We start from the raw sequence: 144,179 nt of genomic DNA on the forward strand, positions 1-144,179 counted from the left end.
GCGTCCATTAATTTCAACCCACAATCAGAAATTGCAAGCAATTGTATGGCCTGCGAATAATTTCGTAAATACTTGAATGGCCCTTAATGGGAAAAAGGTTCCCCATGTGCATGCACAAACTATACAACTAAACAAGCTGATAAAGAGTAGAAACCCTGTAATACTGCCGATACCATATCAAAAATACACTTCCCTTACTATTCTATACAACACAACAGAAAACAACCCATGATTTAGTCTGGCGCAATGCATGAACAAAGTTTTGGTATTTCTCCTTCCATACGGTCATAAAATACAGACATACAGTCATACATTATATTTATAATATATTATTTACAGCCCCACTGCCAGACTAGATTGCTTTAATATATACTGTATGTGCGTGTTTGTATTTGGGTGGGCTGGACATGAGATTCATGAGGCAGCAAATGTTGCAGTAGAGCTAATCCATGTGGATTCTTGACTGTTTGGTTATGGAGGCTTTGAGTGATTTCCTGTCATCCTGAAACTGCGGGTGGTGCACCAGAGGGTGTGACTGACATCTATAATACTTTCATCACACATCAATGATGTTGATAGATGGCACGGACTGGTGAAACTGCAACAGGAATGAAGATAAAAAACAGAAGTGTGATCATCTCTGAAAGGCCCATTTCTTCAATGACTTTAATCATTTGGAAAGTACAGCAGTCTGGGAAAGGACTCGGAAAGGATGGTATCTTGGATGGATAGAATGCTGCCGGATGAATTTGCTGCTAAAGATTATTATACTTTATATATGGCCATGCTCACGTTACAGACCCCATGAAATCAAAATGAGAGTTTTGTGGCTTTTAGTCCATGTGTGTTAGCATTGAGGCCACACATAGTGTTCCTAAACATTGACAAAATGTTCTTTTAACAGATTTTGTTTTATTTTTATTTATTTTTAAAATTGTTTTTTGTATTCTCTTCCAGGAAAAAATAATAATAAAAAAAATAATATATATATATATTTTGGTGACTCATGTTGCAGTACCAGTGTCATAAAGTAAAAAAAGCAGCTAACTACATTGAAGCTATTTAAAGAAGAAACTGATTTTATATATATAAGAATCAGATGATATTATTTAATTCTGCAATCACTTCTGATATAATTAGGGAAACATTCCCTTATGAAAATGAACCATGGTATTACTACAGTAACCATAGTTTAACCATGGTATTTGTAGTAAAACTATGTAACCACAAAACTAACCATTGGTACCACAGTCAAGGTTACTACAATAATTCTATAGTTAAACCACTGGTAATTTTAGTAAAGGTTAAAAGCATATATTATTCTTAGTACACACTAATAAACAAGAAAACACCCTATATTATGTAATCAAAATATAGTAACAATCAGCTGCAAAACACTAAATATTTTGCTTCGAAAAAGAAGGCAAAGTCCCTTTAAGGCTGAGCAGGGATCATGGATCATTACAACTACTTTTAATTAACTACTCCCCAACACTGTGCACTACACAGATTTATGGCCAATCGAATGATCTGTATGAGTATGTCCCTCCCAATAAAACCACCTGCAACTGAATAGCAAGTGAAATATCATGGTTTGTGGCTGTGATGTAACTAAAGCAGCCTATTGGCTATTAAACAAAAAGAGAGAAAAGAAAAAGAAGAGATGAGCCCTTTGATATGTCCCACTCGAACTTCCTTTTTCAATAGGAAATATGTCAATACATAAACAATAATCACAGTGATGAATATGCATATATTTACACTGGTGGCCAAAAGTTTGGAATAATGTCTTATGGAAAGAAATTGGTACTTTTACTCACCAAAGTGGCATGCAACTGATCACAATGTATAGTCAGGACATTAATAACGTGAAAAATTACTATTACAATTTGAAATTTTTTTTTTAAACTATTTCAAAGAGTTCTCACGTCTATTTCTCAAACTAGAGACTCTGATGTACTTATCCTCTTGTTTAGTTGTACATCTGGCCCTCCCCATATCTTTTTCTGTCCTTGTTAGAGCCAGTTGTCCTTTGTCTTTGAAGACTGTATTGTACACCTTTGTATGAAATCTTCAGTTTTTTGGCAGTTTCAAGCATTGTATAGCCTTCATTCCTCAAAACAATGATTGACTGATGAGTTTCTAGAGAAAGCTGTTTCTTTTTTGCCATTTTTGACCTAATATTGACCTTAAGACATGCCAGTCTATTGCATACTGTGGCAACTCAAAAACAGACACAAAGACAATGTTAAGCTTCATTTAACGAACCAAATAGCTTTCAACTGTGTTTGATATAATCGCAAGTGATTTTCTTGTACCAAATTAGCAATTTAGCATGATTACTCAAGGATAAGGTGATGGAGTGATGGCTGCTGGAAATGGGGCCTGTCTAGATTTGATAAAAAAAATGACTTTTTTTCAAATAGTGATGGTGCTGTTTTTTACATCAGTAATGTCCTGACTATACTTTGTGATCAGTTGAATGCCACTTTGGTGAATTAAAGAACCAATTACCTTCCGAAACAGCAAAATCTGTACATTATTCCAAACTTTTGGCCGCCAGTGTATGCACTAGTGCAATATGGTAGAAAACTGTAATCCAGGTATAGAAAATGAAAGCCAGGGAATGACATAATCACAGGGCCTGATATTGATTTATCATGTGTTTAAATTCCTGGTCTTTATTGTGTTATAAGCACTAATGGCCAGAGTGGAAAGGGTGAAATGTGAAGCATCTGTCATTGTTTTATCTCTCAAGAAAGTGCCAAGGGAAGAACTACAGCTAGGATGTGGGTGAAAATGAAGCACATGAGAAGACGGATCAAAGGCAAGCAGTGATGTTTCTGAGAAGACACTCTATTTTAGTAGTAGGTCAGTAGTGCCTGCGTTTTATCCACTGCACTTATTATGCAAAACTATATCTCTGATTCTAAAATTAAGTGCCACACATATTTGGCTTTATGCTATAGTCTGTATCTTCATGAGACACAGAATAAGCAAATGCTTTGATGAAAGATCTAGTTTTATTGTAGCTTATTTAAACTGTATTAAATTAAGTTTAATTTGGTAAAGTTTTAGCTGCTGACATATATTATTTATAAACAACCAATAATTATTCTGGGACACTACCACATTTTTGCTCTAACAAATAAATATGAATTCCTCTTGCAAACTGTTAAGCATAACTAATTAGAGGCAGCCAATTAGAAGGAAAACATTGAATTCTAACATTGCTCTCAGCAATATTAGACTCAATATTAAGCTTAGTTTATGACTCATACAAATGGTACAAGAGACCAAGACCCTTAAGCTTTTCAAATGGGCAAAGTGAAGGAATACAGGAGTTTGAGAAGATTAGACAGACTGCCTGTACACTGCAGCCATCATAGTATTTGGTCTCATCCCTCATGGCTGGCAGATTTCATCAGACAAATAGCAAAAAGGTTTTATCAATCAGGTGTATTGGCAGGACCTAGGCAGACAATCTCTGTGAAAAGTGAGATGGATAGCTTTCTAAATGCTTTTCTCGATTCTGTTTTAGTCTTTCTGCAGGTGTTGAAAGGGATTGGGTCGTTTTTTTCCCATTCTCATAGCTCTAAATGCTTATGCTGCGGTTTATTTAGAGCTAATCGAAAGTATGGTGTCTAAATTTACAGGGAAAAGATTTCTCCATTTCAACTCAATCTGTTGTTTTGAAAATAGGGAAATGGGTGAGGTCATAGTGAAAAAGCACAAATCTACAGTGGTTTTGCAATGCAATTTACTTAATCCCCTCTGGCTAAACAGCATGAAGATATGCCAATATTAGTTATCCACAGTATGTGTAATACAAGTCATTAATTAACTGATAAACTGAGTAGATGTTGGTGGGCAATGTTTAAAACTAAAAGATATTGATTGAACTGTAAGATTAATGATCAAGTGCATTGAAGTCCATCACAAATTGTCTGTGGAAGCTGACGTACACTACCATTCAAAAGTTTAGTCACTTACTCATTCTTTATTCATTCTTTATTTATTTTTCATTTATTTTTTTCACATTTTAGAATAATAGTAAAGTCATCAAAACTATGGAATAATAGAAATGGAAATATGGAAATTATGTTGTGACAAAAAATCCAAAATAAATCATAACTGTGTTATATTTTAGCATCTTCAAAGTGGCCACACTTTGCCTAGATTTTGCAGAAATGTACTCTTGACATTTTCTCAACCAACTTCTTGAGGTATCACCCTGGGATGCTTTTTAAACAGTATTGAAGGAGTTCCCATCTATGTTGGGCACTTATTGGCTGTGTTCTTTATTATTTGGTCCAAGTCATCAATTTCAAAAACTTTTTTTTTTTTTTTTACATTTTACGTTTTAGTTTTAGATTTTTAAGATCATGAGAAACATTTCAGTCATGTGACCCCAAACTTTTGAACGGTAGTGTATATGCAGTGTTATAGAATGACAAAAATGACTCGACAGTCAAAAATCAGTTACGGCACATTTACAGTTAGTCTTGCATTTTTTGGCTTACAGATTTAAAGGGTAATTTGCCTCATGATAGAGACAAATCTAAGAGGCAGCAGGGGTAGTTCCTAAAAAAACAAAACTTCTGTCATTATTTATTCACACTTTTGTTGTTCCAAGCCCATGTGACTTTCTTTCTTCTGTGTAACATAAAAAGATGTCAGGCAGAATGTTAGCCTCAGTCACCATTCTCTTTCATTGTATCTTTTTCCATTACTATGAAAGTGAAAGGTGACTAAGACTAAAATTCTGTCTGTGTACCATTAAAGAAAGTCATACGTGTTACAACATGAGGGTGAGTAAATGATGACAGAGCAAAAAAAAAAAAAAAAAAAAAAAAAAGAAAAGAAAAGCAAAACTCTCCATTTTCTCTCCAATTAATTGCATTGATGTTAAAAAAATGGAAAAATGTGTTTGTTTAAAAAACAAAACCATTTCTGACACTGGATGAAGATTGTAAGAGGAATATGTGGTTTAGACAAGCTCCAGACAGCTGCATTATAAGAACAGATGCTTTAAAGAATGAGGTGCACAGGGTGTGATGTCCCACCTTGCTCCGGAGCAGTCCTCCACTGTGATGCTCTGGTGTGCTTCTTTCTGAAGAGGGTTTTACCTTTTCTTTACTGTTGCTGGAATCATTGTCCTTTATTATGTCATACTGCCGGCAAAACAGGGCAATTACGGCTGCGAACACAGAGAAGACATGGTGACATTGCACACAGTGTCTTTATACTGACTCTGATGCAACTATACAAAACTCTGTAGAAAAAGTCTCAAAGGACGAGTCACTGAAGCATCCAACACTAAGGGACAAATGTTGAATAAAACTAATTTCTTCATCTATGTATGACTATTTCTATCTCTCTGTCTCTTAATAGAGATAATAAGAGATAATTCACCCAAAAATTAAACTAACCTAAAATTCTGTCTTCATTTACCAGGGCCATGGGGAAATAGGGGCATCGAGATGATGGTTGTTATTTTCTTTTTGTCAGTTTTTTATTTTTTATTATTATTTATTTATTTTAAATGCATTAAAATATTTTGGATATGTTTTTCTAAAAACTGTATGCTTAAGGAAGTCTTGTGAAGTAATTTACAACACGGAATAGTGTCATAATTATATAAATCATGAGGGCCTTCATCTCAACAACCCCTGAATGCCAAGCCACGTTTGAACTATTTTAACTATTGGAGCACCTAGCCGCGCATCTCATAGTAACACTTTTGGTTTATTATAAGCTGCCGCCAAGCAGTTTAATATTAACATTTGCCAGTAGGCCTACCTTTTAACATTACACTGATATACACATATACTCTTGCTGCAAAAATGTATTCGGCTATGTTCTTGTGTGCTGTGTACTTTGGGCTTTTGAACCTAAAACGTGGATATGTTCTTGTCTGCTGTGTGCAACGGGACCTGGAGGTTACAAGACTGGCATACAGTTGATTGGTATTGTAGCGTGTTTAAAGATTATGTGTGAGTGTTCTGAATGCACTGATAATATAATGCACTACGTTCAATTGTCCTTTCATGTTGGATGATAATGCGAAAGCCGCCCTTCCGGGGGGTTTGGTGAGTGTGCAAGCGCACAGCGCATGGGCGTCTATGAGATAGAAGTGAGTGAAAAGATTTTGAGAGAGAATTGTTCGTTAGCTTCGTGCTGCCTGTTACCTGTTGTACGGCCAAGAATAAATCTCCGAAAAGTATAACGACAGCACTCATTCATTAACCCTTTCATAAGTACCTCAATAGCTGGGCCCCGCAGAACAGGCTGCGCTGGTCAAACGTCTGTAATTTATATTCGCTCAAACAGTTACTCATACAGTCTTTTAAATCACAGAATAAGTTTATTTTATATACATACATCCAACTCGTCACCAAAGTACCACGATAAAAAGTTTATAGCTCTTATACGCACAGTCAATACATCAAACGCAATCTTTCATCGATGCGTGCTGCCATTAGTTTACATTAGTAGCGGTTGTCATTTGTCAAACAAACAGCTACTCAAAGAGTCTTTTCAAGCACATAATATGATTATTTTATGTAACAGACAGCCTAATTGTCACCAAAGTACCACGATAACAGTTCACAGCTTGTATATGCACAGCTTGTCATCATATCTAAACGTGATCTTCCCATGCACACAGCCATGTCTGATTATTAGGTGCAGATGCGGTTTTCATTCACACAAACAGCAACACAAACAGTCTTTTCAGGTATATAATATGTTTGTTTTCTGAAACAGACAGCCAAATTATCACAAAAGCACCACGATAACAGTTTAAAACTCGTATACTCACAGTGAAAACATGCTGATCGAGCATGATTATCCAATGCACGCATCCAAGTCTGTTTACATTAGCGCTTGTCACACACAAACACACACAAAACACACACACACCACGACAGACAGCAAGTGGTGGCGGCAGTGTGTACCTTTATAGAAAACAATTGTTTCTAATTTTAGAACGCAAAATGTTGTCTGCCAGACGCATCTGATGTGCGTCCCTCTTAAAACAACCAGAAAAATACTTTTTCACCGCTTTACAGCTCAAATAATACATAAGTTTTAACAGAGGAATTAATGTATGTGCTTTTATAAAATTATAAGCTTCACATTTTCGCCTTTATACCCTCCAAAAATTGGCCACATTCACTTCCATTGTTCTGTGATTGCCTTTTTCTTTTTTTTTTCTTTTTTAAGAAATCACAGAATATTCCTTTACTTTCATTATTTTTTTTTTCATACATTCAAAGTAAATGGTGACTAAGCCTGTCATTCTGCCTAATATTTCATGTGTGCACAGATGAAAGTTATACTTGTATGAAACAACATGATGGTGAGTAAACAATGACAGAATTTTCATTTTTGGGTGAGCTATTGCTTTAAGTATACAATTAATATCCTGTTCCTTGTCTCTTGAATTGATTTGCATGGTTCATAATTTAGGATGAGGTTTAATTTTTTAGTGGGTTTTGTAGTTACAACCCCAATTCCAAAAAAGTTGGGGCAGAATGAAAAATGCTAATAAAAATGAGATAGAAAAAGAGTGACTTGTCAATTATATTCACCCTTTGCTATATTGAAAGCACTACAACTAGACATTTTATGATGTATTTCCTTGTGAATTTCACTGTTTTTTAAAAATGTACAGTCATTTCAAATCAGATGATTGCAACACGCTCCAAAAAAGTTGGGACAGTCAAGTGTTTACCACTGTGAAATGTCACCATTTCTTCTAATAACTCTTATTAAGCATTTGGGCACAGAAGACACAAGTTTGTTATGTTTAGAAAGTGGAATTTCCCCCCAGTCATTCATAATGTAGGTCTTTAGCTGCACAATTGTACGGGGTCTTCGTTGCCGTATGGTGTGCTTCATAATGCACCACACATTCTCAGATGGAGATAGGTCATGACTGCAGGCAGGCCAGTCTAGCACCCACACTCTCTGCTTACACAGCCATGCACTTGAAATATGGGTAGTATGTAGTTTGATGTTGTCCTGCAGGAAAATGCAGTGACGTCCCTGGAAAAGACAGTGCTGGATGGCTGTATAAGTTGTTTCAAAATTTTTACATATCTGTCTGCATTCATGGTGTTCTCACAGATGTGCGAGTTACCCATGCCATGGGCACTGACACACCCATTGCCCATACAGACACCGGCTTTTGGACTTGACGCTGATAACAGCTTGGATGGCCCTTTTCCTCTTTGGCTCGGATAACACGACAGCTTTGTTTTTCAAAAACGTAAAAAAAAATTTAGACTCTTTAGACCAAAAATCACAGTTCCACTGTTCTACTTTCCATCTAAGATGAGACCGAGCATAGAGATGTCGGCAGCGCTTCTGGACAGTGTTGATGTAGGGCTTCTGCTTTGCATAGTAAAGTCTTAACTTGCATCTGTGGATGCAGCAGCGAGTGGTGTTGACTAACAAAGGTTTACTAAAGTTATCTCAAACCCATGTTCATGATATCCATTACAGATGAATGCTGTTTTTTAAGACAGTGACATCTGAGGGATCAGAGATCATGCGCATCCAGAAATGGTTTTCATCTTGCCCTTTACACACTGAGATTTGACCAGATTCCTTGAATCTTTTAACTACATTGTGCACTACAAAATCCTTCCAATTTGTCTTTGGGGAATATTGTTCTCAGAGTGCTGGATTATTTGTTGAAGCATGTGTTGGCAAATTGACAAGTCTCGAATGATCCTTGCTTTTGAAGGACTAGGCTCTTGGAGGCTCCCTATATACTATGACACGATTGCCTCACCTGTTTAACATCTCCTGTTTCACATCGCCTTGTTATTTCAACTTGTCAAATTGTTATTAGTCTTAAATTGCCCCAGTCTCAACTTTTTTGGAGTGTGTTGCAATCATCTGATTAGAAATTACTGTACATTTTCAAAAAACAAGGAAATTCACAAGGAAAAACATCATATAATGTGTAGTTGTAGTGCTTTAATTATAGCAAAGGGTGAATACAATTTACAAATCACTCCTTTTTGTTTTTATTAGCATTTTTTATACTGCCCAACTTTTTCGGAATTGCGATTGTAAATGTAAGCAGTCTTTGGCACAGTATTACTTTTAAATAATGATCAATTAAGATACTGTACTGTATAAACTGTGTTGTTTTACATTAGTTCTATTAATTAATTCTTCTCATGTCTGCTATTGATGGCACTAGCAACACCAAGGACATCGAGTTGATTCCCAGGGAACGTTCATACTGATAAAAGGTCTACATTGAATGCACTGTAAGTCGCTTTGGTCAAAAGCATTTGCCAAATGAAAACATGTAAATGTAAATTCCTGTATGTAAACAGAGATGCTGAGCCTCTTTTAAATCTCTGTTTCTCAGGATGCAGGGCTGTCCCTGTTCTTCATTTTGGACATGTTTCGCATCCACTGGACTGAGAGGTGCAAACAGAATTCCTTTCAGGAGTAAGAACTGAGCTGTGCAAAGACATTTCTTGTTTGCTGGAGTGGCAGTTGCAACTGAGTGCATGAATAATTTTGTTTCAGGGAGGCAGAAATGTCTTACAAAAGGAGAGATGCACTCCTCTGTTCTCATGCCCTTCTCAATATTCAGCCAGGACATTTAAAATTTTACCAGTTTAATGCAAATTATGGTTTTGCGTGCAGATCGAGTTGGAATGCACAGTGAAATTTTAAGTACCACTAGCGTCAATTGATTTTGTAATTTTTTGAGTGAAAAATTAATAACAATTAACAGATCCATGACTAATTAGAATGTTCTCTCTCTCTAACTCATTCTTGTGGTTAATAATTGATGAGGTAATTTCATGATTGTAAGCACAGTTTTTCTCTGTAGGCATAGCAGGCAGAACACAGTTCTGGGACTAACACAGGGATTAATAAATTCAGCTCATATACCTTGATCTGAATTCAGTGTCTTACCGGCCCACATTAGAAGCACCACCACAATGATGATCATTTCCCCTGTCTGCAGGTGTCTAGCTTTATCCAGGCCTTGAACAGTGGGGTCATCTGTAAGAGGAGACAGAGGGTCACCTGTGAGTGATTGTGTTGAAAACTGAATCGTCATTTTTAGCTGATACAGACTGAGACAACCATTAAATTAAACAAAAGACTGCAAAGCACAAAATTGAAGGTGCACTAATTAATTTTATCCTCCTTAAAAGTTTAACACTTAAAGATATCAATAGTACTTAGTAAATGATGTTAAAAGTCATGTACACTCACATGAGATTAAGAATCTAGCCATAAAAGTAGCCTAATAAGATCTGTTTTAATGTACATAGCTGGGCTGCCAACACAAATGGGAAATCGACATGTTGCTTCAGAAAGTTCATGTGCCATGAAATCAACCCCAAACGGCCGATTTACTGATGACCATATACTGTCATTTTCCATCAGACACTTTTGCACATATTCAAGAGTGAACACATTTCCCTCTTGTCTACAAGACTCGGGATCTCGTCCCATGAAAACCAAAAAGTAATCGCATTCACATAATGCATTTTCATTCTAAAATTAAATTTGTACTCCACTGATGTTTAGGTTTAGGGTTGTGGTTAAAAAAATATGTATTCTATTGACAGTATTACATCATTTACAACTACAAATACTCACTTCTCAACTCAACTCAGCGCCACTCTGTGGACATTTTACCTGGAAATTGAAGCTCACACATGGCTGTACGTTCAACAACACTTCCAGCTTCAGCCACTGGGGTAGTGATTAAAATTTTGGTAAGCACAGACCAATATCAGCAGCAGAAGTTTCGATCTCCTGTTGCCAAAGGGACCCTTTTCACAGACTGTGCTGACACATTACTGGTTATTTAGCAGCATAAATCTAGCAAACTTCTTTATTGTTGCAATTTTTTAATTATTAAGTGTAATTTTATAACATTATACTTTGTTTTATATTACCCTTGAATTAGTAAAAAAAAAAAAAAATTACCTACTACAGATGTGATGAAGTTTCTAATACAGCTGCTGAGAGATTGAAAGTAAATATGCCTATATGCGTATATATAAATAAATATGTTCACTCTTCTGACTGTTGTAATCCATCGCTCTTTTTTTCTTCATTTTGAAAGTTGTGGAAATGTAATAGTGGTGTTTTTCTTTTGATGTTGGAGCAATTGGGTATCCAAAAATTATGTTTGACGTGGTCTCCCATTCACCGCTATCAAAGTTTACCCTGCAATCATTTACTTCCGCGTACCAAAACCTGTAAGTGTGAAAAGGGTCTATTCACTGTGTGATCAGTCTGTATGAGATCACATGACTAGCTGAACACTACTCACTTCATATCATTAGGGTTATTATGACACTTTCGATCACAAAATAAATTAATCAATGCTTAACTGGTTTCTACAATGGCAATGGTAACAAAAGACTATTGCTTTTGCTTGATGGTGCATCCAGGCCCCTAGGTGTCAGCATAAGTCCCAGATGACTGCCATTTTGACCAGCACAAACTAAACAACATAAAAAAAAAAAATTAAATACTAAGCACCTCTTTAACACCAAAGGTTTGTGAATGCATTTTAAAATAAGGATGACTTCTAAGATTTTACACAAAGACATAGGGCCATTAATTAATTTTAGAATGAGGCCAGATGCTAACTTGATTAATTTAACTTTAGATCAGCTCAAAGCTGGTCAATTACCAGCATCCCAATCACTATGACCATCCGACCACTGCTCTGAAGTGCTGCTCTAACCAGCCATCTGTCTTCATTATGAATCCAGTGTTAAAGGGATTGACTGCAGGCTCATTTCCTCGTCCAAGTATCTTTTAACCTATGTGGAGTTGGTCCAGAGCACCACTCTTCCCAATTGATATTCCTCTCTGGATGAAAACAGTGCTGGCTCAGAGACACCTGCTGTCATAAATTGAAAAAGGAAGCCCAGTCAGCCAATTACGAGAAGGATCACATGTATTGCAGTGATTTTCAATTACAGTTTCATGGTATTGAGATGAGTGCTGCTCCGGTTCACATTCTCAGAAGAGTCGGAATAGAAGGCCAGTGTACCGCTCCTCTCATCAGCCCAGTGAATATATATAATGACAAGCGTGGAGGTTTATTCACTCATCTGTGGCAAATGAATTAATAGAATCAACGCAGTATGTCACAACGTGAGATTGTTAAGCAGTTTCTGCACACCCTTGTTGCCTTCCTCAACAGTGATAAGAGTGGGAGCCTCATGTGGGAGGCCATGTTGTAAGTTAACTGGTTATATTCCAAAAGCCCAACAGGGAAGCTCTTTAGAGCCTTTAAAGGGAGCTGTTATGTGCCAGAAAACAAAATGCTTCCTTGCTGTCCTTTGGCACTATGATCCAGCAAGACATCTGATCATTAGTTCCACATGAGTTTGAAGACTCGTGTGCATCGCAATGACATTCTTGTGAAGAACACAATTAAGATTAGCAATTAAGTGCCAGCAAAACCCATAACACAACCCTGATTAAAAGAGGAAAACCAGCTTAGATCAGCACATATTTCCATGCTTGTCTAAGCTTGTTTATGCTGGTTTGGTGCTAGTCTAGAATAGCCAAGTTGTTCACCAGCAAACAATATTGGTCAGCTGGCATAGTCCTGATGAAGTGGGTTAACAACATGGCTTTGCTGGTCATTCAGCTAGACCAGCACCAAACCAGCACAAACCAGCTTGGACCAGCATGGTAAAGCTACTAAGGAAGTTGTATATGGGCATATTTGTAGGTGTACATGCATGTATTTGTATGTGTAAATAAAGGAACGCATTATAAAAAGAAAAGATAATAACAAAAGAGATATAAAATATACTGTCATGTGTATTTTGTTGATTCATGTTTTTCATGTCTTTTATTTTGAAAAGTTTAGTTCCTGTTTCATGTCATGTGTTCCTGGTCATGTGATGTACTGTTTTCCCTCCATGTTCATGTGTCTTGTTTTCATTGGTTCATTGTTTGATTATCTTGTTTAGAGTTCTGTTTGTTCATTGATTTATGTTCTCCCATGTCCAAGTATTTAAGCCCTCATGTTTTCCATTGTTTGTCAGGTATTGTGTTTGGTAATGTGTCGAGTTTATGTCGAGTTTATGTCGAGTTTAGTTCATGTTTATAGTTAGAGTTTATTGGATTTCACTTCTGTAAATAAATTGTACTTGGGTTCTTCATTTCATCGTCTTCGTCATTGCCAGCAGCCACTCATTACATATATGTTGGTTGCCAACTGATTAATATTTTAAATTATATTAATTACATAATATGTTGATTCATTAATCACAAATATTTGCAGAGAAAGGCCCCCAGATTATATATATATATATATATATATATATATATATATATATATATATATATATACTGTGTACGAATATGTTTTGTTATTATCTTTATTTTATTTTTTTGTCATTAATTTATGTCAACACCAGCACAAGTGAAATTCCTTTACTTGTACTTTTGTTTTTTCAGAATAAAGCTTCTAAAACACAACACATGTTTGAATGTTTTCTATAGTGTATTGCCTTTCTATTGATAATTGCAGCCTGATCTCTTGAAATTTCCATGAACATGACAACATTCTTGCAATTCAAAATGTACATGCTGTATAGCACATGTATTTAATTTTAGAATACATTTGGCTGCAGTTTTCCAGTGAAATGTCCAGCTGGTGGCTGGTGTCGTATTCAGACGAGGTTTTAAGGTGAGTTTTAGATGGATGTTTTTAAAACATATAACCTAAAACTTTTCCCTGAACCTAACCAATAGTGTTTTAAAATATAAATGAGACATTTAAAAAAGACACCCTTATCAAATCAATGCCAAAACCTAACCATTAGCATTTTAAAATGCAGAAGCGAAATGAAAAAGCAAATTTTTTTAAGCAACCACACCATTTCGTACCGCTTCTATGACTCTGGCGTGTTACCTCACGTGTCAGCTTGAGTTCATGGCTAGACTTAAACCGCAGTCCTCCGATTCAAAAGTCCAATGCCCATCAGGTGAGCTACTGTGCAAGCTAGCTGTTCTGGAATCAGTGTATATATGTAGGTGGATCTCTAATTCAAGCATTAAAATGTATAATTTTTCAAAAGATGCATTAGAGTAAAAGTGTGTCGATATCATAAAATAGCAGGGAAATAGAGAGAAATATAAAAATGTATAAAGTCATTATCAGCCATTATAGTCATGATTTGAGTGAAAGTGAATAAAGCACACAGTTGTCGTAGTGGCTCTAGTGTTCATTTCTCCTGGAAACTGCAGGGAATTGTACCTGGAGACACATATAACAAGTTTTGCAAAAGTGTATATAGATGACATTACAATGACATCTGGACATAAATAAAATGTATAATTATTTTCAGCCTAATATTGTTGATTTTTTGCTCTGTGTTTGATAGAAGATGCAAAATGATTGATTGAAGATTTTTGTTAATAATAAAAAAAAAAGAAAAAAAAAGGAATGATCGAGACTGATAAAATGTACAAATATAAATATACAGTTACAATATATGTTTATATATTCTATTTTCTATATTCTTCAAGTGGTTTCAGCCCATGCTCATCAGGATGCACATGTTTGTTTGTTAGACCTGCAGGGCCAGGTTTTTGAGTCCTTTGAAGTTTCACAATAATTGAGTCCAATGGGAATCATCTTCAGCTGAGTCTGACAGCACATGAAATATATTGGCCAAAAATACCCCAGCAACAGAGAGATGCGAGTAAAAACTGTCTGGAGTCAGAAAACAAGACAGATTACTCCATGAGTTGGCACACTTTCCTATCCCTCTATTATCTCTAAAAAGACTTGTTTTTCTGTTTAGATATTGCTCATATTCCTTAAAAAATTATAACAAGTTGATTTTGAGATTTGACAAACTGCACCCTGCATTGGACTGTCTATAAGCAAATGGTAAATGCTCCCTGCTATACACATCAATTATTATTTTTTCCTCTTCAAATCTACAGTATGCATTGATGGGGGTAGGGAGGATTGGAAAAAATACAGTATACAGTACATGATGACAAAAATATTTTTATAGGACCAGGGAGAGATGCATTAAAGATGTATTTTCCTTACTGATTACTATTATAATTGAAATGCCTTTTAACATGCAGTAAACCATTGTATGAACTGAGTGCTCGGTTGTAACATGTCTAACATATTTAAATGTTACCCAACAAACAAAGATATTTGAACAATACAGTTCAGTATTTTCTCTGGGAGCTTTGAGAGAACGCTTAAAATATCTATTGATATTGCATCAAAAGGGCTTAGCATATCTCCTTACACTTGTGTTTGCAACTAAGTGAATCAAAATAATGTTTTTGTCACATGATGTTGAAAATACCATTAAAGTTTAAGGGTCATTCTCACGAAGTGTTGACATTTGTGCAAGAAATTTTCAGGAAAATACTATATTTTTCATCATTTTATTTGAAGAGGTTACTGCTCAACTTTCAAGAAATTATTTACCCACCTCAGACCCACAGTACCAGGACTGAAACCACCAATGAAATCAAAAATTTTAATCTGAATAAATTTACCTGAACAATTAAGTTACACCAGCAAAGGGTTAGATCAAGTAAAAATAGATAATTTACAATTGCAGGTTACGCCTGTTTTAAGTGAAGAAATATAACATTTATGTTTTTGTATATCACTGACCAATTCTTCAACTATTACACTCAATTCTAAATATGTGGCTATAGCCTTGCAAAGCACCAATAGTTCTTTGTTGTTACTAACCATAGCCTAAAGCATTACATGATTTCTTTCAACCCTCTCACAATAAGTTTGGAATTCATAAACATATAGAATAAATAACTAAGTAAATTATTATAATTATATTTAATTAAATCTACAATCAGTATTCTTCAGCTTTTTGCCAAGCACAATAAAAGTAAAAAAAAAAAAGAATCTGAAAAAATGATCACTGTTTTTCGCATAACATAACTATTCAGTTTGACAAGGGCAATGTATTGTAAGTGTAATCATAATGAAATACTGATAAAGAGAAACTTAACTCTGTATAAACCTTGAGGTCCAAAAATTATGATGTCACTCTCTTAAATAGGATATCAGAGAAGATCAATCCTTTATTTTAAAAGGTAGGAAATATAACAGCACAGTGGGGGTTTACTGAGACGAATGGGGACATGCAGATGGGCATGTTTTTCATATTCTAATGAAATGCAAACAATGGAAAAATAAAATAATTTTTTTATTTAAAAGTTATTTTTGCATTACACACTAGTTCAGTATGCTGTTAAAATAATGTACTGCAAACAAATACTACCATTTCCTAAGAACGACCCTTGAATCTGAGATACTGTCATTTATTTCTTAGAATGAATTACCTGTATGACATATATACAGTACATCTGCCACAAATGCTTTTATGTTGTATGCCAATGAATAAAAGATATTCGGTAATTATTTTTGTATGAGGCTGAATGGAAAATACTGGTTACCGAGCATATACTGCACTCAAAACTTTGAAGAGGAGAGAAAAATTAAATGAATGAGAAATAGAAACATATTTTAAGGACCTCAAGTGTGAACAGTTTGAGAGTGCTGAATTTCAGCCACTGTAAGTTGATAAGTATGGGGTTTGGACAGTCTTTTGTATGTTGAAAATGACCTTATTTTAAAAAAGTGGGAGTTGACAGTAACTTTGTTTATTATGCCGGACCTTTTTAATCTCACTGTGTGTATAGTTTCTGGCCAGGTTTCTTCCAGCCAGGCCTTTCATTTTCATTTGGATAAATTTAGACTTTGGCCTTATACACACAGATGACAGCGAAGATGAAGTGTAATTCAAACTCCTATAAAAGCATCTATATGAAAGACAACGTCATGGTTACTTTCGTAACCTCCATTCCCTGATGGAGGGAACGAGACGTTGTGTCGGTGTAGTGACACTAGGGGTCACTCTTGGGAGCCCCAAACACCTCTGCTTTTTTTTAAAAAAAAAGGCCAATGAGAATTGCCGAGTGGAATTTGCATGCCACTCCCCCAGACATACGGGTATAAAAGGAGCTGGTATGCAACCATTCATTCAGGTTTTGTGCTGAGGAGCCGAGACCAGGTCCCGGCCATTTCAGCGGATAGTTCAGCGCTGTGGCAAGAGGGACACAATGTCTCATTCCCTCCGTCAGGGAACGGAGGTTACGTAAGTAACCATGACGTTCCCTATCTATACATACTGGCCGGTCAGCGAGTTTCTCCACAAACTCAACTGCCAGAGGGCTAAGGAGGAAAGTCATCCAGGGATCACAGTCTGTGAACACGACTGGGAGTCAAGAGTGCACGTCTTCACCTCAAGGGATGGGAAAGGCGTTATGCGCAAGCGGTGCACCCGGCCAGCTATCCCGGAACTTACCTGCTCGTGCCTGCCAATACACAGGACGAGACCGGCTCAACCCGGAGATTGTAGAACCTTGCAAATGTGTTGGGTGTTGCCCAGCCCACTGCTCTGCAGATGTCTGCCAAAGAGGTGCCACAGGCCAGGGCCCAGGAGGCCACCGCACTCCTGGTAGAGTGGGCTCGTAACCCCGCAGGGGGTGGCATGTCCTGAGCCTGATATGTCATTGCGATGGCGTCCCCTACCCTCTTGATGGAAGTGAGCGCAGTCAGGAGGGCAGTCTTCAAAGAGAGTACCTTAAGTTCAGCTGACTCCAAGGGCTCAAAGGGAGCTCCCTGTAGACCCCAAAGGACTATAGAGGGGTCCCATGAGGGGACGAGGCGTGGCCTGGAGGGATTCAACCTCCTAGCGCCTCTCAGGAACCTGATGATCAAGTCGTGCTTCCCCAAGTACTTACCATCTACTGCACCATGATGAGCCAAAATGGCAGCTACTTTCACCTTCAAGGTGGAGGGGGACAGCCACCCCTCCAGTCTCTCCTGCAGGAAGGAAAGCACCAATCTGACTGAGCATCTCTGGGGGTCTTCACGTCGGGAAGAACACCACTTAGCGAACAGACGCCACTTCAAGGCATACAGGCGCCTCGTTGAGGGAGCCCTAGCCTGAGTGATCGTGTCTACCACCGTGGGTGGTAGGCCACTTAGGTCTTCCACGTCCCATCCAGGGGCCAGATGTGGATATTCCAGAGGTCTGGTCATGGGTGCCAGATGGTGCCCTGTGCCTGAGAAAGAAGGTCCTTCCTCAGGGGAATTCGTCGGGGGGGGCTGTCACGAGGAGCGTGAGATCCGAGAACCACGTCTGGGTGGACCAGTAGGTTGCTACTAGGATGACCTGCTCCTTGTCCTCCCTGACCTTGCACAGGGTCTGTGCAAGTAGGCTCACTGGGAAAATACATATTTACATAGTCCAGAGGGCCAGTTGTGTGCCAGCGCATCTATACCGAGGGGTGCCTCGGTCAGGGCATACCAAAGTGGGCAGTGGGAGGATTCCTGGGAAGCAAACAGGTCTACCTGTGCTCGACTGAATTTCCTCCATCTGAACACCTTCAGGCAGTTCAGCACCGACTGCGCTCTCTCGTTTGTGAGGTGCGCTGTCATTGAGACTGAGTCCAACTCCAAACCGAGAAAAGAGATGTTCTGAACTAGGGAGAGCTTGCTCTTTTCCCAGTTGACCTGAGGTGCCGGGGCACGAGGTCCCTGTGTGCGCACAGCAACTCTCGAGAGTGAGCTAGGATTAGCCAGTCATCGAGATAGTTGAGGATGCGGATGCCCACTTCCCTTAGTGGGGCAAGGGCTGCCTCTGCGACCTTCGTGAAGATGTGAGGGGACAAGGACAGGCTGAAGGGGAGGACCTTGTACTGGTACGCTTGGCCTTCGAAGTCAAACCGCAGGAAGGGTCTGTGTCAAGGTAAGACCAAGATTGAATTCTGATGAAACTCCGGGCGAGGGGGACCAAGGGAATGATCACGTCGGACGTACTGGCTCCTGCCGCCCACCATATGATTGGCCGAGGAGGGGGGAGGGAGAATCTTGTCCTCGTAGTACACTGGCACCAATCCCGTGTGGGCGTGTTTGTGCCACAGCTGGGTGCACAGGGGTGGGGGGGTCCGCCGCTGGAGCGCCATACCTACCTAAATGGGATGGTGGACGGTGGTCGTGACGACGCCCGTGCACACTGGATATGTGACCCAGGAGACGAGGGAACCATTCATCTGTTAGGCTTTTGGGTGCCGCGGCCTCCTGGGCATGCAGCGACAAAAGATTCTCCTCCCGGCCCTCCATCAGTGGATGGAGTGGTCTGTCGACCAGCCCCAGAGAAGTGGGTCTCCTCACCTCTGGGTTGCCCATCTCGGGGGCGCTTTGAAGCCTTCCTCGGATTCTTAGCGGCCGGCCGCAAGACGGGTGGCGTCTGCTTCCTGCGGAGGGCTCCAAGTCGGAGCCGGGCCACGGGGCGGACTGCGGAGGAACCAGTGTTGTTGCTGCAGGAGGACGCCCTTGGCGACGAGCAGACACGGTGCAGGGTCTTAAGCTGTGCCAGGGCAGGATATGTTGTAAGGCCTCTGTCTGCTTCTTCACTGCCAAAAACTGCTGGACAAAGTCCTCGAAGGCATCGCAAAACAGGCCAACCTGGGAATTGGGGTGCCAAGGAACCATGCCTTGTCTGCCTCTCCCATCTTGACCAAGTTGAGCCAAAGGTGGCGCTCCTGGACCACCAGGGTGAACATCGCCTGCCCGAGAGACCGCACCATGACCTTCATTGCCCAGAGAGCAAGGTCGGTCACCAAGCGCAGTTCCTGCATCAATCTTGGGTCAGAACTACCCTCGTGCAGTTCTTTTAGTGCCTTGACTTGGTGTACTTGCAGGAGAGTCATGGCGTGCAGGGCAGAGGTGGCTTGTCCAGCGACACCGCATGACGAAAACCTACAGGCCCTGGATGGGAGCTTTGGGTGCCCACACCAGGTGGCGGTGCTCTGCGGACACAAGTGCACCGCGAGCGCCTTATCCACCTGGATGATCACCGAATACCCCTGGCCACTCCACCATTGAGGGTAGTGAGAGCGGGGGAGCTGAATGACCGGGACCAGGACCGGGCAGTAAAAGGTGCCCCCCACGATCTTGTCAGCTCCTCGTGCACTTCCGGGAAGAAAGGAATGGGCCGTGGGCGGCGCCTCGAGCCCAGGAACCAATCGTTGAGCCACAAGGGTTCAGGGGAGAGTGGAGGGTTCCACTCTAGCCCGACGCTCGCGGCTGCCCAGAAAAGCATGTCTGTCATTTCTGCGTCGGCGTGAGACTGGGTGACCGTGCCCGGAGGAAGCCCAGCCGAAGCCTCTGCGTCAGACTGGACGAGCCTGCTCTCCGATGCAGCACTCGATAACTCATCACCTTCCCGAGCTCCGAACATGAAGTCGAACTCGCGCTGAGACGAGCCGGCGGTCTCGTGCGAGAGCCCGATCAGGGCAAGCGAGCATGCTGGGGAATGGGAGGTCCGTGGGGGGATACCCGGTGGAGATGGTCCCATTGATGTCCCCAAATCGCCCCCAGTGCTAACCGATGCGGCCTCAAACCCGTAGGTAGATGGACCGGTGCGGGGAGCCGCTGGGGGTGACCGCAACCTTGCCATGGTTATGTTCTCGCAATGAGGACATGACTCATCTACAAACGATGTCTCCGTGTGGGCAGTGCCCAGACACGTAAGACAGCGATCGCGGCCGTCAGAAGCGGAGAGATAACGACCGCAACCAGAAATAACACACAAACGGAAAGTCATCTTTAAAAAGTCGTTCTGTGTGTGCCGCTCTTTTTGTGAATGAATATATACTCTTTTAGAATATACTCTCTTATTTTCGCTCTGCCGAAGCGGCCAGGGGCATTCTCTGCACTCCATAGGTGCAGAGGGAGAGAAGCCACTGAAATGCGCGTAAATCCAGCAGTTTTGAGGTGCATCTTTGGAGGGAATTGAATTCAGTGCACTGAATACAACTGCTCAGCTCCGAAGAGAAAATCTGAATGAGTGGTTGCATACCAGCTCCTTTTATACCCATATGTCCGGGGGAGTGGCATGCAAATTCCACTCGCCAATTCTCATTGGCCTTTTTTTTTTTCAAAAAAGCAGAGGTGTTTGGGGCTCCCAAGAGTAACCCCTAGTGTCACTACATCGACACAACGTTGAGTGAGTGACAGATAGGGAACACATTTGTGCTCATTTTTTCATAAAGCAGCATAAGAAATCATTCTAAATGAAGCCTCAACAAACCAAGTGATATATGCTTAGTGATTTGAGTGATTGTTATTTAGTTAGTTTATTATGACCTATTGAGCATAATTCTGAACTACGTGCATCCAGTGAATGATCTGATGATTAATGTCGAGCACTCCATCGGCGACAGTGTGCATATGCCTGGAAGTTAAAAATAGCTTGAAATAGTCAAAAACAGCTTGTTTTATTTGGTTTTGAGAGCTCTGTCAGTTTTCATACACTACATAGAAGAGAAAATCAATAAAAAAAATATCTAAAAACATCTCGACACAACATTTTTTGACTGCAATTGGACTGCTATTAGGGCCCACCACTGCAGTTTTAATACACAGCACATTTCCTTGAGAGACAGCGAGCTGATTAGAAATTGGAGCTGAAAACGAGAGGTAGTAACAAGGTCTACCTTCATCCATGCGTGAAGAGTTCATCAATAATTAATTGGGTTGTAGGAAGGAGAACTGCTGAACACAATGGCAGAACCCATTGAGAATACAGTATTAAATGGAAACTGCTCTGTGGCATGAACATACACATTTGCATTTTAAAAACAAAATGTCAAACAATGGGGGACTGTATCTTAAGGACATAAGTGAGCAGAAAATCATAAGAGGATTTGTTGTTACCTTGGTTTGAACTGTTTGAGGGAAAGCGGTCAGTTTTCTTCAGGGTTCTGAAGTGGACACGTTTGCTGGCTTGACTCTCTCCATACAGGCCAATGGACTGCACCTGGATGATGTAATCTGTCTCCTCTTCCAGGTCCCATAGCACACAGGACCTGCTGGTGGTGTTCACCTCACTGATAAACCTCTGCATTTTGCTGTCCATTCTCTAAAAGAGTAAAACCATCAGTGTAGATCAGCAGCTGTAACAGGACCACAACCACCACAGATATTGAATGTGACATGATATATATTGATATATACTGTATATATATATATATATATATATATATATATATATATATATATACACACACACACACACACATACAGTATACAGTATACCTCTCTGATAAAGCTACAATTTGCCACCTACAGTATTCTCTGATTCTGGATTAGAAGGTCTAAAACAGTGGTTCTCAACTCATTTTGCTTCAGGACTCAGATTTTACATTGTACATCAAGTAAACTGACAACGATAAAAACAGTTTAGATGTGGCTACAAAAGTAACAAAAACAAACAAACAAACAAAAAAAAAACTTAAAATCAGACATTGAAAATTATCAATATCACACCATGAATCATGAACCATTAACCCTTAAATGCATACCCCGGGTCTTTAGTGACCAGGGACCTCATCCATTCTCTCTACCTCATCCATTTTTATTTGTTATGCCCTTACCTCTTCCTTAACTATACTCTTATGAATAGTTTAACAAAATGCCAAAATTGCATATATATATATTTATATATATATATATATATATATATATATATATATATATATATATATATATATATATATATATATATATATTTTTTTTACATTATTGTTTTTAATTACTTGATTATCAAAAGTTTAAAGGGTCATAAGTGATCCAGAGATATGCAATAATGTTGCGATATACTGTATTTTTGCACTTCCATATTATTATGATTACAGTATTTCATGTCTTTACAAGTTCCTTGTAAAGATCTTATTGCTTTGCTTATTACACAACAAATCAGTGCTATTTTCATACTGTACAAATGAGTACTATTTGTTGATTTTCTGTCCAACAATGGTGAATTATCAGTATTCCACTTGCATGTACACATACAATTTTTGCATTTTGGCATCTTCCAAATTTGGCTAGCCTGTACCAAGTGACAGATTAATTTGATCTAATATACAGTAGAGTTTTATTGGACATACAGCATTTGATGCCAACAACAAAATGAATGGGAAGCATTTTCTCCTCCTTTTTAAAAGTTGATAAGCCTATTTGTTTTACTATCCTAACTATGCGTACAGACAGTTGCATGTTATAATGTGCATTTAGCATTGTTTTCCCTGCATCCCTTGACCCTATCAGAACACACCCATCATTTGAGAATCAGTCTAAACTACATGCATTGAGCTGTTCTTTCAAAAACGTTTTAAGGTTCCCCTTGAATTGACCAATTCTGAAGTGTCACCTACAACTTATGCTTGGTAGTTGCTGACATTTCAAACTCCTCACACTGTCTAGAAGTCAGCAGTACAGTAACAGTAATCTCTTTCTGTGAGGTCACCTACTGTTATACTGTAACTACAAATCGCATGGTAGGGCACTAAAGAATCTTCTTAAAGTCCTTAGAGTCTTTCAATTCCATTATAATTCTCCCTTCTAACTAAGTGTTGCATTTAGCTCTGGCTCTGTTAGTCTTTAAAGTCTACAAATAGACCCAAAGCACTTTCCTCTGCCCTTGGGCACTGAGGTTGCCTTTAGGTGTGGGTGAGTCTGATGAAAGTCCTTGGCTAAATGAATAATACATTAATCTGTGAGCATCACCTGCATAATCATTACAGACATGCAGGCATCCTATTGCATAACATGACTGACAGATATATTTGTAATTGCTTGAATGCAGAATGCAGAAAGCCACTTAGACAGAATAAATATCTCCTCAGGAATGTCAGTAAACAAGCATGTTAATCTTTACAATGACAGTCTGACAGACATCACAACATCAACATCTATACCATCCTGAATCTACATATACTGCCATAATGGCATTACTTACTGACAACATTTTTAAATAAAGGGGCAATGGAGGCATGAAAGTTATGTCTATTTTTAAATGTTAATAGAATATTCAAACTGAACATACAATGACAATGTTAACCCTCCTCAATGAAGTACACATACTGCCTAAACTGTGTTTATTTACATTTAAATTAATATTGTGGCATTATTATGTGACTTTAAAACACTCTATGAAATAAAAATGTCAATCAAAAGTTATGTGGCATTTAGCCCATGTGTTAGCTTTGTTCGCTTTTCCTAAACATTGACAGGAAAATGATTTACAGTTTTTCTCTTCCAGATAAATGGACCAAAAATCACTGATGACTCATGTTGCACTGCACTGATTTCTGTCCAATCAGACACTCTCCAGAATGAGAATGTCCCTTCTCCAATACATCCTACAACCAACTAGCAAGAAGTAAATCATGATTCATGATCAAACAAACAAACAAAAATGTTTAAAGTGAATTACCTGTTGGGAAATGGAAAAGCCAATGATGATGTCACCCTCTGGCACCTCCCAGGATACTGTTGCTGAGTCAGCTTTCAGGTGCATGACTGACACATTCACTGGAGCAGGTGGACGGTCTAGAGGCACATGATACAAATAAATGCTAAATAAACTTTTAACCCTGATCTTGATGCCAGTTTATATAGAGTAAAGGTAACTAAACTAACTTATCTCTGATTCTTGAGATAAGGGACAAAACATGATTTAACATAGAGTTTTTATTTTTTAATACTAAATGAATTTGATATGGATATATTTGTTGACAAAGGTCTCAGCTAATGAATGGGATCAGGTTTTTATAAAAACACTTTTTTTTTTCTGAAAATTGACAATTATTCACTTCATAACTTACATCTTACTGTCATTTGTGTCAACTCCATCAGACGCACAAAAAGCATACTATTTTAATTTGATCTATCCAACAAGAGTGTAAAGTCCATAATTATTTTAAAATGGTGTTCAGTAAAGGAGTTAAGTGATGTTCTACTCTGGGGCCATTTTGTTTTTTCCTTAGTTAAAACTGCCTCTATAACCTACAGTAAAAAAACAAACAAAGTGGGGACACAAATTTGATAGGCAGTTTTTTATGGTAAATAAAATTTAAAGTTTACTTTATGTATTGTTTTATATCTTACCTACCTTTCATTTGATATTTATATATATGAATTTGTTGCATTTGTAAATACATGTTTGGCAGTTTAACATTGTGACCTCTTGCTGAGGACAGATTAAGTTACATGTGCTTCCAAGTAAAGCATGCATTTAAAAAAAATTATAATGAAATTATTAAAACATATAAGTAATAAATGCATTTTCCTGTAGATTGAACTTTTTCAGAAGGAGAAGCCCTAGTAAACAATTGTGCTTTTAGATACTTTTTAAAAGTCCTATTTAAGTCAGCTAGTCGTAGACTGCCTGGTAAGGAGTTCAATAATGGCATAATTTTTCAAGTGAAATGAATACTATCTATGTAGCTTGTCATTATTAAGTAGCCTACTCTACAAATCAAAAACAGATTTGCAGCAATACAGTATATTGTTAAATTTATGAGCAATATCACACCATTTGTGCATTATCAAGAAATAAACATGCATCTCTGTCTTACAGTTACTCAAAGTGGATTGTTCTTTGCAACGCCTCCAGAGGTGTGCAGTTATTCAAAAATAATTCACAATTTTCAGGCCTCATTGTGTACAAAGAACATGCTGTATTTGATCAAATGCAGGGTGGTAGTGATGGAAATCCTTTGTTGCTATATATTTATGCTGATTCATTGTTATAACATACAGTAAATGACACAATGACATAACAATTTCACTCTAATCTAAGTGAAGAGACTATCATTCAAAGCCAAGACATATTTTTGAGAAAGTCTCTAAAGCAATAACCTGTCATGACTATTATCAAATAGCATGAAAGCCACGGATAAGCTATTACTTTCCACATGAAGAAACAACAATGTTCCACAGGTCTGAAATATGTTGCCATGCTCTATTGTTATTTGTTTTTCTTTTTATAGACTGTCTGAGTTACCTGCCAAGAAAGCTTTACAATCTGACCAATCAGATTTTGGCTGTATAATATTTACTATACGGCTTGATCACTACTGGCTAATTAGCTTTCTGAGAGTCTACAGTTCTCTCTAAAAGCAAAGCCAGTAAAACACCCAGAGAAGTGTAATGCAATGCTAAATACCTTTTGCATTAATGCCAACCCCCCACCCCCCACTTAAACTGGGATCTTGAAAAGTAGCAAAAATAAATAAATAAATAAATAAAACCAGTATTTTACAAGTTTACCACTTCTTCATTGTTGAAATGAGTCACAGGCCAGAGAAGATGATTTCAGAGCTCTTTAAATGCATCGAGTTAAGACTGCTTAAGGCAGGTTTTGTGTCTCCATGCTCCAAAGTCTGCTTAGTGCAGGTTTTGTGTCTGCACGCTCCAAAGTCTGTGTAAAGACACAATGCCGCATTAAAGCCATACTAAAATATGCCAGATCTGACCCACTTCAGCCCCTAGTATCGCTGGTAGCTCTGATGCAATGCAGCATCAATGCAGCCTTAGGGGTCGTTCACACCAAACGTTTTGTGCAAAAAATAAATAAAAAATGAAGAAGCTAGATGCAGCACATTGGATAGACCAGCAGGTGTCTCTAAATTGTTTTTAACAGCTGCAGTTCTTTTTCCCTATCTGTCACTCACTCGACATTGTGTAGATGTAGTGACACTAGGGGTCGCCCTTGGGAGCCCCAAACACCTCTGATCTTTGAGTAAAGGCCAATGGGAAATGGCGAGTGGAATTTGCATGCCACTCCCCCGGACATACGGGTATAAAAGGAGCTGGCTTGCAACCACTCATTCAGATTTTCTCTTTGGAGCAGAGCGGTTGTGTTCAGTGAGCTGAATTACTCTGCCGATCCATTCACCTCGAAAAGCTGTTGGATTTACGATGCATTACAGCGGTTTCTCCCCCTCTTGCACCGGTAGAGTGCAGAGAATGCCCCTGGGTGCTTCAGCAGCCTAAAAGAGTATATTCTTCCTCTAAAAGAGTATATTTCCTTTCTAAAAGAGTGGCACTCATGGAGAGCGTCTTTTTAAAGAAGCAGTCGTTATCTCTCCACTTCCAACGGCCATGATTGCTGTCTCACATGCTTGGGCACTGCCCACGCGGAGACAGCGTTCGTGGACGGGTCATGTCCTCACTGCGAGAACATGACCATGGCAACGTTGCGATCGCGGCTTTCCTTCCTCAGAGGGAAAGCCACCACTGCGGCTTCCCACTGTGGTCCTTCTACCTACAGATTTGAGGCCGCATCAGTTAGCACTGGGGGTGACCCCAGCACGCTCGTTTGCCCCGGTCTATTTCTGGGATGAGACCGCCGGCTCGTATCACGGCAAATTCGTGATCTCATTCGGCAATCGCGAAGTGGATGAGTTCTCGATCGCAGCATCAGAGAGCAGGCTCGTCCAGTCTGACGCTGAGGACTCGACTGGGCTCCCACCCTCTGGTGCGGTTGCCCAGACGCAGGCCGATGCGGAGCTGGCGGCCATGCTTGCCCGGGCGTTTGCGAGCGTCGGGCTGGAGTGGAACCCTCCACTCCCCCCTGAACCCTTGTGGCTCGACGATTGGTTCCTGGGCTCAGAGCGCCGCTCACGGCCGTGCCCCGCCCCGGTTCCTTTCTTCCCGGAGGTGCATGATGAGCTCACGAGATCGTGGCGGGCACCTTTCACTGCCCGGACCCAATTTGTGGCTCCTCCACTCTCACTACCCTCGACGGTGGGGCTGCTAAGGGGTACTCGCCGATCCCCCAGGTGGATAAGGCGGTTGTGGTGCACTTGTGCTTGAGACCCCCATCCAGGGTCTGTAGGCTTACGTCGTCATTGGCGACTAAGGCCTATGGTGCCGCTGGACAGGCCGCCTCTGCCCGGCATGCCATAGCTCTCCTGCAAGTGCACCAAGCCAAGGCGCTGAGATAAATGCACGAGGGTAGTTCTGATCCGAGATTGATGCAGGAGATGCCATCGGCAACTGATCTCATCCTCCGGGTGACAAAGGTCATGGCGCGGTCTCTCAGGCAGGCAATGTCCTCCCTGGTGGTCCAGGAGGGCCACCTTTGGCTCAACCTGGTCGAGATGAAGGAGGCTGACAAGGTATGATTCCTTGGCGCCCCCATCTCCCAGGTTGGTCTATTCAGCGACACCATCAAGGACTTTGCCCAGCAGTTCTCAGTGGTTAAGAAGCAGACAGAGGCTAGCCAGCACATCCTGCCCCGGTGCAGATCAAGATCCTGCACCCCGTCTGCTCGTTGCCAAGGGCATCCCTCTGCGGCAGCAACACCGGCTCCGCCGCAGCCCACCCCAGGTGGCTGGCCCCGGTGTGGAGCCACCTGCAGGAAGCAGACGCCGCCCATCTCACGGCCCGCCGCTAAGAACACGAGGAAGGCTTCAAAGTGCCCCTGAGACAGGTGACCCAGGGAGACAGAGACCCACTACAGACCTGGAGCTGGTAAACATACCACTCCATCCCCCGGTAGAGGACCGGGAGGAGAATCCTTGTTTTCCTTTTCTTATGATTTTGCCACATGCCCAAAGGGCTGCGGTACCCACATTTTCAAGAAAAGATTGGTTTCCTCACTTCCTGGGTCACACATTCGGTGTCCACGGCCGTCATTATCATGACCGCTGGGCACCGCACCTTTATGGCAGGCATGGCCCCCTGCCCCGGCGCACCCAGCTGTGGCACAAACGCACCAGGGTGGTGTTCACAGACTACGGGGACGATTTACTTTTTCCCTGCCCCTGACTGATCCTATGGTGCGTACCCGGAGCCAGGTAAGTACTTCAATGTCCCCAAACTCAGCACGGCCACGAGTTGGGGGCCCGAGCCCCCTCAACGTGGCGCCTCAGGCTCCGCCCCACCGTGAGTCCCCACCCGCCTGTACATCCGATGTGATTGTCCCCTTGGTCCCCCTTGCCCGGAGCTTGGAGGCGTGGCTCTCCAACCCGTCGCGGTGGCTGACCAGGGCTGTCTGACTCAGCTATGCGATCCAGTTCGCCAGGCATCCGTTTCACCTCAGTGAAGGATGAGAACACCGTTGCCCTGCATGCAGAGATCGCGACCCTTCTTCGGAAGGACGCAATAGAGCCTGTCCTTCCAACTGAGATGAAGAAGGGGTTCTACAGCCCCTACTTCATCGTACTGAAGAAAGTGGGTTGCGTCCAATCTTGGACCTATGAGTACTAAACCGGGCCTTACACAGACTCCCGTTCAATATGCTGAAGGAGAAACACATTTTGGAGAGCGTTCAGCATCAAGATTGGTTCACGGCGGTAGACCTGAAGGATGCGTACTTCCACATCTCAGTTTTACCTCGACACAGGCCGGTTTACTTTCGAGAGCTGGGCATACCAGTACAAGGTCCTCCCCTTCGGTCTGTCCCTGTTGCCTCGCGTCTTCATGAAAGTCGCAGAGGCAGCCCTTGCCCCGCTAAGGGAAGTGGGCATTCACATTCTCAACTATCTCGACTATTGTCTAATCCTAGCTCACTCTCGGGAGTTGTTGTGTGCACACAGGGACCTGGTGCTCAGGCACCTCAACCGACTGGGGCTTCGGGTCAACTGGGAAAAGAGCAAGCTCTCCCCGGTTCGGAGCATCTCTTTTCTTGGCATGGAGTTAGACTCATGCCGTGCCTCATGAGCGATCTCACGTAGTCAGTGCTGAACTGCCTGAAATCATTCAGGCAGAGAACGGCGATCCCACTGAAGAAATTTCAGAGGCTCCTGGGGCATATGGCGTCCTCGGGTTGATGCATATGAGACCGCTTCAGCACTGGCTTTGGACTCGAGTCCCGAGATGGGCATGGCACCATGGGGCACATCACGTGGGCATCACGCCAATCTGTTGCCGTTTGTTCAGCCCTTGGACAGACCTGGCATTTCTATGGGCAGGGGTTCCCCTACAGCAGGTCTCCAGGCACGTCATGGTTATGACAGATGCCTCCAAGCGTGACTGGGGCACCATGTGCAATGGGCACGCAGTCACCGGCTCCTGGACAGGGCCATGACTGCATTGGAATATCAACTGCCTCGAGTTGCTGACAGTATTTCTCACCCTGCGGAGGCTTCGGCTGTTGATCCAGGACAAGCATGTGTTGGTCCAGACGGATAACACGGCGACGGTAGCGTACATCAACTGCCAAGGTGGCGTATGCTCTCGTCGCATGTCGCCCGCCATGCTGTCATGGCAGGTCATGCTCAGGGGAGAGTGGAGACTCCACCCCCAGGTGGTCCAGCTGATTTGGAGTCGATTCTGTCAAGCGCAGGTAGACCTGTTCGCTTTCTGGGAATCCTCCCACTGCCCACTCTGGTATGCCCTGACCGAGGCTCCCCTCGGCACAGATGCACTGGCATACAGCTGCCCCCAGGGGCTATGCAAGTATGCGTTCCCCCCAGTGAGCCTACTTGCACAGACGCTGTGCAAGGTCAGGGAGGACCAGGAGCAGGTCATCCTAGTAGCACTTTACTGGCCCATCCAGACTTGGTTCTCGGACCTCATGCTCCTTGTGACAGCCTCCCCCCTGGTGAATTCCCCTGAGGAAGGACCTTCTTTCTCAGGGACGGGGCACCATCTGGCACCTGCGACCAGACCTCTGGAATATCCACATCTGGCCCTTGGATGGGATGCGGAAGACCTAAGTGGCCTACCACCCGTAGTGGTAGACACGATCACTCAGGCTAGGGCTCCCTCGACGAGGCGCCTGAATGCCTTGAAGTGGCATCTGTTCGCTAAGTGGTGTTCTTCCCGACGCGAAGACCCCCAGAGGTGCACAGTCGGGTTGGTGCTTTCCTTCCTGCAGAAGAGGCTAAAGGGGTGGCTGTCCCCCTCCACCTTGAAGGTGTACGTGGCCACTACAGCAGCGCACCATGACGCAGTTGACGATAAGTCTCTCGGGAAGCACAACCTGATCATCAGGTCCCTTAGAGGCGCGAGGAGGCTGAACCCTCCCAGACCGCGCCTCATTCCCTCATGGAATCTCTCCATGGTCCTACGGGGCCTACAGGGAGCCCCGTTTGAGCCCCTGGAGTCAGTTGAGCTAAAGGCACTCTCTTTGAAGACTGCTCTCCTGACTGCACTCACCTCATCAAGAGGGTAGGGGACCTGCAGGCGTTCTCTGTCAGCGACATGTGCCTGGAGTTCAGTCCGGGATACTTTCTCATGGTCCTGAGACCCCGACCAGACTATGTGCCCAAGGTTCCCACAACCCCATTTAGGGATCAGGTGGTGAACCTGCAAGCGCTGCCCCAGGAGGAGGCAGACACAGCCTTGTCGTTGCTGTGTCCGGTACGTGCTTTACGCATCTATTTGGATCACACGCAGAGCTTTAGATGCTCTAAACAGAGGATCGCCCACTGGGTCATTGACGCCATCGCTTTGGCATAGCATGCCCAGGACGTGCCTCCCCCCTTGGGGCTACGAGCACACTCTACTAGGAGTGTGGCGGCATCCTGGGCTCTGACCAATGGCGCCTCTTTAGCAGACATCTGCAGAGCAGCGGGCTGGGCAACACCCAACACCTTCGTGAGGTTTTACAATCTCCAGGTTGAGCCGGTCTCATCCCGTGTGTTGTCAGGTACGAGCAGGTAAGTTGCGGGACAGCTGGCTGGGTGTACTGCTTGCGTATAGCGCCTTTCCCTTCCCGGAGGCGAAGACATGCACTTTTCATCCCCAGTCGTGTTCACGAAGATGTGGACCCTGGATGTCCTTCCTCCTTAGCCCTGTGGCATGCGAGTTTGCGGAGAAACTCGTTGCTGGCCCAGTACGTATGCTAACTTGGCCCTGTACTGGGGTAGGTGCTCCACATGCACTGGTTACCCATTTGTAACCCCGTGTGATGTATCTTCCGTGAGACGGTTCCCCCGTTGGTGAACCCACGTCTTCCTTGAGCAGAGGCCTCTCTGCCCCCGGTCGCCATGTTGTAGAGCTCCTCCCTCCCTGGGTAGGACCTACCACGGGGACTTCTCCACATGAGACACTGCCGACAAGACTCGGTAAGACCATGTGATGTATTTCCACACAATTTCCTCCCGCTCAGGCAGGGTGTGGTCTCTGCGGTGTCTTCCCCTTGGGAGTAACACCCCCCCCCGACACGGACACTTATGGCCCCCAGTCAATAAATGATTTCCACACTTTTTGGGGAGAAAAAAGAGGAGAAGAGGCCATGGCTGGGCTAGCCTGTCCCCATTTTTTTATACATATATTTTTTTTGGCCAGTCGACTTGTCCTCGAGGTTCAGGGGACCATACAACGCTCATAGGAGCGTTGGGGGAGGTTACGTGATGGCCAGGTGCGCTGACTACGAGGCACACAGTGGTCTGCCCATCTCGCACTGCCAGTCCACGTAACACAGTTCAGCTTATTGTGGCATTTTGTATAGGGACCACTAGTGTCACTACATTGACACAACGTCGAGTGAGTGACAGATAGGGAACGTCTTGGTTACTTTCGTAACCTCCGTTCCCTGATGGAGGGAACGAGACATTGTGTCCCTCCTGCCACAACACTGAACTACCTGTAGGATTCTCCACGAATGAAGTCATCAAATGAACACAACACCAAATTCCACAGATCAGAGAGAGCCCCCACCAAGCCATTTAGGTGTCTAAATTGCAGAAGGAGACCGTCTCTACCATTCCTGCTTAATTTAAACTAGGGTTTGTAATGACAGAGCTAACCCATATGGACAACCCTTCTTTGTTCCACAAACTTAAACCCTCTGTAAGACCAAATGGCCAAGTAAGACCTTGTGACCTTAGATGCATAAATTCGCAGCCATATCAGGAAACGGAGACTCGTGAAGGAATCCATGAACATTGTACTTTCACTGAGTCAACCCTGTAAAATGTACAGAATGCATTTAGATCCACAATGTACACAATACCTAGCCTTGCTAAATAATTCTGAAAATTACTTTGACCTGTGATTAATTTTATAACTGACAAATTAATGATTATAGCTGATGTACCTTTTAAAATGTGTAGTGATTTGTAATCACTTCTAACTAACAAATCGATGATTTATAATCTTTAAATCTTGTACTATTCAAGGCTTCACCAGTTAAAATACCCCAACAATCAAGTTTCTCATAACGTGTAATGTATTATCCATGTTGTAAAACCAATGAATTAACCAGTATGATTGGTAATCAGGGATTTTCCTGTTTTGTTACTTACACATGTAATATTTATGTAAGTATGTCACATTTAGTATGTAAATGCTTGCTTGTTTACGTAGAGAATGTTGATGACAACGAATGTCATGTTTCTTGCAATGCTTTCAAGATATAAAAGTTTGATTAAACATTGACTATTTTTGAGCAGGAATTTTGCACACAAAGGATCGTAAATCAACTCTGAAAAGGACAGACCAGTTGACCATGTGACTCTGAAAAGTCATTTCTGATTGGCTCTGGACACCTTTTGGGGTGTGGCCAATTTCTGTTCAAATGTTTCCAAAACAGGAAGAACGTGCTTCTTCTCTCTTGCTTTGCTCTCTTGGAATCCTCTCTTGGAACTGTCACTTGGTCTACTCTCTTTGGCTCTCTTGCTTCTTCCTAATCCTCCGTGCCATGTAGAGTCCAAGGAAAACTCGGGACACAACAGTCCCGAGGAAGCCTCTCACTCTCTGCTCTACGGTTCAGACATCCAACGGGAGTCACGAGTCCTTCTTGCAGAAGGCCTCGCTTCATCCAGACAATAACTATCCGATCATAACAGAAATCCAAAATATCGACAGAACGAACTTTCTACAAAGAGCCAAAGAATCAAGCAACACAAAGGACGCAACGTTAGGAAACGCAACGACACACAAGTACATCTCCAGACTTTTGCTCAAAGTGCTGGTGTATTAATTAAATACTTTGGGTAATCCAATTGCAAATCGATGTAGACTCAAAGAAGGATAAATGGTTCTTAAGGTATTGTCACCAGACTCCATAAATTTGATCATTTATTTCACATTCTGTCACTATTCACCAACCTGTTTCATGTTTTATGTGTTAGATTAGTTTATGTTTAGAATAGCAATAAAGTTTGTCTGTATTCAGAGATAATTTGACTGTGGTATAATTTGATAAATAATCTCATCCCCGTTTTTAAAAAGATTTCGCTTCAAAGCTGTACCTAAATATGTGTAATATTATTTTCAATAAGCCATGAGAATAATATTACTCCAGTAAGTGAATGAATCGTAATTCCCTTATTAAAGCTAATTCTTTACAATAGAAATTGTGAGCAGATACAATGAGATGTTGTATTACGATTTTAATGGTGGAAAATTTTATAAAGACAAATAATCTAGTTATTTGTCATTTATCTAATTTATAATGGTTGTCGAACGTGACTAATTCCATTATAAATTTCCTAACATAATAATGAAGAATAGGGACAGTTTAATTTAATTCCTAGCTCACACATACTGTTTCCCTACATATAATGGTGGGGGTACGCGGGCACTTTAACCCATCTTGTGTACATTTAAACTACCAAATTTCCAACATATATTGGTGGTCGAATGCGGCCAAGATTCGTAAACAAATGAATTAATTATTTACATATAAATTCGCTACATACCCGCTGAAATGGCCAGGACCTTGTCTTGGCTCCTCAGCACAAAACCTGAATGAGTGGTTGCAAGCCAGCTCCTTTTATACCTGTATGTCCGGGGGAAGTGGCATGCAAATTCCACTCGCCAATTCCCACTGGCCTTTTCTCAAAGATCAGAGGTGTTTGGGGCTCCCAAGTATAACCCCTAGTGTCACTACATCGACACAATGTCTCATTCTCTCCATCAAGGAACGGAGGTTACGAATGTAACCAAGACGTTAACTTGACAAGGCATCTAAAAAATGCTGCACAACTGAACAACTGAAAAACAGTGTAGACAGACACAAAAACACATCCAGTGTGAACAAACCCTTCAGTTTTGTTGTTGTCATGACTTGTGTTAGCATAAATTGTGTTGTCATAAACGATCAAATAATACTTTTTTTATTTATAATTTGTCATTTAATGTATCTACATTCATTTTCATGTAAAAAAAAAATAATAAATTCATGTTTAAAACTTAACATACTTAACATAATTTCTGCAATTGGAATTTCTGTGTAAATGCATTTTTGCTGCCTCTGTGCAGCATTAAATAGAGCAAATGCAGTTTTTCATGGTATACAGTAGCTATTTTGCTTCATCAGATACAGCTTCTGTGCCACCCATTAAAAACAGCAGTGTAAAGATGACATTCAAGTGCATTTTCATTTTCTTATATTGTGGTAAAGACATTGTTTTTCTTTGTACAAAATAAAAACCTCATAACTATATTTTATTTAAATTGCTTTCTGAAATTGACTGAATTCAGCACATGTTGTCCAATATGGGACTTTCATGTGGGTCTTCTTTTTTATAATTCAGCTGAGCTGTAGAGTGCTCGATCATGATTTAGGAGGCAATAGACAAGCTAATTAGCCTCATAAAAAGTAGAACAGCACAGTGACAGATCCAATACTTGAGCACATGCTTCTGTCGCTGTGGAGGAAATAGGAAGACAGTGAACTGGGCTGAACTGCATGAGCATTTTCAAGCATCTCCTCTGAGCAGAGCTCTAATGGACTTAATGTGTTTGTGTGGGCGACTGTAAAAAGGGGAATATATTTTTTGTTCATGTACCCAAACCCTTGCAATAACATCAATAATAACACAAGCCTACTCTTTGTTAAGTTACATAACAGCCTTACAAATTTGCCTTGTTGCACAGCGATTTCCTTCCAGATATATAATGGTGACAACATGGCACAAACACAAAAAATTAAGCAAAACTATCAAGCAAATGGAGAAGCTCTTTATTGGCATGTACAATCTTGCATCTGCATTCATTTGTCTGCTGTTCTCCAATGCCTGCATTCCTGCAATAATCTGAAAAAAAAAAAAAAAAAAAAACATAATGCATCACAACACTGAAGGATCACACTCAGAATCAGACTGATAATCAATGTCCTTTGTTGACGCCATGGGAGATCACTAGTGTGGCAGGCACTCTTAACCATTCAGCTATGATCATTCACAACAGGGGTCTGTAGGGGCTGATTACACTGGTCTTCTTTGCATGGAGCCCTCAGCAATGGCTGTGTAAATTGGATGGAGAGAGGTCTGACTCCAGCTCTGCATCATGGATAATCATTCTGAGGGGCGAGAGGGACACCTTGGTGCAGGCTGATTGTTACATTAAAGTGAATGCGGGTCACATGCATCAAACCATCCATTTTAATGAGTCTCCAAATTTGAGGCTAGATGTTTCTTTGATGGGAAGATAATGTTGTGCAAGGGGTGAATATTGTGAGGAAGTAGGATCTACAACTGGCCAAGAATAAAGATAGAGAGTTTGCCGGCATTCAAATGCAGAATGCAGAAATGCAGAACCACATTTATCAAGTAATTGAAAGGCTAAATACTAATGTTTGTATGCTAATGTCCATTATTTTTAAAAGAACTAATGGACATATATGCAATATCCAGACTGATCTCACAGGCAAAGGTGGGGGGGGGGGCATGCTTTGCCCATGACAAAATACTGGCACTCCAACATATACCAGCACGCATTCGGTGTAAATTATGTATACTGCACTGTAATTATTTCATATCTCTGTTTAATACAAACTAATTTTATGGTAAGAATATGGATGTACATGTCTGCTGTACTGCACTACAATGAATTACTATGGCAGTTTTATACAAGCCTAGGTTTATAATATATATGGATAGAAATTATTGTGTGAATGATTGCTTCTATATAAATTATGAATAGATAACAATCATATTATCTGAATAAACAAATATATTATGGATGTTTTTGGAGCTAGATTCATTTACGAGTATGACCTATCCATTCCGTTGCGTTTAAGATCCCTAGTCCCACTGCTTTTATTGGAAGCATCAAGCAATCAGGCTGTGCTCTGTTGATTCATATTATTCATTACCAATGCTCTGTTTAATTTTGGCTTTATGTCATCTATAATAAGCAGAATTTTCCGACATATATGACAAACCAAATCTTGTGAAAAACGCGCTTGTTCAATCGAATTTGACGCTCAAGCTAACTGTTACATAAAATGTGTTGATATAATTTGGAACTACATGCCAAGCCAGATTCATTCCATCTGTCCAGATTAATATCAACTTTTTAGAAAAATGAATGATTCTTATTAACGTACAATAACATCAGCAGGGGTCATGTCTGGCACATTATGTATTGTGTTTGCACCTCAGTCAAATTATTTCTCATGATTACAATGGTGATTCATCACAAAAACACTAAATATCCTTTCAACAACTTTTCTCAACATATCACACAGTCACAGTCCATTCTGTTAACAGCATAGTTTAATGCCAAACTAATGTTAAGCAGGTACTAATGACACATAATGAATTGCCAAGCACCACTATAAGTAACACACAGATCCTCCTCATACTGTAAAATAACTTCATGTAGTGAACGTTCCCCACTGACAAGAAATAGAAGGTTGTTATGAAATCATTAATCAAGTATTTTTCATTTTAGCCATGACATTTACCATGCTCTTCCCCCCAGAGAGCTGTTTGTCTTTGAAGTAATTTTTTAGTTTACAATTTTTGGGTTACAAGGGACTGAAGGTAGTTTAAAAGAAATTGTGATGCATGGCAAAGCATAGGCTCTTTAGTGATGTGGAAAATAATTGTTTGGATAAAGGAAGACATGAGTTATTGTGGCACTGTCAGTCTTTGCAGTTCACAGCTGAAAGTAATGTTTTGTTTTATTGCCTTATAAATGTATGGACATATTTAAAGAAATGGTTCACCCAAAAATGAACATTTTGCCAATCATTACAAACCTGTATTGTTCTATTTCTTGAAACACAAAATGAGATTTAATGCAGAATGTCCAAGCTACTGTTTTCCATACAGTACATGATGATTAATATTGCAAAGTTTCAAAAAGGACAAACAGGCGCCATAAAAGTACCATGAAAGGTGTCTATATGACTTGTCTGCTATATTCCTATGAGGCCCTAATTTACTAAAGATTTGCGTGTATAAAAACATGTGCAACCTTGATAGTTCGTGCAATAGGTCCCAGCTGATCTACTAACGCTGTCTTATGAAGATTGCTTCTTTCAGATGCGCAAAATAGCACATCTTGGCCTTTTTTGTTTCCCTGAAATGAATATGCAGTTTAGAGGTGTGCCTCTAAATACACAAAATAAAGGGCGGTGTTGATGCAAATGAATTAAATTGCACCCACAATGTGATTTATCAAGCCTGAAGATAATTTCAGAAACAGAAACTGCGAGAGCAAATTAATACGAATGAAAGGCAGGTATTTATCTGATTCACGCTGTGCATCATGCTGTCTTTGTGGCAAAACAGAGACCAGAGAACACATAGAACACCCATTGATGACACGTATTAATGTGATGTTAAATTATTTTCCTTTTAAAAATGGTTTTATTTGGTTATTTCAGAACTCGAATTCATAGCTGATAACATAACTGATGATAATACAACTCATTTAACTCTTAAATAAAATAGCCTACTAACAATTTATGCCCAAATGAGGATGTATTTTAGTGTTTTAAACATTGTTTTTAACTGCTGAAATATTGCAAAATATTTGTGGTGGCTAGATCGAAGTGGGCCGGCCGGTAGCACCAGTACACTTAACACGTGTATCTTACTCTCGTGAAACGTGTGAAGCCATCTGTGTCTCTATCGAGCGCACCTTTACCATGGTCAAGAAATTTGCGGTTTGAAATTCAGATTTCGTTTAATTTTACATCCGTGGTGCGATGGCTTAACATGTACATAATATTGTATTTACTTCTTTGTGAATTATGAATTGAAGTGATTTCGTCCTTCACTCCGCAATCAGTCTGAAAAATTTCAAGAGAAGTGTCATACACATGTATTCTAATGAACTACTCTTCAGGCAGGGATTTTATAATGATATTGTATGATCCTTTAAACAAATATTAGTTAATCAGGGCCTATGTGTTGACCAGACCAAAGTCACTGATCATCTTTTTATTGGTCATGCCTTTAAAACTTAATTTGCAGATGTGTTTTTCAAACGTAATATATTATGATCAGTCATGAGAGCCTATCAAACTTGGCTCGACATGTCTGAAAGAGCTATTTCTGAATAAAACACTAGAGTTAATGAGAGCTCCGGCATGGGGGAGATTATAAGTGAACAACGGCCAGAATTCTGATTTGCTCCTCACACCAAGCTATTCTATTGCATCAGAAGACTTGTAATATAGTTCATAAGTAGTATGGACTGCTTTTACAATACATTTTTGTCCTTTTTGGAGATTGGCAACTAAAATCGCTTAACATCTCATTTTGTGTTTCATGGAAGAAAGAAAATAACAACATCGGAAAGGCAAAATTTGGTAACACTTTCCATGAAGCCTGTATTTATAATACATTATAAGGTATTCTTAACGCATTATAATGTATACTTAATACTTATAATAAACCTTACAATATGTTGGATTGTCTCATAAATAATTGTAACAACAGTTATAATATGATATAATGCTTACCTATTTGTGGTTATAACTTTTAAGATTACGATGCATTATAACACACAATGAAACCTCTATTTATAATGCCTTAAAAGGGTATTCTTTACGCATTATAATGTACGCATAATGCCTTATAATAAATGTTCTTGTGACTTCATACATTCTCAGAACTCAAATGAGTAAAAATTCATCATTTACAGTGCCAGTGCCCAGCCTTTAGTAGAGCTATTTCTTTGTTCATTTTTGAGTGTTTCCTCTCAGGAAACACCAATGTTCCAATGTTAATTTTAATGTAGCTTAAAGCAAGTTTAAGCTGATAATGCTTTTACATCTGAAATAATGTTATGTGGTTTTGTTGAATTTATTAGGGGTTCAAGCGCTTAGCGCTGAAACCCTATTGTAATTGTTAAGATTTTTATTATTATTATTATTATTATTATTATTATTATTATTATTATTATTATTATTCCGCCATAAAACTGATGGGGCAGAGCGTACCGTAAAGGCTAGAGACTTGAAACTTGGTCAGATGGTAGCAGTATTGCTTCCTACTCAGAAACACAGACTCGTCCAAATCTGTCAATAGCTACAGCGATCAAAAACGCGAAACTGCTCATAACTCCTAGACCATTTGTCGTAGACTGGAATCATTGGCTCAAACCAAACAAAATGTATATCTCCGATTTCATTTTCATTTCATTTCTGCCATCTTGGATTTTTCATAAAACTTACTTTTGCGAACTAGTCCTAGGTTTTTCATCCGATCGGGACCAAACCAGTGCCAAACGATTCTATGGAGTCTCAATATCAAAAGTTTTCAAAAAACTTTTGAACTTTCGACTCAATCTAGATACGGTATGTGAAAACATCGGAAGTAGGAGTGGCCAATTTTATGTAAATGGCTATAACTCTTGAACTTGGGATGCTTATGTACCTCAAAAAACATGGCCGCCATCGGCCAATGGAGTTTGAGCACCTATTAGACAAGGTTATCGAAGGCCGATCGGCACAAAACTCGGTGGGCCTGTTCGGTTCCTGGCCCTAGAGGTCTGTGAGAAATTTGAAAGAAATCGGCCAATGGATGCCGCTAACAAGTTTTACGCCTCTGTAATAACATGGTGTTTCACACATACACACAATGGCTGTGTCCCAATTCAAAGGCTGCATCCTTCAAAGGACTCGGACTTCAAAGGCCACACCTTCAAAGGCCACGAAGGTCAGACTGAGCATTGTTAATTGGGACAGTCTAGCCTACGGAGGACTGTTCTTGTCGCCTAACAACTGTGACAGCTGCCGATTGACTGTAACGTTTGTAATGGACTTTTTTGAAAGTTATATTATACTGTCTGAAAACAAAACAGGGTTCACAAACTGTATAAATATTTTCACCATGGTCCATTTCTGTATATAATAAAGAGTATAAACTATATATAATCGCATCTTAGTAAGTTATAAGGCAACATTTTAACCACTTCAAAGTTTTTTTTTTTTTATTATTACATTTGTATCATTAGATATTTGAGTAAGTTGAAACCCAATACTTACGTTTAAAAGTGTAATTCGGCAATTTCTTTCAAAAAAATCCTGTCGTCACTGGCGCGCAATGAATTCTGGGGTTGGCAAGGCCGCGAAGGATCCATCTGTTGTATCCTTCATTTCACGGGAAATGAAGGACGCATTTGAAGGAGCCTTCGAATTGGGACAGCCTTTGTCGCACAGCAGTGACACAATCGGCCTTCAAATGCGACCTTTGAAGGATGCAGCCTCTGAATTGGGACGCAGCTATAATTCATATCATTTGTTAGATCTCCTCATGCTGAACAACTTTGCCTCAAGAACCACTGCTGTCAATCAAATCGTTCATTAAATATTCACGATTATGTAAAAAACCTACTTTTGTGAACTAGTCCTAAGTTTTTTCGCTCAGCCTCAGTAAAACCAATGCAGTACAATTCTCTGGACTCTCTAGGTCAATAATTATAAAAAAAAAAATATTACCCTTTGGGTAGCTATAACAGTGTCATTTAGAGTATGGGCGTGGTCAAGTGTACAAATAAGCCCATAATCCCTAAACAAAAACTCAGGACTTCACGAAATTAGGTGAGCATATGCAACATGATTCTAAACAAGCATGCAGACTTTTATGGAGATCGGACCATAGGTGGTGCTATGAGCTTTAAAAAGCTTTAAAAACCATGTCTTTCCTTAGTAAATTTCCTGTATTGGCTGTAAATCGTCTATTCCATCTATGATCTAGGTGGTTACATGCTTGCTAAATAAAACATAGTAACTTTTTACGTGTATGCTTAAAGGCCTTAAACCGCTTGAACCCCGTTAACTGCTGCTTGCAGCTATATTTAAATATTGTATTTGCTAAGTATTACAATAGTAATGTTCAAAGCAAATGTGTCTTACAACCACTTCATAATATATTATGACTGTTTAAAAGAAGACCTACTGTAGCTTTATTGCTTTTTTTAAAAGCAGAAGAAGACCATTTATAAATTATTATGACCACATTATTAAGCCTTTGGATGTTAACAAGAAGACATTGCATTTGTCATTTGATTTAAAGTGGTAAAAGACCACTAATAAATTGTAGGAAGATATTGTGCAGGTTTTGATCTTAAATAAACAATGTCAAAATATGAAACTTTTAATACATTATAACTTAAAATAAATGTGGATAAAACGTGTTGATCGTGTTTTATGATGCAGTATACTCTTAAAAGTTATAACCATAAATAGGTAAGTATTATATCATATTAGAATTGTTGTTACAATTATTTCTGAGAGAATACAACATATTATAAGGTTTATTATAAGGCATTATGCATACATTATAATGCATTAAGAATATTATAATGCATTATATATGCAGGCTTCATAGCAAGTGTTCCCCTAAATTTTGTGTTTTGTTTGATCTATTCCTTTAAACACATACAGTATGTTACAGCAAAAATGGGATAATACTCAAGTACTACTAATTAATCCTTGCAAGTAATTGCCTCAGCTTTCTAAATCATATCCAGTTAGTTTGGGTGAGATTGTACATTTTGTCAGATGTTGAAGAGATGTTGCAGTATTGAGTGACACAGTATATTACGTCAGAAGTTGGAGAGATGTTGCAGTATTGAATGACACTGTACATTATGTCAGATTTTGGAGAGATGTTGCAGTATTGAGTGACACTGTACATTACGTCAGATGTTGGAGAGATGTTGCAGTATTGAATGACAATGTATATTATGTCAGATGTTGAAGAGATGTTGCAGTATTGAATGACAATGTACATTATGTCAGATGTTGAAGAGATGTTAAAGTATTGAGTGACACTGTACATTACGTCAGAAGTTGGAGAGATGTTGCAGTATTGAATGACACTGTACATTACGTCAGATGTTGGAGAGATGTTGCAGTATTCAGTGACACTGTTCATTACGTTAGATGTTGGAGAGATGTTGCAGTATTGAATGACAATGTACATTATGTCAGATGTTGAAGAGATGTTGCAGTATTGAGTGACACTGTACATTACGTCAGATGTTGGAGAGATGTTGCAGTATTGAATGACAATGTACATTATGTCAGATGTTGAAGAGATGTTGCAGTATTGAATGACGCTGTACATTACGTCAGATGTTGAAGAGATGTTGCAGTATTCAGTGACACTGTGCATTACGTTAGATGTTGGAGAGATGTTGCAGTATTGAGCGACACTGTATATTACGTCAGAAGTTGGAGAGATGTTGCAGTATTGAATGACACTGTACATTATGTCAGATGTTGGAGAGATGTTGCAGTATTGAGTGACACTGTACATTACGTCAGATGTTGGAGAGATGTTGCAGTATTCAGTGACACTGTGCATTATGTTAGATGTTGGAGAGATGTTGCAGTATTGAGTGACACTATATTATGTCAGAAGTTGGAGAGATGTTGCAGTATTGAATGACACTGTGCATTACGTCAGATGTTGGAGAGATGTTGCAGTATTGAATGACACTGTACATTATGTCAGATTTTGGAGAGATGTTGCAGTATTGAGTGACTGTACATTACGTCAGATGTTGGAGAGATGTTGCAGTATTGAATGACAATGTACATTATGTCAGATGTTGAAGAGATGTTGCAGTATTGAGTGACACTGTACATTACGTCAGATGTTGGAGAGATGTTGCAGTATTGAATGACACTGTACATTACGTCAGATGTTGGAGAGATGTTGCAGTATTCAGTGACACTGTGCATTACGTTAGATGTTGGAGAGATGTTGCAGTATTGAGCGACACTGTATATTACGTCAGAAGTTGGAGAGATGATGCAGTATTGAGTGACACTGTACATTACGTCAGATGTTGGAGAGATGTTGCAGTATTGAGTGACACTGTATATTATGTCAGAAGTTGGAGAGATGTTGCAGTATTGAGTGACACTGTATATTATGTCAGAAGTTGGAGAGATGTTGCAGTATTGAATGACACTGTACATTACGTCAGATGTTGGAGAGATGTTGCAGTATTCAGTGACACTGTGCATTACGTTAGATGTTGGAGAGATGTTGCAGTATTGAGCGACACTGTATATTACGTCAGAAGTTGGAGAGATGTTGCAGTATTGAATGACACTGTACATTATGTCAGATGTTGGAGAGATGTTGCAGTATTGAGTGACACTGTACATTACGTCAGATGTTGGAGAGATGTTGCAGTATTCAGTGACACTGTGCATTATGTTAGATGTTGGAGAGATGTTGCAGTATTGAGTGACACTGTATATTATGTCAGAAGTTGGAGAGATGTTGCAGTATTGAATGACACTGTGCATTACGTCAGATGTTGGAGAGATGTTGCAGTATTGAATGACACTGTACATTATGTCAGATTTTGGAGAGATGTTGCAGTATTGAGTGACTGTACATTACGTCAGATGTTGGAGAGATGTTGCAGTATTGAATGACAATGTACATTATGTCAGATGTTGAAGAGATGTTGCAGTATTGAGTGACACTGTACATTACGTCAGATGTTGGAGAGATGTTGCAGTATTGAATGACACTGTACATTACGTCAGATGTTGGAGAGATGTTGCAGTATTCAGTGACACTGTGCATTACGTTAGATGTTGGAGAGATGTTGCAGTATTGAGCGACACTGTATATTACGTCAGAAGTTGGAGAGATGATGCAGTATTGAGTGACACTGTACATTACGTCAGATGTTGGAGAGATGTTGCAGTATTGAGTGACACTGTATATTATGTCAGAAGTTGGAGAGATGTTGCAGTATTGAGTGACACTGTATATTATGTCAGAAGTTGGAGAGATGTTGCAGTATTGAATGACACTGTACATTACGTCAGATGTTGGAGAGATGTTGCAGTATTCAGTGACACTGTGCATTACGTTAGATGTTGGAGAGATGTTGCAGTATTGAGCGACACTGTATATTACGTCAGAAGTTGGAGAGATGTTGCAGTATTGAATGACACTGTACATTATGTCAGATGTTGGAGAGATGTTGCAGTATTGAGTGACACTGTACATTACGTCAGATGTTGGAGAGATGTTGCAGTATTCAGTGACACTGTGCATTATGTTAGATGTTGGAGAGATGTTGCAGTATTGAGTGACACTGTATATTATGTCAGAAGTTGGAGAGATGTTGCAGTATTGAATGACACTGTGCATTACGTCAGATGTTGGAGAGATGTTGCAGTATTGAATGACACTGTACATTATGTCAGATTTTGGAGAGATGTTGCAGTATTGAGTGACTGTACATTACGTCAGATGTTGGAGAGATGTTGCAGTATTGAATGACAATGTACATTATGTCAGATGTTGAAGAGATGTTGCAGTATTGAGTGACACTGTACATTACGTCAGATGTTGGAGAGATGTTGCAGTATTGAATGACACTCTACATTACGTCAGATGTTGGAGAGATGTTGCAGTATTCAGTGACACTGTGCATTACGTTAGATGTTGGAGAGATGTTGCAGTATTGAGCGACACTGTATATTACGTCAGAAGTTGGAGAGATGATGCAGTATTGAGTGACACTGTACATTACGTCAGATGTTGGAGAGATGTTGCAGTATTGAGTGACACTGTATATTATGTCAGAAGTTGGAGAGATGTTGCAGTATTGAGTGACACTGTATATTATGTCAGAAGTTGGAGAGATGTTGCAGTATTGAATGACACTGTACATTACGTCAGATGTTGGAGAGATGTTGCAGTATTCAGTGACACTGTGCATTACGTTAGATGTTGGAGAGATGTTGCAGTATTGAGTGACACTGTATATTATGTCAGAAGTTGGAGAGATGTTGCAGTATTGAATGACACTGTGCATTATGTCAGATGTTGGAGAGATGTTGCAGTATTGAATGACACTGTACATTATGTCAGATGTTGGAGAGATGTTGCAGTATTGAGTGACACTCTACATTATGTCAGATGTTGGAGAGATGTTGCAGTACTGAATGACAATGTACATTATGTCAGATGTTGAAGAGATGTTGCAGTATTGAGTGACACTGTACATTACGTCAGATGTTGGAGAGATGTTGCAGTATTCAGTGACACTGTGCATTACGTTAGATGTTGGAGAGATGTTGCAGTATTGAGCGACACTGTATATTACGTCAGAAGTTGGAGAGATGTTGCAGTATTGAGTGACACTGTGCATTACGTCAGATGTTGAAGAGATGTTGCAGTATTGAGTGACACTGTACATTATGTCAGAAGTTGGAGAGATGTTGCAGTATTGAGTGACACTGTACATTACGTTAGATGTTGGAGAGATGTTGCAGTATTGAGTGACACTGTATATTACGTCAGAAGTTGGAGAGATGTTGCAGTATTGAGTGACACTGTACATTACGTTAGATGTTGGAGAGATGTTGCAGTATTGAGTGACACTGTATATTACGTCAGAAGTTGGAGAGATGTTGCAGTATTCAGTGACACTGTACATTATGTCAGATGTTGGAGAGATGTTGCAGTATTGAGTGACAGTGTATATTATGTCAGATGTTGGAGAGATGTTGCAGTATTGAGTGACACTGTATATTACTTCAGAAGTTGGAGAGACGTTTCAGTATTCAGTGTCACTGTGTATTACGTCAGATGTTGGAGAGATGTTGCAGTATTGAGTGACACTGTACATTACGTCAAATGTTGGAGAGATGTTGCAGTATTGAGTGACACTGTACATTACGTCAGATGTTGAAGAGATGTTGCAGTATTGAGTGACACTGTACATCACGTCAAATGTTGGAGAGATGTTGCAGAATTGAGTGACACTGTACATTACGTCAAATGTTGGAGAGATGTTGCAGTATTGAGTGACACTGTACATTACGTCAAATGTTGGAGAGATGTTGCAGAATTGAGTGACACTGTACATTATTTCAGATGCTGGAGAGATGTTGCAGTATTGAGTGACATTGTACATTGCGTCAGATGTTGGAGAGATGTTGCAGTATTAAGTGACACTGTATATTATGTCAGAAGTTGGAGAGATGTTGCAGTATTGAATGACACTGTGCATTATGTCAGATGTTGGAGAGATGTTGCAGTATTGAATGACACTGTACATTATGTCAGAAGTTGGAGAGATGTTGCAGTATTGAGTGACACTCTACATTATGTCAGATGTTGGAGAGATGTTGCAGTACTGAATGACAATGTACATTATGTCAGATGTTGAAGAGATGTTGCAGTATTGAGTGACACTGTACATTACGTCAGATGTTGGAGAGATGTTGCAGTATTCAGTGACACTGTACATTATGTCAGATGTTGGAGAGATGTTGCAGTATTGAGTGACACTGTACATTATGTCAGATGTTGGAGAGATGTTGCAGTATTCAGTGACACTGTGCATTACGTTAGATGTTGGAGAGATGTTGCAGTATTGAGCGACACTGTATATTACGTCAGAAGTTGGAGAGATGTTGCAGTATTGTGTGACACTGTACATTACATCAGATGTTGAAGAGATGTTGCAGTATTGAGTGACACTGTACATTATGTCAGAAGTTGGAGAGATGTTGCAGTATTGAGTGACACTCTACATTACGTTAGATGTTGGAGAGATGTTGCAGTATTGAGTGACACTGTATATTACGTCAGAAGTTGGAGAGATGTTGCAGTATGGAGTGACACTGTACATTACGTTAGATGTTGGAGAGATGTTGCAGTATTGAGTGACACTGTATATTACGTCAGAAGTTGGAGAGATGTTGCAGTATTCAGTGACACTGTACATTATGTCAGATGTTGGAGAGATGTTGCAGTATTGAGTGACAGTGTATATTATGTCAGAAGTTGGAGAGATGTTGCAGTATTGAATGACACTGTGCATTACGTCAGATGTTGAAGAGATGTTGCAGTATTGAGTGACACTGTACATTACGTCAAATGTTGGAGAGATGTTGCAGAATTGAGTGACACTGTACATTATTTCAGATGCTGGAGAGATGTTGCAGTATTGAGTGACATTGTACATTGCGTCAGATGTTGGAGAGATGTTGTAGTATCTCTCAAACATGCCTGCAAATGTTTGAATATACTGAACAAGCTTTGTTTAGTTCCACTACAAGAAGTGATTGATTAGTATAAGGCGCTAATGAAACATAGACCCACAGACAAAACCTGTAGATACATTTTGATTTATGACAAGACTTTTTATTACATTTATTCTTTGTTGTAATCCCTGCCATGCCTTAACCACTCAAGCACAAGTCAGAAGCACTCAAATAAGTTACATAATAGAAGGATGTGCACAGGTCACCCTAGGTAATACATTGAGCATAGAGTTAAAAAGCAAGAGGCCACATGGGACAAAGGCATCCTGTCAAGAGTAATTCACAGGAAACAGACTCATAGAAGCACTTCAGCTGCTCTTCATGATCTATCCTAAGAGCAGACACAGGCACGTCCACAAGCTCAAAGAGACCTTGGACATGCATGGCAAGTTCAACTACAATCCACCAAAGTATAAGAGCAGAATAAATGTATGTGCTCAGAGTTCTGTTTCTATTTAAAGTAATAGTTCACTTAAAAATGAAAATTCTGTGATCTTTGACTCACCCTCATGTTGTTCCAAACCCTTATGACTTTCTTCCATGGAAAGGAGATGTCAGACACAATGATAGCCTCAGTCACCATCCACATTCAAAATGCAAAAAAACGCAAAGAATGTGAATGGTGACTGAGGCTGTCATTCTGCCTAACATCTCCTTTTGTGTCCTCAGAAGAAGTCATACGGGTTTGGAATGCCATTAGGGTGAGTAAATGATGACGGAATTGTCATTGTGGGTGATCCATCCCTTTAAATTTTGCATGGTTTTGAACCTGCTTGCTGAAAATACACATGATGTTTCTATAATTAGTTTCCCTTCTCTATTTCTTTAAAATGCAAGTGCAGTACTCCCAATTTAAATTGCAAGTGTATATAATGATTCTATGAACAACTGCTTTCTTGTCTGAACTGAGAATTTAAATAAATTACCTTGCTACAACAGAAGGTCCATTTGGTGTGTCCAATAAGTGAACACAACACAAAATAATTTGTCTTCACAACCTCAATCTGGCATTTCTCTATGCTATCTTTCTCAGGCTCCAGTAATCTAATGACCTAAAGGCATGCAATGGATTGTGGTGAGGGGTTAGTGCTACATGATAGATTTCATGAAATGTTGTGCTGTTTGATCCTCTCAGGATAGATAATGCACTCAGAGATGGAGCTGCAGTGTGTTATCAACACAAAGCCGCAGTGGGAGCATTTCTCATCCTCAAAGGAGTTTTATACTTTCCCTGTGGAGAGAGGTGTCATTGTAACAGCACAGCACCCCACGCTGCCCTTAAATAGTAAATTGTGATCCACCTGCAAGGTTTTCTAAGGACAAGCTGGAGAATTCAGGCTCAGGGTTATGCTTGAATGTATACATGCAGGCAGATAGGAGACTTTATGCTGTCTTCTATAATATCTGAAAATAATATCCTATGCATACCTGCCAACATCGGATTGTGAAAAAAATTTGTGCGTGGTTTGTATGTGTGTGGAATGGCAGATGTTGTAGTTTCTGGTGCCCCCCTAGGGTAAGATGGTGCCCCCATAGGAAGTAGGTGCACTACGCAGACTGCGTAATATGCATATAGACCATTTCAAGGACTGTTCGTTGGTGACGTCAAGTGACGTCATTGTTCCATAAATATTTCCTGCTTGTCAAAACAGAGACTATTTAGCAGAGACGGGCCACTTCTATTAAAATGAATGGGAGAAATTGGATCGCCCAACGGCAGTCAACGTTCCACAGATCTGAGCATAATCTGAGTTAAAGACACACAATTTATTATACCAGTTGTGACGGAATGACACGCCCCTCCCGTGGATCATCGTCACCCACGTTGACTTTTCCCCATTTCCCCGCAAGTTAGATGCGACGCCAAGGATTGGAGCACGCGCCGCGGCCGACAGGCCAGGATGCCGGGCCGCTGTTCCCCTCAAGTGCCGAGGCCCAGGGAAGCCGGTCCGCTCATTTTAAATAAATGCCTTTCCGAGGCCTGATGCCACACCCACTGTGTCTGTCTCTTGCTCACCCTGCCTAACAGTGTTGTCAGATTTTACTGCTTATTTGATATATGTTCTTTTATCATAATCTTGAACAACTTTCAGTCTTTCCCCATTCAAGTAGATAGGAGCTGCATTTTCATGACGCTTGTTTACATTGACAAAAAGCTGCCCAAACTGCCCACAGCGTTCCAAAGACAGCCGCCGAGTGGACTGACTTACCTTGAAAAAGAGACTTTGTTGAAAGGATCCGGAAATACATTTTAACCATTCTAATTCCTTTGTTTTTGTTTACATTGTTGGACCTGTGTAGTTTTGTACATCTTATTGAAAATGTATATTTAAACTTCTAAAAAATCCACAGTTTTAGCTCAATGTGCAGACTTTTCAGACGACCCCTTACCCACCATATGAAAAATTTCCAAATTGTATCAATGTAAAATTAATGATCTGGAAAGATTTCGCCATGACACCATCTGACCAGCTTACGGGACAAATTGCGTCCCGTACTGATTAGATATGGGACGCATCATTTCATAAATACTTACGGGACAATCCCGTTTGAGCAAAGTGTGGATGTGGAAAATCGTGAGTTTATTTGGAGAAATTGTAAATTGGGAGTACAGTTATTGCTATTTTATGACATCAACATACTTTTTTCTAACGCATCTTTTGAAAAAAAATACCTTTTAATGCTTGAATTACAGACCCACCTATACAGTATATATACACTTATTCCAAATTGAATAACTTGTGTGGTAGCTCACCTGATAGAACGTTGGGCTTGGGGTTGGAGGACCATGGTACAAATCCAGCAATTAACTCAAGCTAACATTTCACTGGAAAACTGCAGCCAAACTTGTTATACATCATGTACATTTTGAATTGCAAAAATGTTGTCATGTTCACGTAAATTTAATGAGATCAGGCTGGAAAGTTCACCCAAAAATGATAATATATACTAGTATTGTATAGTATATGGTATATTAGGTCTGCAACTAACGATTATTTTGATAATCGATTAATCTAACGATTATTAGAATGATTATTCAGAGATTATTGCAATGATTAATCACTAGCTCTTAACCGATAATTCAGCTTGTGTCCTGACTTAAAAGGTTGTAATAAACGTGCTTACTAACAATAAAGCAGACAAAATCATCTTTTAAAAATACCTCTAAATGACATTCACTGAATTAAAGGGAAAAAAAATAATTGTTATTAAGTTTAATTCAGTAAAGAAATTCAATGAAAAAATCCTATAGTTTTCGTGTTTTTGTCCTGTTTACCATTTAAAATGGTCTAAAAATCCATTTAATTGAGAAGCAATATATAAGATGTATTTTGTATATAAGTGTATTTTTTCACTTATACTTCTGCAAGTGCAGTAAAGACAAAATATACTTATATTCAAGATCTGTTCTCTAAAAGGAAGTCTGAATATCTTATATGCTGCTTCTCAGGTGAATGCATCTTTTTTTAAAGGATGTTTAGATATTTTAAAATATTTGTATTTGTATTTTTTTTTCTCCCCTTTTCTCCCCAATTTGGCATGCCCAATTCCCAATGCACTCTAGGTCCTCGTGGTGGCGTAGTGATTCGCCTCAATCTGGGTGGTGGAGGACGAATCTCAGTTGCCTCCGCATCTAAGACTGTCAATCCGAGCATATTATCATGTGGCTTGTTGAGCGCGTTACCGCGGAGATCTAGAGTGTGTGGAGGCTTCACACTATTCTCTGTGCCATCCACGCACAACTCACCACACTCAAGAACCACATTAAAGTGACCACGAGGAGGTTAACCCAACATGACTCTACCCACCCTTGCAACCGGGCCAGTTGGTTGCTTAGGAAGCCTGACTGAATTCACTCAGCACGCCCTGGATTCAAACTTGCAACTCCACGGGTGGTAGTCAGCGTCTTTACTTGCTGAGCTATCCAGGCCCCAAAATATTTGTATTTTTAATATTATATTCAGCATTCTCAGATAACAATTTTTTTCTTCTGCAGTATAGCTGCTAAAGAAAATGTACATTGTTTTAAAGGAGTTTTAGATATTTATATTGGAAAACAAGCCAAAACAAAAACAAATCAAAAACATATTTTGTTGCAATGTATAATGGGGCAAAGACTACCCTCTCTCACCTTTCTCACTTCAACTCATCTTTAACTCACAAAAAAAAAACTAAAAAAAAAACTCTCTCTTATTAATAAAGCTGCATTTTGCCAATTTTCTTCACAATAAGAAACGCACAGTGACACATATATTATGATTCAACAAGTCGCGAGCCATCATGTTATAATCTAGCTACGGACGCTCAACACATAAGTTTTGCTTCAGTGGAGCGGCAGCTCCAGCTCCACTTATTCCACAACAAGAGTGCTTCTGTTTTTACTTATTTTGTATTGATGCATTATAATTCCCTCATACTTTGTGATCTACATCACCTTAAACAGTTTGGAGTGCATCTGGACTGTTAGCTGTGTAATTCTTCCTCTCCTCAGTGAGGTGCGAACTGCAGTGCTCCTCTCACGCTTCATCATTAGAGTTTATTGTGATCTCATGCTACGTTAAATGAGATCAAACGACTATTCGACAACTAAAATTTTTGTCAACAATTTTTTTATTGTCGAGGTTTCAGCCCTACTGTATATATTTGATGTATATACTCTGTCCCTTGTGCACCCAGTATAAGGGTAGTTGTTCACTGATCACTGCTAGAGCAAAGACAAACCAATCAAATGAGTTTGCATTGCTGGGGATGTCATTGTCAGCAGGATATGAGGCTGCACTGCACAGGTGATATGGTGGAGTGTGACACGCATGTATGATAGTATGTGTTGTGTGTAGGGTGGCTGTTGATAACACTGTTTAGAACAAAGAAAAGTGAAGTAAAGCAATAAGTCAGGATTTCCTGTTGAATGCATAACTGGGGAGAAATCATTACTGTAGAATGGCTGTTTCGTGTAACATGCACTAGTAAATTATTGCATTTAATAAGCAGTCAATGAGGATTCTGTTATGCTTCCTCTGACAGTTCTTATCTATTTTGCAAAAGCAGAGATGTCCTGGTTTCTGAAGAGAGCTTAGCAACTTTCTGCACTGGGAGCATTCATACATCAAACAGAAATGCTGTGCTTATGAGAACATGGGCACCAACTGCCTTATCAAAGCTACCACAAAATCCCAGAAAACTCATTTAGGAAAAAGCAAGGCAAGAACCTCCACAACAAGGTAAAAACATTTACAAAATAAAAAATTTCACTATTTTTATATTTAAAGGATTTGAACTCATAATTCTAAGAGGACTAATATTCAGTGGCAAAGGGGGAAATTACTTTAAACATTATTTAAAAAAAAATTAAAAAAAAAGTTAACAATGCAGTTCAAAGCTTTTTTTAATTTCTTAAAATTGTGGTGAAAGCACACCAGGAATGTGGTAAGCATGTTAACTTAAATCTTTAGGCATTGCCAGATTTAGAGCATGCATGATACTGGATGCTGTTGTGATTTGATCCTCTTGTTTTGAATGTAACAATGATATTTATGTGGCCTTTTGCATGACATGCTTTTGCTCATAGATATACAGACACACATACATCATCCATGCAAAATCAAAATAATAGTTAATTCAATTTCAACAAGCTTACTTTCATGCATCCCGGCAATACAAGACAGAACACTTATTATCACATACATTTACCCGAATGTTTCACAGTAAGAATAAACTTACTTGCTCCCACCAGAAACATTTCACTACCAAAGAGCAACAGTCCGACAGAGTTAACGAGGACAAGAAGGCGAGCCATGTCTCGACCTGGCTAAATATTTTCCTCCACACAAAACGTCAGCGAATCCAAACAGATGTTGTTGTTTTCTTGTTCCTTCTGAACGGTTTCGTTTTATAACGTGATTATTTATTCTTCCAAATAAACACGGCTTAAATAAAGTAAAGTCGCTGCATGAATCTCACTATGTACATAATGTTCACAAATTCTATAAAAACATGTGTCGGAACGTCCATGCCAGCAGTAGGTTTAATATCTCAAGCTGAAATTCTTTGCCGTTTCAATTTATTCATGTTGTTTGATTATTTCAACGATTTCCCTCGAAAATCCATGTTGTGAGGGAGGGTCAAGTTCAATATCAACGTCGGAGGTGTTCAAATCTGAAGCTCGTGCATGCCAGCGAATAGTGTTGAGGAGGTTGACCGCGCGCGCGTCAAGTGTTCAGCTCCACAGCTGGCTGCGCGCGAGTGCAACAGAAATGATAAAAATGTGCTCGTATCGAGACAATGAAGAGATTCCTCTAAGGCCAGGACTCAATGACTTTCTTCACTCAGCGTGCGGTGCAGGACTAGTTTAATTCCCCATCAATCTCACTTTGCCTCGTCTTTTAGGAGATGAATCGCCTCCTGGCTACAGAGTCACTGACAAAACTCTTCAATTGCGTTCTCGTCAAATATGCTGGGGCATTACTCATTCATGAAGAAAATGACATAGCCAACATTCTTCCCACCCTCTGCTTGTGTCGTATTACTGTAATATGTTGACCTGAAATTGTATACTGACTTGTAATAGTCGGGGCTATCAACAACCAAAGACCGTTAAGATTTCCCTTCAGTTCGGGCGCCAATAGACCTTTTTCACACTCTGGGTTTTGGAAATCGGAAGTAAACGTTAGCAGGGTAAACTTGGACAGCGGTGAATGAGAGTGAATGGGAGATCACAGCAAATATTATTTTCACTTACCCATTTGCTCCAAGACCAAAAGAAAAAAATGCACTATTACCATTGAATGACTTTCCAGAGGAGGAAAGAAAATAGAGAGCGGTGGATTAAGACAGTCAGATGGGAGAAGTTGCCAAATTTACTGTCACTCTCTCAGCAGTTGTAATAGAACCCCCCTAATTCCAGGGTAATATAACAATAAGCAAAATGTTATAAATTTACACTCAATATTTAAAAAATTGTAATAAAAAAAAAAAAATTGCGAGATTTACGCTTTTAAATAAGGCGGAAACTCGTCATCACAGTCTGTGAAAAAGTTCAAGTTGTGTGAGTAAATTGTAGTTTCTAACAGCTAATTTGTGTGGGATTTCATGTTGAATTAAATATTTATTATATTTTATTTTCAAAATGCTTCAACCACAAAACTGTAGGCTATAGCTAATGCTGCATGTGGGATATTCCTACTTGATATCTCCGATCTCCAACCATAAATGCATTCCAATGCCAGATGCTTGGAAGATGACGTTTAAGGAAACAAAACTGCAACGATCCCATTAGCTTAGCAGGTGTTGACTGTCACCAGAGATGTCTCCAGGCTACCCAATTCAGAAACAATCTGCAATGCTAGCATTTGTCCTACAGGTGTACGGTTATCAAAAGAGAGTATAATTTACCATGTTTTGAACTCCTGCTACTCTGCTATCTTTTGTTAAACACGCTTTAATATCATGTAATGTAGGAACTTTGACTCATTTATCAATATTATTTAATACAAGTGAATGTTTATCACTTATTTTTGTATTTCTTCCTGGGAGCCAACATGATAGTGTGACGTCACGCACCTGCATCTTGGTGAAACTGGAAGTTTAAAATTTCTGCACGACTTTCCAAGTTAGAATTACAACTTCAAGTGCCGTTCCATTGCATTTTTCCCAGAAGTTGGAAATCCGACTTTCCGAGTAGAATAGAACGCAGCGGCAGCATAACTACTGTGGCTGACATATAGGGTGAAGAGATTGGCTACTACTGCAAGGTGACACTGAATTCTTGTAGCTATAATTAACGCAGTCTTGTTCAGGTGGCACCAGTGGCAGTATGTTGTACTGGCTCACTCATTTCGACCAAAAAAAAAAAAAAAAAGATGGGTGTTCCTTGAACATCAGTTTTCCAGTTTGAACAATCTTTTGTGAGGACAAACCCCAATAACAGATAGAATAAACTGACAAAAAATATTCTAATTTAAGAACTAGGTGTTAGAAACCAAAATACAAAACGATTGCTAGAGAAAACACACATTTGTTTGATTGGATTCAAAGGGTGGACAGATGGAAGATGGAAGTTTAAAGGCCTAATCGGTGGAACATGTGACTCGATGTGAATGGATGATTTCTACCACAGCATTTAGGACAAACACTTTTTACCCTACAACAATCAAACTTAACTTAATTGTAACTTGATTAATGTAACTGAAGTGTAACTTAATTATCAAAGATACATATGGTACAACGGGGCTAAAGGCTCTGCGGGGTAAAAGGCTCCATTGATTTTATTTTCTCCCAAAAACACCAAATAGTAATGAAAACTACCACAGCACTGTCCTAAACACCTGTTTGTCACTATGCACTACAAAATTTTCCTGATTCATGAGATCTTTGTGATGGATCTTTGTTGTGTCTAACGGTCGATTTTATTTGGGGATGGGATGCATTTTATTCTTTGAACTATAGATAATAAGGTTTTTTTTTTTTTTTTTTTTTTTGCCTGAAGAAGGCAGACATGGCCCCATTATTACAAATTCACTCGTATGTGAAGTGTATTACAGCCTGATTTGCAATAGAACTGTATGTAGAACTGAAGATGAATTCACTTGCCTACAAAATTTCCAATTGGATTCAGTCAAAATAAAATTGTTTGCAAAATCAATGAAATAAAACAATGAAACAAGTAAATTCTTACCATGAATGTAAAGCTTCAGTCTTATTTGTTTATTAAAAGTCAAAGAATAAGCACGCACACCTATTGATTTTTGCAGCAACATGCTGAAACAAGAGGTTTCTAATTGTTTCTGCAAGACGCAGAAGAAAACCATAGTCAATTTCATAGTCAGAAAGAACAGTATTCAAGGTCATAGAAACATGGATATTTAAGACAAGCAAAGATTGACATAAATCATCCACTTCCACTGCTCTGATGCTGATACAGTTTCAGCTCCAGGGACATGCATTATTGCTCTGTAGATTTAGTCCATTATGCTCTGTATAATGTCCATTAAACCAAAGTCTCATTTGACTGAATTAAAAATCTGAAACTGAACTATACTTTTTCGGGGTGTATTTCATAATGAAATAGAACATTCATTGAGAAAGATCCCAGATTAAAAGATCCCCATCCCTAATATTAGGATTTCATGATATGGAATATGGGAAAATAAGACGTTATTTTTATTTAAGTTTACTAAATATAAGTTGGTAAATTAACTTATATAAGTTTACTAAAGTTTTAAGGAAAGAAGAGAATTTCACCCTGGATCTACACTGGGGCAATGAATCTGACTGTGTCTGCCTTTTTTCCTTGCTGCTTTGTATTCATATCACACTCTTTCCTCTGATGCTGAGTAAAGGAGGGAGGATGGAGTGACTGTGAGGAGAATATTTTGGTCTTCCATCTGGGGGACGTAAATGAAATTGAGCACAGTAAAGTCAACTCAAGGACAGAGAGCAAATGCACTGTGTGCTCTAACAGTGACCCTCTTGATGTTGTCTGTCTACCAAATGAATTTATCATTTCATGTTCTATGAATACATTTAAAGCAATTAGTCTTACAAGTGCTTGAACTCCCCTGATATGATATACAAATAGCTGCCACTCTGTCTATACTACAGTCCCCATTCATTTGCCTTCATTCATACATGTCTCAAATTTTCAAAGAAAAAGCTCTCTGTTCTGTTGTTCTTAATGGCCTGGACTGCACTGCATTTGAGTAATACAGAAAATGCTATACAAAATACATTCACAAGAGTATTTCTGTTTGATCAGACAGAATGTCTGCAGGGAAGATAGAAGCCTTTAAGTGATGTTTAATAGAACAAGGGGGTCAGTGTTTAGCTGGCTTGCTTTGGCAGTTAGCTCCTGCTGGTACACCATTGTATGGGCAAGAAGGGCAAAAACATTTCTCCTTTGATGGCCATTCAAAAGTAACCATACATTCTGGCAAAATATGTTTTTTTGCAAGGCACATCTAAATTGCGAAAATGTATTACAATATATTAGTGGATGTTTCTTTTCTTTGTTTCATTTACTTTTTTGATCAGTAGGCTATCAAATTAACAAATACATAAAAAATCCTGAATGTTATACAATATTTATACATTGGAGAATAATACAAAACTATATGAAAATCTTAAAGGGCTTATGACATGAGGAATACAATTTCCTTGATCTTTTGACATGAGAGTTCATTGTACTTTAAAAACATACTGCAAGTTTCAGAACTCAAAACTTCCTCATTAATATAAAAAGTGCATTTATTTAAACCATTATGTTAAAACGTTTCATTTGGACTTTCCCTACTATGTGACGTTACACAGATGAATACATCAGCACATGACTGCCTCTATAGCAAGTCATCAATGCCTACTTTTAGATCATCGCACCCTTCGGCACCCCATGGTGCTCAGTCAGAAAGGTAAAGAGGAGGGTACAACACAGACAGGCCTACTATTCCTCTACACCAAAGGGTGCTCAGTCAGAAAGGTGAAGAGGAGGGAACAACACAGACAGGCCTACTATTCCTCTACACTAAAGGGGACTTACACGTGACACCTTGTGCCCATCTGTACTATTTTAAACAATTTTCTACATAAACATGCAATTGCCAAACTGCTTTGACCATTATCATGCATTTTGTGGTGCTTTAAAAAAAAAAAAAAAGGTGATGTCAAGTTATAACAACTAAAAGGAGACCCCCATTCTGCGTCTTGATGTTTTAAGAATAAAAGTGGCCTGAGCACATTTTTGCACCCATCTGCGCTATTTTTAATTGTTGGTCTATGTAAATATGCACTAGATGGACATCTTTGACAGTTTTGATGCATTTCCGGCGATGTTCGCTGCGTTTTAAGAGCTGTACAAGCTCAACTTTTAAAAAGGCATCTGTTCTGCTCTGTTCCACTGCTGCCACTGGCTGGGAGAACTGTGTCTCATCCAGAATAAACAGACGATGGAAGATGTGAGATGTTGCACCTGTGAAGACCAGCTTCTCTGCTTAGGCCTCTGTTGAATGAAGTTTAACAAAGTTCCTGCTCGCATCAGTGCAGGATGAATTGTGTGTGTGTCATGTTTCAGCATGCATTGGATTATGTTTGTGTGCCACCTTTCACAGGTTTAGGGGATAAAAAATATAATTAGCCTGCTATGAAATCAGTGGAAGTCTATGAGATGAGACAGTGACACAGTGATGTTATTTGAACTGACAGGCTGAATTTCTCCCAGTACAAATCATAAATCTAATGAGAAACATGAGAAATGTACATTGTTAGGCTATAAATAAATATAGAAATTGACTGTTGAAGAGCCGAGTAGCTTTGCCATGATTAGACTATATCAGCATCTTTGCTAATTAAGAGATACTAAGGTTCACTTCAAGTGTCGGAAGTCCAGAAAAGTGCAGTGTTTGAACAGAGAAACACAATTTGTGAAATTATGCGGTCTGGCACTCTTAACAAAATGTCACTGCTTAATTGTACTTGACTACCCCCTGGTGGATATTAGAATATTTATGTGAATGGACTGAAGATAAAATACATTGAATTGAACTTGAATGAGACGATTTAGGCAAATGGTCCTCTTAAAGCTGTGCTGTAAATGTAATTATCACTCCATGCTAAAAGTGTTTAAACTGCTGATGTGCTGATAGTCATATATTTACATCTTTACAAATGTATAATTATGTATAATATCTTTACAAATTTATATTTTTAGAGAGAGCAAACCTTTGCCTCAAAGCAAACCTTTGCCATTTTATGCTGAGCTTGAAATCAGATCGAATATCAGAAAGTTTGCCTTTACCAGGAAGTGATGTGAGCAAATGGAATCTTAAAGGAATCGTTCACCCCAAAATTAAAATGTCTCATCATTTACTCTCCCTCATGCCATTCCAGATGCCCGACTCTCTTTCTTCTGCAAAACACAAATGATTTTTAGAAGAATATCTCAACTTTGAAGCTCCAACAAGCTTATAAATGTGGCATAAAAGTAATCCATACAACTCCAGTTGTTAAAACTGTCTTCAGAAGTGACATTATATAATATAATAGGTGTGGGTGAGAAACAGATCAATATTTAAGTCCTTTTTTACTATATATCTACACCTGTGGCCAGCCCCAACCAGTAGGTATCAATATGCATGAAGAATATGAATTGCCAAAAACAAAAGAAGAAGAATGTGGAAGTGAAAGTGAAAGAGATTTATAGTTAAAAAGGACTTAAATATTGATCTGTTTCACACCCACACCTATTCCATCACTTTGGAAGACAGGGATTTAACCACTGGAGTTGTATGGATTACTTTTATGCTGCCTTGATGTGCTTTTTTTGAGCTTCAAAGTTCTGTTTACCATTCACTTGCATTTTATGGACAAACAGAGCTGAGATATTCTTTTAAACATCTTTTTTTTGTGTTCTGCAGAAGAAGAAAGTCACACGCATCTGGGAAAGCATTAGGGTGCGTAAATTATGAGAGATTTTTCATTTTTGAGTTAACTATTCCTTTAAAGAGATTTTGTATGCTGATGGCACAAAGTCACATGAACATTTAAATCAAAGAAGTGCTCACTGTATGTTTTTCAGAGAAACATTCCTCTGTAATCTTTATAATGGATTGAAATTTTTGCAGATAAGCAATTTCTGGTGATGCATTAGAATAATTGGCCTTGAGTATGTAAATCACACTAATGCTCATAGAGCTGGAAAACACACAGAGCATGTAAACACTCATACACTCTCGTACATTTCCTCACAAAAATAAAGGCACATTTATAAATACATTGATGCATCTATTTAATATTTCAATACAAATCTGGATAAAGTGAGTCATTATAAGTATGACAGCAAAGTGCTCTCCAGATAATGTTACATATTCACTGCTACCCCTTAGCTGTTTGTGTCACAGTCAACAAAGTCTTATCGTAACTGATGAGCCATTTAATTTATCTGCCTGTGATAATTCCATAATCCAGTCAAAGCAAAACTGCTTCACATACACTAATAACATAAAAAGTAAGGTTGGAAGAATGCATGAAGCATAACCTAAATACATAACAAAGAATAAAACTTGTCATCATTTATTCACCCTCATGCCATTCAAAACCCAACTGGACATGTTAGACAGAATGGCAGCCTTAGTCACCTTTCAATATCATGCATCTTTTTTTCCATACAATAAAAGTGATTGGTGACTGAGGCTAATATTCTGCCAAACATCTCCTTTTGTGTTCCTTAGAAAAAAGAAAAGCATACAGGTTTGGAACAACATGAGGGTGAATGAGGGTGAAAAAGGGTGAACATGAGTTTTATTTTTGAGTGAACAGTCCCTTTAAATCCTGCACTAAATAGAGTAGGAAAGTCCAAAGTCCTGTATCTTCAGAGCATCATTGTAACTTAGGTCTCAGCATGCAGTTTCCAGGTAAACCTTTCTGAAAGCATTTGCTGAACTGGACACCTATGATTTTCAATGAGTGTGGATGCAAACTTCTGCCAAATGGTTGGAATTACAAGTCATAGAGTACTTATTGTGAGGAATGCTGACTCAATGCTTCCTGTTTCCACTGCGGACTGGCAGGCAGGAAACCAAAGGAGAAGCTCTTGGGTGTTGGTTGCATTCTCACTCAGTTATCTCTAAACATATAAAAGCCCCAGGGGTGAGTTTAAAGCAGGGATTGGTTTTGTATGAATGCATGCGTTCCTCACATTCATCTGAGCAACCAGTACCAGAACTTTACACTAAGTAACGTCCTGATTACTTTCGTAACCTCTGTTCCCTGATGGAGGGAACGAGAGGTTGTGTCGATGCAGTGATATTAGGGGTCACTCTTGGGAGCCCCAAACACCACTGCTTTTTTAAAAATAGGCCAATGAGAATTGGCGAGTGGAATTTGCATGCCACTCCTCCGGACATACAGGTATAAAAGGAGCTGGTATGCAACCACTCATTCAGGTTTTGTGCTGAGGAGCCGAGAATTCTATTCATTGAAGCTGGTAGTTCAGCGTTGTGGCAAGAGGGACACAACGTCTCGTTCCCTCCATCAGGGAACGGAGGTTATGAAAGTAACCAGGACGTTCCTTATCTGTCACTCACTCGACTTTGTGTCGATGTAGTGACACTAGGGGTCCCTTTACAAAACGCCACAACTAGCTGAACTGTGTTATGTGAACTGCCGGTGTGTGACGGGCAGACTGCTGTGTGCCTTGTAGCCTGCGCACCAGGCCATCAAGTAACCTCCCCCAACGCTCTTATGAGCGTCGAACGGTCCATTAGGAACAAGTCGGCTGCCCAACTATAGGGACAGTCTAGCCCCGCCGAGGCCTCTTTTCCCTCTCTTTTCTCCCCAAAAAGAGTGGAAATTGTTAACTGACTGGGAGCCATAAGTGTCTGCGTCAGGGAGTGTCCCTCCCAGGGGGAAGACACAGCGGAGACCACATTCTGCCCAAAGGGGGGGGGGGGGCAGGGTCATTCTGAATGGAATATGTCACAAGGTCTTATCGAGTCTTGTCGGAAGTATGTCATGTGGAGAGGTCCCATGGTAGGTCCTACCTGAAGGGGGAGGAGTTTCTACAGAGCATGGCGAGGGACCTCTGCCCAAGGAAGACGCAGTTTGGTGGAGTCTCCACTCTCCCCTGAGGATAACCTGATGTGACAGCGCATCCGCTGTGGTGTTGAGGTCGCCCGGGATGTGAGTGGCTCGTAGCGACTTGAGGTGCTGCTGACTCCAGAGGAGGAGACGGCGGGCGAGTTGTGACATGCAATGGGAGCATAGACCGCCTTGGTGGTTGATGTACGCTACTGCCACTGTGTTGTCTGTCCGGACCAACGCGTGCTTGCCCTGGATCAACGGCCGAAACCTCCGCAGGGCGAGCAGAACTGCCAACAACTCTAGGCAGTTGATGTGCCAACGCAGCCGCGGGCCAGTCCAGGAGTCGGCAGCTGTGTGCCTGTTGCATACGGTGCCCCAGCCCGTCTTGGAGGCTTCTGTTGTAACCACGACGTGCCTGGAGACCTGCTCTTGGGCAACCCCTGCCCGTAGAAATGCAAGGTCGGTCCAAGGGCTGATGAGGCGGTGACAGATCGGCGTGATGGTCACGTGATGTGTCCCGCGGCGCCATGCCCATCTCGGGACTCGAGTCTGAAGCCAGTGCTGAAGCGGTCTCATATGCATCAACCCGAGCGGTGTGGCCACCGCTGCAGATGCCAAATGCCCCAGGAGCCTCTGAAAAATTTCAGTAGGACCTCTGTTCTCCATCTGAACACCTTCAGACAGTTCAGCACCGTCTGTGCGCACTCGTTCGTGAGGCGTGCTGTCATTGAGACTGAGTCCAACTCCAAACCGAGAAAAGAGATGCTCTGAACCGAGGAGAATTTGCTCTTTTCCCAGTTGACCCGAAGCCCCAGTTGGCTGAGGTGCCGGAGCACGAGGTGCGCACAGCAACTCTCGAGAGTGAGCTAGGATTAGCCAGTCATCGAGATAGTTGAGGATGCGGATGCCCACTTCCCTTAGTGGGGCAAGGGCTGCCTCTACGACCTTTGTGAAGATGTGAGGGGACAAGGACAGGCCGAAGGGTAGGACCTTGTACTGGTACGCCTGGTCTTCGAAGGCAAACCGCAGGAATGGTCTGTGTCGAGGTATGACCAAGACGTGGAAGTTCGAGTCCTTCAGGTCTACCACCGTGAACCGATCTTGATGCCGGGCGCTCACTAGAATGCGTTTTTGCATCAGCATCTTGAACGGGAGTCTGTGCAAAGCCCGGTTCAGTACTCGCAGGTCCAGGATTGGTCGCAACCCACCACCTTTCTTCAGTACAATGAAGTAAGGGATGTAGAACCCTTTCTTCATCTCCGAGCGCCCGACCGGGGCAAGCGAGCGTGCTGGGGAATGGGAGATCTGTGGGGGGATACCCGGTGGAGGTGGTCCCATTGATGTCCCCAAATCGCCCCCAGTGCTAACCAGCAGGCCTCATACCCATAGGTTCAGCACTGACACATCAACACAACATTGAGTGAGTGACAGACAGGGAAAGGGAAAGATTCGCCCCAAAGCTAAACAGCACCATTTTAAAATATCAATTAAGAATTAAACCCTCTTTCAAGTGAACATTAAAAAAAAAAAAAAAAAAACATGTATTCTGTATATCTTTCCAGAACATTTTGGATGATAATAATAGTTCAAAAAAAAAAAAAAAACTGCACAAATAAGAAAGGTAACATTTTTCCTAAGGGTGGATATAGAGTATCATTACATTAACACACAAATGCCATATGTTAGTAAATAATAGCCATCCACTCTACTGTGTTATCAGTAAATTTAAAACCTTCAAACAATTCCTGATGAATGGAACATTCAGTCAGTCTTTAATCTCAGGAGGAAGCCTAAGTAATGATTGTGTTCATTTTATGGTTTCCTGCATGAAATCTTCTCTGATCATGCAATCGGTTGTCAGATCTCTTGAGAACACATTTAACACACATTCACTTCAGTTCAAAGTTCAATGGAGCCACAGTTAATGTGCAATGGTAATGTTAAATATCTGTGAATAGTTTTACTGAAACTTCAGAGTAAGGTATCTTGTTTTTACTGGCACTTAAATGCGAATTGTGTTATGGTTATGTTTTGCTATATCACAGTGTTTTAAAGATGAAATGTGTAATTTACAAATTGCACAAATAATGATTTTAAACAGGTTTCCCAAACAGATTCTGCCCCAAACTCACATCATTGAGCCAATATTGCAATGTCAAGCTGGTTGGGATGCTCTAACAAATAGAGCAATGTTTTGAAAGTGCCACATAGCCATCTGTTTGCACTTCTGGGGGGGAATCAACCAACAAATGTCTTATCCTGGGAAAGAATAAAGTATTTTTTAACATTAAACTAAAAATTACACACATCACCTTTAAAAGATTTATAAAATATCCGAAGAAGACACCACAAATCCACCATGAGCCACCAAAGAAATACATTAAACCATGAGAACAGAAGCAGTGAAAAGTAATAAATACATATTTACTTATATACAATGATGGGTATATCTCCCATGATATATCTTTTGGTCCTGGGCTTAGTTCATCCTTCCGTTTCATATTCATATAGGGGCAGTGGTGGCTCAGCAGTTAAGGCTCTGGGTTACTGATCAGAAGGTCAGGGGTTCAAGCCCCAGCACTGCCAAGATGCCACTGTTGGGCCCTTGAGCAAGGCCCTTGACCCTATCTACTCCAGGGGTGCTGTATCATGGCTGACCCTGCACTCTGACCCCAGCTTAGCTGGGATATGTGAAAAGAAAAAGAATTTCACTGTATATGTGCAAATGTGTGATAGATAAAAATATAATTAATTAAATTATATTCATTCCATGTGTATATTTGTCCATCCCTCTTTCAGTCTATCTATTCCTTCATTGCACATAACAGTTGGGATGCAAGGGCTATGGGTGCATCTCGTACTGGCCCTCAGTGGCAATGAAGTAGTCATTGAGTATGTCCTGTAGGTGGTCAAAGGTGGGTCTGTCCTCTGGCCTTTCGTTCCAGCACTTTAGCATGATGTCGTAGAGCTCTCCTGGGCAGCCATCAGGACATGGCATCCTATAGTTACTGTCAAGGTAACGGATCACTTCTGGATTCGTCATGCCTACAGTAACACCAGTGAGGAGAGTACAGCCATGTTGTTAAAGGTTTAAAGTTTTGGAAGATTTAACCATCTAACCACTATTTTACCTTTGAGCATACATACATTTTACAGACACACCAGACTTAGGTAAAAAATAAGAATGGGTGGCCCTTTTGATTTATGACTTGAAATCCAAATTGAATTGGCCATACTCTACTCCATGCTGAATTTGAATTTGAATTGGAATGATAGGAAGAGGAATTTACTAATTGCAGTTCCAAGAAATTCAACACAGTCACACAAAAGAGGAATTTCATTATTTCTGCACAACAACAAAATGGGCAAGAACAAATAACTTGAGTATTCTGTTTAAGGTTTCCATCTTGCAAGCCTGCATTATGTTATTTGGCTCAACTTTGAAGACTTTGGGGTAAATTAAAGCATTCAGAGAAATTATATTAGTCAACCATGGTCCATATAATGAAAGTTAATTTATGGAAGTGCCCTATATGTTGTGTATATAATAACATGTTTATGGGTGATGAGGCCAATGTTAAAGTGCTTTCAGAAAATTTTAAAAATAAATTAACACTTACAGCAATTAAATTAATTAATTTGAGTTGCATTACATTTTAATTCTACTTCCTTAAATTTCCATTTGAACTACTGTACATCCTGTTTGCTACCTCAATTCAACAACTGAATTGGAATTTAAAAGCCATTCTCAGTTCATTCCTGAATGGTGCAAAAGCCTGACATACACACAAGGACAGCCAATAACATACCAAATTGATACGGAAGCCACAGAGAGAGAGAGAGAGAGAGAGAGAGAGAGAGATGTATTACCTGGATAAGGTACTCTGCCATATGTGACAATCTCTGTCAGAAGAATTCCAAAAGACCACACATCTGACTTAATGGTGAAAGTGCCAAAGTTAATGGCCTCAGGAGCTGTCCACTTAATAGGGAATTTTGCACCTGATGGTTGAAAAGACATGGCGACAGGAGGTAAAAGGGAGAAAAAGAGTTAAACTTTCACAGGGGTGGTGTTGAACAGAGATAGGTGCATGAAGAAATACTTTGTAAATTAGGAGGTGGAAAATGCTTTGCATGGTTGATGGTATCAACTAAAATGGCTATTAATAAAACCACAGGAAAAGCAGATTTTACCATAAAATGCAATGTCACTTAAAAAATGATAGAGTAGACATAGCTTCTGCCTGATATTTTGATTATCAGTAAATGGCACCCACTCATAAAGTTCAGATATGTTAGTACATACTTTATATACTAAACTAAATGTCAACACGTACTGGTGCCAATTAATCTGCGGCAGTGGAAAAAAAAAGAAGAAAGTGCAATGGGAGTAAATTCATATATTTACCTTCTTGTGCAGTGTATTCAGATTCTATGATCCTGGCAAGGCCAAAGTCTGCTATTTTGCAGTGCAGAGTCTCAGAGACTAGAATATTAGCGGCACGCAGGTCTCTATGAATGTAGTTTTTCCTTTCTATGTAAGCCATGCCCTCTGCAATCTGTTTTACAGAGTGGAGAGTGTATAGTTAATTGGTCTAGATGGGTAACAACATTTACTGTGAAAAATAATTTCACTAGTTGCTTATTTAAAAAACAGCCAATCATGAATTAAAATCTTTAGTGAATCTGTGATATTATTAAAATTAATTCAAAATGTATTTCAGTGTGGCTTAGCCTCTCAAATAACAAAAAAGCAGGGCCTGAATTCTCAAGCAAACAGAATATTTCAAGGTTTTTATTTTTGTTAAAAACATTCTGTACCAGAACACAATCCCATAATAATTAAATAATTTTGAGAGTCAGTGTTTACAATAAAAAATTCCCAAAGATTTGCATCTGAGCTTGTTCAGATTGTCTCATCCAATAGCCATAAGTCACTCCTTTCAAACATTTGAAATGCAGACTATGAAAAACAGTTGCCGGCATCATCTACAAAGTGGGCTCTAACAGGAAGTTGCTTTCTTGAAGATTTTGAAGCAGTTACGCGGGTTCACGATAAAAAAAAAAAAAAAAAAAAAAATGACGTAAATTCCTGCCCAGAAGATAATAATCTCATTTTGGGGAGGTTGTTAACTTAAGCAAGCTTTAAAAAACAAAGACTGTTTCCTCTACATGTCTCTGTGAGTGTCTGGTGTGAGACAACAGTTCTTAATATAGTCTGCTAAAATTCATGCACAGTAGGTGCCTAAATTAGTGTCAGTCTGAATTAACCCCAGTAATTAATATGCAGGTTTCCATGCAATGTGTGAAAATGTATCCTGTTTCTGAAAAACAGTAATGAACTGCTGCTTTCAAATATGCATTGCCATCAAAATATTACTTATTTTCTGACAAGCAATGAAGACAATCAAGAAAAATCATAATTGGTCTATATCCATGAAAATGTTTAAATTATACTTACTTGAGCAGTCATATCAATCAGCTTGGGAAGTCTTAATTTATGGCCATCCTCTGTCTTTAGAAAGTCTAACAAGCTTCCTTAAAAAGAAAAAAGAAACAATGTACAACCTGGATACACTGCAAAAAAAATAAAAATAAATAACTAAATAAATAAAAAAAAATTTTCTTAATTAGTATTTTTGTCTTATTTTCCAGCAAAAATGCAACCCCAATTCCAAAAAAGTTGGGACAGTATAAAAAAATGCTAATAAAAACAAAAAGGACTGATTTGTAAATTATATTCACCTTTTACTATAATGAAAGTAATAAACTAAACATTATATGATGTTTTTCCTTGTGAATTTCATTGTTTGTTTGTTTTTTTTATTTTATTTTATTTTATTTTTTTTTATTTTAAATGTACAGAAATGTCAAATTACTTTGAGTTGATTGCAACACGCTCCAAAAAAGTTGAGACAGGGGCAATTTAAGACTAATAACAATTTGACGAGTTGAAATAACAAGGCGATGTGAAACAGGAGATGTTAAACAGGTTATGCAATCATGTCATAGTATATAGGGAGCCTCCAAAAACAGCCTAGTCCTTCAAGAGCAAGGATCATTTGAGACTTGTCAATTTGCCAACAGATGCTTCAACAAATAATCCAGCATTTGAGAACAATGTTCCCCAAAGACAAATTGGAAGGATTTTGGGCATTTCACATTGAGTAGAATGCCCAAAAACATTCTACATCTACATTGCACAATATAGTTAAAAGATTAAAGGAATCTTTTCAAATCTCTGTGCATAAAGGGCAAGACAAAAACCACTTCTGAATGCACGTGATCTCTGACCTCTCAGACAGCACTGTCTTAAAAAACATAATTCATCTGTTATGGATATGAACATGGGCTTGGGATAACTTTAGTAAACCTTTGTTAGTCAAAACCATTCTCCCCTGCATCCACAGATGCAAGTTAAGACTTTACTATGCAAAGCAGAAGCCATATATCAACACTGTCCAGAAGCGCTACCGACTTCTCTGGGCTCGGTCTTATCTTAGATGGAAAGTAAAACAGTGGAACCATGTTTTTTGGTCTGACGAGTCCACATTTCAAATAGTGTTTGAAAAACACAGCTGTTGTGTTCTCGGGCCAAAGAGGAAATGGACCATCCAAGATGTTATCAGCGTCAGGTCCAAAAGCCAGTGTCTGAATGGGCAATGGGTGTGTCAGTGACCATGGCATGGGTAACTCGCACATCTGTGATAGCACCATTAATGCAGACAGATATGTACAAATTTCTGTTGACCTCTCTCATCAACAAGGTGTTTCCATTTGCAGAACTGCTGCTCACTGGATGTTTTTTGTTTTTGGCTCCATTCGGAGTAAATTCTAGAGACTGTTGTGCATGAAAATCCCAGGAGATCAGCAGTTACAGATATGCTCAAACCAGCCCTTCTGGCACCAACAATCACGCCACGGTCCAAATCACTGAGATCACATTTTTTCCCCATTCTGATGGTTGATGTGAACATTAACTGAAGCTCCTGACCTGTATCTGCATGATTTTATGCACTGCACTGCTGCCACATGATTGGCTGATTAGATAATCGCATGAATGATTGTTGGTGTCAGATGGGCTGGTTTGAGTATTTCTGTAACTGCTGATCTCCTGGGATTTTCACACACAACAGTCCCTAGAATTTACTCAGAATGGTGCCAAAAACAAAAAGCATCCAGTGAGCGGCAATTCTGCAGACGGAAACACCTTGTTGATAAGAGAGGTCAGCAGAGAATGGCCAGACTGGTTCGAGCTGACAAAGTCTACGATATCTCAGATAACCGCTCTGTTCAATTGCGGTGAGAAGAATATAATATCAGAATGCTATTCTGAGATGCGGGTTGGTACTGTTTTGGCGGCACAAGGGGGACCTACACAATATTAGGCAGGTGGTTTTAACGTTGTGGCTGATCGAAGTATATTTTTTAGTAATACTCACCATTTGCCATGAATTCTGTGACAATGAGGATGGGCTCCTTGGTGACCACAGCATGTAATTTCACCAGTCTCTCATGCTGGAGCTGCTTCATCAGATTAGCCTCCTGTAGGAAAGCCTCTGGCTCCATGGTGCCTTCCTTCAAAGTCTTAACGGCCACTTTCTGGCTGTTTTTATAGAATCCTTCAAACAAGAGCCACAGGCACACACAGTGGTGTGAGCTAAGTTTTATTAAAAAAAGCTCATGGCACAAATCCTTGAACCACTGCGGCTCAATGAACACAATGGTCACTACAGATTACTTTTAGTCTCATGGTAAGATTCCTGAGAAAGATTCTCAGAATCAATAATTCATAATCAGATATTATGCATTGTGACTTTAGGTATTACAAAATTATGTTATGATTAAAAAAAAAGTTTGGAGAAGTTTGCAGGTACACATAAGGTAAGAGAAATTAGGTCAGAAGTGTTTGTATCCTCTCATTAATGTTTACCTTGGTGGTCAAAGTCAAAGCCATGTGAGGTGTAATTAATTTAGCATTTGTGTGGCTGCGATATGACAAAGCCACTTGACACATGGGCACATGCCTTTCAGCATACTATAATAAGGGCCAGTTTGCAAGTATAGAAGAGACAGTGGATTAATAAGGGGAAAGTTCACCTAAAAATCTAAATTCTGTCATTATTTACTCACCCTCATGCCATCCCAGATGTATGACTTTCTTCTGATGAACACAAACAAAGATTTTTACAAGAATATCTCAGCTCTGTGTTTCCATACAATGCAAGTGAATGGTGACCAAAACTTTGAAGCTCCAAAAAGCACATAAAGGCAGCATAAAATTAATTCATAGGACTCAAGTGTTTTAATTTTCTGAAGCAATCCAATTGATTTTGGATGAGAACACACCAAAATGTAACACATTTTTCACTATAAATCATGACATAAACAGTCTCCTTGGCGATCATAATTTCATGCTTGATTACGCTTCCTAGCGCCATCTAGCACTCTGTATATGCATCACTAGCAAGTTTAAATCCTAGTATTTAGCATCCAAAATGCTTTAGAAGACATGGATTAAAACACTGGAGCTGTATGGACTACTTTTATGCTGCCTTTATGTGCTTTTTTGGAACTTCCAAGTTTTGTTCACCATACACTTCTTTTTAAGTTTACACAAAACTAAACTAAACTATGGACCTAAACTAAACTTTTTTTTTTAGATTTTTTTTTGTTAATTTTTATTGAATAATGTGTATCTATATAGTAAAAAAATAAAAATAAAAAACAGCGTATTGTATACTGTACAGTGTATGTTATTATTTGTATATTGTTGAGTGTAATTATGTGTATAACAGATGTTTAAATTGTTTTGTGTTAATTTGATGTTATTGTAAATTGGTATATGTCTCATCACTGTTACGACTGCTATGTTGATCGGAACTGCACCCAAGAATTTCACACACCATTGCACTTGTGTATATGGCTGTGTGACAATAAAGTGATTTGATTTGATTTGATTTGATTTGGACCTACAGAGCTGAGATTTTCTTCTAAAAATCTTTATTTGTGTTCTTGCAGAAGAAAGAAAGTAACACATCTGGGATAGCATGAGGGTGAGTAAATGATGAGAGAATTTTCATTTTTGGGACTATCATTTTGGGATTTTTCTTTTTTTTTTTCTTTTTTTTTACTATTCCTTTAAGTGAGGAGAACAAAATGATATTTGCGTAATGCTAAAATATTATAATTTTCCATTTTATGTTAAAAAGAAAAAAGAAAAAACAGAACTTTTCTTACCCATCCACACTTCTCCAAACTGGCCAGCACCTAGTTTTTTCACCATCTTCAGAGTCTCCCTGGGTATCTCCCACTCATCTTGAGCCCAGGGTCTCTGAGGGGCAGCAGTCTTACAGGGACTTCCTAGCCTCTGGCACAGACCATCTGCTGTCCCTATGCACATTAAAGAAGTTTGGGGAGACAGTAAGAATGTTAAGAGTAGAGTAAGGGGCCGTTCACACAGAATGCCTCACTTGAATTCTGTCTGTGCTATTTTCTAATTGTTGGCCAATGGACACATGTCTGACAGTCAGACGTCTTTTTTTTAATCAACATCTTGCACCATGAGCGCTGTGTTTTTTAGACATTGTCTCTGATAAAAAAAAAAATAATAATAATAAATAAATAAATGCTTAACCCAGCCAAAGAAATTTTGCTGGCCTTATTTGGTTCTCCCAGCCTGGGGAGTTTTAAAGGGGTTTTGGGTACATTTCAGCTTGTCAGACTGGGAAACCAACTGGTCGACTGGCTAAATCAGCTGAACAACATCTTGTACTGCTTAAATCATTTTAAACAAGCTAAGACCAGCGAACCAGCTAAGGCTGGTTTAAGATTGTTTTTCAGCAGAGGTGTCAAGTTAAAAGTAATTAAAGAAGTTAAAAAATGCATCTCAAGACCCCTGCATTTTATACCGCTGTGCTGCGTCTAGCTGTTTTTGAATGAAAGAATGTGTACTATGTGAAAGAAAGAAAAAAAAAATCAGCATCTAGATTGATCAAATATATATTTTCACAGAAATTAAACAACATGATTATCTTTTTACAGATTTTGTAGGTACAAGTCTGTTTGGAGAACTAGAAGCCTATTGTGAAATATGGAAATAAAGAGTGACATTTGTGACTTGAAAACACTTCTATAAAAAGACACAGCTAACCAAAATGGGGTGAATATGCAGATTACAATCTGAGACTGAAGCTGACCTTTTTATCTAGTGGTTAAAGCAACTGTTTGTGAAGTCAACACAGCTACAACCACAAAAAGCATACTGTGAATAAGGCAAGTGGCCTTTAGTGTAGTAACAATCTAATAAAATATCTCCCTCACTTTTGATTTTATGTTCAGTACACATACATCTACAGTAAACCTGATTTTGTATTACTGAGGAAAAGGTGACTGTTAATTAGCATTATAACTGTATATCAGCTTCTGGGGGTGGAGGCTTTTGTGTACAGAAGTAGTTTTCTGCTTTGCAGAGAGGAGGATTTAAATTAACACACTCATTTTTCTGATACAAGTAGGTGTTCACTTTACTTTTTATGTTTGGAGAGCATTACTGTGTATTGTTTTAAAACCATTATTATCCAGTGGCATTCCTGTTGTACTTACTGGAGTAAAACTTCACTAGTTCCTGTAGAGAAGAAAAGGATGTGGATGGAGAGATGTAGAAACCTCCATTATCAAGGGCACGGATCTTATAGTGCTTGACAACATCACCTTGCTCTGGTGTGGAATCTCTAATAGACAGAGAGAAAGCACCTGCACAGGAATATTAAGATATACACCTGTTAAATGACAAAACTGATCATTAAATTGTACTCAATTAGCATCCAGCAGAACCTGTCAGTTTCTGCTCAGAAATAATTAAAAGAATAGTTCAACTAAAAATGAAAATTCTATTTACTCACCCTAATGTTGCTCCAAATCTGTATGGCTTTGTTTCTTCTGCTGAACACAAATGAAGATTAAAAAGAATATCTCAACTCTGTAGGACCATACAATGCAAGTAAATGGGTACAAAAATATCGAAACTCAAAAAAAGCATATAAAGGCAGCATAAAAGTAATCCATACAACTCTAGTGGTTAAATCCATGTCTTCAGAAGTGATATGATAAGTGTGGGTGAGAAACTGATCAATATTTAAGCCCTTTTTTACTATAAATCTCCACTTTTATTTTCACATTCTTCTTCTTGTGTTTTTGGTGATCCACATATCTCCACCTACTAGGTAGGGAGGAGAATTTATTGTAAAAAGAACTTTAATTTTGATCTCACCCACACCTATCATATCACTTCAGAAGGCATGGATTAAACCACTGGAATCATATGGATTACATTTATGCTGCTTTATGTGCTTTTTGAGCTTCAAAATGTTGGTACCCATTCACCTGCATTGTAAGGACTTGCAGAGCTGAAATATTCTTCTGAAAATATTTGTTTGTGTTCAGCTGAAGAAAGAATGTCATACACATCTGGGATGGCATGAGGATGAGTAAATGAGAGATTTTTCATTTTTGAGTGAACTATTCATTTAAGTGATTGAAAGGTGCTGTAAGTGATATATTTTTTTGGGAATAGCACATATAAAATGTCCCTTACTACCTGACACATGTCACTAAAATACAGTAGGTGTCATGAGAAATCACACCTGTCTCTGTGCCATTCAGAAAGCTAGTCAATCAAAAAGACTTTCTGCCTGTGAATCATTTTTAATGTTCAGGATTGCTGATCATATTGAACATCTGTTTTGCTGACTTGTCTCTAGGAAGATGTGGTTTAGTGGTGAGGGCTTTTAGCCAAATGGCTGAAATCGTTTACACAGCACCTTAAAACGAAATTCATTAAAACAATTAATGTGATTAAATTGCTGAATGAGTACGTGTTTTATTTTTATATTAACTACACAATTTGTTTCTAGATTAATGTTGTATTCACTAAATGACTTCCTCGGGTTTAAGAATAGTTCAACAATATAAGGTAATGTTCTGGCTGGCATTCAAAAACATCAAGTAAAACCATTAAAACACATTTACTTGCATCACTGATCTCAGTAGCAAAGGTCACATCCTTGATGTTTTGTTTAAAAAGCCACCATACTGCTTGGCAAAAAGCTGTGGATTTGCACACATCTTTTTTCCCTTAAAAGCTTGTTCTTTTTATCCAACAGCACTTCACATTGTACAACAATTGGCTCAAACATTGCAGCTGTTGTAGTGGATCTGGCATAGATGGTCTGAACATTGGTGGGGAGTCTTGGGATGTATAAGTTCCCTTTAACTGTAGATGATTAAACTAAATTATTGATTCATTTTAAAATCCAATAGATGTAAGTGCAGACATGGCCCGTACAGCCTTCATTAAACATATAGATTCTTATGAAATCTAATGATGTCGCTAAGTTCATTTAATGATTACTTAATACCAGCATTAAATGCTATTAAAATCATTAATATCATTAACAGCATTTGATGCTGTTTAATGAAAGCAAAATAAGGACTCCCAATATTTACCTACTGTCAGTAAAGCTTAAACTCTAATAAACTCATCTGTAAAAATTTTCATTCCACTGAAGAGTCAGTTCTAAACTTCCCTTTTCTTGTCAATTTTAAATACTCTTAGATATGTTTATAGGACCTTGCAATCTATTGGGGAATTTTAAGCTTCTGTTATGGAGCAATCAACTGTTGACTGAATTACATTCAGTGATCATGTGAAAACATATTCAGGAAAACTAAAATATCTTGGCATCTAACCTTTGGTTGTTTCACTTTCCCGCACAAGAAATGAACCAGGCATATTTCCTGGGGCCAGAAGAAGACGCTCTGTGTCTCTGCGGCTCATGTTCTTGAAAAACCATCTGGAACAGAAAATGTATAATAAATTAGTAAATTAGTAAATTAGTAATCGAGTCGAGACTCATCCTCAAGCCCCTATTTTCTGGACAGCAAGCCACATACGTTTACCTATTATCTGAAGATTATATGGGCAGGCGAACTCGTGAAACAAAATAACTGGCCATATTGTGTCTGAAATGTCAGTTACTCAATATTAACTTTAAAGGTGCACTCAGTAATTTTTTCCTAATTAAAAAAAGGTTTACTCCAAAATAAATGAATAGTAATTTTAAAACATACATGTATAAAATCATGACCACTCACATGAGATGAAGTCAAATCAAATCAAATCAAATCACATTTATTGTCACACAGCCATATACACAAGTGCAATGGTGTGTGAAATTCTTGGGTGCAGTTCCGATCAATATAGCAGTCGTAACAGTGATGAGACATATACCAATTTACAATAACATCAAATTAACACAACACAATTTAAAGTCTAATATACACATAATTACACACAACAATATACAAATAATAACATATACTGTACAGTATACAATACGCACAATATAGATACACATTATTCAATAAAAATAAAAAAGTATATATAGTAGTATATATAGAATGTACAGTAGGCTGTATTGTACTGTATTGACATTCAGGCTGTCGGCTGATAGTAAGACGTTAAGAGAGAATATATAGAATAATAATATAATTTATGACAGTCCGGTGTGAGATATAAGAGTAAAAGTAATAAAGTGCAGTGCTGATGTATTTTGATTGTGGGAGATCAAGAGTTCAAAAGTCTGATTGCTTGGGGGAAGAAGCTATCATGGAGTCGTCTGGTGCGGGTCCTGATGCTGCAATATCGCCTGCCTGATGGTAGCAGTGAGAACAGCCCATGGCTCGGGTGGCTGGAGTCTCTGATGATCCTCCATGCTTTTTTCACACACCGCCTTGTATATATTTCCTGGAGGGAGGGAAGCTCACCTCCGACGATGTGTCTGGCAGTTCGCACCACCCTTTGCAGTGCTTTGCGGTTGTGGGCTGTGCTATTGCCGTACCAGGTGGAGATGCAGCCAGTCAGGATGCTCTCTACAGTGCTGCTGTAGAACCGTGTGAGGATGTGGCGGTTCATTCCAAACTTCCTCAGCCATCTCAGGAAGAAGAGGCGCTGATGAGCCTTCTTCACAATGACTTCAGTGTGGATGGACCATGTGAGTTCCTCAGTGATGTGGACACCCAGGAACTTGAAGCTGCTGACTCTCTCCACTGGTGCTCCATTGATGGTGATGGGACTGTGTTCTCTGTCTTTTCTTCTGAAGTCCACCACAAGCTCTTTTGTCTTACTGACGTTGAGGGAGAGGTTGTGCTCCTGACACCAGTGTGTCAGAGTGTGCACCTCCTCTCTGTAGGCTGTTTCATCATTGTCAGTGATCAGACCTACCACCGTCGTGTCATCAGCAAACTTAATGATGGCATTGGAGCTATGTGTTGCCACACAGTCATGTGTGTACAGGGAATACAGGAGTGGGCTGAGAACACAGCCCTGTGGGGCTCCAGTGTTGAGGGTCATTGATGAGGAGATATTGCTGCCTATTCTAACCACCTGGCGTCTGCTTGAAAGGAAGTCCAGTATCCAGCTGCACAGTGAGCTGTTTAAGTCCAGAGCCTGGAGTTTCTCATCTAGCTTGGAGGGCACTATGGTGTTGAATGCTGAGCTGTAGTCTACAAACAGCATTCTCACATAAGTGTTCTTTTTTTCCAGGTGGGAGAGAGCAGTGTGTAGTGTAGATGCAATGGCATCATCAGTGGAGCGGTTGGTGTGGTAAGCAAACTGCAATGGGTCAAGTGAGAGAGGCAGCACAGAGCAGATGTAATCTCTGATTAGTCTCTCAAAGAATTTGCTGATGATGGGGGTCAGAGCAACAGGACGCCAGTCATTTAAGCAAGTTATTTTTGATTGCTTTGGAACAGGTACAATGGTGGATGTTTTAAAGCATGTGGGGACTACAGACAAAGAGAGGGAAAGGTTGAAAATGTCTGTAAAAACACCAGCCAGCTGGTTCGTGAACGCTCTGATGACGCGGCCTGGAATGCCGTCTGGGCCAACGGCTTTGCGGATATTCACCCGTTGGAAGGATCGGGTTACATCCGCTACAGAGACGGAGAGTTAACTAACCTCTGTAGCTTCGGCCGCGAGAGCTCTCTCCACGAGGGCGGTGTTATTTCCCTCAAAATGAGCATAAAAAGTATTTAGCTCATCCGGGAGAGAGGCAGCGGTGTTCATGGCGGAGTTTTTATTCCCTTTAAAGTCCATGATGATGTTAATTCCCTGCCACATGCTTCTAGAGTTGGTGTAGCGTAGAGTCTGATTGGTCCGACCAGCACTGGATCGTTCTGAGGGTGGGTGCTTCCTGTTTCAGTTTCTGCCTGTAAGCGGGCAGAAGCAGAATGGAAGAGTTGTCCGATTTGCCAAATGGTGGGGGGGTAGGGATTTGTAGCCATCCCGGAAGGGAGAGTAGCAATGGTCCAAAACCCGGTCCCCTCGTGTGTTGAAACTAATGTGCTGGTGGTATTTTGGTGCGACTGATTTGAAACTGGCTTTATTAAAGTCCCCGGTCACAATGAACGCGGCCTCAGGGTGCGTGGTTTCCTGCTCACTTATACTCCCATACAGTTCCCTCTCCCATACAGACCTCTCAGTTAAAAGCAGAGGTGATGGTGTATGTTTTATGATCAACAAATCCTGTTGTGATCAGAGGAACGTACATTCTATCAAGTCTTTCTGCTCTCCTGATCTGGAATTTCTCATGCTTCTGTGTCGACCATTCTGGCTACCGAGGGAATTCACAGCGGTCATTATCACTGCTGTGTACATCCCGCCACAAGCCGACACAGACCGGGCACTCAAGGAACTGTATGGGAGTACAGTTCCTTGAGTGTCCGCTCGGTGCACGGAGAACCCTGCGGGTTCAATGGCTGAGTCTGGAATCTCCACAGACATCCAAGTTTCTGTAAGGCAGATAATGCAGCAGTCCCTCATCTCTCGTTGAAAAGAGATCCACGCTTTCAGCTCGCAGAGCTTGTTATCCAGAGACTGAACATTTGCCAGTAGAATACTGGGTAGCAGGGGTCGATTTGCACGGCATCTTACTCTGATGAGAATGCCGGCTCTGTTTCCCCTTTTCCTCCTGTGTTTCCACAGCCGTGCATCCCAGACAAAGGGCTCCGCTTGCGTGTTTGTAAACAGCGGGTCGGCATTGAGGAATTTGAAGTCCGGTTTACGGTGTGAAATTTCTGAACCATTGTCCAAAAGTGTTTGTCTGTCGTAGACAATAAGGCAGACAACATCCAAGACAAAAAACATAAGAATTGTGAATAAAACAAACAGAACACTGCCATGTTGTGTCGGAGCTCGCAACGCAGCAGCCATACTCAGCGCCATCTTGAGACAAGGAACCGCGCACCCAGTAATATCAATTCCCTTATAAATGCAGTTCCCTATCTGTCACTCACTCGACGTTGTGTCGATGTAGTGACACTAGGGGTCACTCTTGGGAGCACGAGACACTTCTGGTCTTTGATAAAAGGCCAATGAAAATTGGCGAGTGGTATTTGCATGCCACTCCCCCGAACATACGGGTATAAAAGGAGCTGGCGTGCAACCACTCATTCAGATTTTCTCTTCGGAGCCGAACGTTGGATGTTTACTGAGCTGACTGTTCATTCACCTCTGCTGTTCTGATGGTGCATTTCAGTGGCTTCTCCCTCCTCTGCACTGGTGCACTGCAGAGAACGCCCCTGGGCGCTTCGGCAGAAAAAAGAGAGTATATTTTCCTAAAAGAGTATATTTCTCTAAAAGAGCGGCACACATGGAACGTCTTTTTAAAGATGCCTTTCCGTTTGTGCTTTATTCCTGGTTGCGGTCGTTACCTCTCAACTTCAGACGGTCATGATCGCTGTCTTTCGTGTCTGGGCGTGACCCACATGGAGACAGCATTCGTGGATGGTTCATGTTCTCACTGCGAGAACATGACCATGGCAACTTTGGGGTCGCGGCTTGCTTTCGTAAGAAAAGAGGCTTCCCACCTCGGTCCTTCTACCTACGGGTATGAGGCCAGCGCAGCTAGCACTGGGGGTGATTTAGGGATACCCCACCTCCGTCGGGTATCCCCCCGCAGACTTCCCATTCCCCAGCACACTCGTCTGCCCCGATCGGGCTTCCGGATGAGTCTGCCGAGGGCGTCCCCCTTTGGGCCGGCCCCGGCGTGGAGCAGGAAGCAGACGCCACCTGTCTCACGGCCGGCCTCCAAGAACCCACGAAAGGCTTCAAAGCGCCCCTGAGATGGGAGACTCAGGGTCAACGAAACCCACTGCTTTGGAGCTGGTAGGAAGACCACTCCATCCCCTGGTGGAGGGCCGGGTGGAGAATCTTTTGTTGCCTTTTCATTTGATTTCGCCGCATGCCCAAGTGGCTGTGGTACCCAACAGTTCAGCAAAAGAGCGGTTTCCTCCTTCCCTGGGTCACATACCCGGTGTGCATGGCCGTCATCACGACCACCGTCCACCTTTTCACCCTTGCAGGACTGCCGCTCCAGCGATGTGACAGTCTCCACAGGTTGCGAGGACAGGCCTCTTCCTCCCCCGTCCCAGGCTGTTCCGGGGTGGTCACAAGGAGCCAGGTAAGTGCTTCGATGTCCCTAGACTCAGCACGGCCACGACATGGTGTGGCACCTTGAGGTAGACCTGAAGGACGCGTACTTTCGTCTCGATTCTACCTCGACACAGACCCTTCCTCCGGTTTGCATTCGAGGGTCGGGCGTATCAGTACAAGTTCCTCCCTTTCAGTCTGTCCTTGTCCCCTCGCGACTTCACAAAGGTCACAGAGGCAGCTCTTGCCCCGTTAAGGGAGGTGGGCATTCGCATTCTCAACTATCTCGATGATTGGCTAATCCTAGCTCACTCTCGGGACATGTTGTGTGCACACAGGGACTTGGTGCTCTCGCACCTCAGCGGATTAGGGCTTCGGGTCAACTGGGAAAAAAGCAAGCTCCTCCCGGTTCGGAACATCTCTTTTCTCGGTTTGGAGTTAGACTCAGTCTCATTGACAGTGTGCCTCATGATCGAGCGTGCACAGTCGGTGCTGGCCTGTTTGAAGGCGTTCAAACAGAAAACTGTGGTTCCACTGAAACTCTTTCAGAGGCTCCTGGGGCATATGGCATCCTCAGCGGTGGCCACCCCGCTCGGGTTGATGAATATGAGGCCGCTTCAGCACTGGCTTCAGACTCAAGTCCCAAGATGGGCATGGCGCCGCAGGATACATCGCGTGGTCATCACGCCGGTCTGTCACCGCTTCTTCAGCCCTTGGACCGACCTCACATTTCTACTGGCAGGCGTTCCCCTAGAGCATGACAGACACCTCCAAACGGGCTGGGGCACTGTTTGCAATGGGCATGCAGCCACCGGCTTATGGATGGGCCCGTGGCTACGTTGGCACATCAACTGCCTCGAGTTGCTGGCAATTCTGTTCGCCCTGCGGAGGTTCCGGCCGTTGATCCAGGTCAAGCACGTGTTAGTTCAGACAGACAACATGGCAACGGTAGCATATGTCAACCACCAAGGTGGTCTGCGCTCTTGTTGTATGTCACAACTCGCCTGCCGTCTCCTCCTCTGGAGTCAGCAGCACCTCAAGTCGCTGCGAGCCACTCACATCCTGGGCGACCTCAACATTCGGATGCGCTGTCACGGCAGGTTACCCTCAGGGGAGAGTGGAGACTCCACCCTCAGGTGGTCCAGCTGATCTGGAGTCGATTCGGACAGGCACAGGTAAACCTGTTCGCCTCCCAAGAATCCTCCCACTGCCCGCTCTGGTACGCCCTGACCGAGGCACATCTCGGCATAGACGCGCTGGCACACAGCTGGCCCCCTGGCCTGTGCAAATATGCGTTTCCCCCAAAGAGCCTACTTGCACAAACTCTGTGCAAGGTCAGGGAGGATGAGGAGCAGGTTGTCCTGGTAGCACCCTACTGGCCCACCCAGACGTGTCCTCCCCTTGGGAGGGACACTCCCCGACTAGACCTGGTCGGCCCAGTCGGATATTCCCCCTTTTTTTAGGGAGTGGAAAAAAAGAAGGGAAAAAGAGGCCACGACTGGGCTAGCCTGTCTCTATCTTTTGGGTAGTTGACTTGTCCCCAAAGGGCCATTCGACACTCATAACTATGTTGGGGGAGGTTACGTGTCGGCCTGGTGCGCTGGCTACGAGGCACACAGTTGTCTGCCCGTCACACACCGCCAGTTAACGTAACACAGTTCAGCCAGTTGCAGCATTTCGTATAGGGACCCCTAGTGTCACTACATCGACACAACGTCGAGTGAGTGACAGATAGGGAAAGTCATGGTTACTTGTGTAACCTCCGTTCCCTGATGGAGGGAACGAGACGTTGTGTCCCTCCTGCCACAATGCTGAACTACCCGCTGAAATGGCCGGACCTTGTCTCGGCTCCTCAGCATAAAACCTGAATGAGTGGTTGCATGCCAGCTCCTTTTATACCCGTATGTCCGGGGGAGTGGCATGCAAATACCACTCGCCAATTTTCATTGGCCTTTTATCAAAGACCAGAGGAGTCTCAGGCTCCCAAGAGTGACCCCTAGTGTCACTACATCGACACATCGTATCGTTCCCTCCATCAGGGAACGGAGGTTACACAAGTAACCATGATGTTTTATTCTACATGAAGAGGGTCCCCTGATAGTGGCAGCTAAATTATGATCACATGACCAGCCGAATACTACTCGCTTAATCTCTGTAACCGCCCTGTTATTGGACACTTCCACTCATGGATTACATTAATCATGGCTGACTGTAAATAGTGAATTTCTGCAATGGCATCGGTAATTCAAAACTATTGTGTATGCATGATGCTGCATCCATGACCCTAGGTGTCAGTGTAAGTCCGAGATAACTGCCATAATGACCAGTACAACTTAAACAAAAAATTATTGAGTGCACCATTAAAGAGCTGTTATATAAAAGCAATATCACAGTCATGCTGTTGAACTGAATATCAGATTACTGCTGCCTTGTGCCCATGGCTGAATCACAATCGTGCTGATATTCCAGCCTGAACTCATTAAATTTACATGAACATTTTTGCTGTATAACACATTTGGCTGTAGGTTTTCCAATGAAATGTCCAGCTGGGGGCGCCAAAAGCAAGTAAAATTTTGTTGTATTCAGGCAAGGTTTTAAGGTGAATTTTAGATGGATATTTATAAAACATCCCTAACCTAAAACTTTTAGCTGAACCTAACCGGTAGTGTTTTAAAATATAAATGAGAAGTTAAAAAAAGACATCCTTACCATATCAACACCTAAACCTAACCATTAGTGTTTTATAATGCAGAAGCAAAATGAAAAAACTAATTTTCTGAACCAACCACATGATTTCATGCCGCTTCTATGACTCTGTTATGTCACGTGGTAGCTTGAGTTCATGGCTGGACTTGATCCGCAGTCCTCAGACTCTAAGTTCAACGCCCTATCAGGCGAGCTACTGCGCAAACTGTTTGTGTTGGAATAAGTGTATAGATGTAGGTGGATCTGTAATACAAGCATTAAAATGTATCGTTTTTCAAAAGATTAGAGTAAAAGTGTCGATATCATAAAATGGCAGGGTCTGCGTAATAGAGAGAAAAATAAGTATTTATAAAGTCTTAATCAGTCATGATTTGAGTGAAAGTGTATAAAACACACAGTTGTTATAGCACCTCTAGAGTTCATTTCTCCTGGAAACTGCAGGGAATTGTTCCTAGAGACACATTTAACAGGTTTTGCAAAAATGTATATAGAGTCACATTATCACTATGAGACCAGGTTGCAGCCATATTCGGAACAACTGCATTCTTCTTGCGTGATATTGTTTAATTATATCTATATGAATATTACTTTTATATCTGGTGTATCCTTTGATCGTAGCTGTAGAGTTATGATAACTTAACAAATGTAAGTCCTCAACAACCTACCTCTCCACCTCCAATGTTTCTGCTCTTGCCACATATGCACTTGGAATATGTCCCTCATAACCTGTGACCAAAGACTTCACCAACCACCATTCCCCAGTTCTAAAAAAAAAACATGAGACAGAATGTGTAATAAAACAACAACATACTGTACATTAAGTGGTCATTTGGCTATTTACTCTTTTGTTTAGTTATCTTTTACACAATTTGTTTTGTTATTATAATGTGTCATTTTAACTGGCACTTTTATACAATTTACAGTAAAGGCCAATCCCCCTGGTACAACGTGGGATTATGTGTGAGCACGAGTCTACAAGAACAATGTGGATCAGCATGGATCGCCCTTTGCAGGGAGATCCCGTGTTCTGATTATTAGCCCAGATCTTTGACCACTATGCCACACATTTTATAAAGTTTTCAGGTTCTTACTAATTTACATGATCTGGCACAATGGTCTGTTTTATTATAATCAAGCCAAACATTCACAAATGGAGAGTTTCACCAAATAAAACATGGAAGCTGGAAGACTTCAGTGTATTTTCATTGTGTACTTAAAATATCAAGAAAGTATCAGCAAGGTTTACTCACTCCTTAATAATCTTGAGTCTGTCTCCTTTTCTGATTTGAAGATCACTGCCACTAGCAGGCTGGAAGTCATATTGAGCAATAGCAATGTCTTCATCTAAAAAAGAAAATTAAGCCGTTTAGTTTAAACAAATACATTAATATTAAAAACATCTATACCACCTATAACATTTGCCACTTTTCTCATTTCACATATCCCATATGACAATTTGTATGCAAGCTATTATTCTTGTTTGTATGAACACAAGATGGGCAAAATGGACCTAACAGCACCATTATGGCCATAATACATGATCAACCTACTGTAAGTGTTCAAAAAAAAATTTTAATAACAAATTATTGATGCATAAAGAAAAACTCTCACATGGCAAGTTCTACACTGACAATCATCCAAAATTATTCAGTTCTGCATGCCTGTCAAAAATGTATGTTTATTATTATCATTATTATTATAATTGTTATTATTATTACCTTGATTGTTGTTTTGCTTCTTGTGCTCTCTTGATAACTGGAAATGAACCAATTATTTATTGAATGACATTTTTATTTTTTATTTTATTTTTTTAGCTGTAATATTCAACCGAATATTACAGTTAAACAGAGAGAATCAGCATTCATCATGAGCCACAGCAAGACAAAACATAAAACAGTACAAAAATATTCTCTCAACAGAATCAAGCTTGTCATAATTACAAATGAATATTTAAGCACAAAAACCAGCAATTCTTACATGAGACGTGTTAGAGTTTGCAGAATTTTTTGAGTCTTTGCGATGTTTCTGGTCACTACAAGCACAACCCATCCTTAAAAAAGAAATGTCAAATTTTAATCATCATTCATCCGCTTTTATTTGATTAAAAAAAAAACAAATCTAATCTATTTCTTCTTCCCACCTATATTCACAGGTGTCAGTCTCCCCAATTCTCTACTCTGATTTCTGAATTAGTCCACAAGAGATTCTGAAGCATCATACTGCATGCTAAATAAAAGAAGAAATCATTTTAATTTACCACGAGCCAAATACAATGTTGATTTTACCATAGATTGGTGGTTTACGCTTGGTATATTAAAAGAAACATGTTCAGCAGTGTTTCCATTAGTATAAATGCATCACATGACATTTAATTTAGAAGGCAGTCACTGCCAAATGCAAATTTCTGAAACTACAGAATGTACAGAATGCATGTATTTGCTTACCCTTACGGTATGACAAAAGTTTCCATTGGATGAAAAGATTAACTAATGCAAAAGATAAGCAGACCAAAAAAAGAGATGTGGGTTTTAGGTGTTTAACATGTTATAGCTTGATAAATTCAAGATAATATATATTATATATATATATATATATATTAACTATGATGTAATAACATTTTTGCATTATTGTTTTTTTCCCCCATTTAGATAGGGTCATTCAATACATGCCTCATTTAAAAAATATATATTAAGAAATAAAAATAAGTATATAAGTAAATAACAAGCTTTTATTAAGAGGTTTTAAAAAAGCAAACTTTAAATGCAAGTCTAAACTACAAAAAGCTAGAAAATATTAAGAGAACCACCATATGGTCAGAGCAACATCTGTCGTACTCTAAATGCAAAATATCAGCACTTCAGTTCATACTTACATCTTGTGTGGCCTCAGCATACAATAAGATATAATCCAACTTTAGATTCTTAGCGATGTTTTAACTGAATCACGAGTATTTCACTCTTTAACTTGACATTCATAGGCAGACTTTCTTTCGCTCAGATGCAATCAAAGATGCATTTGAGACCCAGCATATGCCCTGAGAGACCACATTAGCTGAAAGAGATAAATAGACAGCAATGGTTGTGTTTATTTAATCTACCCCTCCCTCCTTTTCTTCTGTCAGTGCTTAATTCACAAACTATGAGAATGCTTTAGAGAACAACACACATATGATGAGCATGTGATGTCAGACATAAAAGTTGTGGACAACAATTTTTTTTGAACATCCTCATTCTTAGTAACTGGAGTCTCTTTAGGAAACTAAAGAGTTCAGATTTACACAAATTTATGATATAATTCTATTTGGCACCAAGAAGCCTTAAAATGTATAAGAAATAACCATTCCAAATATGTAAATGATTTTTGGGAAACATAAATGTTAAATGTAATTGAAAGTCATATTGAAATCAATTCATAAGGTTCCTTTTTTTTTTTTTTTTAAGGCATGCTTTATAAAAAGACACTTAGAGAATTTTCCCAACTCATCTTAATCTATTCTTAAACTTCTCATCCTGAACTAGATGTAACTTTCTCTCAGAAACAGTTAACAGCATGACAAGTGTAAAGTGCTCGGAAGTTAGATGAGTATTTTAGCTCTCAGCAGCAGCAGCTTTGTCACAGGATGTTGTTGACTAGCCGACGCATTTCCCTTTTTGGGCATTGTGGTTTTCTTGAGTTAAACTTCAAGGTAATATGCTCTCATTGCAGGCCTCCCTGCATGCGCAATTAGGCCCCTGCAAATGATCCAGTATGCAGCAGCACGTCTGGTCTTCAATGAACCAAAGAGAGCGCATGTTACACCACTCCTTGTCTCTTTTCACTGGCTGCCGGTTGATGCACTTTTTAAATTCAAGGCTCTGATGCTGGCATACAGAACAGTCACTGGGTCTGCTCCAGCGTACCTAAAATCATTTCTGCAGAACTATGTTCCTACCAGAAGCCTGCAGTCAGCCAATGTACCAGCCTTGTTGAACCAACACAAAGAGGCACCAAAACACTTTCCTGGATTTTCAGTTTCACTGCACCTCCTTGATGGAATGACCTTCCCAACTCCATCCATGAAGCAGACTCACTCTCTGTCTTCAAAAAAATGGCTAAAAACACATATTTTCCATGAGTACTTAACCATGCACTCATAAATAATAATAGTAATAATTATTATTATATATATTCTAATCTGTCATGGATACAATCTTTCTGATGCTATTGAAACTTTGTAATGCAGCACTTTTCATACTTCGGTCTCCTTAAAATGAATCACTAATGATGTATTATTCCTCTTTTGTAAGTCGCTTTGGATAAAAGTAATGTAAATGTAAATCTCTCCCTTTGGCCCTGTTATTTACTTAGCCTAATTCATGGATTTTGTGAATCCAATCCACAGCAATACACCTCTAGGGCATAGATAAAATGGCAAAAAAAGAACCAACACCTCATTGATATAAAGCTTTCGCAAACAAATATGTTTTAAGTTGTGATTTAAATTTGGATATGGTCGATGCGGTTCTGATACTCACAGGAAGACCGTTCCAGAGTTTTGGGGCTGCTACTGAAAACGCTCGATCCCCTCGAAGTTTTAATCTGGTCCTTGGCACTACTAAAAGTCTCTGATTTGAGGATCACAAAGATCTCCCTGAGCAATGTTCTGACAAGAGGTCTGTGAGATAGGATGGTGCCAGACCATTGAAAGATTTAAAGGCCATTAATAGAACTTTCAATTCTATAGCGTACCAGCAGCCAGTGTAGTGATATCAACATTGGTGTGATATGTTCATACTTCTTAACTCCAGTTAGGAGTCTTGCTGCTACGTTTTGCACCATTTGGAGCCTAGAAAGGGAAACTTGACTAATACCTTTGAAAAGTGAATTACAATAATCAAGAGACGTGATAAAAGCATGGATAGTCCTCTCAAAGTTCTTAAAAGTCATCTTTGCCAGCAATCTTAGTTGGAAAAAGCTGGATTTGACCACAGAACTGACTTGTTTGTCAAATTTCAGTGCACTATCCATATAAACTCCCAATTTTTTTACATACGGTTTTACATATATAAATAAAGGCCCAAAATCAATGTTAGGTGTTTTTTGTGTCTCAGAGGGGCCAAATACTATCACCTCAGTCTTACTTTCATTTAAATTTAGAAAGTTTAAGGACAGCCAGGCCTTTAGATCAGATAGACAGTTTACAAAAGTGTCTAAGCAATTTGTGTTTTGTTTTAGCGGCAGATAGATTTGAGTATCGTCCGCATAACAGTGAAACGAAATGTCATATTTCTTAAACGGGAGCATACAGAGTGAAAAAAAAATTGGTGCCAGAATGGAGCCCTGTGGAATTCCACAAGTAAGTGGTGCTAAACTAGATGAGAATTCACCTATATTCACTGAGAATCTTCTGTTGTCAAGATAAGATTTTAACCACTTCAAAGCATTCCCTTGGATGCCTACACAATGTTCTAAATGAGCAGAACTGTGTGATCAGTTGTGTCAAAAGCAGCACTTAGATTGAGGAGAACAAGCATTGAAAAATTACCAGAGTCCACAGTCAACAGTACATCATTTAACACCGTAACTAGTGCTGTCTCAGTAGAGTGGTGTCTTCTGAAGCCTGATTGAAACATTTCACAAATATCACTGTCTTCCAAGAAATTGTAAAGTTGCTGAAAAACTGCCTTCAGTATTTTTGAAATAAATTACAGTTTAGAGACAGATCTAAAATTTGATAAAATAGTTTGGTCTAAATTTGGCCGTTTAAGCAGTGGCTGGACACATGCATGTTTCAAATGAACAGGTACAATTCCTAATTCAAGACCTTTGTTGATAAAATCTAAAAGGTTAGTGCTGATTGACTTAAAACATCTTTAAAAAGACTGGGAGGAATTATATAAAATGAAGAGCCAGTATGCTTCAGCTTATCTACAATTTCCTGCAGAGAAGATAGAGAAATCGCTGTAAATTGATTAAAAAGCACATGACACATAGGCAGACCAGCCAGAACATAGGTAGTGGGTGTGATGTTAAGTCTTATGTCTCTTATTTTGTTATTAAAGAATTTCAGAAAACTATTACACAAAGCTGCTGATTCATGCTGAGGAAATACACTGACAGCTGGGTTTACTACCACGTTTATGGTACTGAAAAGAGTTCTAGGGTTATTACAGTTCTTTTCGATGAGATCCTCAAAGTATTTTGACTTTGTTGCTCTCATCGCCTGCTGGAATGTAGAAAGTGAGTTCCTTAATATTTAATAGGAAACCTGAAGTTTATCTTTCTTCCATTTTCTTTCTGCTCATCAACAGGCCTGTCTTAGAACCTGTACGGTCTCGTTTAACCACGGTTCAGGCTTGGGTTTTTGATGTTTAGCTTTGAAAGGAGCCACTTCATTTAAAATCGTAGTGCAGGCAGAGTTAAACCAGCTGAGGTGCTCAACTGCATTTATATTTTGTAGATGTATCTCTGAGGCTTTAATTGCCTCATTGAAAGCAGCAGAAAATTCCTTGCCAGTTGTGGATGTCAGTATCCTCGACCTGGGTTTAACAGCGTTGTCCGCATACAATGTAAAAGGCACAGAAAACAAGATAGACTTATGATCAGAAATGCCAAAATCTTCCAATTCCATATCATTGATGGATAGACCATGGGTTAACACCAGGTCCAATGTATGTCCATGTAGATGGGTCGGGCCTTTCACCCACTGTACTAAATCAAAGCACTCAATGAGACTGGTGATTCCCTATCTGTCACTCACTCGACGTTGTGTCGATGTAGTGACACTAGGGGTCACTCTTGGGAGCCTGAGACACCTCTGGTCTTTGATAAAAGGGCAATGAAAATTGATTAAAAAAAAGTGATATTTGCATGCCACTCCCCCGGACATACGGTTATAAAAGGGGCTGGTATGCAACCACTCATTCAGATTTTCTCTTCGGAGCCGAACGGTCGATGTCTACTGAGCTGACTGTTCATTCACCTGTTCATTCATGCATTTCAGCGGCTTCTCCCTCCTCTGCACTGGTGTACTGCAGAGAACGCTCCTGGGCACTTCGGCAGAAAAAAGAGAGTATATTTTCCTGAAAGAGTATATTTCTCTAAAAGAGCGGCACACACGGAACGTCTTTTTAAAGATGCGTCTTTTTAAAGATGCCTTTCCGATTGTGTGTTATTCCTGGTTGCGGTCGTTACCTCTCAACTTCAGACGGTCTTTCGTGTCTGGGCGTTCGTGGATGGTTAATGTTCTCAAAGCGAGAACATGACCATGGCAACGTTGCGGTCGCGGCTTGCTTTCTTACCGCAAAGGGTGAGGCTTTCCGCAAATGGGTGAAGCTTTCGTAAGAAAGCAAGCCACCCCAGTGGCTCCCCGCCTCGGTCCTTCTTCCTACGGGTTTGAGGCCAGCACTGGGGGCGATTTATGGACCCCAATGGGACCACCTCCGCCGGGTATCCCCCCGCGGACCTCCCATACCCCAGCATGCTCATCTGCCCCGATCGGGCTTCCGGATGAGTCTGCCGGATCGTCTCACGGCGAGTTCGACCTCTTGTTCGGAGCCCACGAAGCTGATGAGCTCTCGAGTGCAGCATCGGAGAGCGGGCTTGTCCAGTCGGACGCAGAAGCCTCAGCTGGGCTGCCCCCTTCGGGGACGATTGCCCAGTCAGAGGCTGATGCAGAGATGATGGACATGCTTTCCCGGGCGGCCGTGAGCGTCGGCCTAGAGTGGAACCCTCCGCTCTCCCCTGAACCCTCGCGGCTCGATGATTGGTTCCTGGGCTCGCGGCGCCGCTCAAAGCAGCTGCGCCCTGCTCCAGTGCCTTTCTTCCCGGAAGTGCATGAGGAGCTGACAAAATCGTGGGAGGCACCTTTTACTGCCCGGTCCCGATTTCTCAGTTCCCCCGCCCTCACTACCCTCAATGGCGGGGCGGCCAGGGGCTATATGGCGATTCCCCCGGTGGATAAGGCGCTCACAGTGCACCTATCCCCGCAGAGCGCCGCCACCTGGCGCGGATGCCCAAAGCTCCCGTCCAAGCCCTGTAGGTTCACGTCGTCCCTGACGGCCAAAGTCTACAGCGCTGCTGGGCAAGCCGCCTCTGCCCTGCATGCCATGGCTCTCCTGCAGGTCCACCAAGCCAAGGCACTAAAAGAACTGCACGAGGGTAGTTCCACCCTAGATCTGATGCAGGAACTGCGCTCAGCGACCGACCTCGCTCTCCGAGCGATGAAGGTCACAACGTGGTCTCTCAGGTGGACAATGTCCATATTAGTGGTCCAGGAGCGCCACCATTGGCTCAACCTGGTCGAGATGGGTGAGGCCAACAAGACACAGTTCCTTGCTGCCCCCATCTCCCAGGCTGGCCTATTCAGTGACACCGTCAAGGACTTTGCCCAGCAGTTCTCGACGGTGAAGCAGCAGACGGAGGCTATCTGGCAAATCCTGCCCCGGAGCGGTTCAAGATCCCGCACCCCATCTGCTTGTCGCCAAGGGCGTCCCCCTGCAGTGACTTGACCGGCTCTGCCGCAGGAAGCAGACGCCACCTGTCTCACGGCCGGCCGCCAAGAACCCATGAAGGTCATCAAAGCGCCCCTGAGACGGGCGACCCAGGGTCGATGGAACCCACTGCACTGGAGCTGGTAGTATGAACACTCCATCCCCCGGATGAATCTTTTGTTGCCTTTTCATTTGATTTCGCCGCATGCCCAAGTGGCTGTGGTACCCAACAGTTCAGCAAAAGAGCGGTTTCCTCCTTCCCTGGGTCACATATCCGGTGTGCACGGTCGTCATCACGACCACTGTCCACCTTTTTTCCCTTGCAGGATTGGCGCTCCAGCGGCGGTCTCCCGCCTCTGCGCACCCAGCCGTGGCACACATCTGCCCCCGATGTGACAGTCTCCACGGGTTGCGAGGACAGGCCTCTTCCTCCCCCATCCCAGGCTGCTCCAGGGGTCGTCACAAGGAGCCAGGTAAGTGCTTCGATGTCCCTAGACTCAGCACGGCCATGACATGGTGTGGCACCTCGAGCTCCGCCCTGCCGTCTGACGACGTTGACCCTTTGGTCCCCCTCACGCGAAACTTGGATGCATGGCTTGCGCTTTCCAATCCGTCGCGATGGCTGTTCCAGACCGTCTGACTCGGCTACGCGATTCAGTTCACCAGGCGTCCGCCCAGGTTCAGCGGTATCCACTTTACCTTGGTGAAGGACGAAAATGCTGCTACCTTGTGCGCGGAGATCGCCACCCTCCTACGGAAGGGTGCGATAGAACCTGTCCCTCCGGCCAAGATGAAGAAGGGGTTTTACCGCCCCTAATTCATCGTACCGAAAAAAGGTGGTGGGTTGCGGCCAATATTGGACCTGCGAGTATTGAACCGGGCTTTACACAGACTCCCGTTCAAGATGCTGACGCAAAAATACATTCTGGCGAATGTCCGGCGTCAAGATTGGTTCGCGGCGGTAGACCTGAAGAATGCGTACTTTCACGTCTCGATTCTAACTTGACACAGACCCTTCCTGCGGTTCGCATTCGAGGGTCAGGCGTATCAGTACAAGGTCCTCCCTTTCGGCCTGTCCTTGTCCCCTCATGTCTTCACAAAGGTCGCAGAGGCAGCTCTTGCCCTGTTAAGGGAAGTGGGCATTCGCATTCTCAACTATCTCGATGATTGGCTAATCCTAGCTCACTCTCGGGACATGTTGTGTGCACACAGGGACTTGATGCTCTTGCACCTCAGCCGATTAGGGCTTCAGGTCAACTGGGAAAAGAGCAAGCTCCTCCCGGTTCAGAGCATCTCTTTTATCGGTTTGGAGTTGGAATCATTGACAGTGCGCCTCACGAACGAGCGTGCACAGTCGGTGCTGACCTTTTTGAAGGCATTCAAACAAAAAACAGAGGTTCCACTGAAACTCTTTCAGAGGCTCCTGGGTCATATGGCATCCTCAGCGGGAGCCACCCCGCTCAGGTTGATGCATATGAGACCGCTTCAGCACTGGCTTCAGACTCGAGACCAGAGATGGGCATGGCACTGCGGGACACATCACGTGGCCATCACGCCGGTCTGTCACCGTCTTTTCAGCCCTTGGACAGACCTCTTGTTTCTACGGGCAGGTGTTCCCCTAGATCAGGTCTCCAGGCGTGTCGTGGTCACGACAGATACCTCCAAAACGGGCTGGGGTGCTGTTTGCAACAGGCACACAGCCGCCGGCTTATGGACGGGCCCGCGGCTGTGTTGGCACATCAACTGCCTTGAGTTGCTGGCAATTCTGCTCGCCCTATGGAGGTTCCGGCCGTTGATCCAGGGCAAGCACGTGTTAGTTCAGACAGACAACACGGCAACGATAGCATATATCAACCACCAAGGCGGTCTGTGCTCTCATTGTATGTCACAACTCGCCCGCCGTCTCCTCCTTTGGAGTCAGCAGCACTTCAAGTCGCTGCGAGCCACTCACATCCTGAGCGACCTCAACACTCGGATGCGCTGTCATGGCAGGTTACCCTCAGGAGAGGGTGGAGAATCCTCCCACTGCCCGCTCTGGTATGCACTGACCGAGGCACATCTCGGCATAGACGCGCTGGCACACAGCTGGCCTCCTGGCCTGCGCAAATATGCGTTTCCCCCAGTGAGACTACTTGCACAGACTCTGTGTAAGATCAGGGAGGATGAGGAGCAGGTCATCCTAGTAGCACCCTACTGGCCCACCCAGACATGGTTCTCGGACCTCATGCTCCTCGCGACAGCCCCCCCGGACCTTCTTTCTCAGGGACGGGGCACCATCTGGCACCCGCGACCAGACCTCTGGAATCTCCATGTCTGGCCCCTGGATGGGACGCGGAATACCTAAGAGCTGGTCTACCACCCGCGGTGGTAGACATGATCACTCAGGCTAGGGCCCCCTCTACGAGGCTCCTGTATGCCTTTAAGTGGCATCTGTTCGCCAAGTGGTGTTCTTCCCGACAGGAAGACTCCCAGAGATGTGCAGTCGGATCGGTGCTTTTCTTCCTGCAGGAGAGGTTGGAAGGCTGTCCCCTTCCACCTTGAAGGTGTACGTTGCTGCTATAGCAGCACATCACAACACAGTGGACGGTAAGTCCTTAGGTGAAGAACACCACTGATCATCAGGTTCCTGAGAGGCACCAGGAGGCTGAACCCCTCCAGACCGCACCTCGTTCCCTCATGGGACCTCTCTGTAGTTCTTCAGGGTCTACAGAGAGCCCCCTTTGAGCCTTTTCAGTCAGCTGAGCTTAAGGCACTCTCCTTGAAGACTGCCCTCCTGACTGCCTGGAGTTTGGTCCGGGCTACTCTCATGTGATCTTGAGACCCCGACTGGGCTATGTGTCCAAGGTTCCCATGACCCCTTTTAGGGACCAGGTGGTGAACCAGCGAGCGCTGCCCCAGGAGGAGGCAGACCCAGCCCTGTCATTGCTGTGTCCAGTGCACACTTTACGCATCTATTTGGATCGCACGCAGCGCTTTAGGATCTCTGAGCAGCTCTTTGTCTGCTTTGGTGCACAGCGGAAAGGAAGCACTGTCTCCAAGCAGAGGATCGCCCACTGGCTCATTGATGCCATAGCTATGGCATATCGCGGCCCAGGACCAGGGGTGCCTCTCTAACAGACATTTGCAGAGCAGCGGGCTGGGCAACACCCAACACATTTGCAAGGTTCTACAACCTCCGGGTGGAATCGGTTTCGTCCCAGGTAGTGACACGCAATACAAATGGATAAGCCCCGGATAACTGGCCGGGTGTATCGCTTGCACATAGCACCTTTTACATCCTCTGAGCTGAAGACGTGCGCCATTAATTTCCAGTAGTGTTCACAAACTATGTTCTCTGGTTGACTTCCTCCGAGCCCTGTGGCAGTCGAGTGTTCGGAGAGACTCGCTGCCAGCCCAGTACATGTGCTAAATAAGAGCCCTGTTCTGGGGTAGGTGCTCCGCATGTGGCGGTTCCCTGTAAGGTAACCCCATGCAATGTATATCTTCCGCTAATTCGTTTCCCTGTTGGCAAACTGCATCTTCCTTGGGCAGAGCCCCCTCTGCCACAGTCTCCATGTTTGTAGTAACTCCTCCCCCGTTGGGTAGGATCTACCATGAGACTTCTCCATATGGTCGGCAAGACCATGTGACATATTTTCCACTTAAATATCCACCCCTCTTTCTGGATGAGGTGTGGTCTCTGTGGTGTCCTCCCCTTGGGAGGGTCACCCCCCGACTAGACCTGGCGGCCCAGTCAGATATTCCCCCTTGTTTTTAGGGAGTGGAAAAAAAGAAGGGGAAAAGAGGCCACGACTTGGTTAGCCTGTCTCTATCTTTTGGGTAGTCGACTTGTCCCCAAAGGGCCATTCGACACTCATAACTATGTTGGGGGAGGTTATGTGTTGGCCTGGTGCGCTGGCTATGAGGCACACAGTTGTCTGCCCGTCACACACCACCAGTTTACGTAACACAGATCAGCCAATTGTGGCGTTTTGTATAGGGACCCCTAGTGTCACTACATCGATACAATGTCGAGTGAGTGACAGATAGGGAACGTCCTGGTTACTTGCGTAACCTCCGTTCCCTGATGGAGGGAATGAGATGTTGTGTCCCTCCTGCCACAACGCTGAACTACCCGCTGAAATGGCCGGACCTTGTCTCGGCTCCTCAGCATAAAACCTGAATGAGTGGTTGCATACCAGCTCCTTTTATACCCGTTTGTCCGGGGGAGTGGCATGCAAAAACCACTCGCCAATTTTCATTGGCCTTTATCAAAGACCAGAGGTGTCTCGGGCTCCCAAAAGTGACCCCTAGTGTCACTACATCGACACAACGTCTCGTACCCTCCATCAGGGAACGGAGGTTACGCAAGTAACCAGGACGATTTGTTTGCTAATGAGTTTGAATGGCAGCACATATGAATGTTGAAATCTCCGAGAATTAACAGTTTATAAAAATTTGGAATGATACCCCCAAGAAAATTTGAAAATTCATTTATGAAGTCTTTATGGAATTTCGGAGGCTGGTAAATCACAGCGATTGCCACCGGTGTGTCCATTTCTAATTTCAGCAATTGCAGTTCAAAACTTTTAAAATCATCCGTCAATAGAGTATTACACTTGAGTTTATCCTTAAAAATAGAAATCAAACCTCCTCCCTGTAATAGGTAGTTGAATTGAGGAATACAATTCATTTTTATAACATTAACCTTCCCAGTCATAGATAAATGTAGTGAAGCCCACCTGTCCACATCGCTCGAAAACCTTTTTATTAAAGGGTCGGAATTAACTCTGACTAAATCACACAAATTTGCTGGGAATAAAATACCCAAATACTTAATGCCCTGTTTGGGCCACTGAAAGGCACTCGGCTGAAAAGTCGTTACCGGGCAGTATGCTGTCAGTGCCGAAGCTTCAGATTTACACCAATTAACTCTGTATACCGAGAATTTATAAAAGGAATTAATCATTCTGTGGAGGCAAGGCATAGATCTAGTAGGGTCGGAGATGAATAATAAAATATAATCTGTGTAAAGCAAAAGCTTATGCACCACACCTCCCACCATCACCCCTGGAAAATCATCCTCCTTTCTTATCACGGCTGCTAATGGTTCCAGGGCAAAACAGAACAATAATGGGGAAAGAGGGCAACTCTGCCGGGTGCCCCTATCCAGAGTAAAATAATCTGAAATGAATCCAATTCGTCTGTACCGCTGCTACCGGGTGTCTATAAAATAACTTAATCCATCCAATAAAAATATTCCCGAACTCGTATATTTCCAAAATCTTAAAAAGATAATCCCATTCTACCATATTAAATGCCTTTTCGGCATCAAGTGAGATGGCAGCGACTGGAGTCTGATCATTTGCCACTAACCACATGATATTGATGAAACGCCTAATGTTATCAGAAGAGCTGCGGCCCAGAATAAACCCCACCTGATCTATATGTATAAGAGATGTCATAACTTAATCGGTTAGCCAAAATTTTTGACAATATTTTAACATCTAGCTTGATCAGGGAAATTGGACGGTAACTCTTACACTCGCTTGGATCTTTGTCCTTTTTAAGAATCAGACTGATCCGGGCTTGTGTCATGGTTGGCGGAAGCTTTCCATTCTTTAATGATTCCGTATAAACTTCTAGCAAAAGTGGAGCCAGTTCTGTAGCATAGGATCTAAAAAATTCAGCGGCAAAGCCATCTGGCTCCAGAGCCTTGCCTCTAGGCAAGGCCTTAATTACCTCGCTAAGCTCCTCCAATGTTATCTCAGAATCAAGAGTTTTTTTGCTCCATCATCAGTTTAGGGAGTTCTAATGGTTCCACAAAGTTTCTAATATCTTCATCAGTAGATGAAGACGTGGAACTATAGAGATCAAGATAGAATTCCTTAAAAGCATTATTAATATCAATGGTCGAGGTAAAGATTTCACCACCAGCAGATTTCACTGAGGGAATGGTAGAAAAAGACTCTCTCTGCTTTATATATCTAGCCAGAGGTTTTCCTGCTTTGTCCCCCAACTAAAATTATGACTGTCTTGCCCTGAATAGCCAAAGCTCCACCTTCTGCTACAAAATAGTGTTATATCTATATTTCAATTGGGTCAAATCTCTGAGGCCATCAGACGACATTTGGCACTTCAGCTCTGCCTCTGCACTTTTATTATTCCCTTCCAACTCCACGAGTTCTCGTGCTTTGGATTTCTTGATGAATGAGGCATACTGTATGATCCGACCCCTCAGAACCACCTTAAGTGCCTCCCAAGCCATGCCCACAGAGGATACAGAGAACCAGTTGGTTTCCATATAAACATTGATTTCATCCTTTAACATTTGTTGAAATTCAAGATTTTGCAAAAGGGATACATTAAAGCGCCAACTATATGATTTCTTTTTCTCCGTATGTGGCAACACCTCTAAACTCACCAGGGCGTGATCTGATAATTCCAATTGAGCAATCAGCATCAGATAAAATGAGTGACTTAGATATAAAAATAAAAAAATCTATGCTAGAATAAATCTTATAGACTGATGAAAAAAAATTATAGTCCCTACCAGATGGGTTCAAAAGTCTCCAAATATCTGTAAGACCAAGATATTTACACATCCTGTGAAGCATCACTGTTGCTCTAGGGGGTTTACACACTTTTGCTTCACTATGATCAAGGACTGAGTCCATCAAAAGATTAAAGTCTCCTCCCAATATTATATCATGAGGGGTGCCAGCGGCTTGCAACATCCCTTCAAGATCTATAAAAAAGCCCCGATCATCAGCATTAGGTGCATAAATATTAGCCAAAATTAACATTTGCCCCTGAATTTCTGCTAAAACAATAATGACTCTTCCTAATTTATCTTTACTCTGTTTAAGACATTTGAATTGTAGATGCTTACTTGTCAGTGTAATGACTCCCCTGCTCTTACTTGAGCCAGCACTAAAGAGAACATGCCCACCCCATATCTTCCCAAATTTTTCAGCTTCCTGTGGAGAAAGATGCGTTTCTTGAAGAAATACTATATCATATTTCTTACGTTTAAGAAAAGTAATAACCTTCCTTCTTTTTATGGGGTGCCCCAACCCATTCACATTCCACGTGGAGAAAGAAAATCCACTCATATTAACATCTGACAGTTTGACATGTGAGGAAAAAATGTATTGTGTGTTAAAAAAAATGTATAAAGACCACATTACAACATTGGTGCAACAATCAACCCCCGACCATCCCCAGAACAAAAGAAATAGAAAAAAAGAAAAACGTGCACATTAACCCCGTGCATGACAGCGCCAACCAGCGTCCATCCCTCTAAACTCAAATAGTCCATGTACGCCTACGAGAGTCCCCGCGACAAATCTGCCGACGGATTGCTCAAGTCCGGTGCTTCTATACACATTTTGTGAGACAGACTTACACAACAGAATATAATCTATAAAACAAACTCCAGCCAATAGGCGGAATAAGCACAAAGAATGTGTCCACATAACTGTCCTGAAGGTGTGTTCCTCCACAAAACTAGCTCCAGCCACTAGTGGAACCAGTACAAAAAGAAACAAAAAAGGCATTCAGGGTAGTCAAGTGAATGTTCAGTGAGTCACGCCCACATGGCTGCATCGAGAGCATCACACAATGACTTACTCATTCCACTGACTTTATGAAGGACATCACTTGCTGTGGGCATGTAAAAATTTTGCAGCCATCCTTAGTATCTATTCTCAATTTGGCCGGGAACATCAGTGCAAAAGCGACCTTCCGTTGATGTAAAAGTTTCTTGCATTTCTTGAATCGATCACATTTCCCTCTTATCAAATTCGCAAAGTCTGGGAACCAGAAAATGCTGTGGTTCTTCCGAGAAAGCCTTCCTTTACTCCTCGCCTCGCGTAACACGAGATCTTTATTGGATGATCTCAAAATTTTGGCCAGAATTGATCAGGCCTGTCTCCCTCCGCGGATCTCTGAGCCGGAACTCTGTGAGCTCGCTCGATTTCCAGCTTATGGCCTGTTATGTCGAGCAGTCTTGGGAAAAGCTCATCTAGGAATTTCACCATATCTCGGCCTTCTTTGTCCTCAGGAACTCCAGCAATTCTCAAGGTCTTTCAACTTTTCCCAGACACACACCAAGTCTGCCTTGGTCGCTTGCGGGTTAGCAGCTAATTCCCTCTCCGATGACTCCAGATAATCCATCCGTTTCTCAGCATCCGCCACTCTTGTAACCAACTCAGTGAATTTAGTCTCCATGGCAGTGATCGATCGAGGTATTACAGCAAGATTTTCCAAGTCAGCAATGACCTTTGTCAGCATTGTCGACATGTTCAACAGTTGACGCTGAATCTCTTTCACCACACTGGCCAAACTGGCTTTTGGCCTGCTGCTCAGGGGCTTCAGCTTGAGCACGTAAGTGTCTTTTAATGTCTCCAGGATTTTTAATTCTTTGACATATTGTCTTCATAGAACAGTTATGAAACAGGGTGTATCGAATCTCACCGGTTTATGACACAAAAAGCATTAAAACTAGCAAAGTGCGCAGAGCTCGCCATTCATGCGTCCGAACCTCGCATGGCATCACGTCTGCTTCCACATGCAATAATTATTTAATTTAATTATGGAAAGTACAAATACATTTTTGGAAGTTCAAATAATTCATTCAAATTCCTCTTGGCTCACAAATCTAAGGAGGCGCCTGCTCCCTCAGCCTTGGGCATTAGTCTAGGGCCTCTTGCTGAGATGTTCTTCTAAAAATCTTTGTTTGTGTTCTGTAGAAGAAAGAATACACATCATACACATCTGGGATCAAGAGTCATACACATCTGGGTTGGCTTGAGGTTACGTAAATGATGAGAAAAGTCATGAGTCTTCATCTCATGTTAGTGATCGATTTTAAACATATGTTTCAAAATTACTGTTAATTTCTGTAGGAGTAAAACTTTGTAATGAGGAAAAAATGAGAGTATGCACCTTTAATGGTGTTGATTTGACAGTCACCATCAGTGTAGCCTATGGCATCTTGATAATCTCAGCGGCAACTATATATTTATACATATAAATTTATATTACATATACACAAAGCTATTGTTTTGAAAGAAAAATGCAACTAATAATTGTATTAGAAAACTGTATGCTGACATCCGCACACTGCAAAAAACGCAAAGCAGAAGTGTTTACTTATGCAACCCTCTACTGCAGCGCTGCTTAACCTGATATGCATTGCATTATGAGCGGCTCATATTGAGCATGGGCGATGGGCTAATTTCATCAAACTTTAACAATGTTGAGTTGACAAAGTTTAACAAAGTTGAGTTGAGAATGTTCGGCACTCCATTTAGTTCATAACTAAATAAAACGGGTTGCACAAATATGAGGAAGGATTACGGCAAGAGGAAGATTTGAAATGCAGGTTCGAGGGGCTTCAGAATGTGGATCAACTAAAATACATAGAGTGCGTCTCAATCAGTTCCCTAGTTCAGTAGTCAGGGCACTGATCAGGGAGTCAGACATTTTTAGGATTGTCTCATTCGCAAAATCACTCTGGTGCACTGAAACATTCGCTCCCAAAAAAATCCCACAATGCACCGTAAAAACCAGGGAGCATTCATGCCGTTCCCTTACCTGAAACGTCATCAGGTCTTCTGAAGTCTCTCAAGTCATTAGATGATGAGAACAAGTGTAAAACTATTAAGTCCAAGCCTTGTTTTCTCTTTAAAAGAGATGTTGTTTGTAATGTCTTTCATTTATAATTACCACGAAAGTGTAACAATCTTTTAAATATTTGAGTTGTTAAAAGAAGTTTTAAAATGAACTCCAATATATTTTTATTTCTTTATTTATGCCATTTATCTGTTATAATAACACTGTTTGCTTCAACAAAAATGAATGACAGTGTCCATATTCAGCGATGGTGCTGATTAATAACAGCTGCGCTTCTATGCACAAGCTTGTTAACATGTTGCAGGTGATTGAGTCATAAGTGTCCCAATGTTCAGTGGATCAGTATCCTTACCAGAGTTCACGGTATACTGATTCACGACAAAGGGAGCTGATTGAGACACAGGGTTACTCCTCTCTCGCCAGGGACGTGAGAGCACGAGGAGAAAGTGTGAGCTTGAGGCAAATGATTGTGTTCCGCGACTGCTACCAGGTCCTTGAATAACGTATAACGTGTGAATAAGAGCAGCCGGTGAAGTTTCTGGTTCCCCCTAGGGTAAGATGGTGCCCCTCTAGGGAGTTGGTGGTGCCCAACACAGACTGCATAATATGCGTATAGGGAGCGGCGGTACTGTCTCTCGTGTGCGAGTGATTATTACGAGTGCCGGTGGTGGATCAAACAATATGTGGACCCCCTTCGGGTGTTGAAGACCCTTGGGTTAAACGGTTCACAAAAATGTTATGAATCGGCTCGCGACTTCGTTTGATTCATTCGCAGACTCACCGCCACAAAGGCAAAGCATTGGATGAAGAGGACATTTACCTACAATCCACTGAAACAACACATGCAAATGCATTCTACTGTTTGCCAGCAAATGAGGTCTTCATTAAGTTTAGCACCTGCATGTACAGTTAAAGACATTTTTGAGTTTTATAACTTCCATGGAACATAAATACGCTAATCATTCAGCACCATGGTTGGCTAAAATATAAAATATACTGTAGGCTTATTACAATTTAAAACCAACTACATTAAAGAAACATACATTTTCTTAACTTCAGAAAGGCGAAAGTTAAATCTTGTTAATGTTGGGGTTTCAGGTATGCTGCTCTCGAAGCTTTTCAACAAGACACGATATTGTCATCTGGTGGCCAAAGTGCATCTTTATAGCCACTTGGGTCATTGATGTGTATTGGTTTTGTCAATTGTTACTAAAGTTAGTAAAATAGAAAATGTGTTCAAAAATAGTAGATTTATATCCATTTTTCGGAGACACATTTATGTGGCCAAGTGTAACTGTGTGCTGACCCCACTCGTACAGCAGTCCGATTCCTGTAAAAACGCATGAAATGACCAAGTGAAACCCCACACATGACCACTAGAGAGCAGCAAATCTTATTTTTAGACTGTATTGTATCTTAACCAAGATGTGTCCCATAGGGCATGAATTAAACTCAGTACTGCAAACTGTTTGTTCTGAGTTCAGTGAAATAGTGTTGTATTATTGTCTTCAGTTTGTTTTATTTAAGCAAGAAATTAGGGTTTAGGCTGTCGTGTTGTTCCCTATTTTAATCATTTCATTCCACCATAAGATATTTTTATCTTAAGTTACATTTTACTTGGGTTTTGATTGTTGTAATGCTAATTTGTGCTAATTAGTCTGTATTTCATTATGATGGTAGTATTTGTAATTTGTAGCTTAAAGGGATAGGCTAGTTCACTCAAAAATGCATCATTTACTCATCTTTATGTTCCAAACCAATATGAGTTTCTTTCTTCTATGGAACACAAAATATGTTAGGAAATTCTAGCCTCAATCTACATTCACTTTTATTAAATACTGTCCATAGTAAGATTGATGGTGACTGTCATTGTGCCTAACATCTACTTTTGTATTCCACAGAAAAAAAAAGAATATCATATGGCTAGGAACAACATGAAGACACAATTTTCATTTTTAGGTGAACTATCTCTTTAATTCAAATAAAAAGAAAATTTATCGATTTGTCATTTGGTCTGAAATCATTCTGTTATATGATGTAGAGTATCTGGGAGTCTAAAGATGACATCATTCCTTGTGATGCATTTCATTCTAACACATTAGAAGGATTGCATGAGTCACAAAGGGAATAAACATCAAACAATAGGTTGGTGATTCATTGTTTTATCCTTCACAAACTCGCTTTTCTCTCTCCATATAATCAGGAAGACATTTATCATATTAATACAAGAACTACATAAACAATTATATAAAGGAAGTACAGTAAACTTAAAATCACTTCAAAGTTGTTTCCTGTCCAATTTTTCCCTACGGGAATCACTTTTAAATTGAGAGTTCAATGTCACTCTCTAGCCAGGCACTTTGAGGTTTTTTTTTTTTTTTGTGGACCACATGTGTTTGTGATGTGTAAGGGCCCCTCTGACATGCAGTGCAGGTGTGTGATGGGAGCTTTGTTGAGGGTGTCCTGGCAATGCATTCATCTTTTTCCCACTCTGGTTTTCCCAGAGATTGCGGATACGGTGTCCCCGAAGCCAGGTCCCCAGACACTACATCCTGTCCACCAATATAACCTGATTAACAGTGGGAACGAAGGAGCAGAGAGAGAAAGAAAGGTAAAAGAGAACCTTTGTGCCCTGCCCATATTGACGAAAATGTGCTAACTATGCAAAATTCCTCTTGCACCTTCTCACTGTGTTGTGTGTGTAGGACATGTGTGTGAATTTAGATGTGAATAGACTGTACATGCACAGTGGGAGTCCCCTTGTGAAAATGGTTCTTTTTCTTTTTTTTTTTTTTTATTGTGAAATTAGATTATCAGCATTAGCGGCTGACCGATATATGGTTTTACCAATTAATCACCACCAATAATTGCTTTTTGGAACTATTGATTTACAGCAAAAAGCACAGATATTTTAAATTAAGACTACCCAATGTATTTTGGGCTTGTTCATAGTTAAAAGTCCTGCGTTATGCTCTAAATCATTTTTTTTTTCTGGTGATTATTGGCATTTTGGTTGCACAGTAAACTAGGTCTGGGATTTTATTAATTGTAGACTCTTGTAGCCTCTGTGTCTGTGCCTATAACAGTTAGGAAAGACTTAAGTTTTTTTAAATTTTTTTTTACGTTTAATAAATTTATTTAAAAAAACTAATGGCCGATTAATCGGTTATCAGCCTTGTACACCAGCTTAGTTATTGGTATCGGCAAAATCCAATATCGGTTGATCTCTAACCAGTATAACAATTTGTGTGAAAAGTTTCATTGAAAAATTATCATGAATTTCTTCGTAATTTTTGTATGCTCACTCTTGCTATAATGACAGCACACACTTGGGCTGGCTTGGACTGAAGCTTGTTGAGATTGTTCCAAAGATCATCTTGTGTGCTTCAGTGGAAGCAAGGAAATCTGACCTTTATCCTAGTCAATGTCACAAATTTGCTTATTTGATTAGTGACCTAGAAATAATTAATTTTACATTATAACATTTTTTTTTTTTTTTTCAATGTTTCAAAATCCTTAAACTTTCTGTTTGTTTCCTGGTTAAAATCAGATTTTGAGTCCTAGACTTTCAATGTGGCCTCAGACTTTTGAACCCCACTGTATAGGTAAGTCAAAATGTTTAGTACATGTGTAACTCAGACTATGCACCTTACCATGAAATCAGGTCCAGTTGTGAAAAGAACAACAAGTATAGTTAATAAAGAGAATGTTTCTCACACTGTTTGCGTGCTCTCAGTCCTAAACATGCCAATCAACCAGCACCTGAGGACAAAGAGAGAGAAGTCCCTATTCAAAGCCTTGTAGGGTGCTTCCTCAATGGAAAAGTGTAAAGCAGTGTACTGTGAGAACATTTGCTCTCTTCCTCTCACCGTGTGGGAAAACTCCTCTGCCCCTCTCACACATCGAGCTGAACAGGGACTCACTCATTTATTTGCCTTTATTAAATGAGACCATGGACACATCACAACACACTTACAATAACAATAAACAGAACAATGCTCTCAAGGGCCTGTTGTTTAGCCCTGGCTGCCAGGACTGCTTTATACATGGTGCTTCCTCTGTGGAATCAATTTTTGTCAGGAATTGATGGTCTGAAAAGACATGTCCTTGGCACTGGAGCCATATCCTAGAGTAAAACGACATGCCAGGATTGATAGAATGATCGGTGAATGGCTCATTCATGAGAAACAGTGCTATTTGTGTCTCATTTGTGTTCCCATGAAATTCTTCTGAAATACCTGCAATGAAATATCACAGATACTGCACCTTTAATCAGTCTCACTCACATTTTACATCCTCCCCAGTCTAGGGTGGGGAGGATGTAACAATTGGGGGCTTGCCTTTCTTTCTTTTCTTTCTCCCCTCACATTGTTGTTGTATGGGTAACATTATAATTGTAAATTTGTTAGTCCAATTGTTTTTGCTTGGGTGTTTGTGTGTGTGTGTGTGTGTGTGTGTGTGTGTGTGTGGAAGGAGATTGTTGTGTTAGGGTAAAAATGGAGTTTGATTTGATTCAGTTTACTCTGTCTCCTATTACAATTGGTGTTGATTGCAGACTTCTTTAGAATTAAAATCTCTCGAGAGTCTACTAAGCAGGTTAATAAGCAGGAGTTGCATGATGAATTAATCAAAGCTGGTATTCTACCGGAGCAGTCTGAGGAGGGTGCTGTTGGTGTAGAAACTGAGCCTACACTGGTACCTGAGGCTAAATCTCTGTCTCGTCCCAGTGTGGATCCTAGTGATCCTTGGTTTGACCCAATGTTAGCAGTTAGACTAAAGGAGATGGATCTCCAACTTAAAAAGCAGGAATGTGAGGCTTATTCAGCTGCAGGCTTTGGAAGTGGAAGCATACCGTGATGTTAAGCTGCGTAGTTTAGAACTGGAAGCTCATTCACTATGTAACAGACCCGTTCCACTACCTCAATCTAGGCCTCCCTCTGCCTCTTCTGCTGTAAATGTGCAAGTCGCTGCTCTTTCTTAAAATTCTACAGCTCCTCTTGATGTTGACCCACAGTCTGACTTTGATGTTGGTAAGTACATCAAACTTGTTCCTCCTTTTAGAGAAGCTGAAGTAGACTGTTACTTTACAGCATTTGAACGTGTAGTTGCAAAATAGCGATGGCCGAAAGATATGTGGGCTCTTCTTCTACAATGTGATCTAGTCGATAAAGCACAAGAGGTGTGTTCAGCTTTGCCAGTAGAACAGTCAATAGATTACAATATGATTAAAACTGCTGTGCTCAGAGCTTATGAACTAGTACCAGAGGCCTATTGTCTAAAAGTCAGAGGACATACAAAAAATTTTCTTCAGTCAAGAAAATTTTTGTTGAATTTGCTCGAAAAGAAAAATCTCTTTGAGAAGTGGTGTCTTGCTAGTAAGACAACAACCTTTGAACAACTTTAGGAGTTAGACTTGCTAGAAGACTTTAAGAGTTGTGAGCCAGAAAATATGGTAGTTCATTTTAATGAACAAAAAGTATCCACATTCTCTAATGCGGCTGTGGTAGCTGATGAGTTTTTGCTCACACACAGAAGTGTCTTTCTTTCTGTGCATCAGTCAAAAGGCCAGTCACCAATTGTTGAGGACGTTGTTGCAGAAGCATCTTGAGTTTTTCGTTCCTCAAAGTCCGAAACAGGACGTAAAGCTTCTGCTGAATGTACAGGGGATAGGCGTGTATGCTTTTACTGCCTAGATCTTGGCCATTTGATTTTGGATTGTAAGGCTTGGAAACAGAAAAAATCTAAAGTGCAGCTTTTGTGGATTCTGTGCCTGTTACAGTAAGCTCTTGTATGATGTCTGAGGTTACTGTGTATGAACCCTTTTTTATGACTGGTGTTGTGTCTCTCCCTAACAGTTTAGGGACTAGGCAAATATCAATACTGAGAGACACTGGTGCCACACAATTGCTTATTTTGGAGAGTGTGCTACCATTTTCTGCAGAAACGTACACCGGTACTTATGTGTTAGTCCGGGGTGTGGAACTCAGTTGTGTTAAATTTCCGGTACATGTTGTTAATTTGCAATCTGATCTGGTTACAGGACTCGTTAAGCTGGGAGTACGCTCAGAGCTGCCACTGGATGGTGTGAGCCTCCTCCTGGGAAACGACTTGGCAGGTGGTAAAGTGTTTCCCCACCCAATTGTTGTTAATATGCCTGATGGCTGTGACAAGTCAGGTTGCAAAACTAATTCAATACCTTTTGCATTCCCTGTGATAACACGCGCACTGGCTCAGAACTTTGAAAATCTTGCTGATTTGTCAGACTTATTCTTACCTTCGCCTACAGAGCCTGTAAAATGTGCATTGACTGTCGAACCTGACATTACTTCCTCTGAACCTGTTGAGTTAGCAGGAATAGAAGAGCTTTCCTTGAAAGTTGGCTCAAAAATCGGATCCGACTCTTGAAAACTGTTTTGAAGCAGCGGTTGATATCTCCACGGTTCCAGAGGGTAGTGTGGTCTACTTCTGGGACAGTGGTGTGTTAATGCGTAGATGGAAGCCTAGTTTTTTCTGATGATGCAAATTGGAACGTGTCATTTCAAATAGTTCTGCCATCTAGTTATCGTGCACAGTTACTGAAATTAGTAACCCCTTGGAGTTACACAAATTTATCATCAGATCTTGAGACACTTCTTTTGGCCTGGTTTAAAATCCAGCATGTCCAACTTTTGCCGTTCATGCCATGCATGCCAGCTTGCTGGCAAACCAAATCAAAAGGTTCCACCGGCTCCACTCCAGCCAATTCCTGTCATGGGTGAGCCTTTTGAGTGGTTAATTATGGACTGTGTTGGACCGTTGCCCAAGTCTAAATCTGGTCATCAGCACATTTTAACTCTAATGCGCACCGCTACGCGCTATCCTGAGGCGGTCCATTTGCGTACACTTAAAGCTAAAGTTGTAGTGAAAGAGTTAGTAAAATTCTGCTCTACTTTTGGTCTGCCTAGAGTCATCCAAACCGATCAAGGTACAAATTTTAAGTCGAAGGTGTTTGCTTGTTTGTTGATAGAATAAGGGGTAACCCATCGGTTGTCCAGCGCTTACCACCCTGAGTCCCAGGGAGCGCTGGAACGCTTCCACCAAACTCTTAAGATGATGATTCGAACACATTGTGTGGAAACTGGACAGGAGGTTGAGGTTTTGCCATTGCTAATGTTTGCTGTAAGAGAAACTACCACAAGGTTAACAACATTACTAAAGCTGACTCCTTTCCTCTGCCTAGGATGGAGGATTGTGTTGATAGAGTTGGTTCCTCCATGTATGTCACCAAGCTCGATCTTCTTAAAGGTTACTAGCAGGTTCCTTTGACCCCACGTGCCTCAGAGATCTCTTCTTTCGTTACTCCTGACAACTTCCTACAATATTCTGTGATGGCTTTTGGGATGTGCAATGCACCTGCAAAGTTTCAACACCTCATGCAGAAAGTGTTGTCAGGAATACTTAAGTGTGAAGTTTATTTGGATGATGTGGTGATTTACTCAGACACTTGGGAAGAACAAATGAGTAATCTGGAACTTGTGTTTAGCTGGTTGTCTGATGCTTCCTTAACATTAAACCTTGCTAAATGTGAATTTGCCAAAGCTATAGTGACCTATTTGGGTAAGAGGGTTGGTCAGGGGCAAGTACGGCCTGTTGAGGCACCTAATAATAAACGTGAGTTCCGCTGTTTCCTGGGAATGGCAGGGTACTACAGAGGCTTCTGTAAAAACTTTGCTCCTGTAGTTTCTCCACTCACAGATTTCCTAAGTACCTCTGGAAAGTTTGTGTGGTCTCCAGAATTTGTGCATTCATTTAATGCTGCTAAAGATCTTTTATGTAACGGCCCTGTTTTTTCTGCTTCCAACTTTGCTCTACCATTTAAACTGCAGGTTGATGCAAGCGGTAGTGGAGCAGTTGCAGTTTTGCTGCTGGAGGATGTGTCTGGTGTTGACCACCTGGTGTGTTATTTTTTGAGGAAGTTTTCAAAGTGCCAGCAGAATTACAGTAACATCAAAAAGAAGGCCTTTTCCTTGCTGCTGTCACTTCAACACTTTGAAGTGTACCTGGGAGGTAGTAGTGACCCAATTGTTGTTTACACTGATCACAACCAACTAGTTTTCTTATCCAGAATGTCTAACTTGAACCAGCAATTGATGCGCTGGTCACTTATTATTTAAGAATATAACTTGAACATTCGACATAAGAAGGGCTCAGAAAATATTGTTGCCAATGCCCTGTGTAGAGTCTATATTGCTGACAATTAGTGTTATGGTTGCTGGTGTTTAATGCTGTGTAATGGTGACTTGTTTTTTATTTTTTTACAAACCTCAGTTGGTAACTTAAGGGTAGGGGTGTTACGTCCTAGAACGTATTCTCTTTATGTTGTATCCATGTGTGTTTTGTTTTCCTTTTGTTTCTCCTCTGTCTTTCATGACAGGTCAGCCACCAGGTGTCAGCTATGATGACTACTAATCAGTTCCCTGTTACAGCTGGCTGACATGAGGATAAATGCTGGGTGGACTCTCCCAGCACATAAGGGAGAGATGGAGAGAGGCAGATTGTCTATTGGCTGCCTCTGAGAGTTGTTCCTTTCTCCTGCCCTGGATTATGTACATTGTGACTGCTTTGTACTTTTCTTGGTGCTGTGTGCACTTTATCCATTGCTTAGGTTTTCTTTGGGTGACTCTTAAGTTTTTCGTTCACTTGGTTTATATATATATATAATTTTTTTTTTTTTTTTTAAAGCGTTAATTATCTTTTCCTTGTGTTATTTTCTGGGACAGAAGAAAGGAATTTTGCAATCTCTCTCTTTGTCATACCTCTCCAACCCTAAACTGGGGAGGATGTAACACACATTAAGAGATTTTAGTTTAGGGTGTAATGCAGAACACTTAGGCCTATATTTGCCTCATCAAGCTCAGTACTTCAAATCTGTTATGGGAAATAAAACCATAGTGATCAGTTTGACTTTTTTTTCTTGACAGTGATTTTAATTACCTTAATTTTAAAAGTATTTTCTGAGAATAATGTGCTGTGGTCTTATGATATTTGCAAGGTTTTTTTATTTTCCATTTTTGTACTGACCTTGAAACACATAATATTCAACCTGAAAATGTTTTAATGTAACAGAGTTACATTAAACTTACATTGAACATGTTTTGAAAGAGAAATGTCAAGGATTTATTATTATCATTTAAAAATAATGTTTGTTTTATTACAAGGCACACTGATAGTTGTGATTGTACCTCATATCTATTCAAATTATAAGTGTTCAAATTATTTATTGTCATATGCACAGGGTAGCATGTAACACTTCATAATTAAATTCTTATATTGTGTTACTACCTGATGTTGGCATTTTAAGTATAACAGGAAAATAAATGGCAAAATATAGAAATTAAGAATCTTAAAGTTTAAAGAGAGTAGAATAAACAAGAAATTACAATATAAAAAATAATTTATCTACATCAAAGTTGCATAGTATGTACAGATAATGAGGTAGTATGGTAGGTGAATAATATAAATACATTTTATACTATAATTATAAAATTATGTTAATGTGCATTTAATTGTGAATTGTGCATTATTTAAATATTGCAGTGCTTTAGGGTTAGGGTTAATAATTATATAATTTGCAAGGCTGTATTTTGCATATTTATGATTGAGGGTAATATTTTAAGAATTGGCAATTTAAGTTGTGCGGTAACTTTTTCAAATGTAAAAAAAAAAAGTTTGAATAGTGAGACTAAGTGATTTCAGATGATCTTTTTGAATAATTGTTCTGAATGCTTTTAGCTTAGTAATCAAGTTCACTGAAAAAGAATAGTGTGCTCTGATACACTTGCAGTTAAAATGCACCTGTGTAGTGTCTAAGGCAGGAAGTCCTGGCACACAGCTTAAAATGTCTCTTCTCCTGACCGACAGGCTGGCACACTTGTTTTTTTACTGGAACATCTGGAATCATGGGAGTGGGGAGTTGCAGTAAGCGGATCTTTGCAGCTGGTTACAGGCATAACACTCAAAGGTAAACAGGGAAAAAACAGGGAAAACCCCTTGCATTATCCTCCGGAATAGATGTCTATATCTCCTAGTGTTGAGGGTGGAAATAGACCCCCTGTCATTGAGCAGGTGCTTCCTCCAGCAAGAGTTCTTATTTATCCACATTTACAGGCAGGTTCGGGCAATCATGGACCTCAGCTCAAGTTCAAGACCCAAATTCTCTCAATACCAACAACTGTCAAATTTGTTAAATGTTTAATGAACTGAGGTGTCACACAGTTGGAAGACTGTCTTCTTAATCATGAAAAACGTATAATCTCAAGGTAACTCCATATCTATTCTTCATCCGAGTTGGCTTTCTATCAGCCTTCAAGAACTTAATTTGTCAGAGTGATTAATGATGACAGATATTTATTTATTTATTTATTTATTTTGTCTAATTAGGCCTATCTGTGGGTAAAATACCATCTGAATTATGCAGATTATAGAACAGTAAATATTAATAGTAAAATTAATTGAAGCAATTTCTGTTTTTACAGGTTCAATCCAAAGGTACCACACATTAATGCACTATTGTAACGTGGAAACCTTTATTCAGCAGTGTGTCAATATGTAAGCATCATTTGGCATCATTACAACAAAGCCAGTAATTCAGTTGACAATTCCTTAGTTTCATTTTATATAATGCCATTTATATTGTGGAGGTAGTTGTGCAAGAATAAATGGGATAATAAAAATAGATTGTTTGACATAAATATTGAAATAATAGGTACATTATATTATTCACATGTATATTTGAATGAATACAAACCCCAATACCTAAAAACCTAATACAATCGCTTTATGATATATACAAAGTTTGTAATAAAAATACTTAAGAAATCCACAAATCACTTTTATATTCCCTGTGTGGCATGCACACTGTACATAATTATGTATTTTCTTCCATCTCTCTGTTAATCCAAAATGATGCTGAAATGCAAAGGTATCATTGTCTCTCATTATCTGTAAGGAGATGGAAGGCACTCTAGAATATTGTGAGAACTTGTGAGATTAGACAGCTGTGTTTTGTCAGCTGCTTCAGCCCCACCTTTTAGTTTGGCACTCGGTCGATGGGAGTGACACCAATTATTTATGTCATATTCCCTCCGGAAGCAGAGGATGGAAACTCAACAAGAAAGGACCATCCATCAGACTTGTCCAATGGGGCTGAATGCCTATGACTCCAGCATTGCAAAGGCAGGGAATGAAGTCTCTTAGGACATTTTCAAATAACCAGCCACATATTATAAAGTAATTATAAAGTCCTGGAATTTAAATTTGGTTTAGTCTGCAAATCACTGTTTCGGACTAAATGGATTTCAAAGGTGATTCCATTTTGAGAGATGTTAACTTGTTGGTCGTTCTGAGTAATTGGAGTTGTCGTTGAACAGGATCCTTGGGCTCTGCCCCTGTGCAGTGAACTGCCCAGCCTGTTAAAAACAGCAAAGTTGAGGAGCAAAAACAAAATGCAGGTTGTTTCTGGTGTCTCAGTGGTTGGGGATTGACTCTTAACTAGGTGGTTGATGAATGAGGTGGGGCAGGTTATTAATAGTTTGCTGATTTTCACCTTCAATATTTTCTGGAGGCATTTTTATTGTGTCATGAATGTCATAGTGAATGTCAATATGATCTATTGATGGTTTGGAGACAAAGTTAGCTCCCTTGAAATAATTTCTCTCTTATTCAAAGCTTCTGAAAGGCACAGTGACCAAGGCAGAAGGGGTTTTGTTTTAAGAATGGACAGCATCTTTCCTTTGCAACATAAGAGTGATCCTTCGCAAGTGCCTGTCGTAGCACATTTTTGTAATTTACTGCAAGAAACATTGAGCTACAAACATTGAGTTACAATGGTAATGCATATGGTGCGATATAATGAGAGAAGGTCTGCGTCACCATCTTACAGCAAGATATTTGCCCTATATAAGCAGGCGCTCAGACATAATTTCTTCAGAATTTTGTTCCTTCAAGACCGACATGGTCTCATCTTGACTATGATCGATCAGTCCTCTCTTTGCCGTCGACGGACACCCTTCAGTGGTTGGGATTCCCTGCAGACACATCAGAACGTTCTTCACCTGAAGAAGTCTCTCCGCCTCCCCGCCAGATCAGGTTCTTCGCTCAGCAAGACATTTACCCACTTCCGGCAGCATCCAGGCAGGAGTTGTATACTTTCAATATATATAATATAATTCCGTCCAAGTGACATAAAACACACTAAAAGAGCCACTTGTTTGTACGCGTCTTTTTAAAGATGTCGTATCGCAAGTGTTCCTGTGAGTGACCCATTGCTCCGCCAGACCAACATGAGAGCTGCATTCACTGCTTGTGCTGCGTTCTGAGGGACGATTCCATCTCCCACACCCTCCCGACTGCTTCCTCTGTGTTAAGCCTCGAGGGACCACATGAGGAATCATGGTAGGGCCACAAGGTAGAGACGGAAGAACCTGAGGAGGATCTTGTGCTGTCGCAAGCCCCATGAGCCCCTCGGTCTTCCCACACAGCATCTTCACCAGTGCAGTACGAACGTGACAACCTCTGGCCCTCTGCGAATGAGCGCGATGTTGTCATATTTGGCAGGTCTGATGATGATAATGATGCCGTGTCCCTCATGGCATCAGACAGGGGAGAATGGTCCATGCAGGATGCTGCAGCCCCTTCCCCCAGCAAGGGTGAGGAGCGCGCACTGGCCACTAACAGAGAGCTTCTTCGCGTCCTCACACAGGCAGTTGAGGAGTTCAGCCTCGAGTGGTCCTCTCCAGAGGAACCGGTAAAATCTCGCCTAGACGAGTGGTTCCTGCAGACCGGCCACTGCCAGCAGGTCGTAGCCCGGAAAACTGTACCATTCTTCCCGAAAGTCCATGATGAGCTCACAAAGACCTGGCGCACGCCCTATTCATCTCGTGTCCAGATTGGAGGAGCTGAGTCCTCACAAAAGTGGACCATGCTGAGGATAATGGATATGCCAAGCTTCCCCTTTTTGAAGAAGCAGTTGCAGCTCATCTCTGTCCTTTTACAGCTGTGGGATAGAAATCCCACACTGACCACCCTTCCAAGCCGTGTCGACTGATGTCCACACTGGCTGGAAGAGCTTACACAGTGGTGGGCCAGGCTGGTTCGGTGCTCTATGGCATGGCATTGCTTCAAGACGTTCAGGCCAAGCTCCTCAAACATGTGGATGAGCAAGGCCCGAACCCTGATGTGGTTAAATAGCTCCGCACTGCCACAGATCTGGCACTGCGAGCTAATAAAGTTACCGCGCAGGCCATCGGATAGGTGATGGGTAATTTGGTGGTTTTGGACCAGCATGTCTGGTTAACGCTCACGGAGATGCATGGGACAGCTTTTCAGGAACATTGTGGAAGGCTTTTCTGAACGATTCATCACTGCACAAAAGCAGTTGCAAGCGATGAAGCACTTTTTGCCTAAGAAAAGTGTTCCTTCTCTTCTGCCCTGCTCATGCTCCACTTCGAGTCAGCGCCTGGCAAAACACCCCACTCCTGCTGCCTCAGCGCCGCCAAGAGCTGCCGCTGAGCCATCGGTAAGACCACGTAAACCGTGGCCCAAACGGAAGCCTCGCCTGCCTCAGCGCGAACCCTGCGCCAAAGGGAAAATTACCCCCAGGCAGCAGGCACATTCCTGACCAGCACAACACCGTGAAAGTCATTCATTCTTGGCCAAGATCCAAAGAAAGCCTGGCTCAACACACATGCTGTTCCACTTCCCGCAGTTCACCAGGACCAGAGTGTTATACAAAATGTTGTTCATGTGTGTTGTTTTCAAATAAAGAATGTATTAAAAATGAAAAAAGAAAAGCGCTTGTTCTGATCGCATGAGACACTCACACATTATCAAATAGAGGGATAAATTTCTCTTCACATTTCTCACACCCCACACACTATGGTCAACTGCTTCCTTATGAAGAGCAGTGCTCTGTCTCTTATAAAGAGTGAACTGATGCACCCGCTGTCTCTCCACGCAGACGCATAGTGAGCTCTCATGGATGTGTTAGACTGGGTGCAAAAAATAATTGAGCATGGCTATACGCTCCAATTTGCACGCCAGATGCCTCGATTCAATGGTATTATACCATCCACGGTTCTGTCACGAGATGCGCCGTTGTTATGGGCAGAGATTCGCAATCTCCTTGCGAAAGATGCGATAGAGATTGTTCCAGACTGCCAAACTCACAAAGGGTTTTACAGACACTATTTTCTTGTTCCAAAAAAATATGGCCGACTTTGGTCTATTCTAGATCTGAGACGCTTGAATCACACGTTGGCAAAATGCCTACTCAAAATGTTAACTCAGGAGCGGACATGCTGTCATGCCAGGGACCGATGGTGGGGGAATGGAGACTTCATCCTCAGATGGTTCTGAGGATTTGGGAAATGTTCGGCAAAGCGGAAGTCGACCTATTTGCCTCTGCAGAGACACCCCACTGCCCTCTTTGGTACTCCATGTCCCAAGCCCTGCTGGGAGTGGACGCCTTGGCCACAAGTGGCCAGTGAAACACATATACACATTTCCCCCAGTGCGTCTCCTTCACTCTGTCATCAGCAAAGTCTGAGAGGGCAAGGAAACGGTTTTGTTCATTGTGCTAAAATGGCTCAACCAGCCATGGTTTCCAGAAATGATGGAGGTATTAGGCAGCCCTCCATGGGAAGTACCACTGAGGAGGGATCTGCTCTCTCAAGCGCAGGGCATGATTTGGCATCCCCAGCCGGAGCTGTGGAACCTACATGTATGGCGCCTGAACGGAGCACAGCAAACGAGCTGGAATTGGCTCAGGCTGTAATGAACACCATTTTGAAAGCTAGAGCGCCTTCTACGAGATGCCTCTATGCACCAAAGCCCCAGTGAATTGCTCCATAATGGAGATCCTTACATTCCTTCAAGAGCGGTTGGACGCAGGTCTTACTCCGTCAACGCTTAAGGTCTATGTAGCGACCATATCGGAAATTTTATGCCCCAGAGGCTGGTTCCTCTATAGGCAGACATGACCTGATCATAAAGTTCCTTAGGGGAGCGAGGCGCTTGATTCATTTTCATACACTTGAAGACATATAAGTCACCGCCCAAAGGGTCTGTGACCTCATATACATATTCTTCTAAGTGTTTCTACCTTGGTATATCTTAGGGTATGACGCTACGTAGTGCGCTGTGATGGGGCTCCGTTCCCCATAGCGTTCAATGCAATGTCAAGTGAACTGAATCAATAGGGAACATCTCGGGTTACTCATGTAACCTCGGTTCCCTGAGATGAAGGGAAAGAGACATTGCAAAACTTGGCCTCACTACTACTTCAGAGTTTCAAGGAACGAGCGACGCATTCTTGTCCCTCAGTCAGAAAATTCTGAAGAATTTATGTTTGAGCGTCCGCTTATATAGGACAAATGCGTGCCTAAAGGGGCAGGGCTCAAACATCATTGTCAATCATAAGATTGCCATTATGATACAAGGGCTTCAACTAGGTCGTGGAAGAGGGATTTTCCCAATAGCATTCATTGCAATGTCTCGTTCCCTTAATCTCAGGGAACTGAGGTTACATGAGTAACCGGAGACATTTTTGATACTTTTTTTTTTTGGCCTTTTACTGCTGTCGGTGGTGCTTTTTTCTCGTAATATCAAATAATTTCAATTTATATTTCTAAGTAGGAAAACAGTTTCACCATACACATAAAAGCACATAACAGTACACAAATAAAACAAATAACCATTCATTTTTATGTAGGCTATATACAGTAATACAAGATAACATGTTAACTACAATTCTTAACAGTTTATTTCGTATTATGAATTAATTTATTAGTTAGAGTAATAATAAAGTATTAACAATTTTCATAGTAGCCTAATAAAAGGAACATTAATGACACCTATTAATTTAAATACACATTTAACATCAAGTTACCATACCACAGACCTTTTTCACACTCTGGGTTTTGGAATGCAGAAGTAAATGTTTGCAGGGTAAACTTTGATAGCGGTGAATGGGAGTATCACAGCAAATATTATTTTCACTTACCCATTTGCTCCAAGACCAAAAGAAAAAATCCACTATTACGTTTGAATGACTTTCCAGAAGAGGAAAAAAAAAACAGTGCAGTGGATTAAGACAGTAAAATGGGAGAAGATGCCAAATTTACTGTCACTCTCTCAGCAGCTGTAATAGAAACCCCCTCGCAGATGCGGTCATTTAAAAAAAAAACTAATTCCAGGGTAATATAACACAGACCATAATGTTACAAATGTATGTTATATTTAAAAATGTATAATATAAAAAAATTCGTGATTTATGCTGCTAAATAAGGCGGAAACGTGTCATCGCAGTCTGTGGTACTCTTTTTTTTATGGAAAAAATAAAGCTCTTACATGTTTTACATATGTACTGTAGCTTATATAAATGTAAATTAATTTTAGAGATTGTGTGCATGTGTGTGTGTGTGTGTGTGTGTGTGTGTGTGTGTGTGTGTTTTTATTATTATTATTTTTTTATGGGGGGTCTTTCATAAATTCACAGTATGCCCACCTCTTCAGACAGTACTACACCACTTCTTCTGTAGTAAATGTATGCTAAAATGACAACATATCTTAAGGTGACCTTTCTTATTTCTTACAATTGTGTGTAACTGTTGTTAATAAGTAATTAAAAAAAATAGTTAACCATGGTTTTACTAAAGTAATACTGTAGTAACCATGTTTTGTATTGTTTTTTTTTTTTTTGAAAAAAAAAGACGAATTTGGACTAAAAATAATATTTTAAATGACATCCAAAGAAATCACAAAAAAAATCTATTTAATAGAAGTATTGGTACTGGTATCGGTATCGATGATATTGGATTTGAAATGATTGGTATTGGATCGAAAAGAAAATAAGTGGTATTGCCAGTCCCTACTGCAAAGAGATCCTTGGCTCAGCTCCCATGTGTCTCCTAAAGGCCCAGGTATACTTCTTTTTGCGTGTTCAGGGTCACCTCATGCCTGGTCGACTGCATTGCCTTTGTGAGTATACTCTTCTGACCGCGAGCGAATATGAATGTGTTTGTCACATGCCCACTACAACTCCTTTGTGATACTCTTTTAGTAGAGTCAATAGCTGGTGAATGCACCGACGATGCGCACAGACGACAGAGATCTTAGTACTGAGATAACAACCTTTGCGGTTCTATCATTGGGGAGAGCATAATGGCTGTAATGGTCAACTAGCATTTTATGACAGTTTGCTGATGCTATACAAATGAATGGAGGGAGCCTTAAATTGACACCTTCCAGTCGTAAAGTCGTCCATGATTTCTCTTATAAAACAGCAATTTTATCATAGTAAACTCCACACATAGTTCACTCCAAAAGGATTTAGTGTAAAACATGTTGAAGATTAGTGGACAGGTGGTTAATTAATTAAATAATGAGCTGTTTCCTCACAAAAGCAGTTTATTCAGCTTTGTGAAGCATCTCCTCTATAGACATCCATTCAAAGAGAACAGCCTTTTGTCTCTTCCCCAGTGTACCGCCATAGAATGTCTATGGAACGGCCGCATTACGCTAATCTATGCTAACCTTGAAGGCTTCCCTGTCAGAAGGGCTTTGAGATGGGCGCATCCGTAAATTGAGAAAATCTGTCTGGATTATGACAAAATTTACGTCATGCATCCTGTGCACGTAGCGATCAGCAACGCGAACACGCCAGGTATACTTTGGCCTTACCGTACTTTTCCACTGGTGAGGAAACTCCACTCAACACGCTAGACAGCTACCGCTTTGGGGAGTGTTTGTAATATGCAAAGTCAGTGCATTTTGTCTCTTGTTTTTGATACGAGCAATAATATCATCTTATATATGCCCGATTACAGTTGAGAAAATGGCAGCATAGTTTTCGTACACCAACAATAAACAAACAGTGTTGATTTATCACACGATTACTTACATGGCCTCAGAATTGCCATAATGAATGCATGGAATCATCATTTAAAGAGAAATATGCATGATGATGTGATTAAAACACTGAATCCAGCAGAAACTCTATCATTAAAGGCATTTTTAAGTGCTTATGACAGACATCACAGTGATTGGCTGGTGCCCGGCGTTTTTCGTTTCTCATTTGCATAAAGCAGAGAAATTTGAACTTTTTCACCCTTAGCTGCTACCCATGCTTGCTCAGTGTCACTGTAAATCCCACAATCCACCTTGAGAGTGTGGTGCTCAACTTCCATAGGAATGCACTGAAAACGTTTGCTCACCGTCACCCAAAACGCACTGGTGAAAACGTAGGGTAAGGGTAGCAAAGTAAGGTTATATTTGATTGGCAGTGAATTAATGGATGGCCTAACCCAGGTAGCAATGTGCTGTGAAATGGTTTTAGATTAGAGCAAACATTTATTACTGTTGCGATATTGCTGCACATAAGCACATATTTAAAAAAATGTAAGGCCTTTGTAGGTCAGTCTTACATATATTAAATAACATATATTGAAACAGTATTAAATCCTAGCAAAATCTATCTTTTCTTTAAAAGGTGAATTGCTGAAATGAATAATTTCTCAAGACCAAAACAAAGATGTCAAGCAATTTAGCTTTAATACATTTATTTCAGGCAGAATATTAGTATACATTCAAGTCACATAGAATCGTTAACCTTTCACCATTTTGCCAGCAGCAGAAAATAAATACTGTACTTTCTGTATTCTGACTACATCAGGTTATCCACATTGCTACAACCAAATAAATATGAAGCAATTCAAATATGAAGCCATTGTTCCTTTCAATAGACACATTCATTATCATGCTGTCATACTTGTAACACAAAGGTCAGGCCCCGATTTACATTATGTTGGTATTATATGTGATTTTCTGAATATATTTAAATAAAGGGATATTTCTGGTACATTACCATAACAGTACACATGAACAGGATAAATTAACTATAGTATATTAATAACCCTTTGTCAGCAGTCCCTTGCAGACATGACTAAGGCTTTCAACTTAGTGCATTTTACAGTATAAATAAATAAATAACTGCATTTTAATATGTTGTTTTAACAAAATAAATGTCTTAAACTTAATAAAACTATAAATGTTTTGCTTTCCATCAAGCCAGAAAAGCTTCCCTTGTTTATTACTATGTTCAAGTTTCACGGATTCCCTTTTTCACAGTACCTGAGAAGTAATGTGCATTTGCATATATAATGTGCAATTATAATGTAACCACAATCAGTAAAGTGCATCATATGTAAGTAAAATAAGTGATTCAAAAGGTTACTTTTAAAAAGCCAAGCTCATCTTGGTGAATGTCTACTTAGATTTCTAAGGTCTAATGTTTAGCACTAATATAGCAGTGACATGCCCCTCTGGAACCTTTTTGTTTTGTTTTTTGTTCTGGTTTTGTGTGTGTGTGTGTGTGTGTGTGTGTGTGTGTGTGTGTGTGTGTGTGTGTGTGTGTGTGTGTGAGTTTTTTTTTTTTTTTTTTTTTTTTAAGTTTGTGTATGGATTCTAGTGGTTGGCTTTCATTATCAGAAGATTTTACCTTTTTGTTCATTGAGAACTTCATCAAGAGATCCTGGCTGAGATTCCATGGATGACTTTGTGAACTGTTTTACCAAGGCATTTTCAGATGATTCTCCTTCACTATCTTCAGAATCTTCTGCTGTATCCTCTGTAATATTGGAAAGTTTCCCCTTCTCTTTTTCAACCACCTCTTCAACCTCTTCTTTCTCCACACAAGAACTGTCTTTTGCATTATCACTCCCTTCTGTAGTCTCTTCATCATCCTCTTCCTCCTCTTCCATTCCCTTTATTCGTTCAGCAGAAGTGAGTTTTAGGAAAGAAAGAGTGTGAATGAGCTTCTGGAAGGTTTTACGTGCAGACTTCCTCTGTGGCTTGCTCTCTGACTTTGAATTTAGATCTTGGACTAGGTTGTGCATCTCTGTTTCAGAGTCTTCACCATCAGCATCTGCGCCATTCTCAGACTCTGCGTAGTTGTTTACCACAGCATCAAATGAACTGATTGTTGTTTCATCTTGGTTGTCATCATCTTGTTTTGGCTGTAACATAGGCTGTAAAACTGGAGCTGTCCCGTCAAGCTCCCCTTCATCTGTCTCCATATCTGTTTCAGTATCATCCTCAGCTTCATCACCCCCTTCAGCAGATTCACCAATGTTGGCCTCACGAGCACCTAAATTTCCTATTACCTCTTCGCCATCATCTTCTTTGCCACTTTCTTGACCTTTTTCCTCTATACTATCTATGACAACATCACCCTCATTCTTAAGGGGAGCTTGCTTTTCAACAAACTCATTATCTGCTTTTAATTCTGTTACATACTCAGCGTCCTCACAGTTAGAAAGAACATCACCCTCTGTTGTGTCATTTCCTATGGTTTCCTTGTCATCCTCATCTTCTGATTGACTCTTAGCTGTCTCTTCTTCAGCTGTCCCATTATCGGGAGTTTCCTTTTGCTCTGCCAACTCTTCCTTTGAGTTCTTTTCATCTATTGTTGCATCTTTTTTCTCTTCTGGAATCTCAGTTTCAGCTTCAGTGGTCTCCTCATCTGCTTCAGAGGTCCCCTCATCTGCTTCAGAAGTCTCTCTTTCCTCATCTGACACATCTTCTGCAGTTTCTATATTATCTGTGTCATCCCCAGGCACATCTCTATCGGTATCAGTCTCTGCCTCATCTTTATCTGCTCTTTTTCGGTCAGCTGTTACTCCTTTCACAGTGTCTCTTTTTTTGATCGATTTTTCTTCATTTTCAACATCATATGTCCCCTCGTCTACTGCTTCACCCTCAGCAATATCTCTCTCTTCTGCTGTTTCATAATCAGTTCTCTCACTGTCTTCTACAGTTTTAGCTTCACCAGGTTTCCCATCCTCTGTTGTTTCATCTTCAGCTGTCTCACTCTCTTCTGCAGTTTCAGCTTCAGTAGGTTTCCCATGTTCTGCTGTTTCACCTTGAGTTGCCTCACCTTCCCCTGCAATTTTAGCTTTACCAGTCTGCCCTTCATTTGCTGTTTCATCATCAGCTGTCTGAGCCTCTTCTGCGGATTCTGTCTGAGAGGTCTCTCCATCTTCTGTAGTTTCATCTTTAGCTGTCTCATCCTCTTCAGTAGTTTGTCCACCTTCTGCAGTCTGCCCTTCATCTGCTTTTTCATCATCAGTTTTATCACTCTCTCCTGCAGTTTCATTTTCAGCAGTCTGCTCTTCATCTACTTTTTCATCATCAGTTTTATCACTCTCTCCAGCAGATTCACTCTTAGTAATCTGCTCATTTTCAGCTGTCTCACACTCTTCTGCAGTTTCATCATCAGCTATCTCAGCCTCTTCTGCAGATTCAGTTTTAGCAGTACCTCCATCTTCTGCAGTCTCATCTTCAGCTGTCTTACCCTCTTCTGCAGTGTCATCATCAGCTGTCTCTCCCTCTCCCATAGCAGCTTCAGCATTCTTCCCATCTTCTGCTGTTTCATCTTCAGCTGTCTCACCCTCTTCTGCGGATTCTGTCTTATAAGTTCCCTCATCCTCTGCAGCCTCATCTTCCACTGTCTCACCCTCTTCTGCAGCAGCTTCAGCATTCTGCCCATCTTCTGCTTTATCATCATCAGCTGTCTCACTGTCCTCTGTAGTGTCATCATCAGCTGTCTCACCTTCTCCTGCAGTTTCAGCTTCAGCAGTCTGCCCTTCTGCTGCTGTTTCAACATCAGCTGTTTCACCCTCTTCTGCAGTTTCATTTTCAGATTTCTCATCCTCTTCTGCAGTTTCATACTCCCCTTCGTCTGCTGTTTCATCAAAATCTTTGTCATCCTCTTCTGCAGTTTTATCATCAGCTGTCTCAACGTCTCCTACAGATTCTGCCTCAGCAATCTCACCATCTTCTCCACTTTCATCTTCAGCTGTCTCACCTTCTTCTGCATTTTCAGCTTCAGCAGTCTGCCCTTCATCTGCTGTTTCATCATGAGTTTTCTCATCTTCTTCTGCAGTTTCATCATCCACTGTCCCATCTTCAGATTGAGCAGTCTGCCTTTCATCTGCTGTTTCATTATCAGCTGTCTCACCCTCTTCTGCAGATTCTGTCTTAGAAGTCCTCCCATCGTCTGCGGTTTTATCTTCAACTGTCTCACACTCCCTTGCAGTTTCAGCTTCAGCAGTTTGTTCATCTTCTGCAGTTTCATCTTCAGCAACCTGCCCTTCAACTGCTTTTTCATCATCAGCTATATCACTCTGTCCAGCAGTTTCATGTGTAGCAGTCTGCTCATATTCTACAGTTTCATTTTCAGCTGTCTCGCATTCTTCTGCAGTGTCATCATTAGCTGTTTCACCATCTTCTGCAGTTTCATCATCAGCTATCTCATCCTCTCCAGCAGTATTCACTTCTGCAGTCTCTTCACCTGTGGCCTCACCCTTTTTGAAAGATTCTGCTTTAGCAGTAAGCCCTTTTTCTGCAGTTTCATCATCAGCTGTCTCTGCCTCTTCTTCCAGTTCACTCACGGTATTTCTGTCTTCTTCAGTGCGTTCTTCAGTTGCTTCTACCTTTGCCTTTTGTCTTACAGTTTCACCTTGCATCATATCATTATCATCTTCACTAATGTTATTGTTTTCTATGTCCTCATCTGATTCATCATTCATCTTAGAACTAGATTCACTTTCTTTGACTGCTTTTAAGTCAGAATCAGCCCCATCATTCTCCTTTTCATCTTTTTCATCATCTAGTTCAGCTGCCATTGGTTGCATAGACATTTTGTGATGTGATATCTCACCAATTTCCCCAACTTCCACCACCTCTGTGCTGGCAATTACATTCTCTTCTTCATCCATATCTTTCATGAAATGTCCAGACTTTTTCGACTGATTCTCAGAACTACCTTCTACAGAAGTGGAGGTATTCTCTTCTTCCTCACTTTCACTGTCTTCCTCTTCATCTTCTTTCTCTACATTTTTTGTGCCAAGATTTTTTTTATCTGCCCCCTCCTCATCCTCTTCCTTGACAACATCAAGAGCCACATTTTCCTCTGGAGCCTCAATTTCACTGGTTTTGCATTCACTGGCAGTCTCCTCATTCTTATCATTGTTTTGAGGTGATTTCTTCATCTGGAGAATTTTTCTCAAATCAAAGTCCATCATCACAGGGGCAGAATTCAACACTTCACCAGGCAGCATAGGCTTTGATGCCATTTTCTTTTTCAAGCATGAGTCACAAGGGCAATATTCATCATCACTGCGTTGGTCGCTAAAATCTGTCCCTGTCATTGTGTAATCATCTTCACTTTTTGGTTGTGGGTCAATTGATTGGTTACGCATTACTTTCAGTCGCCTCCGTCTTTGTTCAGTTTGAATGGTTGATTCACGTGACATTGCCTCTTTTGGTGGTCTTGGTTTTCCTGCTCTACCTTGAATTTTCTTTAGCTCCTTGTCTATGCTTGATTGTATCCTTTTGCGAACTTCATCACGTAATTCGCTTATCATGATGTCAAGCTGCTCATTGTTATCCAGATTCCAGCGGACTTTGAACTCATCCATTGCATTGACATAATGGGTCATAAATTGCTTTTCTAATTTAGTCAATAAATTAAGCACCCAAATAGGATCAGGGTATTGAGAAACCCTTTTTGTTAATGGAGCCCTTTGTAATACTGGAGGGCTGCCTGAACTTGTATCCTCTTGATGGTCAGTTTCATTTTCCTCTTTTTTAGGATTATTTCCTGAACTCTTATTTGATGAGGGAGGTGTTTCAGTGAGTTCCCTTGGACTATCATTATTCCTGATTGTCTCCTCAGAGTCGGGGACATCATCCCTTAGCTTCTCTTCAGCTGTGCCATTTGCCCCAGTCTCAGGGGTCCACTGAGCTTGACTGGCTATATCTGGAGTGGCTGAATCATGTTTTGATTCTGGCATTTCTGAAACTTCCTCTTCCACAGGTTCATCAACTTTCTGTACATTTGTCAGTGGGTGTTCACATTCTGTGTTGGTTTGAGCCAGGGTATGATCAAAAACACTACTTTTCCCAGAGCCTGTTGAGCCACTGTTAACATCTACCCCTGAGGATGACCTGGCTTTGAATTCCTCTTCCAGAGGTTGTTGACCTTTAGATTTCATAGTCTCAGAAATATTCTCACTGTCTTTTGGGTCACAAAGCCAAAGGGACTTAAGCATACTCATAAGCTCTTTATATCTTGCTTTTTTAACATTTTCATTACTGGAATCAAAGTCTAACAACTGAAGATTTGCCATGCAATCTAGAAGACCTTGCGCTGAAGTGCTGAGTTTACGTCCATATACAGGAGACACCTCAGGCAAGCTGTTGCATCTGTCAAGTTTGGGGCTCAATAAGATTTTCATCACAAGAACCGATGAATCAAAAATCTTTGGTTCATTCCCTCCCTGAGGCTGAATGCATTGGTGATCATCCTCAGAAACTGCAACACTCTCCGGATGTTTTTTGACAATGGCTCTTTCTCCATTCACCATATGAGCATCCTCCATCACATTTTGATCTTCAAGCTTGGTCACATCACATGCCTCCAAATTTTTATGCTCATTTTCATCTCCAGAAGGCACATGTGATGCGCAAAGAGGTTCTATTGCATCAAAATGGTCATGAAACTCATCCTCCAGATCACATAAAGCAGTATCTGATGGAATTTTCCTCAGCCATTCACTCACCACCTCAGTTGGAGAGGCATTTGGCAAGCAAGAAGGACCCAACTCAGATATGTCCTTATCCGTCTTCTGACATAAAGAGCTGCTTCCTATCCTTTTTCTACATCTGCTACTGTTTTCACTCTTATTGTCATTGACATTTGGAATGCAGTCTGTAGTGTCAAGTGGGCTGTTGTATGTTCTATCATATCTACTTGATTTATGTTCTTCTGTTGCTATATTCAAATTGTCAGCATTTTCTTCACATGAGTCTGGAGAAGGGACAGTCTGAGACAACATGCTATCATTAGAGCCGCCAAGTAGAATAACAGGTTTTTTGGATTTTTTGGGAGACTTTAGTGGGCTGGGACTAAGTCGGTTCCCTGAGGTAACAGACAAAGTTGCTGAATGACACCTGGATATATCCTCATTAACTTTCGTGGTTGAATTGTTGCTTAGTTTATTGCTTTTTACTGAATTCCCACTTTCATTGACAACTGTAACTTCCCTATAAATCTTTTGATCATTTACTTGTAAATTAGATGATAAATTGGACATATTACTGTTTGGTCTGTCAATCATTTCTGCAGTATTTCTTTTTTTAGTTCTGGATTTCCCAGAGTCTGACATGGCCAAGGCACTTGAAACAGGTGAATTAGGTGTGACTAGTCCTGTTGAACATTTTCCTTTCTTTTGTTTTGAGCTGCATTTTTGACTTTCAGCTGCCCCTTGGCCTGTCATTGCATTGTTTTCCTCTGTAATGCCTCTGCAAGAGTGCACAGACACACTGGAAGATTGACAAGATGATCGAATTTCTTGAGTTGGTGATCTTTGCATCACTGATACATTGGCTGATAAGTGACTATCAGTTGAAGAAGTTAAACACTTTGTGTTGGAAGATTTATTGCTTGTAACTGCATTTCTGTTCTGGTTTGTGTCTAGAGCTGTGTCTGTGGGCCATGTAGAGCTGCAATGAGAGCATTTGGACTTGGATTTATCAGAAATATTTGATTTGGCTGATTTAAAACTTTTAGGTCTTTCCTCTGGTGTCTGTGTTCTCTCATTTGTGATTTGTACTGGAGATTCTGATAAACCTTTGTCAGATTTACCACATATTTCCGACTTTGATGAAGCAGATATTCTTGGGTTCACTGAAACATCACCTCCATCTATTTCCTCAACATCATCAGCCTCATTGTCTTCAACAATCCTAATAGACATTGAGGTGCTTGTTGGTGTTAACACTCTTTCAGAGGCAGTACCAACTGAGCTTATTTTAGACTTTGCTGACTTTTTAGACAAAGGACTGGCAGCTATCTCTTCATGGTCAGAGTCTTTTTCAGTTGATGCCACTGGACTGGATAACTTGTTTATTGCACCACAAACACATTCATTTGTGTTAGCTGCTTGAGATATGTTTGAGTGAGCTGACAATTCACTCTCATGTCTGGTCAGTTCCATATCTACACTATTTGTATGTGCATTTCCATGGTTCTCACTCTCAGAAACTTTTGATTTTATGGATTTTGTAGATGCATTTGACTTTGCTGACAATTGGCTTGTTGATCTATTTGCTTTTTTCTTAACACCTGCTTTAGAGTCTGCAGATGCAATAGACACCACACTTGATCTTCCACCAGGCTCTTTAGCTTCTGAGAACAGGGAGTTTTTTGACTTTGCAGAAGCATTTGATTTTGCAAGGACATCACTTGAGGCATTAGACGTTACAGACATCTCACTTGGAGCTTTTTCCGGTGTTCCCTCACATTCTAGCTCATCCTCATTATCTGAAGAATGATTTTGGATGATATCTGGAGGACTTGTCTTTTTGGATCTTCCAGATATGTTTGATTTATTGGAAATCACTCTGTGTGTTCTTTCACTAATTTCTTCAATTTTCTTTTCTGGCTCACTAATAGCAGAAATGTTTGAATTTTTGGCCATGGAGGAAGCATTGGATCTTTCTGATGCTCTGTCACCAAATTGCTCTCTCACTACTTCTTCACATACTTCAGATGGTTCCAGTGAGACCTTTGACATTGTAGATCTTACAGAGATATTTGACTTTACCGACAAAGAGCTCTGTGTTCTTTGTACAACTTTATTCACTCCTGGCTCCTCTTCAGCTGCTCTGTCAGAGCCTTTTGACTTCCTAGATTTCTCAGACACACAAGATTTTACAGACACTGCATTTGATGTGCAATCATCTCTATTATCTGTGATTCCAATTTCTTCACAAACAACTCCTGAAATATTTGACTTCTTAGATCTTGCAGATGTATAAGATGCAGCTGATGCTGTACTTGGTGATCTCTCCTCTACATTAGGTGCTGTTACACCAGATTCACTAGTGACTGGCTCTGAATCTTTGGACTTGCTTGATCTTACCGAAACATTAGAAACTGAGGACAAAGCACTTGCTGTTCTCTCCTCCTTTTCCTTATTTTCAATGAAAGGATCCTCTGGACCAGCTTCTGAAAAGTTTGACTTTTTAGATCTTCCAGAGGCATCAGATTTTAATGACCTAGAACTTGGTACCCTCTCCACCTTTTGTTCATCTGGCTCATAAATCATTACTTCTGAAACTTTTGATGTCCTGGATCTTACAGAGGAATTGGACTTTGCAGACATTGCACTTGGACATCTTTCTTTGATTTCTTCCTCATTTTTGCTTTCATTTTCCTCAGAGTGGGCTTCAGATGTTGATGATCTCCCAGATTTTGCAGAGATATAAGATTTGGATGAAATTGCACTTGGAGGTCTGTCTTTGTTATGAACATTTACTTCAACAGGGTCATCAGTTGCCATCTCTGAATGCTTTGGCTTACTTGATCTAGCTGAAATACTGGATTTAATGGACAAGACACTTGGTATTCTTTCTTCACTTTCTTTTTCACCAGGCTCTTGTTGGGATACCTCTGAAACTTCAGATGCTTTGGATTTTGCAGAGATATTGGATTTTGTAGAAACATTAGATTTTACAGACATAGCACTTAGTACTCGGTTCCCCTTTTCATTGTCATCAGCTTCATCAGGTTTGATGGCTGTTGCAGAAGCCTTTGACTTTGCAGAAATATTCGATTTTGCAGACAAAGTGCTTGAAGTTCTCTCTTCTTCTTCTTCTTGGTCTTTTGCATCAACAAGCTCACCCGTTTGAACATTTGAAATTTTTGATGCAATGGATCTTGTTGAAACACTTGATTTTGCTGACAAATCACTCTGAGCTTTTCCTTCTGTTTGGTTTTCTGTTTCTATAGGCTCTTCCACACCCAATTCTGAGACATTTGACTTTACAGATTTTGTAGATATCGTAGATTTAGAGGACATTGCACTTGCTGATCTTATATCAGCTATATCTTCTTCAGCCACAATATCATCAACTGCCATATCTGACTTCTTTGATTTAACAGAGGTATTGGATTTTGTTGACAATGCACTTGGTGCTCTTTCCACTTTCTCTTCATAATATCGGTGTTGTAATTTTATATCTCCTTCATCCTCTGACATTTTGGACCCTTTAGATCTTGCAGAAAATTTTGATTTAGCTGATGTTGCACTCAATGTCCTTTCCTCTAGTTGCTCTACATCTGATAGATTTGAATTTACTGACAATGTGGAAACTTCAGATTTATCAGACATTGCACTGGAGGCTCTTTTATCAGTTTCCTCCTTCCTTTCTATATGTTGTTCAGGGGCTACTGATGACACCTTGGACTTATTTGACTTCAATGAAATTTTAGATTTGTTTGACATAGCACTTGAAGATCGTTCCTTAATTTCTTCTGATCTTTCAGAGGCTGCTGGTGTTGTCTCAGATTTTCTTGATCTTGCAGATGAAGTAGACATTGCAGAAATAGTGCTTGATTCTCTTTCCTGCACTTTCTCTTTTTCCTGTGCTTTTATCTCTTCTTGGTCTACTACTGCAACATTGAATGTGCTGGGTCTTTCAGAGATATTTGATTTTGCTGACATGGAGCTTGGTGATCTGACCCTTGGCAGTATATTTTCCACTTGAGGGGGTGCTTCAGCTTCAGTTGCATTTAATTTCACTGAAGTATTAGATTTAATAGACATGGGACTCTGTGCTCTTTCATTTGCCTCTCCATCATGAGGTTGCACAGTCATTGCTGGTACAACGTCTGAAAGTGTTGATTTGAATGATTCTACTGATATGGCTGACATTCCACTTGCAGCTCTTTCTTGTAAGTCTCGTTCTTCCACACCGTCTTGAAAAGAAGCTGCTTGTGAAATGTCAGACTTTGATTTTTCCGAGGCATTTGATTTAATAGAAACTTTGCTGGGGGCTCTGTCTTGGTCGTGAGCCTCTAACTCACTCAGATTAATTGACTTTTTAGATCTAGCAGAATAATTTGATTTGATTGAAACGGAACAAAAAGCTCTCTCTTGTGTCTGATCATTGGACTCTTCAATTACCAAGTCTTCAATTTCAGACTTTTTTGATGTTGCAGACTTAACACTTGAAGCTATGTCTTCTGTTTGCTCCTCTGCCTCTTCATTTCCTTTAGGTGCAGACTGTGGCTCTTTAGAGCAACTAGATTTTGAGGAAATATTTGATATAGATGGCATGGCACTTACTGACCACTCCTCAACATTGTCCTGTAATTCAGCAAGCTCATCAGAGCCTTGTTTCGATATTTTGGATCTTTTAGATTTCACAGATGCATTTGATTCAACAGACATGACACTTGATGCTCTCATTTCAGTAATCTGTTCCTCAGGTAGATTTTCTGAGATTTTAGATTTTCTTGAGGTATCAGATTTCTGAGACTTTACTGATGTGGAACTGGGTGCTCTTTCATTCAGTATAGCTGACCGTTCACATTCAAGAACATCTGAAACATTGGATTTATTTGATTTGATGGAAGTAGCACTTGATGGGCGCTCCTCGGTTATACTGCTGTTTGCTTCGGTACTCTCAGCAGTAATACCATTTTGATCAAATGCTGATAACTCAGACAGGGATTTCATAGATGTTTTAGATTTGACTGACATTGCACTTAGTGCCCTCTTGTCTATTCCTACATCTTGCACATCAGTTATGTGTTGGATATCTTCTTCTGGTTGATCATTTGCCATGAATTCACTATTTTCTAAAGCCATTGGAGTTTCTCTGTCCTTTGAGTCTAGACATTTACACTTGGTTCCAGATGAAGCAGATTCTGCACTGGCACGTTTAACATTTTGATCATCTTGTTCTACATCCATTTCTGGTGAGGCAAACTTTCTGGACTTTTTTGATCGCCCTGAAGATGAGGCTTTGCTTGGTGGTCTTGGTGACAAATGTGTCAAAGATGCAGGAGATTTACAGGGTGTAAAACATGGGTTTGATTCAGCATCTTTGCTTTCCTTATCATCCTGTTGGCCATTACCATGGGAAGCTCTTGAGATGCTTGAAGTGAAGTCAACATCTTCCTCATCTTGGTCTTCCTTTAGTGATGCTAGAATTTGGGAGGAAGAGCTCATAGTGGATACAGGCCTGTCATCTTGCTCTATGGGTTGAGTGATCTGAACACTTAATTGATCTTTTTGTGAGTCTTTAGAGAGGTTAGAAGATATAACATCAGGTCTATTCTCATCATTATCAGATGCCTGAGTATTCTCTGTCATTCCATACTTTTCTTCCATAGAACCTGTGCTTTTTGTTTGTGTGGACATTGAGCATACTTCATTTCTACTGCAGCAACGGTTGATGGTACATTGTTCAATTGTGGTGTCGCCCTGTAGCCCAATGGTTTGTTGAATGCAAGTTGCCTTTTCCACTACATGCTCAGTGTACTCCTCACTGGACATTGTGCGCATGCTGTCAGTAGATGCCTTTTTGCATACTATTCTGCGTGATGATGCACTTGAGCTTGAGGATCTAATGCGTCTTACGGATCCTTGATCAGAAAGTATGGGATCTTTCCAGATGTCATGTTCCTGGCAGTGAGCACAGCAGTGCTGGCAATGAGGCTCCTCAAAATGTCTTTGGTAACGTTTGGTGATGTATGTTTCATCCGTCTCGCCGGCTGAGAGAGACTCTGCTTCTGAGCAGCTCTCTCCACTACCATGCGAGAAGCAACAAGCATCATCGTGTACTTTATGGGATTCATTAAAAGTCCCGGTTGACTTCTTGATCTCTGTGGACCAGTGCAGTGTCTCGTCATGTAATAGTCTAAAGCGCACTTTCATCTCCATTGATAGGCTTCCATCTTTGTTCACTAGAACTCGTTTTTCAATGTCATCATCCATCAAGCTTTCTCTTGCATGAGGACAAGTGCCTGTATGCCCTAGTGGCAATGGGTTTAGTCCATTAGGAAACAACTTTTCAGATGACATGGACAACTTTGCTGACCTGGTGCTTGAATCACATCTTGGATGAATGATGCTTCTCTTTGTTTCAAGTCCAAAGTTGACTACAAGTAAAAGTAGTAATAAAGTCAATAAAAAAGTAATACAAACAATACAAGTAAAAGATTAATTTAAAAAAATGGCCATGCATAAAATGTTTAATTGCCACTCAGGCTGGGCGATAGGACGATGTAATCAAAGTACCTCGATGGCGAATGCAATAATCATTGACGGACAATGACTGGCAGCGGAGCTGGGAAGTTGCCAGATTTATTAAAAATAGCATGATAATAGTTATGCACTCATACAAATCCAATTATTAAAATGTTAAAAGCATAACAGAGTTAGTTATAGCCTTCTTTAAACTCAGACATAATTTGCAACAAATGTGCCATGGCTTATCTACAAGATAAATAATAATAATAATAATAAAAACAGTACAAATATCAGAAATAATTTCATTCAAAATTTCAAAGTATTTCATAAAAAATCTTATGATAACACCAATAAGAAAATAATGAAAGTGACAACATTGGTCTTTATGACAAACTTTTTGATTCAAAACACATTGCTTGTGACATCAACTTGTATTCATTGTTCACTTGATAGCAAAGTATTTCCATTCCCAAATTTTTAATTTTAATTTAAGATGAATATGTAGGCAATGTAATTAAACTTAAATTGTGGCATAGCATATAATGATAGTTGCAGCAGTCGGGGTGGGGGGTGCAAGATGTAATCGGTTATGTTTTTATATTGCCCAGCAAAATAAAAGGTTTTCACTAAATGTGTAAGTGGCTAAATCTGAAATAAATACAGTTGTATAGTGACCTACCATTTTTCTTGGCTCCCTTTTCATCACTGTAGACACTAGACCATGTCTTTGTGTTCAGCCGTGGAAGTTTGTCATTAGAGTTTTTCCTGAAGCTATTCAACAAAAGTGGATGGAAAGGCTCACGTCCTACACAAACCAAAATGCTAGGGCACTGCAACAGACTTTGCACGCTGTCAATCTGAAAAATAGCCAAGTTACTCATTAGATAGACTGTTGGTAGATCACAATATTTAATACGAGATTGACAGAATAGAATTAATCAAGATCAGTAATATCTGGCTATAAGGAAATCAACAGGGATTAATACAGTTGCCAAATTGTGATGAGGAAATATGGTATGATGGATTGAAGCCATACCAATTAAAGGTTAATGGCCATGGGAAGTGCAACCATCTGGTGTATGCATTTTCCCACACAAATTAATAATTAAAACAGTGATCTGAAAATGTGTGTGATCCATTATGCAGGGTGTGTTCAGTGTATGAGTCACTACCCATGTGTCAGCACAAACAAGAATTGTTCAGACAAAAGTAAAACCAAATAGGTAAGGGGTTAATCAAAAAGGTTTCATCCATAATTTGAAATTTGGGTGAATGTATTAATATTTCTTTGAAACAACACAAACTCTACTGGAAGTATTGTGGGTATTTTGGCTATTAATAGTGCCCCATGGATTAGATTATCCTCCAATCACCTTAGGTGACAAAGCAGCTGGATCTCTGCTCAACTCATGAAGCTCAAGCATGGCTCAGTAATTAGCAGTTTGCTGACTACAGTGAAAGTGAGAAATCACTAAACTCAAGGTTAAGTTCCCCTGTTTTTGTGAAACAGCAAATCTGTTTAGACACTTGGACCATTTAGATTATCAATTCATAAACACTTTTTATCCTTTTCCTCACACAATGCTATCTTATGACATTAAAACACTTTTACTATAGTACATGTCTTAAAGCTAAAATAAAATTCACAACTGCATTAAATAATCAACTACATTTACTGTATAACTTGTTCGGATGTAATCAAATTGCACTGTAGTTTAACTGGTAGAGCTTTGCGCTTTCTATGCAAAGGATAGGGCAACAAGTCAACACATGAGTCGAAAGTGTCATAGTAGCACCACAAAATTACGTGGTTGCTTCAGCAATTGCATTTTTCATGTCACAGTTGCTTGTTACAACACTACTGATTAGGTTTAGGTTTACGGTTTAGGGGTAGGGAGGTAGGTTTTGTTGGTTCACAACTTGATAGAGCATTAACCTTAAAAACTGCATCTGTTTGGGAGAAACTTTAATTAAGTTTAAGTTTTAGTACCATTAAGTAGACATTTCACCTCAAAAATGCTGCAACACGTGTGATGAGCAACGTAATGTCATTTTGAAAAAATTTGCCACAGTCAAATCTTTTTCATGAGATCAGGCACAAAAAAGATACAGAGCTCCAGTGCTGTCCAAATAACCATTTTAATCCTAATAATCTAACAGTGTTTAATGTTGAGCCAGGTTCCAGACCCATGAGAGTATAGCATATTTATACAGTAGAATAAGAGTACACACATCAATATCACATTTCACTCTTTAACACAGTACCTACTTTATAATAAATCTGCATGCTTTGCAGTTTTTTTTATCTTTTCAAAACTTTAAAAAATTTCCAGTGGGTTTGAAGATAATTAATTGGAACTATAGAGGATGTGAGTATCTCAGACTGTATGTTTTCATGGCATTGACCTGCTTCTGTTGGTTCAAAATAGCTCTGATTTGAGCAAGATTAATAGTTATTCTCTGGATGCTGCTGCATCATTGCTGTGCAAAAATACCAGTGAAGGAATATCCCGATTGCATCTAACAAGAACAACAGGAAAGTGTTATTCAAAGATGGTGCAAAACAGTTTACTGAAGATGAAAAACTATCATACAATTAAAAGTCTTCAATGCGTAAACTGTAAAAATGTATTTATAAATATTAAAGACAAAACTGTGATGGAAATTCCTGTTATTTAAATTCTTAATAAATGTGTTTTTGTAAAAGAGTTTGAATGCAGGATATGGAAATATTGTGTATATCAGAGCAATGCTGCATCCTGTTCAACACAACTGATCATCAGTTTTAGAGGATAAATAATATCCTACATTACAAATAAGATAGCTCATGTTTTAAGGTTTTTATTACTACTACTACTAATTTTAATTTTACAGATGTCCAAATTACTGCATTACTTGTAACTTTGAAGATCTTCAAAGGGTTTTACTGGATTCTGTGAAAGTTCTTGTTCTCTGATATGTTGAACTTTTAACCAATGACAAATACACCTATTCTCCAGCCCTTGTAGAGCTATTTCTGGCATTGTCTCTGTGCCATTCGTAATGTTATCCATGTATCAGTCAGGCCCCTGTGGAGGGGTGTGTGGTGCTTTACAGCATGTTTTCTATGGGAAGTACATGCCTGTGGCAGTGCTAATAGGATGTGCCTGAGAGGACCAGCAATACTGCCCAGAGTCAGCAATGAGTAGGGAGTTCAGCTTTCTGATGGGCAGGAAATGCCTGGATCAACTCCAGACATTCTGTGAACTTCTAGCCAAGAATCCTTAAAGGGGTAGCAATTTCTCTACGTACAGCATGATGCCATGGATCAACACATTGAATGGCTCCAATCGCAAGTGGCATATTGTGCCTTATCATTGCGTGCAAACACTTGGGGACGTGTCTTGATTTGTGGGACAGCCTCTGGTTGCCCTCAGGGCTGTATAAACTCCTAGCCTCTTACTTTTTATCGGGGTTGCCATAGCTCTGTCCCAAAGGGGCTATTTCTTACATGGCCCTGGCCACCCTGTCCACCTCTTATCTACCCAAACCACCTGCAGACTGTAATTCTTTTTTTTTTTTTTTTTCCTCTTCCGTGGTCTTAGGCATTTGCCCTTAAGCACTAATGGGAGTGATAGTGCTTAAAATTAACTTTACACTGACTGACCTGCTCAGCTTATCTTGTTCTCAGTATTATGACCACTTAGTTTATCTAACATCTCAGGTGACTATCATACTGTTTGGTAGACTTGAATAATTATTAATTAATTTATTTATTTTATACTATTGCTTTTATTGCACAAAACTTAAAGCAAATTTGAGGAGCACAGCCTTGACACATTCCAACTGTCAGATTTGGCATAAATTAGACATACATACATACTGTAGGTACTATAAATATATGATGTTAACTAAAGAGAGAGTTGCAATTACAAACCAAAAAATACTAGATTTGATAGTTAATAGCCTTCAGAGTCTGTTATTTGTATCAGAGTGTGACAGATATTTTCCAATTTCAACCACAAGAGGCCTCTGTGTCCTTAGCACATTTGCTTTCCTGCAAACCAGCAGCAAGTCTTAGGTCATTTAATAAATTTACAATGAATGTACACTAAATTATGTACATCATTTAAAATCTGATATATTTTAACATCTTTTATAATTATACTAAAATTGTCTCACATCACTACACCACTAGACTGGTACAAGTAAGCAAATATGAACACTCACTGACCATATTTATTGTGTGAATTTAATTCCCTTGCAGACTCACCTCATCAAGTAAAGGTGATTTTGTGAATAACTGCAGACAAAATAGTAGCCTACAAAATCTTACAGAATGAATATGGAAAGTTGTCTTTTTAATATCTTTTGATTTCTCTTCAAAACATTTTTGATTATTAGAGTAAATACAGTTAAAGTGGGATACTGTCTCGTTATTTGTCATTAGTTTTTAAAATATAATCAATATAAATCTACTAATTTAATATTAATTTATTGCTATTTTTTTATTTTATTTTATTTATTTATTTTTTTTAGTAATGAAAGAAATACACATAATAATAGACAACTGCTTAAAGGAATAATCCGAGTTCAATACAAGTTAAGCTCAATCGACAGCATTTGTGGCATAAAGTTGATTACCACAAAAATAAATTTCGACTCGTCCCTCTTTTTCTTAAAAAAAAAAATTACAGAGATTACAGTGAGGCACTTTGAATGGACATGAATGGGGCCAATTTTTGGAGGGTTTAAAGGCAGAAATGTGAAGCTTATAATTTTATAAAAGCACTTACATTAGTTCTTCTGTTAAAACTCATGTATTATTTAAGCTGTAAAGTTGTTTAAATTGTGATTTCTACAGTAATTTTAGGGTTTATTGACATTACATCGTCATGGCAATGAAGTTGTAAAATTGGCTATAACTTTACACAAAAAGGTAAGCGATTTTATCACACTAAAATCATGTTTACATGCAAGTTGTTTATGTCTTGTGGCTAAACTTTTCAAAAAGTGAGTATTTTAACATTCAAAATTGGCCCCCATTCACTTCCATTGTAAGTGCCTGTAAGTGCAGATTTTTGCTTTTTTAAGTCAAAATTTATTTTTGTGATAATCAATATTATGCCACAAATGCTGTCGGTTCAGCTTAAGTTGTATTGAACCCAGAATATTCCTTTAAAGGGGTAGTTCACACAAAATTCTGCCATCATGCTGCATTCATGTTCTGTCAGAATTACTGAAAATACGAGATAACAACACAGAGAGATTCTACTCAGAGCTGTTTTCATCCTTGGAATGATAAATTATTTGTTTCTATGGCAACGCTCATAATGTGAAAACAGATATATGTGTGGCTTTGTTGTTGATGACATCAAAATGTGTAATAAATTCATTAATTCACCTCTATATTTTCTTGCAAAATGTTTAAGCACAAAAAAGCACACCAGGTAACTGGCTTTTATGGAAATATGTTGAACTACCTTTAACTGTTGTGGCCACTGCCATTTTGGTTCTTTTTACATGATGACTTCACGACTGTCAAGTTGGAGCTTTCATTGAATTTACAACTTGTAATTACAAGTTCTCTGAAGAAATCTTTACATGTCAGACTTAATTATGGTAATTCCTACATGATGTGAATGCACCATTACTCACTGTCATGTTCCAAACCTATATTAATTTTTTTCTTCCTTCCATAGAACCCAAGGGAGAAATGGAAGAAAGAAGGTTATAAACGTTATAAATGATTACAGAATTGGCATTTATGCATCATCCCACTTTACCAGTTGTCCCACTTTACATGTATTCACATAAGTAACATCAATATTTAGTACTGTCAAAAAAAAAAAAAAAGTCCCACCTTGCGGCCTTCCAGTGTGTATAGCTTCCTGATGAGACACTGCATGAGTTCAGAGACGTCATCCAGGAAGAGTCCGAGACTGTGCAAGTTCCTGCGGTGCACCACGATGGTCCTCCGGACAGATGGGTCATTGTTTTTTACAAGCACAATCCTTCTGGAGTGCCTGTGATGATGGTGATGGTGGTGACCCTCAAGCTCTCCAGGAGCTTCTTCTGGTCGAGTTGGCCTCCTGATTGTATGTGAGTGAGTGCGTGGATGGGTCTGGGAATGATACCATGGGGTTGAGCAAGCTCCAGAGGCCTCTGAGGCCATTGACTTGACTTGATGGTGATCGGCACACAGATAGCATCCACGATCTTCCAGCGGTTCTAGTCTAGTAGAACCAGAAGAGCCTCTGAGGGATGCTGCAGAGCCGTGCCCATGAGGCAAAGAGGGCTTGAGAAATGGGTTATCCATAATGGCGTCAAAGCATTGAAAGCTGCGCTTGTGGAAGGCCATTTTAACTTCATCCGATGGCCGGTGGCGTATGTGGGTAGGTGAAAGTTTCAATCAGAGAATTACAGGAGAATAAAGCAGAACTGTACTCTCTGGTCCAGCAGTCCGCACTCATTTATCCTTTCCTTGTTCATTCCAATCTGAAAAATGTCAGACGAAACACATGCCCAAGTTAACACTGCAAACACCACAATGAAAATTATTGTCTTAAACAGTATTTGATTTTTTTTGTGTGTTTTTTTGTTTTTTTTTTAAATCTAAACATCCTTAAACAAGATACATTTACTTAAGAATATTAAGTATTAATATTATATCTGAATATTAAGAATATATATATATATATGTGTGTGTGTGTGTGTGTGTGTGAGTGAGTGTATCACTGTAAATACTAATAGTAATCTTAAATTGTAAAAATATATATATATATATTACTCAACTTGAGCTTAAGTTTTTACTATTATTACTAGTTTTAATTAAGTTACCATTACTCTCTAAATCCTGAAGTTGTCATTAATAAAAACAATTAAGTGGTCCTAATTAAACAGTACCTGAAATGTCATATTTTGGAATCATAACTCAAATATATACATTTAAATTTTGGCTTAGAGTACTGTATGGAATACCCATAAGCCCTTGCGCCTGAATAAATTATGTATGTTTGTTTAAAACAAGTGAACTTATGTAGAAAAATAATGCTTTTTTTTGTTTAAAAATGTATGTAGTTTTAATTCTTATGACTATTGTTGTTGTTTGTTATAGCTGGTTGATAATTTAGATTTTTGTAAAGTCACCATGAGGGTGATTATGCCACTTAGTAGAGTTGGGGTACTTGAGTTCGGATTCGGACTTGAGTCCGAGTCGCGAGTCCAATTTGACTCACGTATTCGTGTACATTTTTACTCGGACTTGACTCAGACTCAAACCTTTCGGACTTGGGAGTCTGGCCGAGTCCATGGCATTTGTGATGCAATGAAAAACAAACAAACAAAAAAAACTATTTAAAATAGGGTGACCATACATCCTCTTTTCCCCAGACATGTCCTCTTTTTCAGACCTGAAAAAAGTGTCCGGCCGGGATTTCAAAATGGCCTCTAAATGTCCGGGATTTGGCTTTATCTTCATATTGATGTGCTCTCTACAGTTAGTACTATCATACATTCTGTGTATTTGATACTGCGCATCAGTTTTCATGCGTATATGTCCTTATGTGTGATTATTCTGGCTGAGAGCGGCAGCACGCTCTCTTTCAAAGTACTTTTTAACTCTCTCGCCCACACACCCGTGCTGTATATGTGTGCGGGAAAGAGATCACTTATTCGCCAGACATGCTCTGCCGCTCTCATCCAGAAATATCTATAACGTAAGTATACTTTAAAAAGTACATTCCCCAACTCTGCAAATTATTAAATAGAACACATGTTTTATTAGACTCACGCTTACTACACAAAGTCATTTCTAACTGAAAATGTTGACTATATTGAGACTACGTATTACGTACTTACTACGTATCGGGCATTTAAACGAATTTGATGTTTGAAATAGACCATGATGGAAATTGTACAACTCAGTCTGTCACATATTTGTAGCGCAGCATCTGTGTGTTACCTGTAAAGCTGGCACTTGCGTTTCAATGGCAAAAAAAGTCAGAAAATACAATGAAGAACACAAATGAGGGGAGAAGTCTCTATTCACCTATTATTCATACTAAATATAATGTGAAAAGCACGAAATGTCAGCCCAAGGTGAGTTTGATCTTGACTTTAGGGAAGTGGGCTACATCTGGACACAGCAGGAGGACTGAAAAGTGTGAAGTGTAGTACTGTAGTATAAAATGTTATTTTAATGGTATCTGATCTTTTCTGTTTTTATTTTATGCTGTTGTATTTAATTTTATGGGCATTATTAAATGTTTTAATATTACTATTTATTAAGTGTATTAAACACATTAAATGTATTTAATTAATTACATAAAATGTATTTCACCCATAATTTTAGATAAAAATAAACAAATTGAATGGACAAATTGAAAATGAAGTAGAAATAAAAACTAAATTAAAATTTGAAATAATAATTACAGTTGAAATGATAAACGCAGCTTTAACTTTTTTTAGTCTATGTTTGAGTGGAGGGGAAAAGCAATAAATAATTGAAATGTCAACAGAACACAATAAGAAGTGTGTTGAAGGACAGTTTTGCCTTCATACACCTAAAGCATATGCTTTCATTCTGAAACCACTTTGAAATTTGTTCAGCAGGATGCTAATCATTTGTTTTTTGCATTTATATTGACAAATTATTTTTCTTAGTTGTGAAGGTTAAAATAAGCTTAAAATATTGATGTTGAGTTTACGGTTACAATTTTAATTCAGATTCTTGAACAGATTCATTCGGACTCGACTCGGACTCTTTCCCTTTTGGACTCGGACTCGATTGTTTAAAGACTCAGACTTGACTCGGACTCGACTATGGTGGATTCGAACCCAACACTACCACTTAGTATCACCAAGTTTAAGCCATTCTTCTTTACTCAATTGTACTTTACGAAAGTGCAGATTTATATGCACTAATAAGTACTGAGTAGAGTCCAATGTGCCATATGTCTAATCTAGAGTCCAGTAATAAATGCCTTTACACTGTATAATATATGTTGGGTCTCATGTATTCAGATAGAAGACAAAGGCAGGCCCAACACAGTCGTAAAACCTAACTCAGGCCCACATAAGTCATAAATCTTACTGATTAAAACTGCGCCAAAATCAAACAAAGAGAGTCCAAAACAGACTACAAATCCCATGAAGCCTTGCTCACTAAAGGATCGAACTCTCAACTCCTATTGGATGAGGCACACGACAGAACGCACCTCAACCATGACATCATCAGGAGTAGAAATACCTCTGAAATGCTTCCGGGATTTGCTTCCAGCAACTTTGTTCGCCGTGTGAAGATGCAGCTCATCGCTGCTCTCAGGTGTAGCCTCGTGGCACAAGGAAGTAACGTACGACTTGAAACTGTGGCCATACAATCTCCATCTTGCTGGACGAGTTGAGATTACTCTGTGCTCTACCGAACACCCTAACGGATCCGAAGGAGACCGCTGAGCAATCCGCATCTTCATCCGTTTGCCTGCAGAAGTGAAGAGAGAAAAGATTTCTCTTCCATCTTCAATCAAGTCGACGTCACTGATTTCTCCGCCAGCCCGCCGAGAATCAGCAGCCGTACCGCCCACCGACAGAGCGAGGAAACGGACTCCCATCATCACCCGAGCCTCGAGGAACCGAGTCTGAGTTAAAGGACAGATGAACACACATTCTGCATCCTCATGCGATTCAAGTAAAAGGTTTACGTCTGGGCAGAGATAGAATATTATAGTGTGTTATTCTTGTGTATCAAGGTTATTGCTTGTACAGTTTACGAACCGCCATGTCCGCTCATTATTAATACTCAGGGAATTAATTATCACGAATTTGATTTGCTGTATTGTAGTCCAACCACATTGGACGGTTGTGCATTTCCACCATCGCGGGTGAGACCGGCACACTGAGTTTATCCATTAAAGAATCAAAGACCGCGGGACAGTTTACGAGCCGTCCACCGCATTTCTGAGTGATAAACTAACAGCTGCTTTCTCTCCCACGATTGCGAAATCGGCTTTGGGGCCGTCACTATATTCTCTCTCTCTCGTACTAACACACACACACACACATGTGACCCCTCACAAACATTCTCGCACACATTTTTGGCTAGTAGATAGCTTTGTGATAAAGCTCAGCTTTGTTCTTAAGATACCATTGACTGGTTTCTCTCCGCCCACATTCGCGGCCATATTCTCTGGCCGGAAGTCTCGCGTGACATACTCTCCACGAGAGTCACGTCCGCCATTTTGTGCGCATCCCTCCTTACACACACACACACACACACACACACACACTCTCATGTGTTATAGGATTATTTTGATTTCCATATCTAATCATATCACTGTTTAGTTTGTAGTTGTAAGTCGGAAGTTTATTAACTGCATTTTATTAATTATTAATTGATATTACTGCATAAATAAACTCCGTAATATTTCAAAGAGAAGTGTTTTGGTTTGTTTTGCATACACCTGTGTCATGCTGACGGGATGTCAGTGCTTTTCAAGCCTTTAAAGTTTTTTTTTTCTGAAAATCGATATTCTTCAGATGTCGATTTTCCAAAGAAAACAATCTAATATTGAGACTGTTTTACTATTTGGTTATTAATCCCTAATTCCAGGGTGGTGCCCCGTCAATATAAATCCTTATTAATATTATATTGATTTTTGATAATTGATAATTATCTTTGATGATTGTTGAATTTGAATGATCAATAAGCTAGTGTTAATTTTAATTAATGTTTTATCTATGTTAACAATTAACGATTATCTTTGATAATTGTTGATTTAAAGGATTAGAAAAAGCTAACATTGATTCTCATCAATGTTCTATTGATTTTAATAATTAATAATTATCTTTGATAATTATTAATTATTGCTAATAACCAAACCCGCTCCTAAACGTAGCGCACTACATTTACTGGAGCCCCATATGAGGTTTTAATAAGTTAAGATTCAATTAATTAATTTAAATATTAATTAATAACTAAAGAAATAATTATCAATTATTTCTGATAGTAACACTGATTTAAACAACCAGTAAAGCCCTATATATATGTTATAACCCAATTTAAATAATTTAATCAACACAATGATACTTTATATCACAGATGAGTTAAGTTTACTTGTAACTAGTTAACGTTACTTAAAAAATTAAGTTCAGTTTACTTGAGCCAAGTATGTTTACTTAGAAAAAGCATACAAACTGATTGCCTTGAAAAATCTAAGTAAGGTCAACTGATTAGATTTTACAGTGTATGTATATGTATATATATATATATATATATATATATATATATATATATATATATATATATATATATATATTATACCTGGACACAGTGTTTCTTGGTTGTTGGCTTCTTGGAGAATTCGCCACAGTTCTTCTATCTATTTAGGCTGTCTCAATTGCTTCTGGCTCTTTATGTAATCTCAGACTGACACGATGTTCAGTGGGGGGCTCTGTGGGGGCCATGACATCTGTTGCAGGGCTCCCTGTTCTTCTATTCTAATCTTTTCTATTTGCAAAAGTAATGTTTGGGAGTCTAACATTTATATTTCCTATTGACACACTAAAGCTGAAGATATAAATAACCATCTTAAGACAAATGCTTTTGTGAAACATGTTATGTGCTTAAGGCTTTTGCACAGTACTGTATAAATATATATATATATATATATATATATATATATGTATACAGGAAAATGTATATATATATATATATATATATATATATATATATATATATATATATATATATAAATTTTCCTGAACCATTAGCAAATAGGGTTTTTAAAAAATATATATAATACAAACAAGAACAAACAAATTGCCAATGGAGTAAGGTAAGAATAATAAACTTTATTTATGTTCTCTGAAATCAAGTTTTAATATCTTACACAATTTTGCTTCTCAAGTAAATTTATCTTCAAATATGTTTGATGTTGATATTTGTAGTGGGAAAATACTGTTTAAAGATTTGTTTTTTGTTTTTGCAGTAAATGGAGTATGATTTTGTGTCAGGGCCATTCATGTAATTGCTTTGTGTTGTGTTTATAAAATGCAGTATAGAAATCAACTG

The 144,179-nt window shown here is 40.3% G+C and overlaps 2 protein-coding genes across 5 annotated transcripts; both read right to left on the minus strand.

Moving 5' to 3' along the window:
- Nucleotides 1–237: 237 nt before the first annotated feature.
- Nucleotides 238–54,525, minus strand: LOC127416209 (fibronectin type III domain-containing protein 4-like). The gene is made up of 6 exons (XM_051655426.1): nt 53,856–54,525; nt 24,384–24,499; nt 21,824–22,028; nt 9,955–10,044; nt 5,067–5,200; nt 238–598 (listed from the first exon to the last, which is right to left on the minus strand). Exons 1-6 carry the CDS (start codon nt 53,929–53,931, stop codon nt 557–559), a joined length of 663 nt encoding a protein of 220 aa, XP_051511386.1. The 5' UTR covers nt 53,932–54,525; the 3' UTR covers nt 238–556.
- Nucleotides 54,526–65,544: 11,019 nt separating this feature from the next.
- On the minus strand, nt 65,545–86,016 carry LOC127416291 (tyrosine-protein kinase Blk-like). 4 transcript variants are annotated; one of them, XM_051655554.1, is made up of 15 exons: nt 85,772–86,016; nt 85,344–85,385; nt 85,040–85,125; nt 84,877–84,949; nt 84,618–84,654; nt 84,150–84,243; nt 83,565–83,663; nt 75,453–75,556; nt 73,308–73,457; nt 71,943–72,095; nt 70,145–70,324; nt 68,164–68,240; nt 67,111–67,261; nt 66,573–66,704; nt 65,545–65,747 (listed from the first exon to the last, which is right to left on the minus strand). In XM_051655554.1, exons 4-15 carry the CDS (start codon nt 84,946–84,948, stop codon nt 65,545–65,547), a joined length of 1,452 nt encoding a protein of 483 aa, XP_051511514.1. In that variant the 5' UTR covers nt 84,949; nt 85,040–85,125; nt 85,344–85,385; nt 85,772–86,016. The 4 variants fall into 4 exon arrangements, with proteins under 4 accessions (XP_051511514.1, XP_051511515.1, XP_051511516.1 ...); XM_051655555.1 differs by lacking the exon at nt 85,344–85,385; XM_051655556.1 differs by lacking the exon at nt 85,040–85,125.
- Between the last annotated feature and the right edge of the window lie 58,163 nt (nt 86,017–144,179).

Source organism: Myxocyprinus asiaticus, chromosome 25 (assembly GCF_019703515.2).
Source record: "Myxocyprinus asiaticus isolate MX2 ecotype Aquarium Trade chromosome 25, UBuf_Myxa_2, whole genome shotgun sequence".
NCBI lineage: Eukaryota > Metazoa > Chordata > Actinopteri > Cypriniformes > Catostomidae > Myxocyprinus > Myxocyprinus asiaticus.

Bases quoted from the DNA above. Each gene is read 5' to 3' on its own strand.
- LOC127416209 (XM_051655426.1), bottom strand. From the start codon at position 53,931: ATGGCTCGCCTTCTTGTCCTCGTTAACTCTGTCGGACTGTTGCTCTTT. The intron at 24,500-53,855 runs GTAAGTTTATTC...ATGTGCCTCTAG, and splicing joins AATGTTTCTGGTGGGAGCAA to ACCGTCCACCTGCTCCAGTG. The intron at 10,045-21,823 runs GTAACAACAAAT...CTCCTCTTACAG, and splicing joins CTCAAACAGTTCAAACCAAG to ATGACCCCACTGTTCAAGGC.
- LOC127416291 (XM_051655552.1), bottom strand. From the start codon at position 85,791: ATGCTGAGGCCACACAAGAT. The intron at 84,244-84,617 runs GTAATAATAATA...TTTCTTTTTTAG, and splicing joins GAAGCAAAACAACAATCAAG to ATGAAGACATTGCTATTGCT. The intron at 67,262-68,163 runs GTAAGTATAATT...TCTGTAAAACAG, and splicing joins TGATTGATATGACTGCTCAA to ATTGCAGAGGGCATGGCTTA.